Source organism: Equus asinus, chromosome 6, assembly GCF_041296235.1.
Source record: "Equus asinus isolate D_3611 breed Donkey chromosome 6, EquAss-T2T_v2, whole genome shotgun sequence".
NCBI classification, from domain to species: Eukaryota; Metazoa; Chordata; class Mammalia; order Perissodactyla; family Equidae; genus Equus; species Equus asinus.
Genome location: NC_091795.1, coordinates 28,919,178 through 29,037,658, shown reverse-complemented (window position 1 = coordinate 29,037,658; position 118,481 = coordinate 28,919,178). Strand labels below are relative to the sequence as shown.

The window sequence follows — 118,481 nt, the reverse complement described above, 5'->3', positions numbered from 1 at the left end:
TCCTGGCTTCTACGGTTAGCTGGATTTTCAGTTTGCTTTCTCTGATCGGCAGACTGGAGAGATTTTTTTTTCTCGTTATTTTAATTCAGAATTAATTAAAGCCTTTTCTTCTTCTCTCCAGGCAGAGCAGGTTCTGTGGAAGCTGCGTGAATCACTACCATAAACTCTAATTAATCCACGCAGAGTCCCGGCATTGTGAGGCGCGCCGACCAGCCGTGGCACTGGAGGGCGGTGCGGCGGGACCCTTGGTTCGGAGGAGGTGGGAAGCATTTCAACTCAGAGCCAGGGCCACAAGAAAAGGCCCAGAAAAGGCTGCTTTGTCTGTTCTTACTGTTGAGCTCATTAAAGTGGATTACCATCAGGATAACCAACCCCCAAATGACAAACCCTGTTGTGCGGCTCTTTAGAAGTCTGTTGGGGAAGGGAGCCCGCATTCCCTGTGGAAAGTGTGCCGCCCGGCAGCCGTTGGGTCCCCAACAGCACCGCCTGCTGATTAACCCACAAAGATGCCCCGTGTTCCAGTCTGAATTCCGGAACCCAGGAGCAGAGAGCCTGCGGGTGGGAGGGAGACCGTCCTGGCACATTGCTCCTCTTTTCTAGGGTACAGGTTGCTGTCCTGGACCTGAGGTGTTAACCTGGGACCCACAGACTCCTTGTTGACCCCAGCAAGTTTGTGTAAACGTTGGTCTATGTATGTATACGTGCATTGATCCAGGGAGTGGATCCAAAGCTTTCACGTGACTCTCAGAGGTGTCGCTGACAACTCCGCCTGCCTCCCCACCCTCAACAGGCTAGAAACCCTTGTCTGAGTCCATGTTCTGAAACAAGCAGGTGTCTGTCTGGCTCCCTCTCACCTTCTCTTCTGCTTCTACCTCTCTGCCTGACGACTCTCCTCATGGCAGCACACCCCACCACACACAGACCCCTCTTACCCCCCGTCAGGAGGTGGGGTCCTGAGGTCAAAGACTCCTTCAGCCACCTCGGGGTCTCCCCTAGGGCCATTTCCTGGACCTGCTCTTGCTTCTTTATATTTAGGACCATTTTGAAAAACGCAGCTCTCTTTCTTCCTCCACCTGTGGTCAGCATCATAATGTTAAAATGCAAGTTCCCCAGCTCCTCCCAGTCAAAACGTTCAGGGGTGGCAGAGCTGACATATCCCTCATGCACAGGAGGCACAGTGCCTAGGGTCCCTGATATCTTAGAGACCCATGAAAAGGTCTGAATTTCCTTTAAAATGAGAAGAAATAAATGAACATAATCTAGTCTGGATTGTGTTCTCTGTACCAACATAGCAGTAAAATATATTTTTTAATATTTTTTATGATGGAAGGTACACCTACCCAGGACCCACGAAAGTCAAAAGATAGTCTTAAAGAGTAGTGTCTGAAATCTGCATTCTAACCAGCCCTGCCAAGTGACTCTGATGCACCACCAATGCACCGTGGTTTTGCCATCCTAGTTCAGGTGGCAGTGGTTCTGGGGAGCAGAATGGGGTTGAGGGGGGTGAAGTGTTAGAGGAGCATTTGGGCAGAGAGATTTGACCACACTGAGGATCATTTTAGGGAGTGGAACAATTATTCTACAACATTCCAGGCTGGGTCGGGGTGGGGGAGGCGGGGGGTGGAGAGGGTGTATGGCAAAGCCCGGCCTGCTGGGCCTGGATGCTGGCCACCTCCTCCTCTCCGGCCCAAACCCTCCCCCATGGCCCAGCCTCAAAGCTTAGTTCTTGGTTTCCCTACCCCTGGAAGGGGTGGGTGGGGGTGGCAGGGGAAGCTGGCAACTTGGCTGCAGTTCATCTTCCTCTTCGTTAACCAGGAGTCAGCTCTGCTCCACCCCCGCCAGCGCCTGGTTAGTGGAGAATTGCGTTAGTTTGAAGAACCTCCCATAGACCATGTCCACTCATGTTGTTTCTTCTTCCTGCACTGGCCATTCTCTCCTCAGGAGAGCCTCTCCCGACCTTCGACCTTCGGATGGAGCAGTGTTCCTGTTGCTCACACACTCTTTGAGCTCCGGAAGCCTCCTGCATTGCCCAGTCCTCACTGATAGTTGTGTATCTGTGATCTTGATGAGCTCCCTGGGGTGGGGACAATCTGCATTCCAAAGAACCCCAGTGGCTTCCCAGTGCCTGCACATAGTAGGTGCCCAGTGTGTTGAATGAAGGACTGACTACGTGCTGAAGGCAGGATAACATTTTTTTTGTGCCCCTAAATTGGGACAGCAATCTGACAAATATATGTTTGTTGCTTGGATAATGGGTGGAATATTTGAAATGAGGATTATCTCAGAAAATGCAGGAGGCAGAGAGGCCCTAGTTATAAACCTCAAACATTCGGGCAGCATCTCAAAACCTCAGTATTTTAACATCTTTCAAGCCAAGACAGCCTCTTTACATTCTATCTAAATCCTGCCCCTTAATGAATTTAAACAGCTTCCCTCTAGATCTGGCTATGGTGAACTTGATCCTTACTCACGACCCAGCATTTCCCCAAAGATCACCGGGAGGCCCTCCTGTCAGCACTGCGAGATCTGTGCAGAAATATATGAAGCGAAGGCCAAATATGTCACATTATACTGGTTTTTTTCCATCTCATCTCTAATACCACTCTCCCCTCACTCAGTGAATGATAGAATTAGATCAATTCAAACAGGATGTTCTAGCCCAGCAAAGATGCCCCAGTTAAAAGAGAGTCTGTCTGTGTTTCTTTGAGTCTAAGTGCAGTCTCAGCTTGCAGAGCACGTGTCTCTCTCTGTGAGGGACCAGGACCACACCCCAGGAACAGCAGCAAGCCCAGTGGTGGGATAGGGAGGGGAGGGAGTGTAGTGGGATGAATAATGTCCTCAGAATTCACACCTACCCGGGACCACTGAAAGTGACCATATTTGGAAATAGGGTCTTGTCGCTATAAGCAGTTAAGACGAGGTCATAGTGGACTAGGCTGGGCCCTAAATCCAATGACTGCTGTCCTTGGAAGAGGAGGAGAAGATACCAGGGAAGAAGGCCGCAATGATGGAGATGGGTGGGACTGGAGTGATGCATCTACAAGCCAAGGACCTCTGGCCACCATCAGAAGCTGGGGAGGAGGCACAGGACAGGTTCTCCCTCAGAGTCTCCAGAAGGAACCAACCTGCTCATGCCTTGATTTCAGACTCTGGCCTCCAGAATGGTGAGAGAATGAATTTATGTCGTTTCAAGCCTCCCAGTTTGTGGTAATTTGTCACGGCAGCTCTAGGAAACTAATACGGGTGGCTGCCTTCAGAATCCCCGGAGAGCTGCCTTTGTTTCCCCACGTTCTCTGTGGGCTGGGCTCTTCCTGCATCACCTGCAGGACCCAGGGTGGGAATCATAGCCTTAAGAGTAAAGCCTCCAGGGCTGTGGGTTTGTGACAGCCAGTCACAGGGCGGCCCTCTGAAAATAACCCTGTGAAAAGCCCAGGCTTGGGCCGGGGCCAGGATGCACTCCACATCTCAGTTGCCCCTCTCTACAGTACGGCCCCGGGAACATTAGTGAATGAGCAGAATTTTGCTAAAAATAGGCCAGGCTGGGTGCTGGGGAGACAACAAGGAGGCCAAACCATTTGGAAGTTATGATCCAGTTCTTATTAATAATGCAATGATAAAAACTACCATTTAGTGAGCACTTAGCATGCCAGGCACCATGCTAAGCACCTATGAGCATTGTCTCATTTTAGCCTCACATCAGGCCTTTTGACATAAATAACATGCCCAAGGTCAGAAAGCTAATAAGAAACAGAGAAGGGCAGATAAGACACGCACCCATAAAAGGAAAGAAAGGAGGAAACAGCAGAGCTGAAGATAGCATGTGCTTAGGACACGATTTAGCAGGAGAAGCAACACACAGTGTAGAGGAATCTGTAAAATAGAGACAAAAATAGTTCCAACCTCACAAGGTTGTTCTGAAACCTAAATGAGCTCATGTTTCAAAGGATTTTTCCTGAAGTGTCTAGCACAGAGTAAGCTCTCGGTAAATATTAGGTATTTTAATTATTATTATTAAAATGGGGTGGGGCAGAGAGCCAGAGCCTTCGGGATGGAAAGATAGTCTAGAGAAAAATGGAAACTCAGAAGTGGGTGTGTGGGGCTGGCCTTGTGGCTGAGTTCACGCACTCCGCTTCGGCAGCCCAGGGTTTCACTGGTTTGGATCCTGGGTGCGGACGTGGCACCACTTGTTGGGCCATGCTGGGGTGGCATCCCATGTGGCACAGCCAGAGGCACTCGAAACTGAAATATACAACTATGTACTGGGGGCCTTTGGGGAGAAAAAGAAGAAGAAGAAGAAAAAAGAAAGATTGGCAACAGATGTTGGCTCAGGTGCCAATGTTGAAAAAAGAAGTAGGTATGTTTCATTCTGGAGCCAGGTGTCTATGCTGAGCATGGAGAAGAAAACATATACGCGTGGCTAAATAGACTAAAAGTCATGGGGAAAGTTTCACAGTCTCCTGAGCTACAGAGACCTTGGTGTTGCTGGGAGAGGGGTGGGTAGAAGGCAGATGCCACAGATTCCAGGCCCTTCCCTACCTCCCCCACCCTGAGCCAAACTCTGTTGAGCTATTTGACCCACAGGACTTCATCATGGGGTTATGTCTGAAAAAAGGACTCTGATTCCAGCTTTGCCCCTCCCAGCCCTGCGATGCTGGGCACATCGATTCACCTCTCTGAGCCTCAGCGCCCCCATTGTGAAATGATGATATTAGCCCCTATCTTGCAGGGTGGTCTGGAGCAGAGAACAGTGCTGACACCGAGCACTAGCAAAAGGATTCTGCTGCTGCCTTGTAGAGGGGAAACTCTGTATGGACTACAGACAGGAAATGACTCCTCCAGGTTGCCAGGCTGGCTGGTAGAAAAGTCAAGACAAACCAACCTTTGACATGTCAGATGCACTCCCATAACGCTGACCAATGCTTCCTCTATGCCAGACACTGTGCTAAGGCCTCACAGATATAACACACTGAAGTTCATGACCATCCTAGGAGGTGAGCATTATTATTCTCCCATTTTACAGATAAGGAAACTGAGGCCCGGAACAGTTAAGCAACTTGCCGGAGGGCTCAGAGCTGGTTGGTGGCAGAGCTGGGGTACAAACTCAGGGAGTTTGGCACCGGCTGCTAGACTTTGCTTCAATCAGGTGACAGATTCGTTTGTAATCAGGAGGGCTGGGGCATAATTTCAGGGGCGGAGGGAGGCGGCTTGCTGGGCTGTGTGTGGGACGGGCAGACTAGGGGCTGCCCTTGTCAGTGAAACAGCCCACTGGGGACAGTGTCCTCCATGCCCCAAGCCTGAGTCCCCTTTGCCCCTCCCCAGATGCCCCTTACCCTGAGTTTCCTCGGTGTCCACTGGATGCCAGTATGAAGAGCAGCACAGCTTTTCAACTCCTGGGTTCAGACCCCAGCTCTGCCAAGTGCTGACCAAGTCATTTAACCTCCCGACACCTATTCACCATCTGTAAAACAAGCACGGTTTCCTCCTATTTCTTTTGCTTTACTCTGAGGATTATATTAGTGTCTATAAAGCAAGTGGCAAACAGTATTCACTAAACTCTTGTTGCTTCCTTCCCCACCCCCAGTCTGCAAAGCCCGTTCCTCCTCTATCCCACCTTCCCTCTAATTGCAGAATCCTGAGCCCTGGCTCTTTCCTGCAAACACCAAAGACTTGCACTGCAAAGACTCAGATGGAAGCCAGCAGCTCCAAACTTAATAATAGCAGCTAACATTTAGAACACTGCTTTGTACCAGGCTGGTGGAAAGTGCTTGAAATGCTTTTTCTTGTTAAATTGTCTCACTAATCCTGCAGTTTCCCGAGGTTTCAGAGACGGTGAGCAACTTGCCCGAGGTCACGCAGGAGTATAGGGTCAGAGCAGGACCCAGCAATCTGGCTCTCAAGCCCAAGCAGAGGGTCCCTCTCCAGGGCCTGCACCCACCGTCGGTCCCACCGAGAAACAAGCCCGAGCGACGCCCAGCAAGCAGCATCTTGCCGAGGGCAGGCCGGCCCAGGGAAGGGGACTCCCGCGGGCCTGGCCTGGGGCGGGTGCGCCCCCTGGGGGAGCCAGCGGGGAGGGTCCGAACCCTGCCACCTGGGTGGGCCGGGAGGAGGGGGTGCTTGGAAGACCCTGATGCCTCCTGCAGGTGCTTGGCTCTTCTTGAGGGACGGCAGTTCAGTGAAGTCCCCAAGTTAAACCCACGTTCAAACCCAGACTGTTTGAACATGTGTGCCCTGTGAGGACCTAGAAGGAATGGGGAACAGGTGGGTGAGAATTTCCAAACAAGGGCTCCCAGAGGAGCGTGCTTCACAGGCGACAGTCCCTGGTGCCGGTCAGTGGACATCCTCTTCAGTCCTGGGCTGGTCAGAGGCAGGCAGGTGAGGTGAAAGCTGTTCGTGTCCAACTCAGAGAGTGTCAGAACGTGAGGGGAGTAGGACAATCGCCTGTCACAGAGGAGGAAATTTCCAGTCGAGAGGACCACTCAGTGGTCAAAAGGATTCTGCTCTGGATACAAAACTGGAATTAAAAGAAAACTCTGAGGTTTCTCTGATTGAAGTTTCTGTGTCGAGAAACTATGATTCTATGATGGGTGCTGGAAAAGCGCACCTTGGGAGTCCTCTCACACCTGGGGTTAATCTGAGGATTACCGAAGCACATTTGGAGGGAATATTGAGAAAGACTGGTGGTGGTGGCTGGGGAGAAGGGATGGATGTGGTAGGGGAAGACATGATGGGGACTCGAGACTAGCCTAGTGGATCTTGAAATGTGGCCCCCAACCAGCAGCTTCAGCATCACCTGGGAGCTTGTTAAAAATGCAGATTTAAGGGCTGGCCCAGTGGTGTAGTGGTTAGGTTTGCGTGCCCACTTTGGTGGCCTGGAGTTTGTGGTTCGGGTCTCTGGTGTGGACCTAGCACAGCTCATCAAGCCACCCTGTGGTGGTGTCCCACATACAAAATAGAGGAAGATTGGCACAGATATTAGCTCAGGGCCAATCTTCCTCACCGAAAAAGAAAAAGTGCACAAGCAGATTAGGGGACCCCCATCCCAGACCTAGAGAATTAGAAACTCTATGGGAGGGGCCCAGGAATCTCTCTTTTAACAAGCCTCCCTCCCCTGGCACCCCTACCCCACCCCTCCAACCCCCACATCCCCCCTACCCCCAGGGATTCTGATGGAAGCTAAAGTTTGAGAATCACTTGTCTAGAGTTCACCTTATTCTGGTTGTTCTTGTCCTCTGTATGCTTACCACATAGTATCAATTTTATTACTGTTAATATAACAATATAGCATTCATTAATCAGGCACTTATGAGTCAACACGAAAATGAACAAGACATGGTACCTTCTCAGCAGGAATTCGCAATCCAATGGGAAACTTGGCTCTAACCCAGGCAAACTGTGATCTGCTCTACAGCCGAGGGATAAACACAAGAAGGGTACGGAGGAAAGAAGGGATTCATTCCCACCGATAAGCTGAGGGACAGCATTACCGAAACAGTGACACGTGACTTGGATCTTGAAGCATGTGTGCGATTTCCAGCAAGCAGAGAAGGAGGAATTTATTATTACTTAATAGCAGTTCAAATATTCTTAAACTGACGGTTTTCTTTTGTGCTCAGTAGAGCAGAATAGCTGTTATCCTTGGTATCTATTATTTACCCAGCAAATCAGACAGCCTCATTTGCTGGTGGCTCTGGACGCTAACAGGAAAGAGAAAATAAATGATCTTCATTAGTTCTCGAGGTCACTAATCACCCGAGGTCATGGCTGGGGGCTGTTAACTCAGATGCCACTGGTTTGGAGTAGGGGAGCAATATGCAGAAAGGAGGAGTACCTGGTGATGGCAAGAACACATTGCTGTGTGTAGAGGGTTAGATGCCTGAATGGGGAGAGGGGAATGGAGAGACGTCAACAGAGAGAAGCAATGCAGGAGGAATTGCCTGAACTTGGTGGCTGCTGAGCAGAGGCCATCGGAAACGAGGAAGCAGCAGTAGTTCAGGAGTGTCTACACTCCGCCCTCTAAATTAAATGTCAGTAAGTCTTTCAACCTGAAAGCGTAAAAGGAAATTTAAGTCAGAGTTTCCGTTATTTAATACTGCAACTTAGAATATTCAGAGCTGGGTCAGAGCTGAGACCCAGGCAGGCTTGAGGAGTCAGGCTGCATCACCCAGCAGAGAGATCAGGGCAGTCCAGCTCCTGGATCAGTCAGGGTCTGATCAGAAAAGAGAAAGCACCCAGCCATCTGAACAGGGAAAGTTTAAGATGCAGAACTATTAACTATAATAGTGCACTGGAGTAACAAGGGAGTGGCTAGCAAGAAGCAGAGAGAACTCTAGAGAATATAGGCATAGCAGATATGAGGAGCAGCTGCTGCCCCCAGTGCTGCCATGGTGCACAGGACGGCAGGGTTGCTGAGATGCTGCAGCAGCAGAACTTGCCGGGAATCGGCCTCCAGAGAGCTGGGGGAAGCGGCTCATGGGGAGGTGTCCCTGGAGGCACTCTGCTACAAAGCTGCCAGAGGTGGGGTGCCAGAGGTAGCTGCTGGCCTCTGGGCGCTGCAGGAGCCTGGGACTGGAGAAGCTGCGCCTGCTGCAGGAACCTGCCAAACAAACACACTGGAACCGCGAGGCAGACCTCTTTCCTTCTGCAGTGTCTCTCCAGCGCCCTCTACTGACAAAGTTTTAATGCCAGTTGGGAAAGGAAAAATGTTTCAAGGTCCCAGCCCTATTTTCACAGAGCAGTCAAAAAGGGCAAATCTGGAGCAGAAAAGCAATAGATTGATAACCAGGACATGCTATAACTATCTTAGAATATTCAGGACATTGGAAAACAGTATCCTTTGATTTGCATAGGGCTCACGTCACCTGTAGAAAACAGCTTAATCTTGTCTACTATCGGAGTTTTGGCAGGTAGAGGCATGCCAGATGGGCACCTGGCCACGTGTGCAGCAAAAACTGTATGAAAATTCATGCTCTTTGATCATGATTTCCACTCCTAACGACGCAAGATAAGCAGATGCAAACAAATGTTCATTGCCATGCTATTTATAAGAGAAAAAAAGTGCTTAAAATTTGACAACAGGAGACTAGTTAAATAAATTATGGTGCGTTTACAAGATGGCATATGATGTAGTCTTTAAAAATGATATTTTAAAGCAATTTTTAATGACGTGGGAAAATACTCATGATATAACATATAAAGGGGAAAAGGATGAAAAGGTATCTATAGTATATTCCCAATTATGTTAAAATAGAAAGGGTGTGTGTGTGTGTGTGTGTATGATGAAACAGAAGGAAATTATAATAGTGTCTCTCTCTGGGTAGTGATTAATTTTTGTTTTCTTCTTCATATTTATGTATATTTGCAATGTGTCCTAGACTGAGTGTGTGTTACTTTTATAATTAAAAGAAAATGTGTGATACGTTTTAAGGAAGATGCACATCTCCAGCATTCAGCAGCAGGAGAGAAGCTTGACTTCACAATTCCTTCTGAGCGCTGACATCCAAGATCTGATTTCTCTCCAGGAGCGCAGACATTTCACTGCCTATTTACAGCTCCACTGGGGTGGGGGCGGGGGTCTATTTCTGCCCTTCTCATTTCCTCTTCATATCTCTCTTGAATCTTTCCTCTCTTTGTGCAAGAGGAGAGAATACAAACATGCAGCAGTGTGATAACACTATCTTCGTAAAGCTCTGCTCCTGACAGCAGAGCACTCCCCGGTTTATTTACTGACTGCGGAACCTCCCTCCCTCCCTCCTCCTCAAAACCTCCCTCCCGCTCTGCTAGATATTTGCCAATTCATTTGTGTGCAATGTTCCCTCTGAAACAATCACTGGGACAAGACGAGACTCCTTTTTCTCTGTTTTTCCCTTGCCAGATCAGCATTACAGAATCCTATTTTTCAATAGAACTCAGTTATAGTAAAGAAATGCATGCAACATAACAAGAAAATCTGATGTTCACATCAAATAATAAAGAATATTAATCAATATCCATTTTAATAGCTTCCTATATAATAAAAGGAATTGCATTTTCATAGGACACTTTTAATAAATCACTGCGTGACCAAACCCTTCCTCTTCTTAGGAATCTGAGGAAAGGTCAGCCATGTAATGACAGGTATCACCGAGGGATAATGGGAGAGGAAGAATAATGGGAAAGCTGAGGGGAGGGGCGTTGAAACCATTAACCATTGTGCCCCCCCCCCCCCCCCCACACACACACACACACTCAAGAGGAGATGAAAATGGAACAGAAGACAGCCTGGAGAAAAAGCAAGAGAACTGGAGACTGGTGGGGATCTCAGAGAAAAGGGTGTCATTTCCCACCCAGCTTAGATCCAAATGCGATGGAAGACAATAGTCTAGCACCGTCCAGCAGAACTTTCTGCAACGATGGAAACATTCTATATCTGCACCGTCCAATGCAGTAGCCACTAGACACATGTGGCCGTTGAGCCCCTGAAATGTGGCTAGTGTGACTGAGGAGCTGAGTTTTAAATTTAATTTAATTTAAATTTAAATACCTATATGTGGCTCGTGGGTCCCCTTTGGGCAGCTCGGAGAGAGACGTAGTAAGTTTGGTGATCTGGGAGCAGAGGAGCTCTGTTCTCTCTTTCTCTCCAGAACTCTGGTACCTCGCTGGAGTTTCTCATGTCCTCATGCAGTGGGAGCCATGGAATAAAAATTGGTGAATGGGATATCAGGGACACAGAGGTCCTGGGACAGCCTCACCTAACTGACCGTGGTTCTGAAGTGGTGTGGGGGACCAACCACATTTTCCTGAGCTCCCCTCCCTCACAATGTACAGAAGTTAAATAACAAGAGAGAAACGCTAACCTCCAGGGTCTTTAGGTCATAAGGAGGGGCGGCTGCCATAGAAAGTGGTGTGAGCTCTAGGATTGTGGCCATGTGAGAACACAGACCAAGAGCTGAAGCCTTGCTATAGTGGATACTGTGGTGCTCGCCCCATATTCCCTTTCCAGGAGACACACGCATCCCCCAGCTGCTGGGAATGTTGCTGGTGGCCAGTATTCAGGGGGAATTGCCCTGGCTGTGGGAAAGTGCCCCGTTGGTGGGAGCAGTCCACAGCTAGTGTCCGGCTGATGTAGGGATCCAAAGCCCAGCCTCCCTTGCTTCAATTTGGGACAATTTTAAAGGGTCATTTCAACTCCAGAGCTCCTCCTAGGATGTGCTGAGGCCTCAGTTGCAACTGGGTTACAGGCCAGCTTCTGTCCCTGCCCAGCCCTGCCTTCCTCATTCCCTTACAAGTGCATCTGCCGCAAACACTTTCCAATAAACACTCTGTATGGTTGGATAGTGTGCAATTTTCCATCTCACAATGGGAACCCATGCTAGGATAGGCAGTGTTGGGAGTGGTTATGGGAAGCCAATTCTAAAAAGGGATTTGGGAAGTGGATCATTTGCTCGCTAGCTGGCAATGAGGACTTCACAACTAGTGGCTGGTGGAATACAGACAGCCCCTGGCATGCTGCAGCAATTGTTAAAACTTTCACTGGTGGTGAGCTGGGATGGGATACCAGTAGACGGGGACACACTGGCAGGTACAACATCCCAGCACTGGAGAGGTATGAGGGAGACGGTGACCGGAAGGACAATGGAATTGGGTGTGGCTGAGAGCCGCTGAATCATTGAAGAGAGATAAAGGCCAGCACAGGGGGTCACTCACCAACTCAAGGCAAAACGTGAAAGCAAGAAGGCCTCCTTGGCAGTATTTAAGGAGACCCTAATCCTGCAACCAGAGGGCAGCCAGAGCAGAGGACCAGACTCAAGCTCAGGTCTTAATCATAATCATGGAGCATCAGAGAATCCTGAATTCTCAGCCTGATGGCTTTCTTTACGGCCTTCCATAGTCAAAGGCCTAAAAGGAAAGAAGGGGATTCTGAGACTTAAGATGTGGATATTTGCGTAGACACAGTCAGGAACTTTGAATGCTCAGATTCCCCTGAATACTTTCTAGATGTAGCAGTACCCCTGGCCTAGCCCTTTAGAGTTCAATTTAACAACAATTTTTATAGACTACATGCTGATGCTACCTGTCCGTGAAAACACCCAGGGAGATGGGCAAGGCTGGTATAATTTATCCCATCCTTCAAATGAGGGAATCAAGGCCTGGAGAACTGGGAACACTAAAAGAATGACTCTAACCCAGGACTTCTGACACCGATCCTAATGCTTTTCTCATTAGGGAGGCAGAGTCTGGCTACGTGGCCACCAATGCAGTTGCCTTCTGCTCCAGGGCACACACTAAACTACATTTCCCAGGCCGCTTGCCCTTGGTTTGGAGCCTAGTGACTGAGTTCCGGACAATGGACTGAAGACAGAAGTGGTGTCGCCACTTCCAGACCTGCCTGCCTGGCCTAAAACACCACATATGTGCCATCTCAGTTCTCTCTTCTCCACCCTCAGTGGCTTTGGCAGGTCTGTTGAAGATGGTGGCACTGCCAGATATGTATTTACTTTTATAGTTCTGTTTATAATAGGTAAAAAGAAATAAAAGTAAGGCCTGGTAAAGAAAAATTAGCAAATCATAGGAAAGCATGTATGGGAAAAATCATAGAGGTGTTGCATGCACAAGAAACACTGCATTACAACCTACCACATTCCTATTTCAAATGCAGCATAGTCATTGGGAGTGAGTATAAGAGTGAAGAGACGAAGCAGCAGGTGAATCTGGGGAGACATCATGGGAGAGAGGCCCTGGAGCATCCTGTGGAGGCTGTAAAGGTGTGTCAGAGGGGATGGGATGAGCAGTTCAGGCTGGTCCCATTGACCCAGGAATTAATAACCAAGCAGTTAATGTGTACATAACTCTTTCATTCCAGGTCTGGTCCCCAAAATCTGAATAAACTCATTGTGGGCAGAATGCATACCTCTCCACGTCTGTGTCCCCATGGCTTCAGGCCTGGGGCCACACACTCAAGAGGGCTTCAGGAATGCCAGGCACAGGAACTCTGCGAAGGAGCAGGTAAGGTCTGGGGTTTCAGTGCACCCTGAGCGCTGATGGGGACACTCTCCTGGCGGCCCCAATGGAGCCAACTGCTGGAGTGCTTCTTCAGGTAGGTCTGGCTACCTGACCTGGGAGGTAGAGTTTTAGTAGCCTGGAGACACCCCTTTCTCTGTAGCCCATGACTCCTGCTTCTCTGGGTGTGTGTGGGAGGGATGGGAATATGGAGTTCACAGAGCGGGTCAAAACAAAAGAAGCTGGCAGGGCAGCAGTGCCAGGGGAACCACCCATCTCTGCCTTCTGTGCCTGAGGCCTCCTGGGCAGCTGCAAGGTGAGGAAATTTGAGAAGAGGCAGATTGGGTTTGCTCCCCTGGTTCTCACGGCAGCGCTGGATAAAAAGAGGCAGGACGGCTTTCCCACACAGCTGTTTCGTCATTCTCTAGGTACCAGACTTGGCTCCCTGGATCCCTGAGATGCCCAGAGGAGTGCACAGTCTAGTGCTGGAAGCAGCAGGTAAGTGACAATTATATCTTAAGGCAAAGGAAGAAGAGCAGGGGTCCCCGCCAGGACTGAGGGGCACAGACACAGAGGATGTTGTTGAGCAGCCCTGTGAGGTGAGGGCCCTCCCGGAAGTGACACAAGGGCAGATCTAGAGGGGGAGGAGGAGGAGGAACAGAAGGAATCGGCAGCAGCCCTGGGGCTCATCCTGGTTCTCACCTGGCACTAACATCTACTGAAAAAGCAGGAGTGATTCTTTCTTCCCTCCTCCCCCACGCCCTTTTCCCTCTTGTTTGTTCCTAGTTTTCCCAGGTGGCCAAGATGAGGGGTCTCTCCCTTCTGGACTTTTCCTGAAGCAGAGCACCAAGCAGTCTTGAGAGGCCTGTCTGCTGTCACAGCATAGGTCACCATCGAGGGATTCTGATGAGTGTGCACGAGGGGCAGGGCCTTTGAGAATCAGGCAGGGGACACTGTCCCCACTCTACTCAAACTGAATGGGGAAGGAAGGAGGCCTGGGAGCCGCTGTCACTCTCACTCTGCTCCAGCTTCCCTGAGATGGAAGCCAGGCCTCAGGAGGATGACTGAGTGTGGAAAAGAGGGAGGCTGAGAGCCCAGGAGGGCATTCCCAACCTCAGAAAAGATCCCTGGGTCCCACAGGGACCTCAAAACTGAAAGATACTGTACCTGGAAACACCACAGACCTGAACAATGAGGAGAACAGTGGCGAGTCTGATAAACTGGAGAGGAGAGACCCTTCGCTGAACCTCAGGGCTCCGTATCAGCATTCCGGGGTGCCAGGACACCCCGGCAGGGGAGGGGCCCGACTGTGCCCGTGAAGGATCCTGTAGGAAGGAGTAGGTCTTGGACTCAGAATTAAGTTGATTTAAAGAAAATCAATTTAGCAGACTGAGATTCACACACATTATATAATTGTATAATCATTATATAATTGATTGTGTAACTTCCTCTTTCCTACCTCAGCAGTTTTAAAGGTGGATTATCATTTGTATAAGCTAGTATTTCCTAATTAATAAACTTCACTTTTTAGAGCAGTTTTAGATTCATAGCAAAATTGAGCAGAAAGTACAGAGAGTCCCCATATACCGCCCGTCCCCAAGCATGTACAGCCTTCCCTACTCTCCGCATCTCGCAGCAGAGTGGTACGTGGGTTACAATCCATAAACCTAGACTGACTCATCATTATCACCCATAGTCCATGGTTTACATTAGGGCTCACTCTTGATGTTGTACATTCTATGGGTTTTGACAAATGTGTAAGGACATGTATCCACCATTGTAGAATCATACAGAATAGTTTCAATGTCCTAGGCATCCTACGTGCTCTGCCTGTTCGTCCCTCCCCACACTGTCTCCCATCCCTGCAACCTCTCATCTTTTTATTGTCTCCATAGTTTTACTTTTTCCAGAATGTTATATAGTTGGAATCATACAGTATGTAGCCTTTTCAGACTGGCTTCTTTCACTTAATAATATGCATTTAAGGTTCTTCCATGTCTTTTTAAGGTTAACTCATTTCTTTTTAGTGTTAAATAATGTTCCATTGTCTGAATGTACCATACTTTATTTATTCATTCACCTACTGAAGGACATCTTGGTTGCTTCCATAATTTTGGCAATTATGAATAAAGCTGTTATAAACATCTGTGTGTATATTTTTGTGTGACCAGAAGTTTTCAACTCCTTTGGTTACATACCAAGGAGCCTGACTGCTAGATTATAAGGCAAGAATATGTCAGTGTTTTGGATTTTGGCCACTCTAACAAGTGTGGAGTGGTATCTCATTGTTGTTTTAGTTTGCAATTCCCTAATGATGCGATGTTGAACATTCTTTCATATGCTTACTTGTCATCTGTATATCTCCTTTGGTGATGTGTCTGTTCAGGTCTTGGCCCCCCCCCCCCCCAACTTTTTTTTTCAGTGAGGAAGGTTGGCCCTCAGCTAACATCCATTGCCAATCTTCCTCTTTTTCTTGAGGAAGATTGTCCCTGAGCTAAGAACTGTGCAAATTTTCTAAAATTTGCTTTAAAATGGTCAGGAGAAATCATTGATGAAATAAGATTGGCCATATGTTGATAATTGTTGAAGATGAGTGATCAAAATATAGCTCATTATACTATTTTCTCCATATAACAAAAAGTAAAAAAATGTATTATAGTCACCAAGATAGACCATAGCACGGCTTGATGAGCAGTGTATAGGTCCATACCCAGGACCCAAAACTGTGAACCTGGGCCACTGAAGCGGAGTGTGTGAACTTAACCACTAAGCCACTGGGCCAGCACCTAGCTCATTTTTTAATTAGATTCATGTTCTTATTGTTGGGTTTTAAGAGTTTTTTGTATATTTTAGACAATACTCGTTTATTTGATGTGTCTTTTGCAAATATTTTTTCCCAATCTGTGGCTTGTCTTATCATTCTCCTGACATTGTCTTTCACAGAGAAGTTTTTAAATTTTAAGGAAGTCTAGCTTATCATTTCATTTAGTTCAAAATATTTTTAATGCATCTTGAGATTCCTTTTTTGACCCATGTGTTATTTAGAAGTGTGTTGTTTAATCTCCAAGTATTTTGGAATTTTCCAGCTATCTTTGTCTGATTGATTTCTAGTCTAATTCCATTACAGTCTGAAAGCAGACATTGTATGGTTTCTATTCTTTTAAACCTGTTAAGGTGTGTTTTATGGCCAAGAATGTGGTCTATCTTGGTGACTGTAGCACATTTTTCACTTTTTATTATATGGATAAAATAGTATAATGAATTATACTTTCGTCACTCAGCTTCAACAATTATCAACATATGACCAATCTTATTCCATCGATGATTTCTCCTGGCCACTTTAAAGCAAATTTTAGACACTATATCATTTTATCCATAAATACTTCAATATATATTACAATGCAATCATCACCTTTGAGAATGTGATCCTTTGGAGTTCAGCTAAAACATCCTCTACCAAGAGTCACCAATATCCTGCCTTTAACCACCCCACCCGCTGCCCCTCCCCTGGGCCAAAGCTAAGTAAATCTAATTCAGCTCTGTGTGTTGAGAAGATTCTCAAGGCTGATGATGTAAACATGCCTTTAGGCAGCTACCTTAGCTGGGTAAAGGGATGGTATGGCAGTTGGCAGTCTGAATCCAGCTGTCACCACTTTTGAGTCATGTAAACTTGAGCAAAGCATGTCACTTTTCCTCTCTGATTAAATGGAGATCATAAAACCTCACCAAATTGTTACGAAGCTTAACTAAGACAGTAGAGGTGAAAACCATGTTAGTTATTATTACCCTGGTTTATGCAGCAACAAAACCACGTTAGGGAAGGAGATTTTCAATTAGCCTTTGCTACAGGGGCCTCTTGCAAACAGGAAGCCCTATGCCCTCTTTAGAGATGAGTCCAGAAACCCCCATGAAACCACAAGTCCCTGGGCACCAATTCTCAGGACAAGGCTGAGTTTGGGCCCTGATAGAGACTGAATCTTGAACATGGGATACTAGGCCACCCAAACTGTCCATCATGAAGTCGGTATTATTTGATGCACTGAGTCCTAAGTTGAAGCAGCACTCAGTGTACAACGGAATGGCATATACATGACAAGGCTCAAGCAGGTCTAAAAGCTCAAGAAATTTGCATGAGCAGGTGACTCACACGCCCACAGTTCTTGCTCCTACTGTTTTACCATTTCTCTCTCAACCCAAATCTATGGGCTCATGGGAAATTATGAGTAGTTGACAGAGGAAGAAAAAGTGCAGGCTTAGTTTGCAGCTGGGTGTGTATAACGCGGCCGCAAGTGAACAGCCGCTGTTTTACATCTTTCCCTCAGGTGCAAGTCTGAAAGACAAGCGTGAAGGCAAATCCTGCCGAAAGGCAGAGCTTTAAGCAGTACATTTGTTGTTCACTTCGTGCAGAAGGAGAGATGGCCGAGGGTAAGAAACTATACCGATATATAGTCAATGGTTAATGGATTGGGAGATGGTCATCAACTTGGAGAGAAGAGGTTTAGAAGACTGGTGACAAGGAGGTCTGGTTCTCTGCCCCTCCGTCTTTGCCTTCACCTGCTTCCCCTTTATATCTCTGGTCTTCCTGCTGTCCCCTACACTATCTTCTTTTTCGGGCTCCTCATCATTGCAGCTTCTAGTCTTCACAAAACAAATCAACCACAATGCCACCAACACCACCCTACACCCATAAACAGGGTGATCACCTCCCTCCACGCAAACGGACCCCCAGAATTTGGATTTGCCTGATACCTTAGCTGTGTACCTCTCTTGATTCTGGAAAACATTAGGTGTGTTCTCAGAAATGGACTGTTGTGTTCTGTCCTGCCTTAGGAGCAGTCCATAGTCCACAAGGTGTGGCGTAAAGAGCCTGGAGCCAGCCTTGGTTCTGAATTCCAGATCTAGATATTAGCAGTGTGGCCTTGAGCTTCACTTCACTAAGCCTCCAGCTTACTCATCTGTGAAACCGGGATAATAATATCTACCTGATAGGATTCTGTGGGACGTGAATGAGAAGGAATATAAAACAACACAAAGCACAGTCCCTGGAAAATAAGAACTCAAAAATACCAATTTTTCTTCCCCATTTTGTACACAATACTAGATATATTCCCTAAAGAACTTGGTTTTGCACAATTTGACTTTTGAATATTTCTGTGTTCCCAGAAAACAGTATTTGTATGTGAGTTGTATGTGTGCGTGTGTGCGTGTGTACATGCACATGGATACACACACGCACACTGTCCAGGTCTGATAGGTGAGAGTGCCAAAATAAACCTGTTTGTGCATGTGAGTATGTTTATGTGCATTTGCATGCCTATCTTGGAGATTCCAAGGAAATGAATCAGTTAAATTTGATTCAGATAATTGTCTGTTAGTTTTAAAGCAGGTCTTCATTAAGTTCTCACTCTCTGCTTGCTCTAGATGCCATGAGGCACAAATCAATACAAGATATGGCTCCTGCCTACAAGGATTTACTAATCAAGACTCGACAGAGTAGCTTCGGCACTTAGGGAAATGTATTAACTAAGTAGAAAGACTGCAGAAAGCGTAGGAGCAGATCTAGCCTCAGCTTCAGCTGTATCCGGGGCTTAAACTCTGCCAGGACTCTCTTCCTACGCTTGAGTCTCTTTTCCTCTCTTCATGCTAGCTTTGTTCTCTTAGACTGGTTCCTTCATGGGGTAGGGGATGTGGCCATGGGTAGTCTCAACCTTACACCTCAGAACATAAACAAGAGAGGAAGCAGGCCTCTTTTTTCCAAATTCCAGCAAGAAAAGTCCCACAGAAAAACTGATCATCCAGGCTTAGGTCACGTGTCCGTTGCTGGCCTAATCACCATGCCTTGGGAATTAATGTCTGGCTTGCGCTACCTACCCTCACTGGTAGCCAGAAGTGTAGGGTATCAAGAATGGCAGACTGAGGTGGCTGGGGGGCAGGGGCAGTTTCCCAGGAGGAGGAGGTTGCTGCTATAGGCAGATATAAATAATTATGGTCCACACAGATGCAAAATAAATTTTGCTATGGAGGAAATACACATCAGTGAAACAATCAGTGAGCAGGTAGGTATTTTCTAAATTCTATTTTGGTGGTGTCAGTAATATATTGTCTTTTACTCAGTTAGAACAAGTGCGTTTGTCTTTTGATAATATAAACAAATAAATTACTTAATTCCGAGTTCCAGAAAAGAAATATTTTCATCCAGTTATTTTCAGAAAATTATCTTGGTTTTACAACTTAATGCATGTCCATGAGATGAACACTTTTTTCAATTGCTTTACACTAACTTTTATAAAGAGCCTTATTAAGCCATGCTTTCGGGTAAACAGAATTTAAGTCACGTCTCCTGTCTACTCCATAGTACATAGGGCTTCTTTCTTTCTGTGACTGCAAATGCCTATAATTCCTGGTATTAATATTCTCTGACATCAATACCATCATGTGGATATACTAGCTATAAACTGATATAACAGCCTTTAATTCATTAGTGATGTTTTCAGAGAGAGAAATTTTGGGTCCCAGGATGTATTCCAACTTTTGTGATGTCTTGGGATAGAACCAGAAATGACCCAAGACCAAGCAGGAGGGGCTTGGCCTTGGACACAGACTCCATTCATCGAGGGCAGTGGGCGCTCTGGGGTGTATGTGACACTCAGGTCAGGGATGGGCTAAGGACTGTAGGAGCGGGAGACATGCCCAGGCACACCCCCCCACCCCCACCCCAAGGAGGGTTGACATTGCCATTAGTGAAGATTCCAGGTTAGCTGTTTTACAGAATGTCTCTCAATGTATTTGTCTGACTGTTTCCTCATGATCACATTCAGGTTGAATATTTTGGGGAGGAATGGTTCACAGGTGACGTTATGTCACTCTGAGTGCAGCACATGAGCCAGCCTGGGCTGCCATAACAAAATACCACAGTCTGTCTGGCTTCTAACAACAGAAATTTATTTCTCACAGTTCTGGAGGCTGGGAAGGCCGAGAGATCAAGGTGCCTGCAGATTTGGTGTCTGGTGAGGACCTTTTCTTGGCTTATGGATGGCCGTCTTCTTCATATAACCTCACATGGCAGTAAAGGGGGAAGGAGCTCTCTGGGGCCTCTTCTTATAAGGCATTAAACCCATTCATGAGGGTTCCACCCTCACGACCTAATCACCTCACAAAGGCCCCACCTCTAAATACCATCACATTGGGGATTAGGCTTCAACAAATGAATTTTGGGGAAACAAACATGCAGTCTATAGCACACATCATGGCATTATTAGCGATGTTGAGTCATTTGGGTGTGTTGGGATCTGTCTGAAAAACACACTGTGCAACTCTCCTTGAGACCAGACACGAGGTCCCCTGGGCTCTAGGCCCTGGAGAGACTGCTAACAACTAGGTGGCCGACAGGCCTTTTTTGAGATCCCCTAACTGAGCATTTCTCTTCTGTGGGTTTAAAGGCTGGGTTGGTTTGAGGCTCCTTCTTTTTCAGAGTCCTGCAGCAGCTGTCAACGGAACCCAGAGCCTGGGGAGGTGGGAGTAGGAGGCAACAACAGTTAGCTATAGTTTGCCATTAAAAAGGATGTTAGAGCTGGACAAGGGCAGCCAACATGGGCAGGAGGGACTGGGATTAGCCTGGCTCTCCTTTCCTCACTCCTAAAGGTCCAATTCTCCTGGAGCACAGTTTTTTGGTCTACGGGATAAGTGAGGTTTGGAATCACTGTCCAAGAAAACTATGCTGCAAACTGGGGCCAGGCTCACAATGGAGTCTGGAGATAAAGGCTGTGCTGTAAGTGCCAAAGTCAGCATCCCCGGCCCTCTGGCCACATGGGAACATGCTGCCCCACTGGAGTCAGTATGTGTTCAGAAGGCAGTGAACGAAGCAGAGGAAGAGATCACCATGGGAAAGCCTCTATCCTCCCCAACTGAGGAAGCAGTACCACCTTGACTTCCAGCAACATGAGACAGGGGCAGCAGACCCTCTGTCCTCTTCATTTTGCGTGTCAGGGCTCCCCCCGTCCCTCCCAGCTCCCTCCAGAATGCCTGGCAATGTGCTAATGGAAAAGTCTAAAGCTTTCTGTGCCATGCTTCACCCACGAGCAATAATTAACATGAGATAATAGAAAACATATATATTGATCTCTGCCTCTAGTTCCTGGCACCACGGGGCTCCTAAAACCCTTGTAATTTCCTAAGTGATAAGAGCACTAGGAGTATCTTTTGCTCTAGTATTTGGTCTTTGGCCTCAGGTCCTGACAGAGTTCCTAAATCCCCTGGAGTTTCCTGGGTGATAGCAGTGTCTTTTGTTCTAAGGAGGTGACTCTTGCTGGGCTTCTGGATAGAGGCTAGTCACCAGAAGAACCAAGCCACGATTAGAAACTTGAAATTTTCAGCCCACTTCCCATTCTTCAGAGAGGGCAGAAGGGCTGCAAATGGAGTTAACGATCTGTCACGGCTACACGATGAAGCCTCCATAAGAAATCCCAAAAGTACAGGGTGTGGCGATCTTCCAGGTTGGTGAACACGTGGAGGTACTGGGAGAGTGGTGCACCTGGAGAGGGCGTGGAAGCTCCACACCCCTTCCCACATGCCTTGCTTTATGCATCACCTTCATCTGGATGTCCCTCTGTGTCCTTTATCATATCCTTTTATAATACACCAGTAAAGAGTAAGTAAACTTTTTTCCTCAGTTCTGTGAGCTGCTCTAGCAAATTAATCTGACCTGAGGTGGGGGTGGTAGGAACCTCCGACATATAACCAATTGATCGGAAGGACCACTGACAACCTGGACTTGTGACTGGCGCCTGAAGTCGGGAGGAGGGCAGTCTTGTAGGACTGAGCCTTTAACCTGTGGATCTGATGCTTCCTCCAGGTAGATAGCGTCAGAACTGAGTTGAATTGTAGGACACCCAGCTGGCGTCGCGGAGAATTGCTTGTTGTGGGGAAAACCCCACACACATCTGGTGTCAGAAGTGTTGTGGGGCCCGCCCCGTGGCCGAGTGGTTAAGTTTGCACGCTCCACTTCAGCGGCCCAGGGTTTTGCTGGTTCGGATCCCGGGCGCGGCTTGTCAGGCCACATTGAGGTGGCGTCCCACATGCCATAACTAGAAGGACCCACAACCAAAATATACAACTATATACTGGGGGGATTCTGGGAGAAAAAAGCAGAAAAAAAAAAAAAAGATTGGCAATGGTTGTTAGCTCAGGTGCCAATCTTTAAAAAAAAAAAAAGAAGTGTTGTGAGTGTGGTAGCAGTGTCAGAGTGAAGGAGACACAGGAGGAAGACTGAGTTTTCCCCAAACAATAACAAACTACAGTGTGTATGGCCCCGTGTAGTGTCCAGACACTTTCCCAGATTTTCTAACTTAATGCCCATGACATCAATATTATTATTACTACTTTACAGAGGGAGAAACTGAGGCTCTGACAGGTCAAGTGAATTGCCCATCTCCAAAAAGGTGAAAATCAGCAGAGCTAAAATGCAGACTCCAACTCCCGTGCTCTATGCAGTTCAGTTAAAACGAGGGGCTTGGTGAGATCTGCGGGTATGTGTAGGAGGCCGAGTTTCAAGGACAATTTTTAACTTTCTGCTTTATTTTTGATAATAATCTCAAAAAAATCCTTTAACTATTTCTAAATACATATCTTCCTATCTGCAGTGAAAAATCACTGAAGCGTTCTTAAAAAAAGACTTCCTATGTGATTTTTTGTCAAACTGGGGAACAAGGAACCTGTGGGTCCACCAAAATAGGCTCGGGAATTTTGTGAGGTTTTTTCTTTTAAAACAGTTGTAAACATTATTCAACTTTGAGGAACAATGGATTCGATGCTTTTAAAGGGAGCCTCCAGCTCTCACATCTGTTTTATAGATTTACTGTGAAGTGAGAGCTGAGTGACTGACTAGATTCACGCAACATCCATTAATTTGTTTAATTACCCAACATTTATTGAATGCCTACTATTCCTCATGGCTAAAGATGCTATGGAAAATCAGATCCTTTTCTTGACTTTGTGGAGTGATGGTCCAGTGAATGAGCAAGATATGAAGAAAAAATTGTAATACAAAAATAAAATGGTACAGTGCCATATGTATTGCCAGGGAAGTGTTTACTGGGTGTTACTGATACACAGCAGGATGAAGAATTGGTTATTCCTCTAGGAGGAGTCATTGGGGCACGAAAGGCACAGGTAGGTCTAACAGGGAGAGCAAAGGATGGGTAGTTTCAGGGCCAAGATAGGGTGAGGCACATAGGGGATAAAATTTAAAGAGGCTCTCATGCTCAACTGTTGGGCCTGCAATTGCATGACCCTGAGAGTGAGTGTCTCTTTAAATTTTGCATCCTACTTGCCTCCGTTGCCTCACCCTAGGCCTGATCCTGAGTAATGCAGTGGAATTCTGTTGTTGCCTCCTCAGATTCCCTTTACGTGGGTAGGACATTCACGCCCTAGCTGCTGTGGAGTTAGCTGCTAACAGCTCACAGCAGATTCTTTCTCCCGAGAATTGCCCTTAGCCAAATGGGAGCTATCTCACTTGGGATATTACGCCCCCTCCCAACTCCTCATCCAAAGGCAGCCCACAACCAAAGATTTACTGACTTGGGGATACAAAAAAGAGAAATCCTGAAAGACGAACTTCTAGAGCTCTGTAGACCCACTCCTCAGGGAACTGGTGAAAATTGTTATTATTAAAAAAACAATTAAAGTCTCTGGAAATGGTCCCAAAGACAAACAGCAAATGAAAAAATATTTATTCAAGAAAACCTACTAAGGGACCAGCCCCCTAGCCAAGTGGTTAGGTTCATGCACTCTGCTTCGGTGGCCCAGAGTTTGCCTGGTTTGGATCCTGGGTGTGGACACAGCACCACTCATCAAGCCATGCTGAGGCAGCATCCCACACAGTAGGACTAGAAGGACCTGCAACTAGAATATACAATTATGTACTGAGGGGCTATGGGGAGAAGAAGAAATAAAAAAAGAAGACTGGCAACAGATGTTAGCTCAGGTGCCAATCTTAAAAAAAAAAAAAGAAAGAAAGAAAAAGAAAACCTACTAAAATTCAGTATAAATAGCAAGAGTCTCTGGTATTTGAACCCAAATGTGCTCCCTGCCTCCAGCTTCCCAACTCAGCAAGATGGAAACTCCACTCCAAACTGGTTCAGCCAGGAACATAGGGCTCCTTCCCCTCCTCCCCACCTCCCAGCTGGAGAGCTATCTTCCTGAGAGGGGCAGGACATCAGCATTCCTCATCTGGCCCTGAGCTACTTGTCCTAGGTAAGTGTGGCTGACTGGTGGGGGCTACTACCTTCCACCTAGCCCTGAGTCATGGGGAGGAAGCTCTACTTTGGGTGTGGTCCCACTGAGAATATTGGGACCCCAGCTGCCCTTGTCCCAACTCATAAGGCCGTGATTTCATGCCAAAAGAGATAAGCCAAGGAGATCTGAGGCTTCTGCCCCACTCCCCAAAATGCTGAACTCCTAGTGTCACTCAGAAGAAGGACATTGTTTTTAACGCCAGATCCAGAGCTTTGGCTCAGAGATTTTTGCCTGGGAGGAAAAGCAGGCCATAAACCAGATAGCTCTTCATCTCTTCTCAAGGAACTAACTTTATTTGTGACTGACTGTAAAGAATTTTGAGCATAAGGGCACTCTTGAAAACAGTGGAGGTTGTAGCAAAAGGCAGTTAGGAGGAGACTGGTGGACTCATTGGACATAGAGACTAAATTAGAAGCCAGCTGGTTTTCCCAAAAGAACCAGAGAGAAAGACAACTGGGAGGAGCTTGCCTGGCATCAGAACAAATTTCACAAACTGACCTTAGGAACTATCCCTTCAAAGGAGCGGAATTTTATTGGTTTGCTCTGTGAAGCAATTTACACCCCAGGACATTGTTGCAAACAATAGAGAAATCAGCTGACAGTTAGTGGAGCTTAACAGCAGGGTGCAGTCAGGAAAGAGACAGCCAAAGAGAGCCAAAATTACTGTCATCCAGGTTGACTATGGGCAGACCCGAACCTGCATCCCCTAAGAAGCAACATCAGAGGTTAAACGTTGTGAGGGGAGGGGGAATAGACTCCACTAAAATAATCCAGCCAGTCACTAAATAAATAAGCAAATAACAAGCCCCAAAGGGTGGGGCCAGTACCCAGAGTTGCTACAATATATTATCTAAAATGTCCAGTTTCCAACAAAATTTATGAGACATTTGAAACCAAAAAAAACCCCCCAGGAAAGTATGACCCATACACTGAGAAAAAAGCAGGCAACAGAAACTACCTGTGAGAGTGACCAAATGTTGCATTTCACAGACAAAGCTTTCAAAGTACATTATAAACATGTTCAATGAACTAAAGGAAAGCATTTTTAAAAAAACAAAGTATGACTACAGTGTTGCATCAAACCAACAGTATCAATAAAGAGATATAAATTATGACAAAGAAGAAAATGGGAATTCTTGAGTTTAAAAGTATAATAACAAATGAAAAATTTGCTAGAGGGATTCAATAGTAGAATTGAGCTAGCAGAAGAATTTAAAAACTTGAAGCTATACCAATAGAGATTATGCAATCAGAAGAACAGAGAGAAAAAAAGAATGAAGAAAATGAGCAGAGCCTCAGAGAAACATGGCACATTATCAAGCACCCATATATATGCAACGGGAGTATCAGAAGGACAAGAGAGAGAAAGCAGTAAAAAAATAATAATACTTGCTGAAAATCTCTCATATGTATTAACAAACAATAATCTCTACATCCAGGAAGCTAAGTGAACCCAAGTAGGATAAACACAAAAAGTTCTACAAACAGACACATCACAATAAAAATGCTGAAAGTCAAAGAAATGAAAATTTTGAAAGCAGCAAGAGAAAAATGATGTGTCACTTAAAAGGGAACCCAATAAAATTAACAGCTGACTTCAATAGAAACAATAGAGGCTAGAAGGCAGAGGAATAACATATTCAAAGTTCTCAGAGAAATAAGCTGTCAACCAAGAATCCTATATCCAGCAAAGCTATCTTTCAAACATGAAGGCAAAACACAGACATTCCCAGATAAGTGAAAACTGAGAGAACTGTTGCTGTCAGACCTGCCTTACAAGCCATACTAAAGGAGGTTCTTCAGGCTGAAAGCAAGTGGCCCCAGACAGTAATTTGAATCCACAAGGTGGACGTGATGCGGGCAGGGGAAGAGTGCCAGTAAAGGTTAGTAATTTAAAAAGACAATATAAATGCATGTTCTTTCTTCTTTATCCTCAACTGATTTAAAAAGCAATAAAATAAAATAATATGTATATAATGTATTATTTGGTCTATAACATATAGAAATATAATATATTTGCCAGTAACAGCACAAAGGAGGTGGGTGGGAGCAAAGCTGTATCCGGCTAAGGAAATGACTCTAGATGGTAACTGAAATCCACAAGAAAAAAATGAAAAAAAGCAGAAATGATAACTAAGAAGGTTAATATTACAAAATATATTAATATACACTTACTCTCTTCTCTCAGTTTCTATAAAACACATAAAATTATATACAGTAACCATTATAACCATGTATTGTTGGTGGGGTGTTGTTTTGTTTTGTTTTTTTGCTGAGGAAGATTCACCCTGAGCTAACATCTATTGACAATCTTCCTCTCTTTGCTTGAGGAAGATTCGCTCTGAGGCAACATCTGTGCCAATCCTCCTCTATTTTATACGTGGGTTACCCCACAGCATGGCCACCAATGAGTGGTATAGGTCCATGCCTGGGGACCAAACCGGGGCTGCCAAAGTGGAGCATGCCAAACTTAACCACTAGGTCACAGGGCTGGACCCCAAGGTTTTTAACATTTACAGATGTAATATGTATAACAATAATACCAGAAAAAGGGATACAAGAGAATAGAGCTATATAGGTGGAATGTTTCTATAGCTCATTGGAATAAAATTAGTATAAATCTGAAGCTGTTTCTGATAAGATGTATATAGTAAGCCCAGAACAACCAATATGGAAGTATCTCAAAAAAAATAGCAAAAAATCATTACAGTAATTAAAATATTACACTAGAAAATATTTACTTAATGCAAAAGAAAGCAGTAAAGGAGGAATAGAGAAACAAGAGAGACATGAGAAATATAGAAAACAAAAAAGTAAAATGGTAGATGTAAATCCAACTATACCAATAAAAACATTGAATGTAAATGAATGAAACAATCCAATCAAAAGGCAGAGATTGTCAGACTGGATAAAAAATAATGATGTAAACTATATGCTATCTAGAGGAGAAACATTTTAGATTCAAAGATACAAATAGATTGAAAGTAGAAGGATGGAAAAATAGCACGCCAGGAGCAACCACAAGAAAGCTGGAGTAGCTATACTACTATCAGATAAAATAGACTTTAAAACAAAAAAATGTTACTAGAGATAAAAAGAGGGCATTTAATACTGATAAAAGGGTCAGTCCATCAGGAAGATAAAACAACTATAAACATATACACACATAAAAACAGAGACCCAAAATACACTAAGCAAAAACCGACAGAAATAAAGAAATGGGAAATTGAACAATAATAGTTGGAGACTTCAATACTACCTACAATCATGGAAAGAACAACTAGACAGGAGATCAAGAAGGAAACAGAAGACATGAACAACACTAGAAATCTAAGAGGCAATTATATAACACTCCACCCAACAACACCATAATATACATCCTTCTCAAGAGCACATGGAACATTCTCCAGGAGAGACCTTATGCTACGCCAGCAAACAAACCCCAATACATTCAAAAGAAGAAACAGGGCCAGCCCCGGTGGCCTAGTGGTTAAGTTCCGCGAGTTCCACTTTGGTAGCCCAGGTTTGGTTCCCAGGCATGAAGGTACACCTCTTGTCTGTCAGTGGCCATGCTGTGGCAGTGGCTCACAGACAAAAAGAGGAAGATCAGCAGTGGATGTTAGCTCAGGGTGAATCTTCCTCAGCAAAAAAGAAAGAAAGAAAGAAAAGTAAAAAAGAATAGAAATAATACAAAGTATATGTTCTCCTACTACAATGGAATAACATTAGAAATCAAAAACAGAAAGAAATTTGGGAAACTCATATGTGAAAATTAGAGAACTCATTCCTAAATAACTAATGGATCAAAGAAGAAATCAAAAGGGAAATCAGATGATACTTTGAGACAAATGAAAATGAAGACATGATATACCAAAACTTATGGGATGCAGCTAAAGTAGTGCTTAGAAGGAAATTTATAGCTGTAAACACCAATATTAAGAAAGAAAAAAGATCTCAAATCATAACCTCACTTTCCATCTTAAGACACTGAAAAAGGAAGAGCAGACTAAACCCAAAGCAAGCAGGAGGAAGGAAATATTGAAGATTAGAGCAGAAATTAATAAAGTAAAGGACAGAAAAACAATATAGAAAATTAATTAAGCCAAAAGTTTGTTCTATAAAAGCTCAACAAATTGGCAAATCTTTAGTTATATTTATAAAAAAAAAGGAGAGAGAGAGAAAAAAAGATTCATATTACTAGATTCCAAAATTAAAGAGGGGATGTTATTACTCACCATAGAGAAATAAAAAGGATTATAAAGAAATATTATGAACAACTGTATGCCAATAAATTAAATGACTCAGATGAGATGGATAAATTTCTAGAAAGATACAAACTACCAAAACTGATTCAAGAATAAATAGTCTGAATAGGCCTATAACAAGTAAAGAGATTGAATTCATAATTTAAAAAACTACACACAAAGAAAAGCCCTGGCCCAGACAGCTTTTCTGCTAAATTCTACCAAACATTTAAAATAGAATTAATACCAACTCTTCACAAATTCTTCCAAAAAATATAAGAGGAGGGAACACTTCCCAACTCATTCTATGAGGCCAGTATTAATCTGATACCAAAACCAGACAAAGATATCACAAGAAAAGAAAACTACACATCAATATCTCTTATGAACATGGACACAAAATTTCTCAACAAAATATTACTGGACAGAGTTCATCAACATATAAAAGGAACTATACATCATAAGCAAGTAGGACTTATTCCAGGAATGAAAAATTGGTTTAACATCCAAAAACCCAATAATGTAATATATCATATTAACAAAACAAAACCCACATGATTGTCCCAATAGACACTGAAGTATTTGAGAAATTCCAACTCTTTCATGGTAAAAACACTAAATAAACTAGAAATAGAAGGAAACTTCCTCAATTTGATAAAATATCTACCAAAAAAACCTATTGGTAACATCGTACTTAATGATGAAAGATGAGAGGCTTTCCTTCTAAGAAGCAAGATAAGGAAGTCCACTTTCACCACTTTTAGTCAGCATTGTTACTGGAGATTCTAATCAGGGCAATTAGGCAAGAAAAAGAAAGAAAATGCATCCAGATTGGAAAGAAAGTAAAATTGTTTCTATTTACAGATGACGTGATCTTGTATATAGAAAATCCTAAAGAATCCACTAAAAAAACTTTTAGAACTAATAGGCAAATTCAGCATGGATACAATATGTAAGAGTAGTATAAAAACTCAATTATATTTTTATATACTTGCAATGAACAATCCAAAAATGAAATTAAGAAAACAATTCCACTTACAATAGCATCAAAAAGAATAAAACAGATAGGGATACAGTTAACAAAAGAAGTGCGAAACTTGTACCCTAAAAACTACAAATACATTGTTGAAGGAAATCAAAGAAGATCTAAATAAGTGGAAAAACATCCCATGTTCATGGATTGGAAGACTTAATATTGCTAAGATGGCAATACTCCCTGAATGTATCTATAGATTCAACACAATCTCTATCAGAATCCTAGTGGACTTCTTTGTAGAAACTGACAAGCTGATTCTAAAACTCATATGAAATTGCAAGCGACTCAGAAGAGCCAAAACAATATTGAAAAAGAAGAACCATGTAGGAAGACTCAAACTTCCCAATCTCAAAACTTACTACAGAACAACAGCAATAAAAACAGTGTGGTATTGGCATATGGATAGACTCAGAGATTAATGAAATAGAATTGAGAGTCCAGAAATAAAATTATGTGTTTATTGTCCACTGATTTTTAACAAGAATGCCAAGATCATTCAACGAGAAAAGAATAGTCTTTTCAACAAATGGTGCCAGAACAACGATACAGCCACAAGCAAAAGAATGAAGTTGTACCCTAACCTCACACACATACCAAAATTAACTCAAAATGGATCAAAAACCTAAATATAAGACCTAAAACTATAAAAATTTTAGAAAAGAAAGTAAGAGTAAATCTTCATGATCTTGGATTTGGCAGCAAATTCTTAATTATGACACCCAAAGTGTGAGCAATAAAAGAAAAAATAGATAAATTGGACTTCACCAAGATTTAAAACTTTTGTGCTTCAAAGGACACCATCAAGAAAGTGAAAAGAAAACCCATAGAATGGGGGAAAATATTTGCAAGTCATATAGCTCATAAGGGACTTGTACTAGAAGGTACAAAGAATTTATACAACTCAATAAGAAAAAAGATGAATAATCCAATTATAAAATGGACAATACACATTTCTCCAAAGTGGATATACAAATGGCTAATGAGCACTTGGAAAGATGCCCAATATCATCAGTTATCAGGAAAACACAAATCAAAATCACAGTAAGATACCACTTCACATCCAGTAGGATGGCTACAATCAAAAAGTCAGAGAATAACAAGTGTTGTCAAGGATTCTGAGAAATCAGAACCCTCACACACTACTCGTGGGAATGTAAAATGGTACAGCTATTTTGAGACAAAGCCTGGCAGTTCCTCAAACAGTTATACATAGAGTTACCATAGGACCCAGCAATTCTACGACTAGGTAGATATCCAACAGAAATAAAAACATATGTCTAGACAAAAACTTATATACAAATGTCACAGCAACACTATTTATAAAAGCCAGAAGGTGTAAACTAGCCAAATTTCTATTAATTGGTGAATGAATAAACAAAATGTGGTATATCCATACAATGGAGTATTATTCATCTACATAAAGGAATGAAGTACTAACACACGTTACTACATGGATGAATCTTGAAAACATTACGCTAAGTGAAAGAAGTCAGTCCAAAAGACCACACATTGTATGATTTCACTTATATGAAATATTCACAATAAGGAAATGTACAGAGACAGAAAGTAGATTAGTGATTAATTAAGGGGGGGGCAAGGATGGAGCATAGGGAGGTGACAGCTAAAGGGCAGGTTTCTTTTTGATGTGACTATTCTAAAATTGTGGTGATGGTCGCATATGTCTATGGACATACTAAAAACCGCTGAATTGTACGCTTTACATGGGTGAATTGTATGGTATGTGAATTATATCTCAATAAAGCTGTTTTTTTTTTTTTTTTAAGTCAGCTCCCTGCCTCAAGGTGGTACAATTTATGCTGTAGAGCTGCCTGTATGATCAGGCTGCTCAGTGCACAGTGGACTCAAGGCAGCATTCCATTGAAAATAAAAGTGACAATGCCCTTAAAAACTGACCTTGGAAGTCACACTGTGTCACTTCTACAGCATTCAAAGTCAAAACAAGTCACAGGCCAGAAAAGTGTTTTTCCTTCTGGGTACATATTCCAGCACTCAAGCTCTTCCTGGGCTCTGAAAGTGTCCAGTCGTCCTGATACCAGTATAATCTGCAGGTCAAGACACTGAGACCCAATCCTTCTCCCATTCTTGGTTCTTAGGAGTCTGAGAAATATGGGGGAGCCACTTTTCTTGTTTTTGTTTTCGTTTTTGTTTTGCTTGTCAGTATGACTGGGAAGGCCACTGGCATTTAGTGGGCAGGAACAATCTATGCATCTAAGAACTACCCCACTCAAATGGTCAGTTGTACCCCTTTGAGAAAAAAAAATCCTCCAGATTGTACCAAAAAAAAGTATACTAAGAAACTGAGAACACAATATTAAAATTCCAGAACACAGATTTCTGATCTTGCTTTAATATGTGGCTAAAGATGGACTTGGCTGGCACAGCAGATAGGCCACCTCACCCCAAACCTGTGTTGTTTTTTTTTTGGCTGAGGAATATTAGCCCTGAGCTAACATCTGTGCCAATCTTCCTTTACTTTATATGTAGGTTGCCACCACAGCAGGGCTGACAAGTGGTGTAGGTCTGCACCCAGGATCCAAACCTGCAAACCCAGGTTGCCAAAGTGGAGGACACCAAACTCAACCACTAAGCCACAGGGCCAGCCCCTCTAAACCTCCTTCTGGTGCCTCAAACCAGGTACCAGATAGCATGCTAAGGCAATATTCCCAGACTCCCAGCGCGAGGTGGATATGGGCGGGCATGATGATTCTGTCTCTGGGGGGTCCTCCATTCTTCTCAGAACCCGCTTCATGGGCTAATCTCTGAATGGAACGTGGACTCCCAATCACCCTCCCTGGCCCAGGCCCCACAGAAGGGAGGCCCCTACATGAGGCAAGCTTTGCTCTACCTGCCCTCAGGCAGTCCTTCTCCGGCTTCAGTCTACATAGAGGTCAGCAAGTTATTTCTATAAAAGGCCAGATAGTAAATATTTCAGGCTTTGTGGGCCATACCACCCCTGTCACAACCACTCAACTCTGCCGTTGTGGGGTGCAGGAGCAGCAACAGATAGTATGTAAACGAATGAGCATGGCCATGTTCCAATAAAACTCTCCTTATGGGAGCTGAAATTTGAATTGCATGTAATTTTCAAGTGTCATAAAAGGTTATTCTTCCTTTGATTTTTTTCAACCATTTAAAAATGGACAAGCCTCTTTTAGCTCATGGTTCTTGCATTTACTATGTATGTACCAGGCACTGTCTTAACAGTTTGTATTTTGTTCTTACAACTTTGCTTTTAGATAAATACTATTATCATGCCCAATTTACAAACGAGAACACTTAGGCATAGAGATATTAAGTAACTCACTTCCTTGTCTTGTTCTGGAGTAGAACCAGAAGTCTGCCATGAATTCCAACAGGAAGAGAAATTCATGGGCATAAACACAGGGCCTTGAAGAAATCTCAAATGAGAGACGGGTCATCCCAAAACCCAAAAAGACTGTGGAGAAGGAGGGTGAGGAGAAGAATTGAGGGCTGGGGAGAGAGTGGATCTGTAGGTTTTGAAGGAATGGGTATCCTGTCTTTTTGTCAGATCCCAAAAGATGCCTGTGTCTTTAACAGGCACGGAGGAGAGCAGCAGAGCCCCACTCAGATGACAGATGACCAGACAGGCTCCCTGCACACCCATTTCTTGGACCAGTGGAAGGTCCCCAAACCATGACACAACCTTACAGATGGGGAGCCCAGCCAGGACCCAAGTTAGCTTCTTCTGTGAGACCAGACACGAAACTGAAGGTGAGTTATACGAAGTGGAGAAGCTTAGATTTCTTACATACCTGTATTTATGGACTAAGAGTCACACCTGCTTGCATGCTGAAGGCATTGTTTTCAGGAGCATAAGAACCAAGAACGTGAACATCAGCACAAAATAATCCCTCGTGCGCTCGCACCACTCGCCTCCATATGTAGTTCCGGTACTGCCTCTTTCCGGGCTTCCTCCCGACACGCCGCGTCCCAAGCTCGGAGTCTGTTAAATCCACGGGCCTCAGCTGATGCACAGCGAGCTCTCTACGGCCAGAGAGGCATTCATTTCGGGAGGGTCATTGGTTTCTCTTATTGTTATTTTTTCAATCTGTTGAGTAGTGCCCAGGAGCATGTGAAATCTATTAGGAGAAACCAGAGGGACAGCTGGAGCCAGAGCTGAAAAGAAATCTCCCCAGTTTATGGTGAGAGTTTTTGCTGAAGCTTTCAATCTCCCACCAACTTCCTGATAACCATTCTGAAAACAAACAGGAGAAAGTAGGAGTTAAGAATAGGAAGAAATAGATAAAACTATTAAGATGAAGTTATCTTTTTAAGGAGATAAAGGAATAAAATGAAAAGGAGAGGGAAAGAATTATGGTTCAAATGCATGAAATAAATTCAAAACAGACAAAGACAAGCTTAAGAATTCATGTGGTGAAATTAATGGCACAGCTTAAACAAAGTTTTTTAAAGGAATTTAAAATAATATAAAATACGAAAATGAATACTAACAAAAAGTACCAAATGACATTTAAGAATGGTCATAGAAAAACAAAATATTTTTTAAATTGCATAGAAAATAAAAGTTTAAAAAGGAAACACTTAAAACAAATATGAAAAGATTAAAAAGATAAAATTAGAAAACTGATAAAGACTTGAAAGGTGGAAAAGTAAGATAATACCATTTAAAATAATTCAAAGCAACATAAATCAGAATAAAAAAACCTACGAAGACAATACAAAAGTACAAAGGTAAAAATATTTCAGGCTAAATTCTTAATAGGGAAAAAGATATTCATGAAAAATGTCAAGGGTGAGTGTTTAAGAAGGAATTTGGGGCTGAAGCAGCCCCACAAGGAGGTGAAAGGGAGTCCAGGGCGGGGTCAGAGAATGGGCGCAGGACGTCTGTCCTCTGCTGGGCAGCCCCCTGTGGGAGCCCCTGGAAGGCTGCTCCAGGGGAGGAACCACACTGCAATAATAAGCAGCTGGCAGCCAAATCTGTCCAACCAACTGGGCTGCCAGGAGGCCACCCCCACCCCCTTGCATGTGTCCAGTCGCAGCTGCAGTAGTCAATGACGGGCCATGGCAGAGTCGGGCAGCTTTTTATACTGAGGGCCACAAACTGTATAGGACAGGGATAAATGGACACCCCAGCTTTGAAGACAGACCAACTCACCCTTCTTAGCTGTATGCTCTTAGGCAAGCTTCCTAACCTTTCCAAGCCTCAAGTTTCTCACGAGAAAAGTAGGAATAATATACCTAACTTATAAGGCTATTTGGAAGATTCCACAAGGTAAAGCTTACGAATTATGTTACAAGCAATCAGTAAAGGATAGCCTTTATTATTAACTCACTGGGGGAAACAAGTCCATTTCCATTACAGCTATACAGGAAAAAGAAAAACAATTTTAAGGTGTTAGGATTTTCTTGAGGGAGAACGAGAAAAGGTTAAAAAATGCCATCTTTTTTTTGGGCTTAAAATAACACATTTATTATCTTACAGTTCTGGATCTCAGAAGTCCTCAAATCAATGTGTCAGCAGAGCCAAATTCTTTCTGGAGGCTGTAGGAGAGAATCTGTTCACTCATCTTTTCCAGCTTCTAGAGGCTACCTGCATTCCTTGGCTTGTGGCCCCTTCCTCCTCCATCTTCAAAATGAGCAGGATAGCGTCTTCAAACCTCTCTCTCTCTGGCCCTCTCATTTCTGTCACTGTATCTTCTCTGACTCTCCTGCCCCTCTCTTATGTAAGGACTCTTGTGATTACATCAGGCCCACTTGGATAATCCAGGATAATCTCATCTTAAAATCCTTAATTTAATCATATCTTCAAAGTCTCTTTGCCATGTGAGGTAATATATTTGCAGGTCCTGGGGATTAGGACAGGGACATCTTTAGGAGGTCATTATTCCATTTACCATATCCCCTATAAGGATTAGCCTAGTATCCATGCTAAGGTGCCCTAACTCTTTAAGACTTAACTCTTACTATGGGCAAATTATTTGGATCTGCCTCAGGACCACCGCACACGTCAGACCTCTGCAACTGAGAATGCTGCCCCTGACTTTCGACCTAACCAAGTGGCACCCAGCACTCAGTCCAGTGGCAAACAGAGAACCTTCCCCAAAAATGAGATGGAGGAGTGATGCCCAGTGGTTTGTGGCAAAAGCCAAGAGAACATTGTGCCCTGGGCATGTTATTGCCCCAGCTCTCCAGGAAGTCACAAGAAAGGCAAAACTGAGAGAAGAATCCATTGGAAAGAGGAAGAAAACTCAACTAGCTTCCTATACTTTCTCACCTCCATTTACATAGACTCTTGTGAGTGTGTGTGTGTGGTAAAATTCACATAGCAAACAATTCACCATCTTATCCATCTTAAAGTGTACAGTTCAGTGGCATTAGTCCATTTACAATGCTGTTCAACATCACCACCATGTAGTTCCTGAACATTTTCATCACCACAAAAGAAAACCCATACCCATTCAGTAGTGACTCCCCAGTTCCTCCTCCTCTAACCCCTGGCAACCACTAATCTACTTTCTGTCTCTATCGAATATTATATTCTAGATATTTCACATAAATGGAATACAACATATGGCCTTTTGTGTCTGGCTTCTTTCACTTAGCATGTTTTCAAGGTCCATCCGACAATTATCCCCTTGACATAGCTTATTAACCAGGAATGCACTCTCCCCTCCAATAAAGACAACCAAATAAACAGCAAGAAAATAAATCATCTTTATGAGCATGTGTTTATCCTGGGCTTCCAGTGAGATGTTTTAAAATAGATTTCAAACTCCCAGAAGGTTACTGATCTTTAAAATTCTACCTTTCATTATCAAGAAGGCATATACATCAGTAAGACAAGCACCAACTCGCTAACTGATCAGTGGACAAGGGATACGAATAAATAATTTTTAGAAAAAGGGTAAGAAATATTTAGCTTTACTAGTTAAAAAAAAAAAAGCAGATTTTAAACAACCAGAGTCAAATCTGGTTACTAGCAAATTAGCAAAATCAGAATTTGTAAATCTTATCCAATACTATCAAGGATGCATGGAAGGAATGCAAGTTGTCCCATTTTTTGGAAAGCATTTTGACAATATGTATCAAGAGTCTTTGAAATGATAATAATATTTCCACAATTGAGCATTTACCATGTGACAGGCCTCTTTTTTCAGGGTTTTTGGCCAGGTTTTCTGCAGTTAACAAGACACACATTTCTTCTCTCTCTGGTGTGTGAAATGGGGTGGAGATGGATAATAAACAGGTAAATAAATCAACAGGATAATTTCATGTATGATAAGTTCCAGAAATAAAGGTGTTTGTGGGGGCAAAGGGGAAAGGAGAGGTAGTGCAGAGAGAGGCTTGTCAGGGAAGGCCCCTTTAAAGAAATAAATGCTGACTTGAGACCTACATGAGTAGGGGAAGCCAGTCTTGGGAAGATCTGGGAGAAGAAAGTTCCAGACTGGACTGCAAGTGGCATGGTCCTAGGTGGGAACCAGCCTAGTGAGTCTAGGAAGTGGCTGAAGACCTGTGTGGATGGTGCCAGGAGGTGGGAGAAGAGACCAGAGGGGTGGCAGGGCCAGTGGGAGATGATGTGCATGCCACGCTGAGAGTTTGGGTTTTGTTCTGAATACAATGGAAGTCACTGGAGAAGTCTAAACGGAGTAGTGCAAATTAGGAAGATCACTCTGTAACTCTGTATCTACTAACTTATAAGTACGTCCATGATATGGTGTTAGATGCAATCCTGTACTGAATTTTTTAGCATCCTGATGGAGTAGAGGCTTCAAACAGGAATAAGGTTGAATTATCGAAAAAGTTAATACCTGTTGCTCACCTGAGTTGCTGGATGCTGCAACTCCTGTGTTTGTATAAAGAGGCAATGTTACATATTCCCACAGGTGTAGTAACTGCAGCCAGACTGCCTAGGTTTGAGCCCCCAGAATCCCAGCAACCGTGCTTATTAGTGTTATGTCCTTAGGTGTGTGTATCAGTCAGGATAGGCTAGGTTACACTGTGGTAACAAAAGACCCCCAAGTCTCAATAGTTTACAGAAGCAAAGAGGTTTTTTTCTCCTTAATGCTACGCATTCATTGAGGAGTAAGCTGTGTCTCTATTCCATGTTGTTTTCATTTCAGGACCCATGCTGATGGAGCAGCCTCCATATGGAATATTGTTAGTCATTGTGGCAGAGGGAAAGGAAATGTGGAGAATCATGTGCTAATTCTTAAAGCTTCTACTTCAAAATGGTCCACTTCACTTCAGCCAACATATGTTCCTCCTGAGTTCAACAGTGTGAGAGTGTGGGCTTTCATAGAGGAAAGGGAAAGGGGAAAATTCAAGGAGAATGAAAGGGTTAAGTATTTCAAAATACTATGCTGTAAGTAAGAACAGAAAGCACATGCTTCTAAGGGTCATGCTAAGAGGATACAGAACGTGAATCAATTATTTTGTGGTGATGTTAAAGATACCACAATTGGTACCGTCAAGCTCAAATTCTCATAGAAGTAGACGTTGTGGTGAACCACAGAAGTAAATACAGTCACTTAGGGAATGCCACTCACAAAGAACATCTGTGAATAAGGCCGCTGTGTGAAAATGGGGCGGTATGTCAGCATGGGTTGCATCCCTGACTCTTCCCTTTCTCTCACACCTCACATCCAATCTGTCAGCAAAGCCTTCAAAATACTATACTCTGCCTCTCACCACTGTTACCCCCATCTAGCCACCTAACTGGACCCCCAACTGCTGCTTTGGCCCCAAGGAGGATCCTGGACAAACATATGACAGGTCATCTCTCTCTTAGTCTGAAAACCTTTTCACACAGATTAAAATTCAAAGTGCTTACAGTGCCTGCAAGGACTGATGCTGACCTTCTGTTACCTGATGGCCTCATTCCTCTTCACTCCCTCTTCTGCAGCTGCTCTGGCCTCTGTGGGAAACGCCGGGTACTCTCCCCACTTAGGGCACCGGTTGGTCCCTCTGCCAGGAACACACTTTCCCCAGTTACCTGCATGGCTTTTTTCCTCACATCCTTAGGGGTTTGCCCAGATGTCACCTTCTCTTTTAGGACCCTATTCTAGCTTTCTTTTCCTCCTCATCTCGTCACTATTGTGTAAGCTCCAGAGAGGCAAGATTTTTTTTTATTTTATTTATTACTACATCCCCAGTGCCTAGGAGAGAGCCTGGCACAGAATAGACGCTTGGAAAATCTTTGTTAAATGTTGAATGACTTAACTGTAGCTGGGATATACAAAATTAAGCTGTACGTGTCCTTAGACCAACTCACAACTGCACTAAACCAGCTTTCTTACCTGTCTCCTGCGTCATGGACAGTGTCACCATCCACCCCAGAAAACTGGGAGTCATCCTGGATTCCTCCTGTACTTTTAGCCCCTCTGTAAGTATCCCCAAGTCTTATTGATTATTCCTTATTGTTTACCAAACTCTTGCATTTCCCTCCACTTCCTTTCTCAATAACTTAGATCAAGCCATCATCATCTCCCATCTCACTTAAGAAAGCAGTCTCCCGACTCATCTCCTTGCTGCTGCTCTCACCTCCTCCCATATGATTTTGTAAATCATGACATAATTGGTCAAAGTGATCCTTTGAAACGCACATTTGCTTAAACTCGTTTAAATCCTTCAGTGGCTGCCCTTTATTCTCAGCATAAAGTCAAAACTCTTTGACTGACTTAAAAACTCCTTTCCATCTGGGCCTGGTATAACTCTTTAGGGTCCTTTCTCTGGGCCTTTGCACATGCTCTTTTCTTGGCATAAAACTCTCTCTCCATCCCTTCTCTGCCTGGCTAACAGCTGCAGTGTCACTTCTTCCTCAAGACTGGGGCTCCAACAGAACCCTGACTTCCCCATCATAGCATTCACCAGCTTCTCCGTTGACTATCCCCCTACCTCACACACCCACCCTAATCTGTGAGCCCTGAGAGCACGAGAATGAAGGCTTGGGGCTCAGCCCAGCCTGGGAGGGTCAGAGAGGTGGCACTAGATCTGTGTCTCAAAGGTGAGCAGCAATTAGCCAGGCTTCAGGGAAGGAACGGGTATTCTGGGTTCTTGAATAGCATGAGCAAACTGATGAAATCAAGAAACACCAGAGTGAGGGTGAGGAACCACGTTATGTTTCCGTTAATCAAGATTAATATGTGCAGGGCAGCAGCAAGTTGAGGGGAGCACAGAGGACCTCAAAAGCCATGGTAAGGGTCTTTGGTTTGTTTTTTCCAGCCACTGAAAGATTTTTGCTACAGCCACTTCAGGAGGACCACTCTGGTGGGGTTGTATGGAAAGAAATTTTTTTTCAAAGACTTAATTTTTTTAGATCAGGTTTTTTTTAGGTTCACGGCAAAACTGAAAGGAAGGTATAGAGATATCCCAAATACCCCCTGCCCCCAAACATGCATGGCCTTCCCCCTTATCAATATCCCCCACCAGAGTTGTACGTTTGTTACAACTGACAAACCTACATTGGCACATCATAATCACCCACAGTCCATAGTTCACATTAAGATTCACTCTCGGAGTTCACATTTTATGTGTAATGTATACGACATTGTATAATGACATGTATCCATCACTACAGTATTGTACAGAGCATTTTCACTGCCCTAAAAATCCTCTATACTCTGCCTATTCATCCCTCTCCCTGCCTCCCTAAACCTCTGGCAACCACTAATCTTTCTACTGTCTCATGGTTTTGCCTTTTCCAGAATGACCTACAGATGGAATCATATAGTATGTAGGCTTTTTGGATTGGCTTCTTTCATTTAGTAATATGCAGTTAAGGTTCCTTAATGTCTTTCCATGGCTTGATAGCTCATTCCTTTTTAAGCACTGAATATTAGTCCATTGTTTGGACATACACAGTTTATTTATCCACTCAAGTAGTGAAGGACATCTTGGTTGCTTTCAAGTTTTGGCACTTATGAGTGAAACTGCTATAAACCTCTGTGTACAGGTTTTCATGTGGACCTAAGTTTTCAACCCCTTTGGGAAGTACCAAGGAAGGTGATCGCTGGATTGTATGGTAAGAGTATATTTAGTTTTGTAAGAAACTGCCAAACTGTCTTCAAAAGTGGCGGTACCATTTTGTATTCCCACCAGCAATGAATAAGAGTTCCTGTTGTTCCACATCTTTGCCAGCCACATTTGACATTTTGGTGTTGTCAGTGGTTTGGATTTTGGCCATTCTAATAGTTGTATAACAGTATGAAAGTTGGTGTTGAGGATGCCACATGGTAGGTAAGTGGACCAGTGAGGGGATTTCACTTTTCTAGAGCCACATCTTGGCAGCTATGTCCTCAAATCTGCCTCATTATTGGTACTAGAAGCCAAGATAGCTGTTAAGTCAAACAATGAAGCCAATAATATGCTTGAGTTTTTTTGGAGGTGAGAAAATGTTCATAATAATTTTTCTGTCAGAAAAAATATTTAAGGTAGTCTACTAAATAGTTCACCTTTCATGACACTTCCTCAACTTTCCAAGGTTAGGTATTACTTCTCCACAGCTCTTGTTAAACCAGGAACTCCAAGGATGAAGCTCATGTTTCCCCAAATATGGAATGGATAAAAACAGTCAACTTAGCAGAACTTTGTGATGAGAAATAAGGGGGGTACCTCTCTCACTTTAGGCAAATGAGATGGAATTCTGAAAGACTATCAGGCTCTAAAAAACATCACTGAAGGTGAAGACTTTTCATTCAATCTCAATTTTCTTAACCCCTTGATCTCACCAATTCAAGTGTGAGCCCCTGGACAGTTATAAAGGTACGACTTATATACGCTGTTACTTACATACAATGTTTCATATTCCACAATGCAAACCATGTCTTCCTTGATATATTAGAAGGATAATTTTCCTCCACATTCTTCAAAAGAAAGTGCTATGATACTATGCTATTTTAAAATTAATTTTATAAATACTGTGGTGGAATATGTATGCATAAAAATATTCATAACTAAACATCTCTTCTTTCATAAAAATAACATTATATATATAATGTTATTTTCATGAAATTTGAATATTTATATTTCATGAATATATATATTATGTATATAATATATATCACTTTATCTTGCCCTCATAAACAACCCTGTGTGGTAGGCAGTACTGGAGCAATTTTATCTGTGAGGAAATTGAGCCCCATAGAGATTAAACAATGTATCCAGTCATCCAGTAAGTGATGGGACCAGAGCACAAACCAGGGCTCGTAAGTCAAAGCCCTGTTCTTTCCGCTGTACAACTACCTCTCCTTGTGTCTGTTGTTCTACCAGAGCAATTGAAAACCTCCAGCAACACTGTTAATAACACAAGAAACAACCCCTCACCCCCAGGAAAGCTCTTAGAGGCTAAAGGGGCTCTGTGGGAGAGGTACCTGAAGACAAAAGTAGAGATGCCAGGTGGGTAGAACCCAGAAGCACAGCTGATTAGTTGTGGATATTTTGTCATACAGATGGAAAATCTTTGTAGACTCTTTGAAACAACTCCCACATTCTATTGGTACAGCCTACATCTAAGCAGAGCCATTGAGTTGGATTTATGTTTATTTCACAGGGCATCAGCATTTCATTGGTCTGTTTTAATGTTTATTTTAGTTCTGGAAGCTCTTAGATACTTGATTAGAAGACAGAGATGCAAAAATATAAAATAAGTTACTTGAAAATCATTCTAAGTTTTCTTTTAGTACTTTTACAGTTTTATTTTTTCCTGCTTAGATCTTTGACTTTCTGGGGTAATGTGCAAGGAAGGGATTCAACTTTATCTTTTTTCAGATGACTATCCCGTTTTTGATGTGGGATCATTTTTCCTAGTTGTGGCCACTCAGTGTCATTTGAACCTCATTTCTATGCTCGGGGATATTATGTGTCCTGCCTCCTCAAGGTATGAGCCAAAACTCAATTCCCTAGCTTATCTGGTGGCTAGAAGTGAGGCACATGACCTAGACTTCATCAGCCAGGCATGCACAAGTGAGGTCTTGATTTGGAAGAAATCATCATGAGGAGACAGCTACTACCCGAATGTAGTATGTGAAGAGAGTGATGAAACACATCACAGAGACATGGAGAAGTCAATAGCAGCAGAGCACATTTATAGTATAAAGTGTGGTGCCAGTATCAGAAATGGTGCAGTCACTCCTTTGAGCAGTTGGACAGGCTAATTTAATTTCCAAATGCTTCACCTCAAAGCCTAACCCTCTGACCCTTCTGGAAAAATTTTAATCTACTTAATGTTGCTTAATACATTTCTTTTCTGTTAAAACTGTCTCAATTGGATTCTATAATTGCAAATTGGAAGCCTGATTACTACATGTGCTGACACCATTTATTGAATAATTCATCTTTTCCTCTACTGATCTGAACTGTACCTTTGGTAAAATTATGTTTCTGGAAAGATGGAACATCAGGGACCAGATTTACCCCTCTGCGTGAAACGAATTTAAAAAAAGAAAAGATATTTGAAACAACTGGTCACAGACATAGCATTAGGTGGTACAAGACTGTGACCCCTGAGAGAGGAAAAACATGAGTCCCACCATTGCCCCAGCTTACTTTCTTGAGAGGGTTTTCAGGCCACTGTGCAGGGAGTGGGGACCCAGGCAGAGTCTGGAGGTCCCCTTGAGTTGAACATATAGAGTTGAGACAGACAGAGTTGAGGCCAAGGCAGCTAGAATTCACAAGGCAGAGTACCAGGGGGAAAAAGCTGCAGGAAAAGTTCTGGATAACTGTAAAAGGTCCACCTTGAGTGGTTAGCTGAATGCTAATCAGAGCATATTAGTAAGTAAACTACCCAAAGCTAGGGAAATAACTGTGTTACAGGAACACAATCACCAGCACTCACAGAGAGCCAGGAATAGTTGTGGTTGTACGAGGCAGAGTAGAAGGCACCATAGTTCATGAGGCTTTGGGTAGAACAAGCCTTAGATTAATGGCCTCAATAGTGTGGTAAAATTATCCCTAGTGTAAGGGCTGCTTGTTCCACTTAACAAAGTTCAAAAGCAAGCCTCAAAAGGATTGAACTGTTTTTAAGTAACTGTATTCCATAACAAAGCTCAGTAATAGTTATAGGAATACAAAAACATCCAGCACCCAGCAGAGCAAAATTCACAATGTCTGGCATCTGATTGAAAGCTACCAGACATACTACCCATAATGAGAAGAAAAACCAGTCAACTGAAATATACTCAGGTATGTCAGAGTGACATTAAATTAGTTACAGAATTAGTAACATTAAATAACATTAAAACAATTATTATTAATATATCCCATCTGATCAGGAAGGTAGAAGAAAGCAGGAACATGAGAAGGAGAGACATGGAAAATATACAAAAGACCCAAACTAAACTTCTAGAGATAATAAAAGCCAATGTCTAAAATGAAAATACCATGGAAGAGATTAACATCAGATTAGACACAGCAGAAGAAAAAATTAGTAACCTTGTAGACATAGCAACAAAAACTATCCAAAATAAAACACACAGAGTAAGAAGACTGAAAAACAATTTAACAGAGCTTCACAGGGCTGTGGGACAACTTCAGGTGTCTAATATAAGTGTAATTAGAGCATCAGAAGGAGAGAAGATAGAGAGGAAAACAAAAAATATTTGAAAGAATGACAAAATAATTTTTTCAAGTAATTTTAAAATTATAAACCTACAGACCCAAGAAGCTCAACAATTTCAAGCATAAGAACATGAAGAAAACGACCTCAAGGCACATCATAATCAAACTACTTAAGCTTACCAGCACGCCACACTACAAGAAATGTTGAAGGAAGACCTATAGGCAGAAGGAAAATGATACCAGATGGAAGTCTGGATCAATATAAAGGAATGAAAAACCCTAGAAATAGTAATTACATGGGTAAAAATACAAGACTTTTTTCTTATCATCTTAATCTCTTTAATAGATAATTGACTTTAAACAAAAAGAAAAATGTATTTTGGGGTTTATGATATATGTAAAGGTAAAATGCCTGAAAATCAAAATATCATAAAGAACTAAAAATGGGAGATTAGGGAAGTTTAAACCTCTGTTCCTCTTTTAAAGTAATGATTAAGTTGGAAAAAACTGTCTGAATCAATTTTTACAGAATATAAAACATAATAAAACTGGAACATAAGAAAAACTTATAACAACCAGGGGAATGCTAAGTGAATAAAAAAGCTGCTAAATTTTTGTAATAGAGAAAAATTGTTGTAATAGAGAATTGTGGCATTTTAACTTACCTGTCTACCATCCTCCATCCCCTAGATAAGCAGCAGCCACAAAATAAGTCTCAATAAACTTCAAAGTTTGAAACCATACAAAGTATCTACTTTGACTGCAACAGAATAAAACTATAAATCATTACCAGAAGGAAAACAGGAAAATTCACAGAGCAGAAATTAAACAACACTCTTAAACAATTAATGAGTCAAAGAAGAAATCACAAGAGAAATTAGAAAATATCTTGAGACAAATGAAAACAAAAATGCAACATAACAAAACTTATGGGATGCAGCAAAAACAGTGCTCAGAGGGAAATAAAAGATCTCAAATCAATAACTTAACTATATACCTTAAGAAACTAGGAAAAGGAGCATAAGGTAAATCGGAAGTTAGGAGAAGGAAGGAAATAATAAAGATTGGAGATAAATGAAATAGATATTAGAAAAACAATTGAGAGAATTAATGACCCCAAAAGTTGGTTCTTTGAAAAATATCATCAAAACTGACAAACTTTTAACTAGATTGACCATGAAAAAAAAAGACTCAGTTAATAAAATTAGAAATAAAAGTGGGGCTATTTCTACCAATCTTGTAGAAATAAAAAGTACTATAAGAGAATACTATGAACAATTGTACACCAACAAATTTGATAACCTACATGAAATGGACAAATTCCCAGAAACACACAAACCACTAAAACTGACTGAAGAAAAAATAGAAAATCTGAACAGACCTATAAAGAGTAAAGAGATTCAATTAGTAATCAAAAACCTCCCAGTGAAGAAAACCCCAGGACCAAATGGCTTCACTGGTGAATTATACCTGTTCCCTTAGGCATATTGTCCTGTCTTGTCCCTTTTTTCTTTCTGTGTATTTGTGCCCTGTCTCTGAATGCCAAGCTTCTCTGATTTTTCCTATTGTGTGTATGTGCCCAGAATTTTCTGTGGTTATGCTCTGCTCACCTACTAAGTTGGCCTGGCACATTTGCTGATCTCACAGGTCTGCCTGGTATCTCTGGTTCCTCTCAGCCACGCCTGGTCATATCCATTATGCTGAAAATGGACCCTAGACATAACAGAGAAAAAGGCAAGGATCAGGTAATCTGGGGAAGACTATGTAAAGAAGGAAGTTGCTTCAGAATATACAGGTCAGGGGAATCAGAAAGAAACAGGCAAGCAATAGATTAAAACTGTTCAGGGTCAGCTCAATACTTATTGAGCAACTGCTATGTGCTAGTAACTTAGATTCAAAGAAAAATAAGATAGGATTGAAAAAACCCAGGCATAATCTTAGAATGAGAAGGTAGGCAAGCCTAGTTCAGCTACAGGGAACACATAAAGGTTGAGGTCAAGGCTGAGTCAAAGGCAAGTTCATCAGGGATCATGGTCATCCAAGGGCCAAAAGTTTCAAACCGTGGATCAGAGTCAGCCCAGCTGCTATCAAAAGAGTAATCAAAGCAGGGGCTGGCCCCGTGGCCGAGTGATTAAGTTTGCGTGCTCCGCTGCAGGCGGCCCAGTGTTTCATTGATTCAAATCCTGGGCACGGACATGGCACTGCTCATCAAACCATGCTGAGGCAGCGTCCCACATGCCACAACTAGAAGGACCTACAATGAAGAATATACAACTATGTACCAGGGGGCTTTGGGGAGAAAAAGGAAAAAATAAAATCTTTAAAAAAAAAAAAAAAGAGTAATCAAAGCAAACCAGATTAACTCCTGCTTCTGCTTCAGATGCAGAAAGCTTCAAGAGACTGTTGCTCTCCCTGTAATGATAAGAATGAACTGGGTAATCTACATAATCATAGTTATTTAAGTCTATTAGAAGCTCTTATGGAAATCTAATGAACGAAAATCCAAGAAATGATAAGCGCTCTTAGGAGAGAAGGCACCCCTGGCTGATTTCATTCTTGGCAGAGCAGCAGGAGGAAGTATCCATAGATTTAGGCAAGAAGAAAACAGCCGATGTTTTAATGCAACTTCAAAGGCAGGATGTGGTCTAGAATGACAGTTTAGAGTTCCTGCATGGTGAAAACACAGGGGAGTCTGAATTAAACTGCCAACTCTTTTCCATAGAGCTTTCACTGAGCGCTCACAAGAAAATTTAGGGCAGGAAATCTGAGAGAGACACCTTCTCAGGCACAGAGGTGCCAGGCCTCTTGAAGTGTGAGGGTGAAGCGAGAGAATGGAGAAGGACTCTGGGCCTTACACTGAGTATAAGGGAGTGGTTACCTACCACTGGAGGAGAGACAGGTAAGCTGAGAGAGAATCCCCATGAAGAAATCCCACAAGCACTCCAGGCCTTACACAGAGTATCAGGCAGCAACCATCTCCTGCTTGGTGGAGGGGCAGGAGAGTTCTGAGAGATCTCTGAGGTGCAGTCACATAGGACCTGCTGACATCTATGGATAGGTTGAGAGAAGGAAGACAAATCTTCCAGGCACTCAGAGCCCAAGTCCTGTTAAAAGAAAGGCTCTGATACCACAAGGCTAGGACTAGCGTGAGACAAATGAAACAAATAGGAAACTTGCCTTTGGTACAAAAAAGGAGTGCTAAAGAACTCAATAACTATGATAAATAATATTTTAATGCAACATTTAAAAAATCAAAGTTTATGCAAAAAAATCCATGATGAGCAAAATCTCAAAATTTTAGATAAAGACAGAAATAGTACTACTGATTTTCCTTCTACCTCCGGCTCCAGTATGGCTCAGCATAGCACTTACTGATCCTATCTCTTTTTGTACCTCAACAAATGCTTCAGTTGCCTCACCTTAGTCCTGGCTTTGACCTGCTCTCAAATATTTCAAAGTGTGTAATAAGCTGAATCTAACTAAGAAACACAAAGCCAGATCAATTGGGATAGACTATATTATCCCAATCCCCCATGCTACAGCTTGACAGAAGAAGAGCTATGCCCTTTTCTGAGCATGAATACTATTTACCCCAGGTTCTTCTGTTATTTGACACATTATATCTGTCATTTAATAAAAAAAAAAATCAAGACTTTTTTTAAAAAGCAAGAAAACTAAATCCATTGTCAAGAGAGAAAACAACCAGTAGAACCAGACACAGAGCTGTCCCATATGTTAGCATAATCACACTCTATATTTTACAATAACTATGATAAATATATAAAAGATTTAGTGGACAAAGTGGACAATAGATGGGAAATTTTCCTGGAGAGAGGAAAACTATTAAAAAGGGCCAATGCTAGAAATAAAAAAAACCCCACATGATATAAGAGATAAAGAATTCTTTTAAAGAGCAGGTTAGGCACAGGCATCAACCAACGTGAAGACAAGTCACTAGAAATTACCCAAACCAAGATATAAAAAGGAAAAAGAGCTAAAAAAAAAAAAAGACTAAAGTATCTGAGTTGTGTGGAACAATATTAAACAGTTTAATATATGTGTGAATGAATAAGGAGAAGAAAGACAGGATGGAACAGAAAACATTTGAAGTGATAATGGCTGAGAATTTTTCTAAAATTAATTAATTACACTAGCCCATAGATCTAAGTTTAGTAAACCTACAGTAGGTTAAATCCAAAGAAAACCACATCTAGGCACATCAGAGTCAAATGGCTGAAAACCAAAGGTAAAGACAATATTTTGAAAGCAGAGACTAAAGGATACATTACCTACAGGGGAACAATGATAAGAATAATGTCTGCCTTCTCATCAGGAATAACAGAGACCAAAAGATAATGTATCGGTAACTTTAAAGGTAAAAGGAAAAAAATCCCCATCAATCTAGAATTCTATATCTAGCAAAAATATCCTTCAAAAAATGAAGGTGAAATTAAGACTTTTTCAACAGACAAAAGCCAAAAGATTTATCGCCAGCAGATCCATGCTGCAAGATCCACTAAAAGAAGTTCATCAGTATAAAAGAAGGGCTGACTTCTACCTGAAAGCTGCAACAATGAATGGTTTAGATATATTTATAATAAATTGAACTAAACTTTTTCTATAAAAAGAAAACTTAAGATCACTTATTTGAAAACAAATATGAAGTCTCACCTTCCAATTTGCTTTCTCATTAGTTTCTCCCAAAATAAGGTCTTAAAGCTATCATTGACATTTTTCTCATAATAAACCCTCTCAGGACACTATGTGGCCAGTGTAAGTACAAAGGGAGAGGAAGACATATTTAAGAGCTTTACTATCACTATAACCATTCCTAGTTGAATGTTGTTCTCTTCTTGTTCCATTGTCAAAACACAAATCAGCACTGATATTCAGTTTTGAATATTTTAAAATGTAGTATTACTTGGGAAAAGTATTTTTCACACATTTGTGTATGTATTGTGTATATGCCTCAAGTTAAATTGATGGCTTTGATGTATGCTCAAAAGCAGGGTGAATAACACAAAAATTAATAATATCCTTAGTTATAACCCTAATGGGATAAGTCCTGAGATTCGTGCTAAGTGCCATTTTGTATTTTTCCCCTTACGTGCTCTGTACTGTATAACTAGCTCCTCAAATCATACAGCTGCTCTTAAAAATGAAAAAGAGAAACAGCTTGACATTTTGTACATATTTTCTTTTTCTTGATCAAATCACACACATAGAAACATGTAATGCAACTGAGTGGAATATATATCCAAGTCTTGGCTTACTGTTATCAATGGGCAGAATTGCACCATAAGCATTATCAGATTACTCCTTTTATTGATCCTTATGCCATCTAAATTACTGAATAAACTGTTAATCCATTTTAAAAAGTTCATTAGGCTGAAGGGAAATTATATTGGATGGAAATACGGCTTTGTAGGAAGGAAGGAAGAATAGCAGAAAGCGTTAAAATGTTGAAACATATAAATGCAGAGCAGATAAACAGAAATCAAACACTAAGAGAGTAGACTTAAACTCAAATATATTTCTAATAGCCAAGAACTGAAAACAGTTCAGGTCTCCATCAACAGAGCAGGGATATACAAACTATGGCATATTCAGACAATGAAATACTACCTAGCAATGAAAGGGAATACACACCTTGCAGAAGTAATCACATGAATAAATCTCAGAAACGTGCTGAGTAAAGGAAGCTAGATACCAGAGATGTGGCATACTGTATTATGTCATTTAAATAAAATCCAAGAACAGGCAAAGCCAAGTTATGGTGATAAAAATCACTATAGGTGATGGAAATCACCACAGAAAGGTTACTCTGGGCAGGGGTACTGACTAGGAAAAAACACTTAGAAACGTACAGTGGTGATGGAATGTTCTCTATCAGGGTTTGGCAAAACTTTTCTGTAAGGGAATGGAGAGTAATTATTTTCAGCTTCAAGGGTCACACAGTCTCTGCAAGTACTCAATTTTACCAATATGGCATGAAATTAGACACAGATAAAACACAAACAAATGGGTGTGGCTGTTTTAATTTTATTTATAGACAATGAAATTTGAATTTTGTATAATTTTTATGGTCACAAAAGTATTATTACTATTCTAGGTGGTTGTTTTTTTTAAACCTTTAGTGTGTGGTTGTGTCCTAGCTGTTAGTTTAATTCTCTATGTGAGCTGCCACCACAGTATGACAACTGAAAGACAGGTGGTGTGGTTCCATGACCAGGAAACGAACCTGGCTGTGGTGGTGAGAGTGCCAAATCTTAACCATTAGACTGCCAGGGTTGGCTTAATCTAGGGTTTTTTTAAACATTAAAAAATGTAAAAACCATTCTTCACAGGCTGTAGGAAATTAGGCAGTGGGTCAGATTTGGCCTGTGGGCTGTAGTTGGTTGACTCCTGTTCTTTCTATATCTTGATAGGGGTGTGGGTTATATGGATGTATGAATTTGTAAAACTGATGAAATTGTTCTTCTCATAAGATCTGCACATTTCTCTGGATGTAAATTATTCCTCAACAGAAAAAGTCTTTAAAAAAAAAAAGGCAAGAAGCTTAGCACTGATGCTTTGCTTGCCTCATTAACTGTCACAGGTGCACTGCACTAACAGAAATAGCATAAGACATTTAAATTTTCACACAAAACACCATTGCTATGCTGTTTAACAGAAGCAGTTTTAGACAGAAAATATTGTATTCTAATTACTTTGCAGTTGAGGAATAAAGGTCCAAACAGATTTCCAAATTTCTAGTTGCTAACTTTCTTAAAGGCTTTTGGAAACTTCTCATGTCCCTTGGGGTAAAAGTCAACTCTGCTAGTTAGTGGCAGGATTTTGACTGGAATGTGTATGCTGGCACTTGGATAATAGTTTTTTGGGTTTTTTTTTCCTTTTTCTCCCCAAAGCCCCCCAGTACATAGTTGTATATTCTTCATTGTGGGTCCTTCTAGTTGTGGCATGTGGGACGCTGCCTCAGCGAGGTTTGATGAGCGGTGCCATATCCGCGCCCAGGATTCGAACCAACGAAACACTGGGCCGCCTGCAGCGGAGCGCGCGAACTTAACCACTTGGCCACGGGGCCAGCCCTGGATAATAGTTTTTACTAACCAGAAGTGATTTCTGGCAAAACCTCCAAGCTAAAACATACTGGGTGGAATTGCTGATATATTGCTGTTCACTCCTTCAACTGCCTTGACCTCAGTGTATCCTTTGATCTCTCTGAATAGTCCTCCAAGTTGAAATTCTCTCTTGCCTTGTTTCCAGGATGCATCTCTGCTAGTTCTCCTCCTGCTTCTAAGATCTTTCTTGGTCTTTTCAGTGTCCTTTGATGGTTCCTGCACGAACAGTCTCCTCACCCTCCTCAGGCTCAGATACCCCGTTCCAGGCTTTTCCCACACGTGAGTATCTCTTCATCCTGATTGGACCCTAACGTACCACACTAGGCTGCCTCCATTCACAGATGCCATCCTCATCTCACTTGGGATCTAGATATCCCATGCTGGGTTGACCTTCTGTGTATCTACTCTTCTCACCCGACTTGGGCTCTGACTCCCCATGCCAGGCTACTACTACTTACTTTTTTGAGCTCAAACATTCTGTGCCAGGCAGCCTCTCCTTATGAAAACCCACCTTTCTCTGCACTCCTAATGGCTTTAGGACTAAAATGTTTGGAAAGAGGACGGGGAAGAGGAGGAGGAAGGAAAGGGGAAGGAATCTTAAAATATTTTACTAGATTTTTTATAGTTAGCTCTTTGATCCATCTGGAACTTACTTTTGTGAATGTTGATGTAGGGATCTGACTTCGTTATTTTTTCCTAATGAATAACCAATAGACCCCAAAGCATATATTGAATAGTTTATTATTAGTACTCATTTGTAATGGTGTGTTAATCATAAACTAATTTTTCATATATACATGGGTCTGTTTCTGTGTTCTCTTAACTTTTTATATATTTCTATTTTGATTCTTTCATTCATTGAAATTGTAGTTTAATTAGAGGAGAAATGATATCTTTACTTTATCAAGTCATATAAGGAGATGGAATTTTCCAAATCTTTTATGCATGTCAGTAAAGCCTTATAGTTTTCTTCATATAGGTTTTGTTTATTTCATGTTATGTTTTTTCTTAGATATTCCATAGTTTCATGATCATAATGGTTTCTTTTTTCTATTATATGTTCTAATTGATGCTTGTTAAGGAATAGGAATTATTTTGATTTTTGTTCACGGATCTTCTATTGCACCAACTTCTTGCCTCTTGTATTAGTTCTAATAAGTTGTCATTAGTGCTCTTGAGTGTTAATGTAGTAGACTCCATCTATAGGATTTTAAAATTAACTTCAAATTTCAAGTTACACATGAATACATTTGACTTATAAAAATGAGAGAATTACAAATACTAAATTGCCTTTAACAAATTCTCCCAATTCTAGTGTGCACCCCCAATACTAGCAACTATCATTATGAGTTTTAATACATATATTTCATAGAACACATACAGTGTTACTTTTGTGTGCATATTTTTAAATAGTACCAAATGCAACTTTCTTTTTTCATTGAAAATGTTTTGCTCAACACACACGGTGACTATTTTAAAACTATACTGCTGCATTTAACTTGTTGATATTTTACATAAGAATTTTCCATCTATATTTATAAGCATGATTGAACTACAGCCATCCTTTCTAGCAGTCTCCTCATTCATATTTGGGAGAACTTGTCCCTAGTGATTGCCTTTCAAATTAGTAGATAATTATGTAATCTAAGTCCTTCATACCCTCACTTGTTTTAAAAATCTGAGGTGCCTATTTCTGAGATAGATGTATTTATATCTTCTACTCTGACTACAAACTGCCAAATTTTTTTGTAGTTCTTACAGTTTAGTCTTAACTTAGGCTAGGGTACCTTTCCAGAGTCACAATAGTTCAAGAATATATATTATCTCTATGGACTTTATCCTTCATTAATATAAAATCCTTTTCTCTTTTGATGTTTTTGCTTTTAATTATGTTGATATTGCTATACTGCATTCCTTCAATTACCATTTGATTAGTAAATCTTTTAACTCAATATTTAAAAGCTTCCTCTGCTGTTGTTGGAGTTTGCTTGTGGTCAATTTATAGCTGGATTTTGTTTTTAATTTGTCTTTTTAACTTATGAGTAAAATTAACCCATTTATATTTATTGTAAATATTCATATTTGGACTTACTTTTCTCATTTTATTTTTTCTATTTACCATACCTTCATCTAGTTTTTCTCTTCTTGTTTCCATTTCTGACTTTTGTTGGACTGTATATGTTTTCTTTGTTTCATTTCCCCCCTTTTAATGGTCTGCAAATTATAAATCCAATTTAATTCTTCAGTGTTTATCCTTAATTTTAAAATTTATTTAATGTCACATATTCAAAATATATATTTTTAAAATCAACACCTGGAGATATCTTGCATCTATAATCCCTTGAATAGTTTCTAAACTTTTTCTGACGCTGTTTTCACACTTGTAAAATTGGGAGCTTAAGTTCTTCACTCATTATCTTAATGATTAAATGTGATGCCATGTCAAGCACCAGCCTTTATGAAATAAGAAGTCTTGAAGTCCTTCATTCCATTTCTTCTTCACTCAACCAAAAAACTTCAGGTCTCAAGCACACAATCACCTCTTATCTCCTTTGTCCTTCAAAGTCACCTCCTCTTTAATATTTCTTGCATCATTATGGCCTTCCTCTAGTCTTTCAATTTCTTTGTAAGTCTCAAAGTATCTTCTCATCCACCCTTTACAAAGCAAAATCACATTCTGTATTGTACTGAATGGCCTCTTTTGCTCCAGATTTAATAAACGTCATTTCCCAATGACCCCATGCCTTTCTTCATTTTTCCTTCAAAATGGCGGAGTTTAGACGTTCCATGATCAGCACCACGTGCGCCTGCGCCTCCCGCGGCCATTTCGCCCAGCAGCCCAAGCTCCAGCCCCTTGCTCCGCGAGGCGCCTGCGCACGAGCCTCTAGAGCACTGTCGCTCCTCCCTCTAGCTGAGTACGCTTGAAACCGCACGTTCCCGTCCCTTCCCTCCCCCACCGACTCTGCGCCGCTCTCACCCCTTTCCTGTGAGATTCTTCCGCCAAGTGGAAGGCTCATCTTCGGTCGACAGCCTACGCACTTGAAGAGCAATCCAATAGGCACTTCCAGCCCTGGCGTTCGCCATTCAGTCTTATCTGTGCACCACTGCAGTTTTCCTCTGGGCCCTAAAGTTGATAACCGATTTCGCGGGACTTTTTTGCATACCGTGAGGCAACAAATGGAAAGAATGGCTGTGGCGGAGGGATCTCTCGCTTACGCTCTGTGTACTTTAACCTAATGGGGGTCGTCCGGGAGTCGGAAGGGGGAGGGGAAAGGGAGGAGGCAGCCAAGGAATTGTTTTTTTCTCTCGCCCCGCCCTCGCCAGCCTGGCCAATGGCGACAGGCTATTTCCCCACGAGCCTCGCCCCCCTCCTTGGACTCAGCCAATGAGCGGCGGAAGCGGCTCCGAGGGGGCGGGCCCGGGAGGCTGTGCGTGTCTTGTGAGAGCTCTTGAACCAAGTCAGAGCTAGAGTCGGCTGGGCGGCTGAAAACGGCGGCCGCCGCCGGTGACTCAGGGAGGCGGGAGGCGGGGTAAGAGCGCCGAGGCCTCGGCTGAGGGGAGAGGAGGAAGAAAGGTGAAGGCGCCGAGTCCGCGGCCCCGCCGCCCCCGTGTCGCGGCGCAGGCCAGGGCGAGGGGCGCCCGGGGGTCGGCGGCCGGGAGGCGGGGTGTTGGGGCGGGGCGGCGGGGCAAGTGCGGAACCGCGGGCTCGCCCCTCCCGCGGGGCCGCCCGGGGCGGGGAACCGGCCGCCTGGGACGGGCCCTCTGCATCGGGCCTTTTCTTTTCCGGGGTGAGGGCGAACACTTTCAAATCCACTTAAGCCACAAATAATTCTCCCCTCACTCCCGCTGCGATTCGGTTTCAGGTTTTGGAAAAGCGAAACTTGGGAGGGCGAGGGTCACGCGGCGCCGGGGCCCGTGTTTGCGGTGGGGGAGGGCTCGGGGGCGGGGAGGGCGCGGGGGTAGAGCTCGGGTGCAGGGTCCTCCCTCGCTCCGGCCGCCGCTTGGGGTCCGGTGCCCGGCGCGGGGTTAGGACCGCTCGCTCCGCCGCCGCCTCGCTGGCCGGCCCCCTCCCGCCGGCCGCCCCCGTTGCATTTTGTTTTTGTGTTTTTGCAGGGAGGAGCCCTTCCTGCAGGCGTGGAAACCATGGTGCTCACGCTCGGAGAAAGTTGGCCAGTATTGGTGGGGAAGCGATTCCTCAGCGTGTCCGCAGCCGACGGCAGCGACGGCGGCCACGACAGCTGGGACGTGGAGCGCGTCGCCGAGTGGCCCTGGCTCTCCGGGACCATCCGAGCCGTCTCCCACCCCGACGTTACCAAGAAGGATCTGAAGGTAAACCTGGCTCCCGGGCCTCGGCGGTCGCACGTTTCGTAGTTACCTTGGTAACGAGACAGCCTGCGCCCACCGCCCCTTTTCTGCAAAGGGCGACCAGAAAGTTGGCATCTGATCTGAAGGCGCGGAGAGCTAGACCTTGAAAGTCTTTGAAATGGTCGTGTGGAACCGAGGTGTGCTTGGCCTAGAGTTGCCTGTGTGTAATAATGGGCTTTGGGTTGGTTGTTCAGACACGCTTCGTTATTGCCCGCGATGTGCCCCTTTAGGGCTGTATGATTATTTCTCCGAGGGCGAAGTGTTGTTGTTCACATTAAGTTGGACAAGTGGGTGACGTTTGGAATCCGTGAGAATCGAGGGCTGGTGCTGGGAAGTGCTTTCAGTTGGTTTTTTGGTGTGCTCCTTTTAATTTCTTCACCCAACTCAAACTTTCAGGCTTGTTAGAAATGAAGTGGGAGTGTAGAGGGAGGAGCTTAGCTCTGTTCCGCATATTAGGGTGGGTATTTGTCCGTATATGGTAGGTCAGGGCAGGAGTGGGTTCCTGGTTGTCTATGATGGCTCTATGGGCGGGTGTGGGATCTGACCATATTTGGAGGGATGGGGTGGAGCTGCCCCTTATATGGTGTGTTGGAGGAATGGCTTCGAAATATTCCACCTGGGTGTTTGGGCGGAGGGAGAGAAATGGGAACAAGTGCGGCCAGTGATTTTTAATCAGAATGACACTCAGAACCTTTTTTTAGTTAGATCTTTTCAAATAGAGATGAATTCTGATTGTTCTCCCTAATGGAAGTATTGGTGTGAAGGGATTGTCTGAGAACAACCAGTGAGGAAGCCATTGTACCAACAAAGACTCCTTTGTGCAAAAATAACTGAAAAGAGGTCCCTAACAAAGACTCCCGAAGTGATGATAACTTGAAGGACGCTTGTCAAAACAGAAGAGATTTCCACCCTGGCTAGTGGATGGGTTTCAGTATCTTCACTTGGTCATCATCGTCTTTGCTTTTTCTTGAAAACTGTGCTCAAATAAGGGAAGCAAGTTTTAGCATTGGCAGTTGAATATGTGGTGATTTCTGAAACGCTGTTCATTTGAATACTTTCAAGGTGACGATGCTTGCCCAAACCAGTATTAGTCTTCAAAGCGTTGTGGGAAAAGGATGTATGGTTATTTTTTAAAAAGCTTCCACAGTGTGCCTGGTCTTCATGTTGAATAGGAGGAGTGACCATTGAGCACTTAACCACATGTCAGGCATGCTGAGCGCTTCACAGCCATGATCTTATTTAATCCTGACAGCAGTTCTTTGGGAATAGGTACTAATGTTGCCCCATTTTATAGTAAAAAATACTGGGGCTGGGGGAGATTAAGTATGTTGCCTAAGGTCACACATCTGGGAATTGGCATAGCCTGTGTTCTGACCCAGAAAATTTTGATTCCTGAGCCCACCCTCTTAACCATCATGCTCCCTGATCAAGGGCTGTGCTACAAAAGGACTTCTGTCATACACGGTGAGGTTTGGTTTTTCTCCTCTCCTTGGTTTTTCACTGCTCCTAGCAAACTAGGTCTTGATGTTTATAGAAAGAAGTGTGGCGCAGAGATGGCCAACCTATTTCTTTTAGGTTTATAACCTTTCTCCATAAAATTGGCTTTGTGTAGTAGTTCTCAATCATAGTTGTTGTGGTTTATTTCACCTGCCAAGTAAAATTTTCTCTAGTGCATTTGTTTTTATCTGATTTGAATGGAAACAAGATTTGATTTAAGCTTTACAGTCTTTGGCTCTTTGGCAGATGATGAGAGACTAGCTGTTCCCTTCCTGAACAGTAATTGAGGACCTATTGAGTTGGGAAGGCAATCTAGGAGGTCATTTATGTGTATTCTTTTTAATCTCCACATCTTCTCCATCTCCACCCTTTGAGGTGGTAGTATCTTTCTTTTCTGAATGAGAAAATACATTTAGGAAAAGAAGTCTTGTCCAGACTTGCATAATTACTTACTAAGTGATGGAAGGAGGATTTGAATCTAGGTTTGGCTGTGTGTCTTTTCCACTGCACTAAAGTACCTCAGCTGGAGACAACAGGGAATTTTAATTCAAGAGCGATTTTGACTATATTGGATTTTTGCTTTACCTGCAGACTTCACAATTCTGCCCTCATGTCAGGTGTAAATCTACTCAATTTCTTTGTTCTACTCATGATTTATGACTACATTCCTTAGTGGAGTAGCAGATGAAGTAATTGGCTTAAGTTTAGGGGTATGTTGTATTAGCAAAAACATAGAACTTTAAAACACCAGAAAAGAATTATGCTTGGTGAGATGCAGACAGGAACTAAGAAACTGAGACCATACTGACACCTGGGCTTAGGGGTATTGAGTTTTTGGGGTGAGGTGGGACTGATGGCTGAGATGAATATGAGTGAATAAAATTCAGATAGTGTGCAGCCTTTTTAGTATTAGTAGAAGTACAAGTCTGTCTAGACTGATTTGCTTAGTTCAGGATGATTTACTGAGGCCAAGGCTTAACTTTGTTTCACCTAGAGAAAGACTTTGTAACAAAGTCAATTACTGGGATACAATATGTCGAGTAGCAGATTACAAAGAAGTTAGGGTGAAGATGTTACAATGATTAAATGCTTATTATGTGGCAAATTTTTATTTAATCCTCACAAATACCCTAGATGGTAAACCACATTTTTTAATGTTAGAAATTGAGGCTTAAAGAAATTAAATAGCTTGCCCAAGTTTGTCTCCAGATCTTAAACACTCAGCTTTAATTTTATGTAGAGTGATGTTAGAAGACTTTATTTGGCTGGACTCTGTATCCTCAGCACCCAGAACACTGCTTGGCATGTAGCGCTTGCTAAAATATTTGAATGAATAGATGAAGGAATCATAAAATTATTACGTCTGCACTGAAAAGTAGTTTAGAAATAATCTACCAATGGAGCAGTGGCCTTCTCTTTATCTGGAACAACAACAGATCTTAATTAGGTGTGGTTATAACGACCTCTTTAACCTCATTTTTATCCTACTCTTTGAATTTGAGTGTGAGGAAAGTTGCTTCCTAACTAGCTTTGTTTATTATGCCTGCTGGGAATGCCTTCCTTCTGCAATTTGGCTGTCTAGGTTTTTCCCTACTTTTGAACCTACCTTTTGCTTGAGTCTTCTGCCTCTTTTTAGTCCTTAGAGATGTCCTTAGCAGAAGTGTAGTACTTGCCATCTATGTGTACCATTTCCTGCTATTAAAGCCATTTATGGCAATTCGGTTCCTTTACCAATGTCTAGTTTTTCATCCTTGCATACAGTTGGAATGTTGGTGAATTCTGCTGCCAGTCAAACCATGTAAAATGAGAAACTCCTAGCACAATGTTATAAAAACTATTTATGCCCTATAATTGAATGGTAGACTCTGGGATTTTAGACAACATTTTATTTAGGTGTAAGAAGATATAAGTAGAAGCATAATGAATTAATTTTCTAATTTGTGGAGTGGTGAAATAAGTAGTATTCTTTGTTGTCGTGCTGGGTGTAGAATAGATATGTTGTTAAAAAGTTCATAGCTAAAAACCATGCTATCTGGTAAGTGCTTACTTTTAAACTTAGAAACATTTTACTTAGCCTTTCTGCTGGCTTTCATAATCATTTACTCAGGTGAGATTAGTGTATGCTAAGAGGGGGTGGTTTTGAGATTAGCTTGATATAATACTAATTCATACGTCATAAAGAGGTTTTCTGTTGGGAAGAAATTAGCTTGAAATAATTAATTTGAAATATCCAATATCTGGTCAAGATATTTGATAGGCTAATAACATATGCATTTACAAAATGCCCTGTTAAAAGAATAGCAAATTTGGAAATTATAGGTAGTGAATCATAATTAATAGGCCTCTTTTTGGTCTTTGGAGTCAGACAGCATGAATAGCATTTCCTTTGTGGGCCATGGAGGGAAGAATAGAATTTGGAATGAGAACTACAGTTATGGGTCACTTAATGACAGGGATGCATACGCTCTGAGAAATGCATTATTAGGCAATTTTATCCTTGTGCGAACATCATAGAGTGTGCTTACACAAATCTAGATGGTATAGCCTACTACACATCTAGGCTGTGTGGTACTAATCTTATGGGACCACCATTGTATATACAGTGTGTCGTTGACTGAAACGTCTTTATGCGGCGCATGACTAGTTATATCTGTTAGCTTCCAGGAGCTTCGTCAAGTCACTTTAGTTCCTCCTGAATTTGAATTCTTATTGGCATGTCTTTTTATAGAAATTTCTGCAGAAGGCGCTTTTTTGAGGAGAGGGATGCCCTTGTATATAGAACCTCAGGTGTCAAGGTACAAATGAAAGACATACATGATTTTGATAGGAAATTTTTGAGAGAATTTTGAAGAAAGCTCACAAGTTGTTGGTGTCATTATATTTTTTAAAAAGTCATCTTTTTTCAAACCAAAGTTAATGTGAATTTTTGACTAACACGACCTAGTACTCCAAAGTTATAAACTGAATTGTTATTATCATTATTTTTTGGTGAGGAAGATTATCCTTGAGCTAACATCCGTTACCAATCTTCGTCTTTTTTTGTTTGAGAAAGATTAGCCCTGAGCTAATATCTGTGCCAGTCATCTTCTGTTTTGTATGTGGGATGCCTCCACAGCATGGCTGATGAATAGGTCCGCACCAGGGATCTGAACCTGTGGACCCAGGCCACTGAAGCAGAATGCGTGGAACTTTAACCTCTTGGCAGTGGGTCTGCCCCCAGACTAAATTATTTTTAAGGAGCTAAACTTAATTTTCACATCACTCAAAAATTGGAATATAAAGAGGGAGGCTGTCTAAATTTTGTTTTATGGTTGATCATAAGCTTTATAGATAGTGATCTGATAAGAATTGTGATGTTGCTTAAATTTTGTAAAGCCACTTAAGATCTTAATCCTTTACCTTTTTTTGCTGAATAGATGTTAGATAATCATGTTGAAGACCCTCTCTCCCCGACTCCTAACTAAAGAAGTTTGATATCCTGAGGAAGTAAGATTTGAATTACCATGGGGGTCTTAAAACTACCTAGTCTCCTTGCCAGATACTTTACATACATTGTCTTTAAAATCTACTTTATAATTCAGTGAGTGGTAGGTGTTAAGTACTTTCCTTTTGAAGCTAGCAAAGCAAGATTCAGAGAGCTTAGATTTAAACAGGGGTTTTTAACCTGGGGTGTGGGTTAATTGGTTTCTATTGTAATCCTATGTATTTTATTTTATGTGTCAGAAGTTGTTCTAAGAAAACTTCAACATAGCTGGGATTCAAACCCAGGTTTCTTTGATTCTGAAGTTCGTATATGCTCGTTCCTCTTATACAACATTGATGGGAAAACTCTGTGATCTAAAGCCAGCTTGGGTTTGAGGTTGATGTGATGTGGGGCAGAAAGATTAGCCAGTTTAGGGGAGAGAGAAAACAGAGGACCTGGATTCTCTGGCTAGGGAAACAGAAAGGAAGATGGGCAGTCTCTGAACACCCCTGTGAGGGACCATTTGGTTGGTTGTAGTGATGGATATCGAACATGGAGAGAGTTCACGGGGTCTTCTCATATAGTAAGTGTTCACATATTTATACAGAAGATATGCGGGTTCTCTGGGGAAATTGCCTGGGAAGTTAGGGAGGCACATTTTGTTTTTAGGAGAGAAGGGTAGAGTAGGTCTTAAATTTCATTGATAATCGTAAAACTGGAGAGGTTTGGGGTTGGGGCTAGTGGTGTATCAGTTCCTCCCTTCTAGATGGATGAGAGAAACAGAAGGTAAGAATCCAATTCAGAAAGAAATTTATTCACTCAACAAGTATTTGAGTACTGACTGGGGACTGGCTACCAGTGAAATACAATGGTAAGTAAAAGCAGACACAGACTTTGACCTATTAGAATTTATAATATGTCAATCAGTTAACTGCAAATAAATAATTCAAAATGTGGATAAGTGCTAGGAAGGAAAAGTACAGGGCTTTGAGTGCAGTTAGCGAGGGGACCTCTCTTGGAAGAGACTGAGTCTCTTTGGTAAGGGAAATCTTTGAAGCAAGTCTTTTTGAATTGGGTTCTGATGGATGAATGGGAGTTAACTAAACTTTTTTTTTTAGTTAACAGTTGAAAAGGGAGATATGATTGTCTATGAAACTATGAACAATGTTGATAGATTTGTTAACTAATTCTTTGAAACCAAAAATGAGAGGCCTCTTTAGTAAGAGTTTTATTTATTTTTCTGAAGTATAGTTGACATACGATATATTAATTTCAAGTATACAACATAGTGATTCAACATATACATAAGAGGAGGAATTTTAAATTAAATAAAAATAGTGATTTTTACATCACATATTGTATGTAGGCAGTTTATTGTATATCAGTTAAAATACAAAAAAATTTAAAAATATTTAGAATAAAATAAGAGGTAGCATGTTCATAAAGGTTTAAAGAAGCTGGGGTGTTTTGGTGCATTTATCTGACTTTTAAGGTTTTATGAACAATTCTTCTGGGTCACTGTCAGAGACCCACTTTTGGACTGAATTCTTTTTTTGTGTCTTAAAATATTTATACAAATTGTAAAGTTTTAACTTTAAGGTGAAAAGATATTTTGCAGGTCAGAAGCAGAAAACTTCACAATTACTTGGAAAATGATATTTCAAAGGTAGCTTAACTTTTATATAAGAGGCTAGAGGTAGTTTTGGAAAACTCTAGGGTCATTTATCAGTAGCTTGTTTCTGTATTTACCAAAGTAGTCTCCAGACTCTCTCCCAGTTTATTCAATTCAAAGGGTTGTGAGGCTGTGCTATTAGGCTTTGTGCTAAGTCCTACCGATACCAGAGGAGTTCAAAAGCAAGTGGTGGATTGTATTGATGGGGAGTCATCTTAAGCCCACAGACCATGTCAACATAGAATTACAATACCTGCAATAAGTACTTCTTCTGGGTTTCAGATTTCTGTCTCAGTTCTCAAAGCTCTGATATCTAATTAACGTATGTAAAAACCTTCTACATGGGGGTTCTTTGATTTATGGGCTTCCCAGAAGTTACTTTGGGAGCAGACACTGGCCCTCAATGCTCTTGATGTCTGCTTCCCAAGGTGGTTTGGGATCTAAAGCTTGATCCACATCTGGTTAGTTTATTGTGGGCTGTGAAGGGAAATAAGAGAGCAGGAAAGGGGGACAGTACATCCAGATAACAAGATTTGAATAGAATAATAAAGATGTAATTCAACTTGGGCATTTTTCATTTTTACTTTTGTTAATCTAATGTTTCTTCCCCCATTCTGTTTGTCTAGGTGTGTGTGGAGTTTGATGGGGAATCTTGGAGGAAGAGAAGATGGATAGAAGTCTACAGCCTTCTAAGGAGAGCATTTTTAGTAGAGCATAACTTGGTTTTAGCTGAACGAAAATCTCCTGAAATTTCTGAACGAATTGTTCAGTTGCCTGCCATAGTGAGTAAAACTCGGGATTATTGAACTCATGAGAAAAGGGTATTTCATCCACTATGAGTGAAACCAGGGAAATATATGTGTATGTAATGCCTATATTTGGTCCTCTAGAAAATAATGGTAAGATAAATGACAATGTGGAAGAATCAGAAGAGCACCCAGCATATTCTGTCAGCCCTGCCAGGAGCTCACTGACTCTGGGCCCTAGACTTTCTTGGGCCTCAGTTTCTTCACTTGAAAAATAGGGATGGAGATAATGTGGGGAATGTGTAGGTCAGAGGTCTGAACCCAGCAGACATATACAGATATACAGATCTGTTTGGTTTGATCCTTAGAGTGTTTTAAGAAAATCTGAATTAGTTGTCTACTTTAACAAATGTAGAGAGTATACCTCAAAATCTAAATTTCCAGTTTCTCCTAAACAGAACTGCAAGTTATGGCAACACTGGAGTCTCGTAGCAGTTCTCTATTGCAACAATAGGCTGCAGCTGAATGGTAGCTGTTGCCTGGCCCTGTAAGGGTTTCCTGTCTTAGTCTCATGATCTCTGAGCTTTCCTCTGGTTCATAATATTCTTTGGCTCTAAAGATACTGGCAGTTGATACATGATTGTGTCATTTCCACATGGTAAGTCTGGTGCAGTTAGAGAAAAGTCATCACCATGCCTGGAGAGGACAGTTCAGGCTTTATGAGACATGAGCTGGGCTTGAAGGAGGGTGGGCTAGATTTGGATAGTTGGAAAGGCTGGGAGGATGATTGAAAGGCTGATGAGATTATGAAGGGTCTTGCATGCTGTGTTAACAAAGTGAAGATTTTTCCTGTGGGTGAGAAGAGCTGCTGGAGGGTTTTGAGTGATGTAGAATTTTGGTTAGAGTTGTATTTTGCTTTTGTATTTCTTTCCCTGAACTATTAAGAATTTGCTAAAAAACATGGCCCTCCCTACCTAGAAAAATGTACAAACACAATTCTTTGCATAAATTTTAGGGAAGCCATGCATCTGTAGACTTGACTCCCAAATGTGTATCTGGTTTAAATTATTCATTTTAAATAAACATTGTGTGATCTTGTTGTGGTTGCATAAAGAGTTGTTATTGAGATACTTGGGAGTAAATAAAAAACTAATGACTTTATCTCTTTGTGTGTGTGTGGAAAATTGCTAGGCCCCTTTTTCAGAATTATGCTGACAGCAGTTGTGATGCTAAAACATTTTCTTTTCTTTTGTTTTAGATGTACAAATCTCTGTTGGACAAAGCTGGTTTGGGATCCATAACTTCTATTCGCTTTCTAGGAGATCAACAAAGAGTATTTCTCTCTAAAGACCTTTTGAAGCCTATACAGGTAAAACATAGAAACAAACCCTAAAAATAGAAATATAAACTCTTTTAACATAAGAACTAAAATATTGATGTTGATTGCTCTATTTCAGATATCTAAGAGAGAAAAGAACCCATCCTACGAGCATTTAGTTGTTAGACATCATCCTTCAGTGTTAGCCATTGGGTTGGTTCTGTCCATTTGGGCTTGGAAGGACGAAGTTGATGGGGTGTGTGTATGGAAATACCTAGGTGATGATAAAATAATTTTTAAAAGATTGACTGTCATTCATATATATATATACACACACACAAATATGTCTGTATACATTACTCATGGATTCTATATTTGTGAGTTTGCCTACTTACCAAAATATTTAACACCCACATCAAAACTTTAGTGCTTTTACAGTCATTTGCAGACATGTGCAGAGTGGTGAGAAATTTGAGTTGCCTGACACATGTTCCCAGCGGAGGTCAAGGGAACATTCTGCCTTCTTATTTCATCTCTCATACTGTAAACAAGTATCCTTTTTGAGGCCTCTTTAGTGCCGAATTTTTCTACTTTTCATTGGTGATTTCACTGTTTAAAATGGCCCCCAAGGGTAGTCCTGAAGTGCTGTCTAGTGTTCCCAAGTGCACGAAGGCTGTGATGTGTCTTAGAAGGAAAATATATGTGTTAGATGAGCTTCATTCAGCTAGGAGTTATAGTGCGGTTGGCTAGAGTTCCGAGTTAATGCAACAATGTATACTAAGTGTGTCTTTTGACAGAACCAGACATAAGAGATTATGTTGATGAAAATGTTGTGACCAGAAGCTAAAGGGACCTAACCCTATCTTTCCCCTAGGGGCAGTGGCTCAATATTCACTAATAGTGTTTGTGGCGACTTAACAGAGCATAACTACCATGAATAATGAGAATCGTGTGTGTGTGTGTGTGTGTGTGTGTGTGTGTATGTATGTATCTATCTGTGTGTTCTTTCCAATTAGCTTGCAAAACTCCTGCTTTTTTCTTCACAACATTTATTAGACTCCTGGGTCTTACTCATATGTGATTTTTTTTTTATTATTATGAAAATATTGGGAGGGAGGGGAAGAACACACAGATTTATTTCCACACATCACTACCTTGGGAATAATGTTGGTCTTATAATAACATTCATCTTTTAGATGTCATTTATGAAGCTTAATAATCCCCTTTACCTATTTCTGTTTTGTGACCTGACTTGTTTCTGTGGCCTTTAAAAGAATTAAACCAGTTTATTTTCAAAAGGCAGTTTAGGGCTAATAATCATACCTGTTGCTGGGCCTGTATTGCAAAACCCAAAGTAGTGGCTTTTTCTCTACTCAAGTTTCACTTTTACTTCCATATTCTGAAAGTGAGTGTAAAAATGGTTCACTCTGAACCTTATTTTGTAATGTTTAAGTAAATAGAACAGAGGAGGATGCTTTTACTTAAGTTAATTTTAGATACAAGTTACTGTCATGTCAGATAAGGCATCTTGGTATTTTTCCTGCCTTAAAAGGAATAATGACCTGCTCTTAAGGACCTAGGGACATACTGGAGCGTCTCTGGATATCTTGCTTTACTGAGTGATAGAGTAGTTTTTACTTAGCATTGTTTTCTGGACAATTCTCTTTTACATCTTTCATGCATCCAACCTTTTGAGTTAAAGTAGAACTCATAATTTTGTTTTTTGAGATTGAAAAAGAAAAATCCAGATGAGTAGGTTTTTATTTGTTCTCAGGGAGATCCACTGTGAGCTATCAGTGTGAATGTTATTAATATACTATTGAGGGAGACTGATGTGTGCTCTTGACTTTGGCTAGTGATATTAGTGGTCAAAGTTTAGTGCTTCAGGTCATTCTCTTTAGGTATGGATGATCACATTAGGCTTCTACTGTATGAAACTCTGTTTTAGGGGTTGTGATTATTGCAGTAGGATGCCTTCCCTAAATAATGCACAGAGCACCTTAAGATCATTTGGCATGTGCAAAAGTTAGAACTGAAACTTAAAGTCTGCCTCTTGGATTGAATTTGGCTCAGTTATCTGTGGGTCGGAAAAAAGACAAAGTATCCAGGTCAACTGTCTGGCACTTTTGTTGAGCCCTAACAGTCTCCTAGGCAGAGTAGAATTATTTAAGAGCCCTTTGTGGCTCTCCACTTTAAGTTTTATCTTATAGTAGGAATTGGAGAATACATTTCAATTTTTTGGAATTGTGGTAGCCTGAGGAAAAAAACCCAACAAACCCACGCATGGCTCATCCTGGTAATTAATGTTGAGCCCTTATGAAAACCCCAGGTTAAGTCTAATGTTACCTGGCTTAAGAAATTCACTTTCTCATCGCGGCCTCTAAAAGACTAGTTATCCTTCCCAATGGGAGAAATGGATGAGTTATTTTTGGCTAGTATGCATCCATTTCACAGTGGCAGGAAAGCATGAAGGCCTGACATTGGAAGGGCTTCCGTGCTGTATAGTTTGGGTTTGGCAGGTTGTTCGTATTGATAGTTTCTGTATATATTTATCATAACTGAGTGTACGCACAAAGCCAGAAGACTATGAAATAGTGCCAAAAATGGAGCTGCTGCCAAGAATTGAGTGTTTTAAAAGTGGCTTGCTGAAGACTTAGGCTATTCATTCAGATTTTGTTATTATTCCCCCATCCCCCTTTACCATTTGTAAAGAAGAGTGCATTTGGAATTCTAGCTAGGTTAAATGAATCTGTATGAAGCAACAATTTCAGTGAATTGACGCTATGGATCTGTGTGTCTTTTGCCCCTTGGATTTGGATCTGTGATTTCCCTAATCCCTAGTGTTTGGCATGCATTGACCAGCTAGTTTGTGTGCTTATTTATGTTTCCCATAGCCAAATTTATATCATATTTAAAATTATGCTTTGAGCCACTCTTAGTATTTGTTATACTGTTGGCTTGGGGTGACTTCGCTTCAGTCTGCCTTATATCTGTAATCGTTTGGTTTCTTATTATTTGGCCTCTTCAGTTCATTGGAGTTGTAGTGGTCTCGTGCCATCAAATGGCTAATTGACACTCTTTTACCCACTCTGATTAAACTGATTGAAATATCCACTGGAATTTAAACAACTCTTGTTACCTTAAAATGTCATGATTTTCCATTTTTCAGGACGTAAACAGTCTTCGACTTTCCCTTATGGATAATCAAAATGTCAGTAAAGAATTTCAAGCTTTGATTGTGAAACATTTGGATGAAAGCCATCTTTTACAAGGTATGTGATTATGTTAGTGATAGTTCATGAGTTGACCAGTGATTAGCTTTTAAGAACCTACATTTTAGCCTTTCTTACTGGTTCTCTCATTAAAATGTCTAAGTTTTTAGAAATTTCTCTGCTGCTTTCCCCATGCAACTAGATGACTGAAGGACTTTATATATTCTATAATGTATTTTAAGACCTCTGAAATTTGGAAAGTTCAGGGATTATGTGAAAACTATGAAAGTAAAGTAGATATTTAAAAAGCTCTTTTGACATGGAATTTGATGTTTGGAATTTCAGTGTTATAAAATTGATAAGAGATTAATTTGGTAATCCTGATCTTCCCATTTACTGAGTTTCTTGGTCAATTGCACAGTCATAAGTGTTTTATCAGACTTAGCAGTTCTTTTGGGGTTCCTGAATTTGGATTCTCTAAACTCTGCACAGGATAGTGGATTAGGTCTCAATGCGTTATCTGACACTACTTGGCCTGATGCAGATGCTAGAATATATTGTCACTGTAAGATAAATCAATAGGAAAATGGAGCTTTGAAATGAAAAGTTTAAATTTTCTCCTACCTTTGTTGAAATATCTGTCTTCTCTTGTTTATAGCAATATTATTTAATGTTTACTTTTGTCTACTACATTTTTTAAAGAGTTAGGAAAAAATTATCTGGGATGATGGTGCTGTTGGGAGATAATGCAAATTTCTCTAAGGATTTTTTTTTTTCTTTAAGGTGACAAAAACTTAGTTGGTTCAGAAGTGAAAATTTATAGCTTGGACCCATCTACTCAGTGGTTTTCTGCAACTGTTGTAAATGGAAACCCAGCATCAAAAACTCTTCAAGTCAACTGTGAGGAGGTAAAGATGATAATTGCATGTAAGATAAGGTGACTGGGAAAGATAATTGCAAAGAAGGATTAGGATATCTTATGGGGGCTAAAGACCTTTATTATATTACAATATTAGAATAGAAAGAGAAATATCACAATTGTTTTAAAAAAGAAATTGTTTGTAAGAATCTCCTGTTGTTATGTTTATAGAGCTAATTTCTGGTATGTTCCTGAGCATTTTTTAATTTTCCAGTATCTTTGTTGTATTTATTTTTAAGATTCCAGCACTGAAAATTGTCGATCCATCATTGATTCATGTTGAAGTTATACATGATAACTTTGTGACATGTGGTAAGATATATTGTTTGATTAAAACCTTTCTTCTCCTTTGTGTGTTTCTCCTTTCTCATCTCATGTTAAGAGAAACAGAGAAGCCAACTTACCAATTTTTAAATATTTTAGGTAACTCTACAAGAATTGGAGCTGTAAAACGCAAGTCTTCTGAGAATAATGGAAGCCTGGTTTCCAAACAAGCAAAATCTTGCTCTGAGGTAACTGTGATTTATTTTTGTCACTTTGTGTAAAGCCTTCCTTAACTCTGACAGTGCATGGCCAGTTTGTTAGTGGTTACAAAGCTGTCTTCTCTGCTCTTCTGTGCTCTCTTGTCTGCTCGTCTTTGCTAGTTCCAGATCTTGGCCATAATTTCTACACTCAAGCAGATGGAGATAATATAAGTTTCTGGTTTGCTATTTTTATGTAAAAAATGTTTTATTTTTTGATGTTTGCTGAAAATTCTCAATGGATTTGACAGTTTCACCACATGGAGCTGTTTTGAAGGTAAATTTAGTTGTGTGTATCAAATTGGAAGAAGGCCTGGCATGAGAAGAGGGCAGGAACCTTAAAATTCTGTGTGAATTTGGTGTTGAAATCGGATTCCCACCTCCTCAATAGTAGAGAGTTTGATTGGTTATCTATGATTGGGTAAACAGACATGCTAGTTTTTTGAAGGAAGTGATTGGTCTGCTATTACTAATTTCTGCCCAGGAAAGTAGAGGCTTCTATGAATGCCACTGTGAGTTCAAGTATTGGATTTAATTCTATTCTGAAGTAGTTAGGACTTGGATCAAGAAATTTAAAACTTTCACTTTTAGGTGAATTGAATCCTTAGGACCTATTACGGTACAAATAACTTTTTCACAACTTAAGTATCCAGATGCACTAGTATTACATGGATAATTTCCTGTGTTGTAATTATCAAAAACACCCTTATGATGCTCTGCTCCAGGCTGGAGTTTAGAATTTCAAAATTGACCAAGTTGATATTCTTAAGATTATTGGCAACATTTTAGAGGGTACCTTTAGTAGGTCTAGGGGAGCAAGGCAAGGAGAAATGGCATGTGAGCGAGCCAGTGTCAGTGAATGAGTCTAGGGTTCTAGATCAGGGCAGACTGGACTGTGACATCAACTGGAACCAAAGCAAGCTCTGTGCTACACAAATGCTTAAAAATCTGGGCACCTAGAAATGATTGGCTTTCCTGAACCTTCAGTAACAAGTTTGATACGTAACCAAAAACTTTGTAAACTAAGGTGTCTCATACCTCTGTCTTCTAAGTATGTAGGCCTGACTTCAGGTTGTTCAGGAAAGAATGAAGAGGTAATTATGGAAATTAGTATTACCACCTTTCATTTTTGTCTTACAGTTTACAAAGGTAAAATGTAGTAAAGACTGTAAAGTGAGGATATCGAGCAAGTGATTATTGCATCTTAGAGTTGAGCTCACAGAAGATATTGTCAAGTAATCCACAGTATTAGAAGCTGAGAGAGAAACAGAGTAGAGTGAAAACCTGTTAGGTTTTGACATTGGATAAATTGTCAGCAATCTTGACTAGAGGTAATAAAACCCAGTTTGGAGAAGTTGGTTAGGTGTTTCCTTCATTGGTGGCATTCGTGGAGAATGCATCAGTGTTATGATAAGGAGAGCTACACATGTTGTGGTGGGGAGAGGGCGAGGGAATAGGAAATGGCATCCTGCTGGATCTTAGAGGAGGAATCAATCTGGAGTACAGGCAAGACAGGGGTCACTGGGGACCTCCTGTGGGGGAAGGTGCCAGTTCTTTAAAGTGTCAGGTTTATCAGCTATGGGACAGGTGATTGAGCCAAGTAAGTTTATAACCTTCAAAGAGATACTTGTGAAATGTGGTACTATGTACATACATAAGCGATCTTCTCTGCCTGACCCACACTCTCGAAGGCAGGGAGCATGTCTTTTTGATCTCTTTCAGCATATCATCCAGCTCAGGTTTTTGGGCTACTAAACTGATTGTGGGCACAATAGAAGCTATGTTTTTTTAAGGCCTGAACTTTGGCTGGGAGATAAGTCCCTTAACCTATTTCAGCCTTAACTTCTGCATCTAAAATGAGAAGCTATATTTGATGTTTTAAAAATGTGTTTCAGCTCTTATGCCCTCTGCTAGTCATCTTCTCATTTTATTTAAAGGAAGTTGGAGATGGTAGGTTTTTGCCTGGATATTGACATTTTTGGAAAGTTTTTTTTTTTAATTATGAAAGTTATTCTCTTTACACTGCACTTGTCAAAATAAAGATTCTCACATTTTAAAAAGTTATTCTCATTTTAAAATGTTTAGTTAACTCAGAAAAGCATAGTAAAGAAAAGAAACATCACTTGTAATCACACTTCTCAGAGACACTCACTATTCACTTTTTGGAATACCTGTTGTCCCCCTGTTTTTGGTCCTTGTATATTCATGGACGCCCTTTGTTTTTCTTTTCTTTTTTTTTTTTTAACTAAAAATGATGCTCTTCCATAGCTGCCTTTGTGTATATTGTATACGCAATATATTGTGAGTTGTATACACAGTACATTGTCAGTATTTTTCCATATCAATAAATACTCTCTTTTATCCTGAGTGATTCTTAGAATCAGTCAAGTTTTGGAAACACTGGCCTGGCCTAGATTTCGAGAGAGCTGGAGAGGTAAAGGAAGAAGTAGGGAGAGAGAGTTCATTTAAATGTGTGAGTGAAAGGTGAGTACAGTAACACACTTGGCACACGTCTCTCTCTGTTTGCACTTCCTGGGTGTGTTGACTGACACAGAGTTTACTTTTAGAGTAGCCTTTGGATGACAGGAGTTTGGGATTAGGTAGATGAGACTCTTGATTTCCTTGATGACTACTTTTGGATAAGGTAACCTGTTTGCCAGTAACTCTGGCTCCTTGAAGGTCTTCTCTGCCTAGCAGACTATTCCCCAGAGTTAGGACATTGCTTGGTTAATTGGGAGAGTCTGCTAAGGAGTGTGAGCCAGCAGTGTCCTTTTTAGAATACCATCATACACTCAATTATATTATCTCCGTCTGCTGGCAGGGAGGAACTATTGCCATGACTGGTATAGAAGACCTTCAGGGAAAACTCTTCAGGTAAGAAGATACTTTGACCCTTGTCGAGTCAGAGGCTACTGCAGTGGTGTGCACGTGAAGATGGGGTTTGGAATCTGAGCCCTATCCATGTTGAGCTAACCCTTAGGAAAGTTGTAGAGTGATATACTTCGGTTTCTTAAAGGAAAAGCCATCCTAAGTTATGCTAATTCTAACACATGATGACTAAACTGAGAAAATTTTCATGATATTTTTCTGCTTTGAGGCCTCTAAGGTATGTGCCAGGCACTGTGGTAAAGCACAGCCTTAAGCTTCATTACTCTCATTTTACAATGGAGGAAACTGAAGCTTCAAGAGGTTAAATAATGTGCTAGAAAGTGTCAGAGACTGGATTCAAATCAAGGTCTAACACCAGACCCCCGTACTCTTAACCACTGTGCCGTGGCTGCCACTCCTTTCCAAGTCTTTTCCTTGGTATGGTGAGTCACCATTGTAAAAACAGTAGATACCTCCTTCCTTCCCTCTATTGCTCCATGCCTCTTTCCAACAAATATTTATTGAGTATTTAATATGTTTTAGACATTGGTGAGCATTACTGCCTGGCTCTTGAGTTAACTCATAAGACTTAGTTATAGCTGTTTTGAAATATTAAGTGCTAACAGCATTCACTCATTCCTGCATTCTACCAGTCTTATTTATTGAGTGTCTGCCATGTGCCTGGCTTTATAAGGTATAACAGTGGACGCAAGAGCAGAGTCCCTGCCCATAAGAGTGTATGTTTCATTGTGAGGAGACTGACAATGAAAAAGTAATGTAAATAGAGGTACTTTCACAGTGTGATAGTGCAATGAAAGATATAAACATGATAAGATGATGAAGAATAAGGAGGTGACTTGTGGGGCACTGCTTTGAAAGAGTGATCAGAGATTCTAAGGAGGTGACAGTTGAGCAGTTTTGAAGGTGAAGCGCTGGAACTAACCAGCCACCTGAAAACTGACCAGACAGAGAGAATAGCAAGTACAAAGGTGCAAACAAGAAAGAGCTTAGAACCTTTGAAGACCAGAAAGGAAGCCTATGTAGTTGGAGTGTTGTGGACAAGTGGAATGCAATGAGTGGAAGTGGTTGGTGGGGAACAGACCACATAGAATTCTTGTAGGCAGTGGAGTGCCATGATCTGAATGAATTATATTTTATACAGATTGATCTGTGGTAGAGTAAATTTCAGGTAGGAGGCATAAGATTCAGGTAAAAACGGAAGAAATTGGGCCAGTTAGGAGACACATAGTGGTCTGGGGAAAAGATGGTGGCATGGAAAGAAATGGATAGATTCCAAAAATATTTTGGAAATTGAGGCAGGACTTACTGGCTCATTGATTGGATGTGGGAAATGAGATGGAGGGTTTTTTGACTCAAGCAGCTCAATGGATATTGTACAGAATAAAAATATATGCTTAGGTTTGCAATCTGAATTTAAGTACATTACTCCCAGCAGAGTAATTTAACAAAAGGTATTAGTACATCAACTCAAAACATAAGTCAGAATAAAAAGGTGATATGAGGGAAGATGCTTGCTAAAAGTGAGCCTTGGTAAGCATTTTGAAGTGACTTGGCAATTTAACTTTGGGAGGCTAATCTTTTAATAGATGGTTACAAGAGAATTGTAAAATAGAGTCAAAAAGGACTTTAGGGATAAATTTATCTAATTTCCTCATTTTAAGGATTAGATAACTGAGGCCAAAAGAGGTAAAGTTGACTATCCCAAGGATATTCTTAGAATAGCCAAAGCCTCCCTCAAAAAGTCCCTTCTGGGGAAGACTCAGCTAATATTTAGCTAAAATTGAGTTGACTAAAATAGTATAATATATGATCACATAATTTAGTACTTTAAAGTAGTTTGAGGCTATGTCAAAACTTTGATAGTAATTAAGGAAACTCTTCTTATTTTTCAGTTATTCTGTTCAGCATATACTAGACAGTGTTTTCAGGGATGCCAGAGTAAATGTCTGAGAAAAAGATTCGTGAGTGGACTACATATAAATATATTCAGAGTTGTGAGGTTTTAAAAACTCACTAAGGGAAGTACTACATCAAATTTTAGAAATTAATAACTAGAAGAAGAAACTTTGAAGATTCTTCAAGTTTAGATTTGGTTGTAGAATAAATGTAAAGGTGATTGTGGTGTGAAAGAGATATGGTTGAGAAAGGCGTATGGCTTCAAGTTTGAGCACATATGAAGATAGGCTGGTGAAGATGTATGGATTTCATCTGGGTTAGCCCTAGACTATTGAGCTATCTGGAGTTGAGTTAATCTCTTCCTTCTCTTTCCATGGTGGGAAGTTTATTTTTGTGGGTGGTATCAACTGGGAAGAAGTGGGTTCATTATTTATATTTTCCCAAAGATGGAACTACATATAAAGGGAAGGGGATGGGTGTCCCAACTTTGTCCCACAGCCCTGACTTGAGATTTTTTGCAGCTTGGGATGACCTTTGTGACTTGATGAGCCACATAAGAGCAAGAACCATGTCCTCAACCTTTATTGCATTGTAAAGGCTTATTTTGGTACCCAGTAGGCACCACTGCCTACAAGAGTCCTATGTGGTCTAGTCTCCTGCCAGTCTATGCAGTAAGTGCGTGGTGGGCACTAAAGTAGTGTTAAACTGAATGCATGTGAAACTGCCACCATTTGAAGATTGTCAGTTAAAAGCTCACTTCTGTGCATTGCCTTATTAAAGTAATTGCCAAATGGCTGTATTTTCCTTACATAATGATTCAGAGGTCTGTAAAAGATCAGCTTGTGATCTTTTGTAGGAAGACTCAAGTTTTGTGAAAAGCTGGAGTGATTTCCTTAACAGCCTTCAGATATAAGTCCTTAATTTTGTGATTTCTCACTTGTTCTACTGTCCTATTCTTTTTATTTGGTGATGGTATTATGCTTGTTTAGTACTAAACCAAGCAAATAAACTTGAATCTTGCTAGCACTTTGTAATTCCCCAACTAGGGATTTTCTTTTTAATATCTGTTGGTTTGGTATCTTTTAGGCCTCTCCCAGTATGTGTCCTGTACAGTCTGTTCCCACACCTGTTTTTAAGGAGATACTGCTTGGCTGTACTGCAGCAACTCCACCTAGTAAGGACCCAAGACAGCAGAGTACTCCCCAAGCTGCCAACTCTCCACCTAACCTTGGAGCAAAAATTCCTCAAGGGTGAGTAGTTATTTGTTACAGATATTTAATCATAAGAAGGAGGAAAATTATTTTAGCTCGGGTTTTTCCTGTCTGAGCTTACATTGCTCAGGTGGCAAGATTTACCTACATTTAGTGTTTCATAGAGGAAGTATTTGTATAGCTGAAATTTGGCATAATGACCTACCGTTCATTGTAGCTCATGTTGTCCAGGGAGGTTTTTCATTAGAGTTTCCAAATTGGTCAGGTGCCTTCAGAGGTGAAAAGTGTAGCAGGCATGCAGAACAACATAGAAAATGTTACAGAAATGAAGGGGATGTGAGCAAAGAGCAGCTTCCTTGATTTGTTATAGTGAGGATAGTTGATAGAAATTACTGCAGACAGTTGTAGAATAGATGTCTGCTTTCAAGGAAAAGGGAACAGATTGGTTGTTTGTGGAAGACTGAGGTCAATGGGAGCGTGGAGAAGAGGGAGACATGGTTACCCTGAGTGGTTCTCATCAATCCAGACCCCACGTATAGGTGAGAATGGTGGCAGCAGAGAAAATACTGTTAGAGAAATGAAGCAATAGCTGTAGGAAGTATAGTTATTAATTTATAGGTGAAGAAAGTGTATAAGAAATGTAAAGTTTAACCAGAGGTTTAAAGTAGCTACAAGATTAACAGAGAGAAAAGTTTTAAGGGAAGGCTCTATTTTAGGAGAGGTGGTGGCTTGTGCAGGCAGTTGATGAAGACTTAAGATATGACTCAGAGAGACTGGTGTAGAAAGGTAGGTTTGGGACCGCTGGAAGAAGGTGGGAGAGTAGTTAGGCATGTTGATTCCCTGGGAGTTAGAAAGTGGGCTGCCTGGGATAGAGCTCGGAGGGTGGTCACATAGCAGTCAAATGGAAGGAGGAGCAGTCTTCAGAGCAGAAAGAGGGAACAGTAAGACATTCAGTGGTACGCAAGCAAAGATGTTTAATATGAATGCTTAAATGACGTTTTTCTCAAGGATGAAATCTTTTGTTAGAGGCAGGCGAAAAAAAGGTTTAACAGGACAAAAGGACTTTGTGTTTTGCTGGGGAAAGAACTTTTAGGATGAATTTCAGAGAAACAAAAGTTCTTTATGGATACTCCTATTAAGGTAGGAGATGGGGGGAATACCAGATCATTCTGTGAACAAGCAAGTAACCAATTGGCTCTTCCGTTTGCTTTGGATCCTGATCGTTGATCAGACAAGAATGAAAATCCAGTGTTAGGGCTGGTTACACGTTCATAGCAGCAAGACAGGGTTTTGTGCTGCTGGTGGTTTTGGTTCCACATGATACTCAGTTTGAGGGAAAGCTGAGGCTCTGTGTGCTGTAAGTAGAACTAACTTGAAGTGGTTAAGGATTTATGAGAACATGCAGATAGGATTAGGGCTGTATTTTTCTGAGTGTTTAAAATATTTTTGCAGAGCCATTGACTGATTACTTTTAACTTGGCTCACAGAAAACTATCCTAAATTCTCTAGTATAAGCGGTTTTCTTTTCTCTTTCATACTGGTTGCCTTAGGGAACCAAACAATTGGCTTTTGGAAGGTAAGGGAGAGAGAAAAGAGGCCTAAGTGCTAGTTTTCCGTATTATCTTTTCAGATGTCATAAACAGAGTTTACCAGAAGAGCTTTCTTCCTGTCTAAATACAAAGCCTGAAATACTGAGAACAAAACCAGATGTCTGCAAAGTAGGGTTGCTCTCTTCAAAGTCCTCTCAGATTGGAACTGGAGACTTGAAAACTCTGAGTGAACCAAAAGGTAGCTATACTCAGCTGAAGACCACCACTGATGAGGAAAACAGATTGGAATCTGTTCCTCAACCATCAACTGGCCTTCCTAAGGAGTGCTTACCTACAAAGGCTTCTTCTACGGCAGAACTGGAAATTGCCAATACTCCAGAACTGCAGAAGCACCTAGAACATGCACCTTCCACCTCTGATGTCCTTTCAAATAAGCCGGAAGAGAAAGCAGATGTCAACAGTGATAATCCTAATAGTTGTGTGGGAAAAAAGGGAGAACCTTCAACTTTAGGTTGCCGGTCACAGAATGTAAAGGAATCTTCAGTAAAAGTAGAAAATGAAAGTTGTTGTACACGAAGCAACAATAAAATCCAGAATGGTGAGTGTTTCTACATATCTTTGTTGTAGAAGGTAAGAGATGGTAGTGAGTTCACATATATCTCCTTCTTACCTTATGAGAAAATAATATGAAAATGACTGTAGAAAAAGTTCATACAAGCAGAAAATTTCAAAGAAGGAAGTAAAATCCTGAAATCTTCTCAGAAATGATCACTGTTAATATTTTGGTGGACCTGGTTCCATGTATGCAGACATACAGATAAACTGGAGTACACAAATGGATTCATACCAACAACTTTACCCTGTGAGTTAGTGTAGGTTTCTATCAGCATTTTAAAGGCTGTAAGGATTGCATCATGTGCATTTACCATTTGACTTAATTGGTTCCTATTAGATGGGTAATTAGATGGTTCCCAATTTTTGGTTGTAAGAAAATAATTTTGAAACAAAATCTTAAAGTAATGAGATGATTACTTTATCTTTCGCCTGTCACTGATCTTTCTGTAACATCCAGGTAGGAGTGGAAGAGGTGATTCATAGTTTATGCTCATGCAGGTGGTTTAGATCTGAAATTTTTTTAAAAGATAGAGAATTACATCACTACCTCTAGAAAAGGGACTTTTGGTTAAAGATTTTATTTTATTTATTTATTTTTTAAAGATTTTATTTTTTCCTTTTTCTCCCCAAAGCCCCCCAGTACATAGTTGTGTATTCTTCGTTGTGGGTCCTTCTAGTTGTGGTATGTGGGACGCTGCCTCAGCGTGGTTTGATGAGCAGTGCCATGTCCGTGCCCAGGATTCGAACCAACGAAACACTGGGCCGCCTTCAGTGGAGCACGCGAACTTAACCACTCGGCCACGGGGCCAGCCCTGGTTAAAGATTTTAAAGACAAGGCTGAAACACCAGGCAGGATCTCTTCGCTTAAGGGGAGGTCCTTCTAAACCCACAATTTAAAACTAAATACTCTTCTTATGGAGAAAATTGTACACTGTATTTCATACTCCTCATATTAAGTTAGAGGATGCACTCCAATGATGGTAGTTATCAGAAGCTCTCTTATTAGAATTAGTAGAACTAAATGGCTTCAATATGTCAGAAGGTGCAGAGCTATTACAATTTAAAAATACCTTTGATAGGGGCTGGCCCGGTGGCGCAGTGGTTAAGTGCGCATGTTGCGCTTCTCGGCAGCCTGGGGTTTGCCAGTTTGGATCCCGGGTGCGGACATGGCACCACTTGGCACGCCATGCTGTGGTCGGCGTACCACATATAAAGTAGAGGAAGATGGGCATGGATGTTAGCTCAGGGCCAGTCTTCCTCAGCAAAAAGAGGAAGACTGGCAGTAGTCAGCTCAGGGCTAATCTTCCTCAAGAAAAAAAAAAAAACCCTTGATAATTGTCACCTGTGTGGGAAAATTAGTGTGGTTTTTGTTAACTTTAAAAAATCTTAATAAAAACACTATTCATTTGGATATGTAAGAAAGAAATATGTCTATACTCTAGCTTTTGCTTCAGACCTCTGAAAGTAGAGGGCCAGATGAGTGGATTTGACTGTGGGTCTTTTTCATACAGAGTTGGAGGAATACAAAAAGAACTTTCTTTGCCTAGTGATACCTCTACCCCAGCTTCTTCGTTCTTGAGGCTTAGGTTGATACAGCTATTACTTTGCACAAAATGAATGGCATGAGATTATACTGTTTCTTGGGAGTTATGTAACTCCCAAAAGAAAGTGAATACTCATAACCGTATCCCTGTTCTATTTCTTTAACCTTTTGAGTCATCAGCCCTCACATTCGGCTAGTTTTGAGGCAAATTATTTTCATATTCTATGAAGAAACAGCAAAAATTCTGCATTGGTAAGCACATTATACATACATAAGTGAGTTAGGAGTCCAGCTTTGTCTCTTTTTAATATAGTGTGCAAGTATGCCCCATCTAAAGTGATTTTAAGAGAAATGGAAAACCTAGTCACATCCTGGTGCATGCTGTCTGCTGGGACTTTGGGCTGAGAAGTGAGAGTGATAGACGCCTACCAGGATCTCTGCTGCCTCCCTTACTGTTGCTTGTGGGTATGGAGAGACTCACTGGAGACTGTCCCTCTCCATCGCGCCCTTGCTCTGCTTAGGGGCTAGGAAACAAGCAAGCCGGAGTTGAACGGCCTTTTTCTGTTAGATGGATGTGTGGCTCCTCGGAAGCTGGCATTGCTCTTTTCCTTTGGCTCTGCTCTGAAGTGAGAGAATCATTGAGGGGATCAACTATTGCTCTCCTTACTAAAGAGCTGGGTTTAGATAACTGAACTTGCTTATTTCTAGATATTCTGTCTTTTAAGCCAGGACAGAGCAGATGAGATAATCTTTGGGCTCTTTGCCAAGGGTCTGTGAAAACCTGGTCCAACTCTAAGGGTGACATCTCTTCAGTATCTGAGTAGTTAAAATTCCATCCTCAAACTACTAATCTCTTTATTTTCTCTCCTGTCTTACTTTACTTTCTCTTTTCACTACAACTGAGTAAGAATGTTTAAGGGATCTAGACCTGACAGCATCCAGTTAGCATTTTACAGTGTGTGCTAGTCCTGCTTTAGAAGAGAGGTAAGATTAGATCACCTCTAAGGTAATTATTAAAGATGCTTCTGTTATTTAAAGCCTTCTTTGGTTTGGGATCTTTGTTCCAGTTTCCTCCAAGACTACTAGTCTCTCCCACCCATCTCTCAACTGGTTCCCCAGAAGCTGCTTTTGGGGTTGGTTGGTTTGTGTAAGAATCTACTTCCCTCCTCTCAGCTGCCCTGGATCCTGAGAAAAGGTCTTTTCTGTTGGTTTTATATGAAATGTTCCTTAAGGCTCTTGACTTAGAGGTGGATTGCTTTCTGTGTTATTTGGGCTGACACAGTGATTGTTTTTTCCTGTTATATTTCTACTTTTCTCTTTTTCTTTAGAAACTGTATTAACATTTCCTCTCCAGTTCTCCTGCCCATTACAAGTTAAAACTTAAAATATACATTTACCTAGAATTATAATCCTGTCTTTAGCCAGTGCTCTTAATCCTGAATGGAACATAGGTGTGAAGGAGATTGAAGACATGTCAAGGGTCGAGTGACATCTCTTGGAAGCTTTTAGAAGATAGCTCTTATTTTATAGACCCAGGGGCCTGTGCAGGAAAGCTGTTTAGTTTTTATTATATTTAGAATGGTTAGCTTTTGCAGAGAACACACCTTAAACCAGTCTTTTTTGAGTGTGAAAACTGACAGAATTGACTTCCACGCAGTCTTCGTTTGTTGAGGTGAGCCTGTCTCTGCATTGCTCATGTTGCAGTGAGTTTGAGATAAGTTATCTGGTTGGGAAAAGTCTTCCTAAAATAGTTGTCTCATCTGAATACAAGTATATACTAACTTGGATTATGAGTCTGGTTGTTGAATTTGGGGTTTTAAGGTGCCACATGGATTCACCAAATAGGAATTATTTTATAAAGAGAGTAAAACTTTTCTAATTGTTCTGATAGTTGTCTTCTGGTAAGCCATTTTAGAAATTACAGTTGAAACAGTAATTGAGAAGAGGAGTTCTCCCTTTGGGAAAACTGGCCGTTTGAGTAGAATTCAGGAACATATTGACGTGATTTTTAAAAATTTAAGGTTCCATTTCTTTAATCTTTTGTCTTCCTAGCCCCATCCCGGAAGTCGGTTTTGACAGACCCAGCCAAACTCAAGAAGCTGCAGCAGAGTGGCGAGGCCTTTGTGCAGGACGACTCCTGCGTGAACATTATTGCACAGCTGCCCAAGTGCCGGGAGTGTCGCTTGGACAGCCTCCGCAAGGATAAGGAGCAACAGAAAGACTCGCCTGTGTTTTGTCGCTTCTTTCACTTTAGGAGGTGAGGCATTTTGGGAAAAGCCCACATAATCTGGGCCCTATAGCATACTTTTTTCCCCCTCCTCTTCTATCAATAGTAAATCTAGAACTGAGAAAAGTAGAGATTGTATTTTTAATCTGTGGGTTTGGGAATCTAGATCTTACTGCATATTATTTTCTTCTTGTTCTCCCTTTCAATTTTGTGTTGAAGCAAAGAAGCTTAAAAATAGAAACTTCTATTTCTAACATTATAGAAAAGTGTTGAAGGTTCTGAAAAACCACTACAGATAGCTACTGTTAACTTTTCAGTGCATTTTAGTGTTTATATGGTCATAAAATATATTCAAGCTTACCTACTTGGTGTATTGTAGATAGTGTTTTGAATCTTATTTTCCCAGTACATAGTAGGAACCACTTGATCATGTTAACTTTTTTCTGCAAATACTTTTGAGTAACTGTAAGAACCCATAGTAACATTGTTTGATAATAACACTGTTTGATAATTCACTTAACCAATTCCCTTGTTGGTGTTAAGATTATTTTGTATTTTTTGCCACTGAAAAGGTAGAGATGATCATCTCCGTGTCCATATCTCTGATTATTTACTTTGGAAGGATTACTGAAAGTGGCATTGCTGGGTCAGAAGGTGTGTGTATTTTAAAGCTTTGATACATGTGTTTTGCCAAATTCTTTGCAAGGAGGTCATACTGCGTCCATGCGCGCTGTCAAGGTTTGAGCAGTCCTCTCTGTGTACTTTTGCCAGCAAGAAGAGGCGTATCTTTTAAACAAATCTTCTCCAATCTTATAGGCATAGACTTTTATTTTTATATCATATTTTTTTAGAGACAAATTAATTTTCTTTAAATTCTTCTATCCTGAGCGAAGAAAGGCAGCCTTATCTTGTTTTTTTGATGTATAAATGAGCAGTGTTATTTTGGGTATAGATGAACTTTAGTTATGATTTGCTTTCTCAGAAATCTAGATCCTTTCAGGTTCACCTAGTTCTAATCATAAACAGAACTGATGACTTTAATTTTTTCCTATTTTCCTCCTCCCCTTTAGTTTTATCAAGATTAAATAATGCTGATAAACTGAATTAAATGCACAGGTATTTTAGATAATTAATTATATCTGTGCTGGTAACTTTCAGATTTAGGCTTATTTAATAAATTAGAGTTTTTTAGAGAGTAGTTTGACTCATTCATCCTGAGTAAATTGCAAAAGCATCATGCTAAAGTGTGTGTAGCATTTAGAGCTGTGATAACTGCCAACGTGTTAATCTACACATATATTCATAATACTTTCTGAATAATGCCTGGCCCGGAGTAAGTTCTCAGTAAGTGTTAGCTCTATTCTACTTCCTCTCTGGAGAATTTTTTTTACACAAATAAGTGTGTAGGATGCATATGCATTTGTGGGTACTTAACATATATTTTGAAGAAAGCGCAATATGGCTATGCTTTGTATAGATTTATGTATTTCTGTTATAGACTTGATTTCATGTTATACGGCTCTTCTTGTTAAAGGTGTAACTGGATTGGATAAGAGATTGTCTGGTTTTTGTTTAAGTTGCAGAGGCATTTTAGGGAGGGGCTAATTCATTTTTTCTTTCTTTTGAATATTATTAGATTTTTTTTTAAACCACTATTTTGTAACCATCTAGACGTCATTGGTTTTATGACTCTGTTTTCTTATTTTTGACCTCTTTGAAGGGGAAAGTGATGTCGCTTAATGTTGCATAGTAGAAGGTAGTATAGTAGAAACTAGAATAAGCTCACTTCTTTGGTAAAAAAGAATATCATAATTTAAAAAACAAAGCCTTTTTTTCCCTAATGTTTAGAGTGAAGATCGAGGCTGTCCTTAGCTTCCTCATCAAGTTTGTTTCTCATTAAAATCTCCTGCAGGTAAAATAGGAGTTGGGGGCGTGGAGTCCCAGTGGTAAAGTTCAGTTGCCAGGTCCTGTTTACCATCTTCTCTCCCTTTGAATGGCATTCAAGTTCATTTTTTAGTATTTTATGACTCTCTCTAATTTGAGCTATCAATTAAAAACTTACATCTCTCCTTTGGACTGCTTGAAGTAAAGCTGCATTTGTTATGCAGCTCTCAGTATCTTTCCAGTTCATTCTCCACTCTTCTGGACTAATGCTTTTTCTAAAATACAACTTTGCTTGTGGCTCATGGACTCAAAGAGTTTCGGTAGCTGCCCAGCGACTAGCAAAGAAATCAAGGTCCCTGCATTTTTCTTGGCTTTTGTATGAAATATTGTTTCCTTGACGTGCCTTCTCTTACTTAATGGCTGCCTTTTCATTCAAGGCCAAGCTTAATTGCTATCTCTACCGTGAAATCTTCCTATTAGTCCTGCAAACTTCATAGCCACCACTTCCTCCTCTGCCTCCTGTGAGATTTAGTCATTGTTCCGATACCTGCTATGTTCTACTCCACTGTGTGTTTTACTCCATCTTCTTAGGTACTGAGGCCCATCTTAACACTACCTTTCATTCCAGAAGCTTGCACAGTAATTTGCAATTAGGATTCATCTAGATGAGTGCTGAATACCTCATAGATTTATGTGGTCATAGCTTCAGTGACTGTCCAGGGTTAGCCTTCCCTTGCTGAGCATTATAGTTGAAGCAGTAGTTGTATTCATATCTGATCAGATTATTTATGACCTTCTGTTTGTTATCATTGTGCTTCTGTGGTGACTTGTGATTGTCGTTAAGTCCCAAGTCCCAGCAGTTTCAACAGCTGTCCCCGGAGGCAGAATGATTAGATCTTGGTTCGGATGCAAAGCACACATCTTCCCCCTCCACCCCTGACCTGGGCTTGTCTTTCGGGGGAAAACTTGGAAGTTTTTTTTTTTATCTTTCTACTGACATTGCCACATAACAATTTGCTCTAATTAATCATGGAGATTATAGAAAACTGGGAAGGAATTTGTTGATTTAAATAGTAACTGCAAGACGTAAGTTAATTTTTTTGGTGTGCGTAACACAATTTTTTTTCTCCACTTCCTTTAGGTTACAGTTCAACAAACATGGTGTGTTGAGGGTAGAAGGCTTCTTAACACCAAACAAGTATGACAGTGAAGCAATTGGCTTATGGTTGCCTTTAACCAAAAATGTTGTGGGGACTGACTTGGACACAGCAAAATATATCCTGGCCAACATCGGAGACCACTTCTGTCAAATGGTGATTTCTGAAAAGGAAGCTATGTCAACTATTGAGCCACACAGTAAGAGCATCTCTTAGGGGGTAGGATTTTTGAGTCCAACTTGATTTTTGTTCCTAAATGACACCTAAGTCCTAATTGTATGGGTTTCATTTTCACCTAGAAGTTTAGATGACTTTGGTATAGTGAGGTTGCATTTTTCCTTTTGTAACAGATTCTGCCTGTTTCATCAGAGTCAGTCACCTATCTATGGGCTTTATTTTGGGACAGTTACCAAGGGAGTGAAATTCCTTTTTTGTTAAGAAAGGTAAAGATGAGATGGTGCTGGAATTTGCACAGCCTTACCAGCAGTATGGGCTCAACAAAGGGGGATGAAGCCTCAGCTTGGTTTATGTTAAGACAAAGATTCTTAATCAGGAATACATTTCAAACAAAATAGGAATGTACAGGCTCTGCTCTAGACCTAGTGAATCAGAATCTGGGGGGCTGAGTCTCAGGCATGAGAATGGGAACAAGCTCAGATGAAAATGATTCTGATAGAGTCAAGGCTTTAAGGGACTACTTGGAGGTTCTACCTGGGTATATGCCAGTGTCCTCCACTCTCACACTGATCTGGCAACCTGGTAAACCACAAGGATCACTGTGGGTGATATAGTAGAGCCAGACCTCCTTCATGACATCTCAAGGTCTGATGTCTGGGAGGGCACTGCACACCTCTTTTGGTCCACAGGCCTCTGTAGAAGTGAGATATCCAGCTGGAAGCACCAAGGGGCATCTGTCTTTTAAATCTCACATTTTCTTCCATTATTTTATCTTTCCCAAATGGTTGCAAGTTAAAAATGAAGGCTTTCCATTTCTCTGGTGGGTATCTTTTCAGACTTTGCATACCCAAATAACGTTTCAATACAAGTATCTGTACGTACCAGTCTTAAGAATTTTGGTTGTAGGTGCCAGAAACTAACTGAAACTAACTTAAGCACAAAAATACTGTTTTGGGTAGGTATAGATACTATTACATCTGAGTCCAAGGATTGGGAACTGGGGCATTCCTACTAGCAGGAATTCGGAGCTAGGTAGGGATTGGGGTTATGAGCTCCATGGGCAGCCAAAGTCATACTGAAGAGAAGAGCAGCTTTAGAATTTTAGAATCACTCTGTTCTGTTGGGGTAGTAGAGACTCTGAGAAGTCGAGAATCTTATGGAAGTTGTTTTTCCTGTAATCTTCTATTTAGGACAAAGGATACTGGTTTTCCATTTTCAGAAGAGCTACAAAGTCTCTTTATTATACACATTTAAGTAAAAGTAGTAGATTTAAAGAAAAATTTTAAGTAATGGGTCTAGAGGTGGTATATAAATGATTGGCATATAGAAACACTTCTTTGGAGTATATTGGCGGCTTCACTCCTGAATCAGCAGGGCTATTTTAAGCATCTGATGTTTTTTCTTTGCTCAAGGTGTCAGCTGAAAAGTGTATTTTTTTTAATATGGAAAAAGGCACAGGTAGTTGTCTTTTAAGAGCGTAATTAAGAAACTCTGAAGATTTGAATGTGATTAACCTTTCCTCCTTGCCTTTTTGATTATCCTGTTCCTCTTTATTTCCTCTGTGACAAGCTGGTCAGTTGGAGAGAGGAACTCACTGTGAGTGATATTGAAAGATGCCACCACAAGGTGTTCCCAGAAGGGTTACCCTCTGATCCAGAGATTAGGAAGCAGGTCTCAACCTTTATACGTTTATTCTCTCTCGTCAATGATAAATAGTCATAAATGGGTGGCTAAGAGATCTAAGAATACTCTCCAATAAAGGAGTCTAATCCAAGTGACTGAGGTAAAGCTCACAAAATCTCATCTGTAAAATGCCTAAAGCCCTGTGTGTTGTGCACTGAGCTGTTACATTATAATGAAATGGCAGAAGTTCACTCTGCAAATGGATTAATTTGGTGCAGACTGAAGTTGGTCATTTGTGTTGTGGTTAGTCTCAAGAAAGAATGAATTAACCACAGACGGGATTAGGAAAAAGATGTTCTCCGTAGAGCAAGAATGTGGCAGTATTACCCAGTCTTGTTCAGGAGAGAGAGAGAGAGACAGACAGAAAACAGTTGTCTGATCGGCAGACACTTGGCTTTTCTGTGACCCAGCAAACTGTCCTTCCTTGGCTCATACTCCTTGAGGCTTTCTGATGCCTGATTTGGCACTCTACACCATGGGGGGCAGGTGCCATATCCCGCCCAGTCCTGGAGACCCTTCCCTCCAGTTATCAGGGCTTGGCCACTGTAACAGAAAATGCTGCTTTGTAGAATCCTGGATTGTGCCTAAATCTGCTGGATATTTGGTTAGTGTGAGTCAGTCCTGGGTGCCTACATCACTCTTGGCACTAACAAAATCAAGTTTCTGACTCTGGGCCATGAAGGAACCCACTTTGAACTATTTGCCCCCACTAAGTTAATGTGCTACTCCCTCCAGGTTCCCTCAGTGCTCTGGAGTTTTTAGTGGGTAGTCAGTGGATTCAGGACACATGTGAATAACCTGACGCTCTACACTGAATGTTGGGTTTATGTAGCTGAGTCAATTTTCTTTTCTTTTGGAGAAAGCATGGTCCTGGCTGCCTTCAGATTCTCAAAAAGGGCTTTCCAAAAGGTAAAGAACCACTGCTGTGTGATACCTGTCTCTGAACTCCAGCTCATGTAACCACTGCTGCTTTTTTCATTGATTGATTCAGCAGTGCTTACTGTGCACCAGCAGTATGCAGAGGTCCTTGGGGGACGTGGCATAGCCAAGCAGGGGTTCTGCTTGTATAGTGTTTAGTCTCCTAGAAGGAGGCAGAACTGCACCTGGCTGTATCATACTATACTGCACTATAGTGTGAAGAGACTTAAGTGAGTGTTAAGTACAAGCACAAGTTGATGGGAGTGCTGAGGGAATCCAGGAGAGCTTCATGGGGTGTTGGGGGGATTTTCTGAAATGGGCTCTGAAGACCGAACAGAGTTAATGGGAACTCCAGTCAGAGGGAGAAATGACATCGACTCCACTCCCCCTTCATGTTTTATTTCAGAAGCCCTCTCCTCCCCAAGACTAAGTGACTTATTCATTTTTGTAGGACAGGTTGCTTGGAAGCGAGCTGTCAAAGGTGTTCGAGAAATGTGTGATGTGTGTGACACCACCATTTTCAACCTGCACTGGGTGTGTCCTCGGTGTGGGTTTGGAGTGTGTGTGGATTGCTACCGGATGAAGAGGAAAAACTGCCAACAGGGTGAGAACTGACTTGATTCCTCCAGCCCCCTTACACACTTAAATTCAGCCTTTCGTTGATTTGTGGTTGATGGATTTCTGAAGCATTTGGGGCCTGAGAACATAAAGAACAGTTAGTACAAATCCATTGTTGCAGGTGCTGCCTACAAGACTTTCTCCTGGATAAGATGTGTGAAGAGTCAGATACATGAACCAGAGAACCTAATGCCTACACAGATCATTCCTGGAAAAGGTATTTCACCTGGTGTCATGATTTCTTTTCTCCTTGTTTTGGTTAGCTCATAGGGGCTGGTAGTTTGATTTTACTTTGTATAATATAATTACTTGCTAACTTTATTTTAGTATGTACCATAAATTGTCCAGAAATGTATTAAATAATTCCCTCTAAACTTTTTGATTATGGTCTTATAAATATTTTTGTAGAAGGAAAGAAAATGGTGCATTAGGAGGAAGGCATACTTAGGATGAGAAGGAGGGAGTGTAAGCACCATGCTGCTAAAACAAGTGGTCCTGTTGGAAATACCAGCTTCTGCTTTGTAATGTTGAGACTGAAAGTACCTAATGTCCTTGTTCAGATGTTTGCCTCTGCCCTCTTTTTAGCCCTCTATGATGTTGGCGACATTGTTCATTCTGTAAGAGCAAAATGGGGAATAAAGGCAAATTGTCCCTGTTCAAACAAGCAGTTCAAACTCTTTTCAAAGCCAGCCTCAAAGGAAGACATAAAACAGGTATTACTGTTTATGCTACATTCGCTGTCCTTATGACTCTTGTCTATCTGTTTTCAAATAACCCAAGGATTTCTGTAGTATATTTGAAAAGAACGTGGGGATAACTGTCCGTGGAAAGAGAGGATTCATACATTTCATGTGACACTTCATAGACCCATTCTCACTTTTCACATCACTTATATGGACTTCATCTGTAGCCTTTTTTAGTTGGTCTTTAATTTTGGTTCTTGAAAAAGCAAAAACCTCTTTTGTTCTAGTTTTTACCAGATAAGTTGCTATCAAATTTGTATGTGTTTTTAGAGACTCCTCATGTTTTGCAGAATTAAAATTATTCAGATAAGCTTTAAAGTTTTTAAAGTTACTAAATATATTTTACCCATAGTTATATGAAGAGTTAAGGAAATAACATTGAAATGAGCCTTCATGTACCCATCACTCAACATAAAAAATGTACATTTCCTTAGTGCTCATGTGCCTCTTCCTGATGGCATCCCCTTCATCTTCACTATCACATCTACTGCCACTGCCCCCACCCCCACTCCCGGTCTCCCTTCCTCTCCTTCCCCCCAGTAATCACTATCCCACATTGTGTTTGATAGTCAGAAATTCTTTTATGTCTTCATAAAGCTATGGTGGCAAAGGCAGCATGGGTAGAGGAGTAGTGATCTTGGGAGTCAGAACTGAATTTGAATTCATTCTCTGCCATTTTTTAGTTGCATAACTTTGGCTTAAATCAACTGATTTCTGTGTACTCCAGCTTCCTCATCAGTAATAGAGGATGTAATAAATAATACTCATAATTGGGAATCACAGAATTACGTCCCATGTAAAGGGAGGGCTGAGACCACAACAGGAATGTGACTATTCTTTTTCCTTCTTATATATGTATGAACTCACCAGCTGAGTCATCAAGGCAGTTTTTTAAATAACAGAAAAATAAGTGGTGTGCTCTCTATATTTTTTTCCTTGAGGAAGATTGGCTCTGAGCTAACATCTGAGCCAGTTTTCCTTTATTTTGTATGTGGGTCATCATGACAACATGGCTGCTGATGAGTGGTATAGGTCCACACCTGGGAGTTGAACCTGGGCTGCCGAATTGGAGTGTCTTGAACTTAACTGCTAGGTCACTGGGCCAGCCCCAGTTTTTTTTTTTTTCAGTTTATGTTTGAGTCCTTTTAAGAGCTGGTCATCACCTTTTAAAGCCCACTATGCTGTATTAAATCAAAAGAGCATTTTCTTTTCTCTGCATTGCCTTTCCTTCTGAAATCACAGCTGTACCTTTCCTACCCTGCCTTGTTTATTTATTCATTCAGTAACCATGTGGTGAGTGCCTGTTCGCAATACAGGGGAGATAGACACAGACTGGTCATTTTAAAGCAACCTGGTAGGTGGAGTGATAGGGATCTATGTGAGCATGAGATAGGTGAGAAAGTGTAGAGGAGGGAGTATCTTGCTGTATTTAAATTCTTAACACGGCTTATGTCTTTGCTAGTAATACTGAGAAGCTAAAAAATTAAAATCTCTCCTACCTTCTAGTTCTGCTCTTAGTGCAAGATTACTGTAGCTGTGGCGATGTCCAGGGCTATTAGGTGGTTTGGTTTTGGGTATTTCTTTCTTATTGGGGAGCTCTTAGGAGAGAAGGTAAGAAAAGGAAAATGTAATCTTTCAGGTTGTGTAAAATTCTCCTTTTATACTCAACACAGACTTCCTTAGCTGGAGAAAAACCGACTCTTGGTGCTGTGCTCCAGCAGGCTCCCTTGGTGTTGGAACCAGTGGCTGTGGCTGGGGAAGCTGCCTCCAAGCCGGCCGGCAGCATGAAGCCCACCTGCCCAGCCAGCACGTCTCCTTTAAACTGGCTGGCAGACCTGACCAGCGGGAATGTCAACAAGGAAAACAAGGGTGAGTGTTTCCTGCTCTCCTATGGCTCCCTGAGGACTTTAGTCCATTCCCAGAGGGACCTGGCAACTTCAGTGCTGTGAGAACAGAGTGGTTAGAAGTCGGGTGAAATGGAAAGTCGTTCCTTGTAGTCACCTGAGACCTGACACGTGCAGTGTTTTCAAAATGCGGCACCGGCAAGGAGAGCTTTTGCTGATGATCGAGCACCAGGAAGGGTTGAGATTGTGTCTGGCAAGTATGGAGTGGGCTGAGACTTGTTTGTTTTAATAAGCAGTTTTTTGCCTTGCTATCCTTACCCTGTATATAGTTCCTATTTTGTCTAAATTGTAATGTTCTGGTTTTGGTTGTATTTTTCTCATCTGTGCTGTTATCTCAGGATGCTTGATGATAGTATAAAGAACATGGGCTTTGGAATCAGGTGATTCTGCTTTCTATGTTATAAGAAAGAACACTTGCAGGTCAGTTTCTTACATGCAAAGATCTGAAACAAAATTTCAGTTAATAGAATTCAACAGTATAAGTAAAGGAATTATACAGCATGACCAAGCAGGGCTTCAGAAATGCAGGTGTAGTTTAGCATTTAAAAAATAGTAGAAAAATCATGTGCTGGGACACAGAAAAGTAGTAAAATTCAATACCTATTCATGATTAAAGAAGAAAACTTCTTAGATTAGTAACAGAAGGGAAACCTAATGTGTTTCTACAATAAAACTGACAGCAAACATCATAAGTAAGGATTGAATTTTTGTAACTCTCTGGATATTTTTTAGCAGTTTCCCTTTGTGTTCAGGAATGAGATTAAGGATACTTATTATCACTGTTTTATTAAACATTGTACCTCAAGTCCTGTTTTTTGCAGTAAGGCAAACAAACAAAAGATGTTAGGATTGGAAAGAGAGAGAAAGCTGTTGATATTTGTAGACAATCTAATTATTCATATAGAAAATCTAAAAGAATCTGTGTTAGGGGCCGGCCCGGTGGCACAGCGGTTAAGTTCGCACGTTCCGATTCTTGGCGGCCTGGGGTTTGCCGGTTCAGATCCTGGGTGCGGACATGGCACCACTTGGCACGCCATGCTATGGTAGGCGTCCCACATATAAAGTAGAGGAAGATGGGCACGGATGTTAGCTCAGGGCCAGTCTTCCTCAGCAAAAAGAGGAGGATTGGCAGCAGTTAGCTCAGGGCTAATCTTCCTCAAAAAAATAAATAAATAAAAATACGAGAATCTATATTGAATGAACATCTGTCAAGGTTGCTAGTTACAATGTTAATTTACAAAACTCAATTGTATTTTGTGTGCCAGGAAGAAACAAATAGAACTGGAAGTTTAAAAAAATAACCATTTACCATAGTATTGCCTTGGATATTGGATATTTATTGTTTTAATACCAGTTGGAAATCCTTGTCTAAGTCAGTGTTTATCCTCTCAAGTTTTTTGGTTCCAGTAAGTGAAAACCAAGTTCCAAAGTATTTCTGTTAATAGAAGACCAGTAAGGGATTTGCCTTTCAGTATGCTTTTCCATCTGGATGTTTTTGTTTCTGATTTTTTTTTTTTAGAAAAACAACCAACGATGCCAATTTTAAAGAATGAAATTAAATGTCTTCCACCCCTCCCCCCTTTGAGCAAATCTAGCACAGTCCTCCACACCTTTAACAGCACAATTTTGACACCTGTAAGCAACAACAATTCTGGTTTTCTCCGAAATCTCTTGAATTCCTCTACAGGAAAGGTATGCCTTTTGTTGTCTGTACTCTGCCTTGTAGATGAATAGTCAGAACAAGAAGAGACTAGAGAAATTGAAACAGAAAGTAGAAAGAAGGCTATGAATCCCGTCCTTTCCTTCATGGGTACAGAAGGCCGTGTCGTTGGCAGGTGGGCTTCTCAGGGTTACTGGGCTGGGCCATTTCCTCCTGTTACACTTCGTCCTGTACCCATTTCCTATGAGTTGTGATGTCAAGTGGAGGAAGAGGACTTACCTCTTTGTCTGAGGGTCCTGGCTTGGAGTCTTCTCTGGATATGTAGTGTGTACTCATCCTCCCATTTAGGAGTGGGTTTTTTGATGTTAGGGAATGACATATTTAAGACTTCTGTTCTTTCTCAAATTCAGACAGAAAATGGACTCAAGAATACACCAAAAATCCTTGATGACATCTTTGCCTCCTTGGTGCAAAATAAGACCTCCTCTGATTTATCTAAGAGGCCTCAAGGACTGACGATCAAGCCCAGCATTCTGGGCTTTGACACTCCTCACTATTGGCTGTGTGATAATCGCTTGCTGTGCCTGCAAGATCCCAACAATAAGAGCAACTGGAATGTGTTTAGGGAGTGCTGGAAACAAGGACAAGTAAGAGAGGCCTCTGCTCCCCAACCCAGCTTACATCCCCCTTCTCAGTCCCTTTGGCAGACTTCTGACGACCCGCTTCACCTTTCTTCCTTCCTCAGTTATGAGTGGTGTATACTTCATCTCCTGTGTTTGCACTTTATTGTGGATATTAGGGCAGAGTGTGGCTGTGAGTCTTATTTTTTACAGCAGACATTCCTGAGCTGTCTTTCCCATTGAGATTTTGATTGCTTCCAACCACTCATTGGATTTTTGATGAGAGCATTCTGGGCTCAGTGATTCTTGCATGATAAACCTCAACAGGAGAAGTGGAAGTATGACTAATGTGGTATGGCTGATGTGGTTTGAGGAATTAGAAAAAATATGATAAAAATCATGTGTCCTTCTTCCATGGGTTAAAAGACCTTGTGCTGAAGGCAGCTTTAGGTGAGCCAGAGCCATGTGGTGTCCTCCTAGAATCGGTGTGTGGTTTCCTTGGGGGCCTGCTTTAAAGGGCAGTGTTGATTGATCTTAAGTTCTGGTTGATAGTTTAGGAGATGCATGACTTTTTAGACCTGCTCCTCTGCCTTCTTGTTTTGGTTGTTTTGTTTTCTGGATCTTTGGCTTCTCTTCTGAGCCAGGTGGAGTTCTCACTAAAGGAACACTTTGCTTTTGGACAAGGCCAGGACTGGGGAATTGCCCAATAGAAAAATGTGTATATTTAACAACAAAAAAAGAAAATTCTGAAAAAAATGTTTTTCAGCCCTGCGTATGAACTAATAGGGTTTGCTTGTGATGACAATGACAGACTGAATGCAGTCCACCAGCAGGTTTTGTTTGGATTACATAATGTTTTTAGAAAAACTCGTTGCCAATATTTTAGTCAGGCTGTTTCACATAAAGATAAGGGTTGTCTTGGATAACCAAAGACTTGGCACCTCAGGTTCATATTCCTGCATGGCAACCACAGGCTGGAGGCCAGTGTCACTGCCTTCTTTGGACAGGACACTTGCACCACCTCTGTCTCTCCTGCACGTTCAGGGCCTGGCCCTGAGCCTTGGTGTTGGGGTTCTGTGAATAATGGGATCTGAGTCAGGAGGTGTGAACCTTGCTCCTGGAAGCTTACTAATGTAGTTTGAGAGGTACGGGGCGTGTGTAGCAGATGAGTAGTAAAGACAAGAAATGCTGTGGGAGCTCAGAGGACTAAGCTGTCACTTTGGCATCTGAGACCAAGGCCAGCCACAGAGACACAAACCAGCAGCTGTTTGAAGAGGGGCTGCCATGGTATGGGGACAGAGCTGGGGGAGTTCAAACTAAAGCCTTCGTTCTCTTCTTCTAGCCAGTGATGGTGTCGGGAGTGCATCATAAATTGAACACTGAACTTTGGAAACCCGAATCCTTCAGGAAAGAGTTTGGAAATCAGGAAGTTGACTTAGTTAATTGTAGAACCAATGAAATCATCACAGGAGCCACAGTAGGAGACTTCTGGGATGGATTTGAAGATGTTCCGAGTATGTATTAAAGACTTGCCAAGGGGTTGAGGATGTGGAAGGAGGGGACACGGGAATGGCAGGAGCTTGAGGCCCCTTCAGTGGCAACAACAGCATTTTCCATGATCTTAGAGTTTAAAATTAGTGTCTTATCTCCTCCTCCCCTTTCTTTTTACAAAGTTTATGCTTTTGAACGGAGGCAGATTCACTCTGTAGTTCCTTAGAGAGGTGAGGTTTTGGTCATCTGTTTTTCAGGTGGTGCCACGTCCGTCCTGTGACAGAAGTGCTGTGCTTCCACTTGTGCACAGGGGGACGGGGGCAGAAAGCCAGGGTTTGTGACTCAAGGCTAGTGGTTTTATGTATGTGTCACCTTCATATATCCTTTTTATTATTTTTTTAAATTTTAATTATTGTTTAACAAGGTAAGTAGACTGGAAGTTGCCAGGGAATCTGAATTCATTTAACACAAGGTGTCCTAGTCACTGCCTACTTCCTCTGGGCGAGGGGGGATTGTGGCAATAGAAGGCATGTGTGTCTGGTGCTGGGGTGGTTTGACCCTTTCTGTGGATAAACTGTTTCCAAGAATAGCAAGTCCTTGCTGGGCCCTGGGAACTCAAATCCACACAGACACCTGTCATCATGCTCCCATCCCCACTGGAGGGTTTGGCCAGTTCATTCTTTAGACTCTCAGTAGTTCAAGTTTGCTCATTCATCGCTCTCATTCTTCTTAGACATACTTTCAGCTTTTATCTCCTGCTTGCTTGTTCCCTGTTACCCACATTTACAGGTTATGGTCCATAATTTCAACAAACTTTACGACAAAGTTATAACTAACTCTTATATAATGCCTAATGGAGTTTTTGACATAAGATGTTTTCCTAGGGATCAACATCTGTCAAATGAAGAAGGAGGAATCAGGACTGGGCGGGAAAAGAGTCAGCTGCAGTGCAGACTCAGCAAAGCCTCAGCCAGTGTGGCAGGGAGTTCTGGAGCAAGTATTGCCCCTCATTGTCTCAGATTGGGCTGAAGTGGGACATGTCAGGGCCTTTATCCCCTACCTCCCTCAGTCTCTAGATACTGGTGCCCCGGGCAGGGCATCACCTGGCAGGGCAGCTCTCTGCACTGTGTCTTAGCAGCAAGCCCTTTGAAGGGCATCTGGCGGCACAGCTACCACAGTATGCTTTCCAGTTAGGCCTGGGTTCATATCCTGACTCTTGGTGTGTACTTGCTATGTACATGAGCTTGGTGGTTTAAGCTACCAACCGTCTGTATGGTTTAAGGCAGCCCAGAGTCAACTGCAGCTTGCCTTTTCCATACTGACGATTCTGCTGCACACCCGCCCCGCAGCACACCACCCCCAGTGCAGTGCTGCTGCTCCTCTGGACATACACTGTATCCTGTATTCTCCTGTCTTTGGTGCCTCCTGGAGTGTGCACCTATTTCACCTAGGTCATGGGACAGTAGTTGGTTGGTTATGAAACATACAAATCTTCCTCAAAAGTGTGAGGTCTGAAGTCAAACCTGGGTTCCAGTTCCATTTCTATCACTTAATAGCTGGATGACCTTGGGCATCTGTCAGTTTCCTCATTCAAAAATGGGAATATTAAATAGTGCCTAATTTCATTGGTACATTGGGTTTAGTTGTAAGGATTAAATGGTTAAAACACTTAGCAGAGAGTGGAACACAGCAAGAAATGAAATAATAGTTATTGCTGTTGATAATAATTATCAACATATCTTTTTCAATTAGAGCTCCTTCGTTTTTGGTTCATTGGCATTACCTGCAACGGGGTAATAGTTCTATTACAAGAAAACAGTTTTGATTAAACCCTATATATATCTTCCAGAAGGTGGAGGTGGGGGAGAGTGTCCTATTAGAGCTGGCTGTCCCTGAAGAGAACATCAGGTAGTTGGTCTCTCTGAGCAAAACAGTCATTTCTATTTCATGGTGGCCTCAGAAAGCTGGGTTTCCTAAACATCTGTGGCCTTTGATTGTTAAAGTGTGTTGCTGTTTGTTAGTTGGGAGCTGCTCACTTCTTCCAGAACGCTGTGTAGGAGGAGGAGGCTGGATCTGAGAGGACAGTTGTCAAAACACCACCTATGTGTAATGGGGGAAAGGGAGTGGCTGAAATCTCAAAAAACAAGCACCAGTTTAATAAGCATCTAGAAAAGACAGGGCCCTAATATAAATTAGTTGGTGATGTTTATTTTGCTACCACTTGCTGACTCCTTGGTGTGAATGGGTTTGTTGGCACTGTGGAAATAAAATGGTGGGCAGTTAGCAGGAGGGGAATATTAAAAATAGTGTTTGTTTACTAAACATATCAGGTTATGAAGATTTTGCAGAGATAAATATATTTGCGTTGTTAAGGCATAAAGTGTTAATTTTCCATTTACTTTGGTCTGTTTCTGAGTTATAAATAGTAACATTTCAGTAATTCTCGTTACCTTTCAGACCGCTTGAAAAATGAAAAAGAAGCAATGGTGTTGAAACTTAAGGACTGGCCACCAGGGGAAGATTTTAGAGACATGATGCCTTCCAGGTATGGGGAGGGGAGAAATGATTCTGTCCTTGACTTGGTAGGATAAATTCTTTCTGAGGTGGCAAGAAAATAGTTTTCAGGGAAATATGAAAGTTCCCATAGTTTTACTGGTGCTGATTTTTCATTTCTAGTCTAGAGGTTTTTGCAATGTCTATTTTTAAATGAGATGAAGAAGTTACTGACTTTTAGAGCTGGCTGACTGATGAAAGCTCCACACGTTTCCACTGTAGTCTTCTGCCGGAGAAGAGGCCTGCTCAGACATACACAGACCTACTGGCAGTAGTGGGATCAGACATGTCAGGGTTCCGTGTGACATAGTAATGTCATTGCGTTGGACAATAAGACAGCTGAATTGGTAGATTCATTTTCCTAATTTGAGCTTGAACCTTAAAAGGGATCCTTAGAACTAATGAATAATGTATCCCTGAGTGTCACTTCTTATCAGGAATTTATTGCTCAAATTTTTTGTCTGAAATATTCCAGATCATTTGACACATATGTGTGCTGTAGGAGAGAAAGATGTCCTTGTTCATAACTCCTATAATTCTAATCTTAAACATTGCTAATGATAGTTATCTCCATCTTCACAAGCACAGATATTTTTGTTTGTTCCTTTCGGTGTAGAAGAAACAAAACAAATCACACGATGGATAGAAAGGCAAGCTTACTTTGCAAATTTTCGGTTCTCTTGTCCTAGGTTTGATGATCTGATGGCCAACATTCCACTGCCCGAGTACACAAGGAGAGATGGCAAACTGAACTTGGCCTCTAGGCTGCCAAACTACTTTGTTAGGCCAGATCTGGGTCCCAAGATGTATAACGCTTATGGTAAGGAAGAAATGGCTAACTTGAAAAGATTATAATGGAAATCAAGTCAAAATGTTTGGAACGTTTATTTTTGGGGAGGGAGAAATGGAAAATATCCATAATCCTAATAGTTAACACAGCAATAGGCTTTGTTTTCTGCACGTTTCCTTTCATTCCTTGGCCACGTGTGTGTGTGTTTCCTTTTCATAGTTGCAGTTGTAGGACATATGCAATTTTTAATTTCTTCTGTGCTTAATATTATATTGTAAAATCTTCACGTGTTGCTTAATTTTTAGCATGACAATTTTTAATGGTTGCATGGTACATCATTGAATGAATGTAATTTTATTAATGATTGTAATGTTGCTGAACATTTAGATCAATCTGCTACATTCCAGCTGTTTTAACATCTGCCACACGTAAATTCAATGTTCTATGTTGGTGGGTAGTAGTTAGTTACTTAAGTTAGTCTTGAAAGCAGCCTTTGAACTGGATTTTTATTGTTTGAACATGACTCGGTAAACTGTGCAATAAGGAGGATTGCTCGGGATAGAGATTGTTTTCTACAGTTACCAGAGTCATCTTTCATCATCATCGCTGTGACATTGACCACTTTTATGCGGGATCTTGATTAAGTCTCAATTACAGTTTGCCATGTTGAAGGAATTGTTCATCAATTGATTGTTGAGTGAAGTTTCAGTTGTTCGGATCATTCAGTGAATTCGATGTAGTCTTTTGTACTGTATTTGGCCCCCATTTTTCCAGTCCTTTTAGAAATTACTTCTTTGGTTTTATTTCTTCCTCCCATAGTTACTCCCAACTCCAATATCTCAGACCTGAGGGTGGCAACCCTCCTGAAGAAAGGACAGAGTCTTTTGGTGTCTTTGCTGTGTTCTCCAGAGATGGTTAGGGGAGGGAAGGAGCAACAGCATGGACCTCACCCCACAGTTGTTCTGTTATGGTGGAGTGAGCCCAGGGAACCACCTGGAGGGGAGTGGGGTCAGGCAGCATTCTGAGAGTGGGGTTCATGTTGGGAAGCTCCCACAGTCTAGATGCCCAAAATAGTTCCACCAGCATGGGATGAGAAATGGTCTGTGGGAGAGAGGACATGGCAGGCAGAAGTCCCCTTGCCTGTTCCCTTTGCTTTTCAGGTCTCAGTTTAGAGCCCTGCATATGCTGTGGGTCTGTAGCATGTTCTCTAGCTGAGTTCTTCCTTCCCAGCAGCTGGATGGTCAAGATCTCAGGGCATACTCTGTTCACAGTGGCAATTTACAATGAACTTATATAAATGAAAGCATTTTTCCACTAAAGTAAATGGTGTAATGTTGCATAGTGATTATCCGTGCTTTATAGAAATCAGGAAGCTTTATAGAGTAGAAGTGGTTATCTGAGAAGTTTTCCACAATAAATTGTCTGCTTGCTTTAAATAGCTTGGCAGCAGACCTTTTCCCCTTAGACTCCAGTAGATAGATGGCAGTGTTACTCTATAAAAGCTTTTCTTATGACACAATTTTTCCTATCCAGCCTAAGCATTTGGGCTGAAAATAATGAAAATGAGTTCATTTTCAAACAACTTATACCTTAACATAAACATCATTGAAGAGCAGTCATCTTTGAACGGTTGGATGATCACGCTGTGACTCCTCAGTCAGACAAGTAGAGTGAAAGGCTCTTTGGAGTGCTCGTGTAGTCAACCCTTCTCCAGCTCCAGCACCATTACTAGTTTTACAAGTGGGGACCGGGACTTCAGAACAATACAAGAGACATTGACCTGCTCAGGCTCCCAAGGGGCAGCTAGTGGCAGATCCAGGACTAGGCCTTGGGTCTCCTGATTTCTAGGTTAGAGCCAATCTCCTTTACTCTTCCCCCAACCCCAGTGCTCTGTCACCCAGCAGCCCCTACTGAGTCAGTTCTTTTCATGAAAGTCCATGGTGATCTGTTTCAGGATTTTCTGTTTTCTGGGAATCCTTTCCCTGGGACCATTATGTTTTTACAATGTTGGTTTCATGTGAAGTCAGGCTCCCTCAGTTTAGAGGTTGGTTTTATCAGTGTGCAGTCACTTGTAGCTGGGATTGGATGGACTTTGGGCTGATGGCTGGGTAGGTGTCATTTCCTTTTTCATTTTGCATAATTCTTTTTTTAACTCAGTTGGCTCTGGCCAGACCAGCAGGGAGCCTCTGATGAGGCTGAGACCCTGTTCACCTTCCCTCATTCTTCTCCCACCTCCAGCCCCTTCCTTCTGCTCTCACTGTTAACATCATCCTAAAGGTTGTGTTTACCATTCCCTTACATTTATAATTTCACCATATATTCTTGTATTCCTGCTGAATATTCTTTCAGTTTTTAATCTGTTTTTGAGTATTATATAAATAAAGTCAGACTTTTGGATATTCATCCATATTGTCATATATTACTTCATTCGTTTTCCTTCTATCATATTAATTGCTTTTTTCCTTCTTGAATTTTACTTTTTTTGTCATAGAAATATTTTCCAAATGCACTCACAACTTGAGAATCTAGTACAGTGCCTCCCCACATACTCATCACCTAGTTATAACAGCTATCAGTGTTTTGCCATAATTGTTTCGTTATCCCTTCCATTTATGTGTTTTGTTTTGTTTTGTTTTTTACCATTTTAAAGCAAATCCCATATATCCTGTGGTTTCCTGCCCTAATACTTAATGCTTCACCTACTCCTCGAGCTGATATTTCAGCAAACTGGTAAGAAAGGAAACTACAACAGGGCTCTAGGGCCACGGTCCCTGGTTGAAATTATGGGGCGCCCTCTGCTGTGTATAGCTGCTCCTAAAACCGCAGGCCCTGGCAAGAGAGAAGGAAGTTCCTTCGCCTCCTCCAAACAAGAGTGGCTCTTTCAGGGCCTGGTGGGTTAGAGAATGGCCTCTGCTTTCCCACCACAAGCCATGCTTCCATCTGCTGCCCATTCAAGAAGCAAAGTCCTTGTGTTGGGATGGGCCATCCAAGGTGACCATAGGGCTCAGCGAGCCTTAGGGCTACTGCTGAGTAGGGTGGGCCTTCTAGGAGTCAGAGATTAGAGTCTCAGACTATGAGCAGACCTCGTGCTCTGGCTCACTCCTTTTTTTTCACAGTTGAGGGAACCAAGGAATGTGTTGGGCAGTCTTCCCTCTTATACTGAGTATATAGCCATCTGAGGTCCGAGCCTTATGTGTATGTGAGGGGAATTTCTATTAGACTCCATGTCGTGATTGGACCCTGGGCTTTGTGTCTTGCCCCAGAGTCCTCCTAGGCTGTGACAACAAAAGCTTGAGCTCATCTAGTTGAGCATATGTCCTTTTGGCAAATCCCAGCTTCAGGAGTCTGCTTTACCATTCTTGAGTCCTGCTTTCGAGTTTTTGGCTTTTGAGTATTTCTTTTTTTTCTTGCAAGCTCATTGACTCATTAAAGAAGTTTTTTTTCAATAATTTCATCCAGGATTTTTAGTTGTTTCTTAGTAGGAAGGGTCTGTCAGGGACCTACTTTGCCTAAACAGAAGTCCTAGTATTAGGAGTTGGTTTTTTATTTTTATAATTATTTAATAAGAGAGTATTTTCTTTCAAAGTTGGAAGAATAAAATAAATTTAATATTAAATATTATCCTCGTACTTGTACATCATTAGAGAGGCAGCTTTTAAAATTCTGTGACTAAGCATTTCCCAGGGAGTAGAAAAGACACTAGTAGCCTTTGTTGTCTTAGTAAATTTAGGATGTATTCCATTTGCAGGATTAATTACTCCAGAAGATCGGAAATATGGAACAACAAATCTTCACTTAGATGTATCTGATGCAGCTAACGTCATGGTCTATGTGGGAATTCCGAAAGGACAGAGTGACCAAGAAGAAGGTAAGGTGCTGAGCATGAAAGGGGGGCTACCTCTCTGAGCTGGAGACTATGGTCTGACATTTGCTATCTCTCACTGTAGAAGTCCTTAAGACCATCCAAGACGGAGATTCTGATGAACTCACAATAAAACGATTTATTGAAGGAAGGGAGAAGCCAGGAGCCCTCTGGCACATATACGCTGCTAAGGACACGGAGAAGATACGAGAATTCCTTAAAAAGGTGTGCTTCTTACCCTATGGAATGTAAAGAGAGGCATGAAGAATAGCAATATTATAAATTACTACATGTCAAGAACTGACTTGGTTACTGGCAAGTAATGACAACCTCAAAAGTTAAATCTGTGCATGTCAGATTGCATAGGCTGAAGCTGGTTGCTAAGGAACAAAGCTTTCTAAAATGATTAGGCTCACGCCTCTGAAAAGAGGAGGCCTTGTCATTTTTCTTATGTCTGTGTTTTATATTTTAGTACATTTGGAGATTTTTGAGCTCTGCCTTCAAGTGATTTCCTCTGATCATCTCTTATCATCTGTTTTTTATTGCCTTGAAAATCTAAGCACTTCAGAAGTTCATGTATCATTCCTTGGTCTTTGATGGCTGTGTTCTGAGTGAGTTTCTAAGGTCCCTCTTGGTTATGTCCACCCTTACTTAGTGGTAGGTCCGGAAGGCCCTACTTGTGGCCATTAGCTGGTGAAGGTTCATTGGCAAGGGATGCAGCAGTTTTGGAGATTCCATTTCCAGTAATTGGCGGGTTGTTCAGCAAGGGGTCTGTGTAGAAGATCTAGGTAACTGGAAAGATGGGCATATTCAGTTTTTAACCTGTTCACCACTGAGGCCGCTGGCTGCAGTCCAGGTGTCTGTGGCTGATACTCTTCAGTTGTTCACGAGGAATGGATATGAACACTCCTAGCCTGTTGCCTGGTACCACTTAGGTCCTTAACCAGCATTTGTTTGATCAAGATGTTTCTGGCTAAGGAGCATTTGCCTCTTCCAGAAAACCTGCTAGTCACATATTATTTTTTTGATAGTGTCACCCTGAGTCTGTGCTGCCAGATGCATGGTCTAGAACAAATAAGTTTAATCTACAGCTATCTTTGGGACTATTTTGTAATTCAGATTTTTAAGTGAATACAGGTTTTTTAATAACTACAGTACAGCAAATCTATTTCTAAGGAGCTTGAGCCTATCTGCATTTAAAAATCTAGATCAAAATATTGACCAAAATACAGTATTTACAAAAATATGCAGATTGCTAGTTATGGTTTATAGGAAATGGCAGAAGGGAAGCCACATTTTCTTTTAGTCTTCTCTTGGCTCATTCAGTGAATGTCTTTGAGTATACTTGTCACTTTCTGCCAACAGGAGCAGTCGTCGAAGAAGGTCTGACATTTTACTGACTGCCCACACTGTTGAGGGGGGAAAGTGCCCTCATTGAGCCTCAGCATGTTGCTCAGTTTCATAATATTTTTAATGTATTCTAGGTATCTGAAGAGCAAGGTCAAGAAAACCCAGCAGACCATGATCCCATTCATGATCAGAGCTGGTATTTAGACCGATCACTAAGGAAGCGTCTTCATCAAGAGTATGGAGTTCAAGGCTGGGCTGTTGTACAGTTTCTTGGGGATGTGGTGTTTATCCCAGCAGGAGCTCCACACCAGGCAAGAACCGTTACTTTATGCTTTGTTCTCTTTGCACTATGAACTTTCGTGTGTGTTACTGATGTGGCTTGGTGTTTTCCAGGTTCATAACTTATATAGCTGTATCAAAGTGGCTGAAGATTTTGTTTCTCCAGAACATGTTAAACACTGCTTCTGGCTTACTCAGGAATTCCGTTATCTGTCACAGACTCATACCAATCATGAAGATAAATTACAGGTAAAAATAGCAGTGATTCCTGGTGGACTCTGACTCTGGCTTCATGGCTCATTACTAACTTTATAAAGAGAGTCAGTGAACTTGGCCATCGCACACGTGATGTAGTGAGTTGTTCTGGCCTTATGTCTAGTTCCACTGTCTACTTAGGCAAAGGAGGAACAAACATAGAGGAAATCCCATCTTGGTTTGGTATTGTTTAGACTTTGTAAGGGACTGTGCCCAAAGAGAAAGGCTTTACTGTTGAAAATGAATAGATGTGACTTCTGATCTTGGCTCAGCTGCCAGGCAGGGGTCTTGAACCAAGACCTTTAGTGCTGTAGTGTTCTCAGCCTTGGGAAGAGCAGAACAGAATCTCTGGCATCCAAAGAGGATCTGAGATAGTGGGGTTTTTAAAGGTTTTTAGTAGTGAATTATGTAACATACAATTTCATGTTTGGAAAACTAAGGGACTATATAAACTCTGCAAAATGAAACTGTACCCCAGGACTTGCCTCTTCCTGCACTCACCAGGAGCAGGGCCAAAGGCATCACAGCCTGTGGAAGGGGTAAAATGAGCTTTTAAGTTCTTCAAAGGAGGCATGGGTTTAAAATGTGTATGAAATACTGGCCTAAAGGAGCCCAGGGGCCTTTCAAATATTGACATTTCATGTTGAATACTGAGTTTTAAATCCTGAGAGAATGGTAATAAAATTGGTGGGGGAAACTTTATTCTTAGTGACAGATTTTAGATTTAATGGTAACCTGACTGTATTTTCCCCCATCTTTTAGGTGAAGAATGTTATCTACCATGCAGTGAAAGATGCGGTTGCTGTGCTGAAAGCCAGTGAGTCCAGTTTTGGCAAACCCTAAGGGTCCCAGGGACGCCTTAACCCTGCACATTGGAAGTGAATTACTGGCAGCTGTTCAAACTCTTCAGGCAGGATTCCTGTGGACTTTGAGATTCATGTTACCTCATCTTCTTTTTTAAACTGTACCCGACTGGTAAGGGTACTCTGTCTAATGTATATTTCTAGTGTTTACAGACACTAAATGTGTATATGTAGTAACTATTTACAGAACCTGCATCCTTAAACTGTGACTTCTCACCTAGTGCAGAACTTCTCCCAAGCTGTAAAAACAAAACCTCTTATCAGCTCTGGAACAATACCTGCAGTTATTCCCCAGCGGTTTGGTTGGACAGCTTAGTCAAAATGGGGTTATAACTTTTAGGAATCACTGCGCAGTTTATTTGAGTTGTATTTTGTTTTGTGTCTGAGTACCCTCTCCCCTACCCCTTAGGGTTCAGAAGAGCAATGGAGGAAGTGACAGCTAACGATGCAGTTCTTACTGTGTTGCATTAGGACTGGCATTCCATAGCAGAAATCAACTACTGTACAATTCTTGGGATTAACCATCTTTAGTTAAATGGAGTTTTAATTTAAATGAAGCTTTGCTAATTTTAAGTGTTAAGCATTTTGCATTAAAGTATTCATATAATATTTTGACTCAGTTTATTGGCATTATCCTCTGGTTGTGGATTCAATACACCATTCATCAAATGTTACAGGTGTAAGAAATTACTCTGGAACTCATTGTAAAAGCAGAGAAATTAGATGCTATAGTGATTTCTGAGTGATTATTACAATGCTAACATGGAAATAAGTTTCTCTCCAGCCAAGTGGAAACTTTTACACTGTTGCAAAGAAACACCACCAATTAACTAAATTTAGAAGTGGGAATTAACCAACAAACCAAATAGTGACTGGTTAAATCACTAAAAAGGTAGGAGATCGAAATACTTTCTCTCTCTTCTGGCCCTTCATAATGTAAGCATTTACAAAGGAAAATGAAATTATTAGAAGTTTTAGAACAGTAATATCTAAAATAGTCATCTCTATGAAGGAAGAAAATTTATGAAGAAGCCATTTTTCTATGGCTCACCGATTCTCCTAGACAGCTATATTTCTACTAAAAGGAATTAAATTGAAGTCAGGTGGTATAGACAAGCCCTAGAGCCTGGCTTTTTACCCATGGGCTCAGAGTAGGAGGTCAAAGATCCCGGCTTAATGCCAGCCCCCTTCAAGCCAAAACCTTTAATGGATGAACTTCATGAACACAGAATTTCCTAAAAAGAATAAGTAGGAATGTCTGCCTATCTCAGTGGAAATGTCTTCCCTGGGAATTTTGTATCAGAAGCTCCTTTATGCAGGTTTGGATCTAGAATTGGCACTGTTGCTTAGAAATCTCCCTAAGCCAAAAGAGTAGGAAAACTTGGATACTCCTCAGAGGAGACCACCTTCAAGCCAGGCCTCAAAGGAGTCCCATAGATAGTTCCAAGGACTATTATTCATAATCAAACACATTGTAACAACAAATAGAAACAGAATCAAGAGTCTTGAGAGTTAAGAGTCAACAAGAACCTTCATATTGCCACATTAAACCTGCAAAGTTTGAAGATTTTGGAATCATCCAATATTTTATATTCTGAATTGTTTAATATGTTTAAAGAAATGAGAGTATAGGAATATGATGGAAGAATGAGATTGCCAGAAATGACATTTGGAAAGAAGCTAAATAGAACTTACAGAAATGAGACATGGTGGTTAAAATTAGAAATACCACAGATGAGTTAAACAGCAGAAAAAAGTTATTTTATGAACTGAAAGATTGGTAAAAATATACAATACAGCATTGAATAAAAGGAACTATAAAGAATGTTAATTTATAAGCATGACACAGAAAAATATAGGTTTGACAGTCAGTGACAGAATGAAGAGAATGGTGGGGAGGGTGACGTTCAGAGACTGAAAATTTTCCAGGATTGATGACATGTCATCAGATTGAAGAATCCCAACTAAATCAATCAAGATAAACGAAAAATACACACCTCTGTGTGGTATATAGTAGTAAATTAAAAGAGTGCCTAAAACGAATAGGTTCTTAAAAGCAGCCAGAGTGGGGAAAACATGATCTTAAAAGAAGTGACAGACTAGCAGTTGACTTCTTAACTACAGTAGCGTAAGTCAGAAGAAAGTAGGTGTCGTCTTACTGTGCTGGAGCACACATCTGAAAACAAAAGTGTAGACACAGCAGAATTCTTTTCCCTGTTCTTTATGGACTTGAGTCAAAAACCAGAGTTTATTTTCAGGCCCTTGTTGAAGGAACTTTCAAAGATATCCTTAGTAAGGAAAATTAGCCCACATCATCATGCAAGAAAAAACGGTGTACAAGAGAAATTGTAAACTCCTGAATAAATGTAAAGAACAGTGGTATGAAACAATATTTTTAGAAGTCTGAGTAAAGTTCCTCAGAAAGTTAAGCATAAAACTAACATCCATCACTTCCGCTCCTAGGTTTATACTAGAAAAATTGAAAGCAAGAATTCAAACAGGTACTTGTTCACTCATATTCACAGCAGCATTATTCACAGTAGCCAAAAGGTGGAAAGAATTCAGATGTCCATCAACAGAGGAATGGATAAACAAGATGTGGCATATACATACAATGGAATATTTTTCGGTCTTAAAAGGAAGGAAATTTGACATGCTACAACATGGATGAATCTTGAAAACATGCTAAGTGAAAGAAACCAGAAACAAAAGGACAAATGTTGTATGATTCCACTTATATGAGGAAAAAATCATATTTCGAGAATAGTCACATTTCATAGGGACTGAAAGTAGAAAGATGGTCACTGAGGCTGGAAGGAAGGGGGAATGGGAGTTAGTGTTTAATGGGTGCAGAGTTTCTCTTTGGGGTGATGAAAAAGTTCTGGAGATGGATGGTGGTGATGGTTGCACAGTATTGTAAATGTACTTACTGCCACTGAATTGTACACTTAAAAAAGGTTAAAATAGTCAATTTTATGTTATGTATATTTTACCAAAATAAAAATTAACTCCAACTAGGAAAAGCTTTTGGAGTTCAATGGGAAAATGACATTCTTATTTTTAAAAAATTGATTAAACAGGTAGGAAAGAAGGAACAAATGGAACCTTTCTAAGTACTCCAATTGCAAGATGATGGTCTGATTGGATTGAATAAAAGACTCAACTATATGCTGTTTATAAAAGATATAACTTAACTCTAGGTTAAAAGTATAGACACAGTTCTACCATGCAAACACTAATCATGAAAGCAAATGTGGCTGTCTTAGTACCAAGGTGATTTTAAGATAGAGTATTTTCACAATTCTATAAAAGGATCAGCTTGGCAGAACGATATGATAATCCTAAGTAGGTATGCACCTACTAGCAGAACTTCAAAATAATATGAAGCAAAACTTGACAGAATTAAAGGGGAAAACAAATTTACAATCATAGTTGGAGATTCTAACCCACCTCTTTCTGTAACTGATATAATAAGCAGACATAAAACCAATACAAATATAAAATATTGGAACCAAACTAATTGGCCAAATTGACATTTATTAGAACATTAAATCCAATGATTGTAAAATACACATTCCTTTCAAGTGCATATTTATTGTTCATCCAGAAACCATCACTGCACCAAAAAGCAACTGTAAATATGTTTCAAAGGATTATGTAAGTTGAAATTGAAATGATATAGAGTATGGTCTGTGATAACAATGGAATTTAACTAAAAATCAGTAATGAAGATGACTACAAAAATCCCCAAATGTCGAGATATTAAGTAACATACTTCTAAGTAACTCATTGAAGAAGAAATCAGAATAGAAACTAGATATTTGGAACTGAATAATAAAATTAACAACACTTCAGAAATGGTGGGATTCAGTTACATCAGCACTTAGAGGGGCAATTTTTAGCTTTAAATGTATACATTAAAAGAAGAAGGTGTAGGGGCCAGCGTGGTGGCGTAGTGGTTAAGTTCGCACACTCTGCTTTGGCAGCCCAGGGTTCGTGGATTCGGATCCCGGGCGCAGACCTACATGCCGCTCATCAAGCCATGCTGTGGCGGTGTCTCACAAAATAGAGGAAGCCTGCCTGGCACAGATGTTAGCTCAGCGACATTCTTTGTCAAGGAAAAAGAGGAAGATTGGCAACAGATGTTAGCTCAGGGCCAATCTTCCTCAAAAAAAAAGAAGGCAGCTTAAATTTACACTTATTTATAAGTGATTAATATTAATATATTGAAGATTTTGCATCTTTGTTAATGAAGGTTATTGGTCTGTAAGCTTATTTGAAATGTCTTTGTGATGTCAGGTTATGATACAAAATTATGATAACCTCCTGAAAAACAAGTTGGGAAGTGTTCCCTCTTCATCCAATCTCTGAAAAAGTGTATATATACTAGTAATATTTCTTTCTTAAATGTTTAGTAGAAGCACTTGATCAGTGAACACATGAACTGGGAAGATATTTAACAATGGATTCAATTTCTTTAACTGATCTAGGACTATTCAGGGTTTTTTTTGTTTGTTTTTTTAGTGAGGAAGATTAACCCTGAGCCAACATCTGTTCCCAATCCTCTTTTTCCTGAGGATGATTGGCCCTGAGCTAACATCTGTGCCCATCTTCCTCTGTTTTACACGTGGGATGCCAGCCACAGCATGGCTTGATGAGCAGTGTGTAGGTCTGCTCACAGGATTCGAACCAGCAAACCCAAGACCACTGAAGTGGAGTGCACAAGCTTAACCACTATGCCACTGGGCCACCCCCAGATTTTGTAATTTTTATTGTATGTTTTATGTTAGCTGTGGGCTTGTCATATATGGCCTTTATTATGTTGAGGTATGTTCCCTCTGTACACATTTTATGAGTTTTTATGATTAATGGATGTTGAATTTTGTCAAATGCTTTTTCTGTGTCTGTTGAGATGATCATGTGATTTTTATCCTTTATTGTGTTAATGGTGGTGTATCACATTGATTTGTGGGGTTGAACCATCCTCAGATCCCAGGAATAACCCCCACTATATCATGGTGTATGATCCTTTTAACTTATTGTTGAATTTGGTTTGCTGATATTTTGTTGAGGATTTTTGCATCTGTGTTCAACAGGCATATTGGCCTGTAATTTTCTTTTCTTGTGGTGTCCTTGCCTGGTTTTGGTATCAGAGTAATGTCCCTTCCTCTTCTGTGTTTTAGGAGAGTTTGAGAAGGGTTGGTATTAGTTCTTTGGATGTTTGATAGAATTCACCAGTGAAACCATCTGGTCCTGGACTGTTTTTTGTGGGGAGGTTTTTGGTTATGGATTCAATTGCTTTAGTAGTAATTGATCTGTTCAGATTTTCTATTTCTTCATGATTCAGTCTTGGTAGGTTGTATTTTTCTAGGAATTTATCTGTTCTAAGTTGTCGGATTTGTTGGCATATAATTAATCGTTCATAGTAGTCTCTTATGATCCTTGTGTTTCTGTGGTGTCACTTGTACTGTCTCCTCTTTCATTTCTGATTTATTTGAGTCCTCTCTTTTGGTGAGTCTAGCTAAATGTTGGTCAACTTTATCTTTTCAAAGAACCAACTCTTAGTTTCATTGATCATTTCTATTGTCTTTTTAGTCTCTTTTTCATTTATTTCTGCTCTGATCTTTGTTATTTTCTTCTTTCTACTACCTTTGGGTTTCATCTGTTCTTTTTCTAGTTCCTTGAGGTGTAATGTTAGTTTATTTGAGATTTTAATTTCTTGATGTAGGGATTTATCATTCTGAACTTCCCTCTTAGAACTGCCTTTGCTGAATCCCATAGTTTTGGTTTGTTGTATTTCCATTTTCAGTTGTCTCAAGGTATTTTTAGATAATCTCTTTTAATTTCTTCTTTGATGCGCTGGTGGTTCAGTAGCATGTTGTTTAATCTCCACGTATTTGTGAATTTTCTAGTTATCTTCTTGTAATTGATTTCTAGTTTTATTAAAATTCCCTATTATTGTATTGCTGTCAATTTCTCCCTTTAGGTCTATTAATATTTGTTTTATATACTTAGTTGCTCCTCTGTTGGGTATATAAATATTTATCAATGTATATCCTCTTGTTGGGTTGACTGCTTTATTGTTATGTAATGCCCTTCTTTGTCTGGGATTACAGTATTTTTGTGGTGTATTTTAATGTTAATTATATAATTATATTAATATATATGTGGATAATATGACCATGTGGGGTTTATCCCAGGAATACAAGACTGGCTTAATGTTTGAAAATTAATCCAAGTATTTCACTGCATTAACAGAACCAAGGGAAAAAAACCATATTATCATTTCAGTAGGTCAGAAAGAGCTTTTGATAAAATTCAACAGCCTTTTTTGATAAAAATTCTCAGTAAAGTAAATAAGATAAAGGGTATTTATGGAACACTACAGCTAAAATGATACATAATGGTGAAATATTTAGTACCTTCTCCCTAAGGGCAAGAATAAATCAATCATGTTCACATTCTAACCATATCTACTCAACATTATACCGGAGGTTCTAATCAGTTCAATGAAGGAAGAAAAGGAATGAAAAAGATTTGAAAGTAAGAAGTAAACTTGTCTTTATTCACAGATGGCATGATTGTGTACATGTAAATCCAAAAGAATCTACAAACTATTAGAATAAATTAATTTAGCCAAGGTCACAATAACAATGTACCAAAATCCATTGTATTTCTAAATATTAGCAATAAATTTAAAAGTGAAATTTAAAAATATGGTTTACAGGGGCTGGCCCCGTGGCCGAGTGGTTAAGTTCGCGTGCTCCGCTGCAGGCGGCCCAGTGTTTTGTTGGTTCGAATCCTGGGCGCGGACATGGCACTGCTCATCAGACCACGCTGAGGCAGCGTCCCACATGCCACAACTAGAAGGACCCACAACGAAGAAGATACAACTATGTACTGGGGGGCTTTGGGGAGAAAAAGGAAAAAATAAAATCTTAAAAAAAAAAAAATCATGGAAAAAAAATATAGTTTACAATAGCAGGACAAAGAAAATTCTTAGGAAGAAATTTAATGAAAGATATGCAAGACTTTTACATTGGAAACGACAAGATGTGACTGCAAAATTAAAGACGACTTACATAGAAGGAGAAGTCTACCATGTTCCTAAGTTAGAAGACTCAGTATTGTTTAGATGTCAGTTCTCCCCAGCTTGGATCTATACATTGTTAGAAGACCTTTCTCCCTGAGTCTCTCATGTTTCTGCATGTATTGTGGCAGGCACTGGCTACCCTTTGTTTTCAGCTGTGTTCTCAAAGACGTTTGACAGTGAACAGCCTCGGAGGAGATACTGCCTCCCTCTGCAGCAAAACTGCCCGTTATAAAAGATTTGGATTCCCTAAGCTCAGGATCCCTCTCCTGTAATATAAGCTCTGTGTGTGGAGGCATCATCTGGCCCTCTTCACATCACTCTGGAAACTGGGGCTTTGGGAATTAGCAGAAAAATGTGGATACTGAATCTCAAATCCTTTACCAGCAGCTGTGAAAATGTGGCATGCTAAATTGTATATAGGGTAAGATGTTTGTATAACGTGGCTGAAGAATTACTTAGAAGAAAATGTGGACTTTAAAAGCATTTATTAAAAAGCAAAAAGGACTGAGGAAAAAAAGAACTAAACATTTAACTCAATAAGCTAGAAAAACTAATCTGACCAAAAGAAGATAAACTAAGGAATACAAGACTAGTTTAATATAGAATATTTACAAATTAACTCACTACATTAACACAAGGCAAAAAATCCATGTGCTCATCTCAGATATGCAAAAAAAAATCATTAAGTAAAATTCAACATAGATTTATAAATATATTTTACTATTTATTGTGGTAAAAAACATATGCCAGCTCTGGTGGTTTAGTGGTTGAGATTCGGCCCTCTCACCGCCTTGGCCCAGGTTCGTTTCCCATCAGGGAACAACACTGCTCATCTGTTGGTTGTCATACTGTGGCAACTGTGTGTTGCTGTGATGCTGGAAGCTATTCCATCGGTATTTCAAATACCAGCAGGGTCAGCCATGGTGGACAGGTTTCAGCGGAGCTTCCAGATTAAGACAGACGAGGAAGCAGGACCTGGCTCCCCACTTCTGAAAAAACTGGCCATGAAAACGCTGTGAACAGCAGCGGAGCCTTGTCTGATACAGTGCCGGGAGGTGAGAGGGTGGCGCACAAAAAAAGACTGGGTATAGGGTGCTAGGAGTCAGAATTGACTTGATGGCACTAACAACAAGATATATAGAATATAAAATGTGCTATTTTAACCATTTTTAAGTGTACAATTAAATGGCATTCGGAAGTCTTTGTGACCATCACCATTATGTATTTCCAAAAATTTTCATCATCCCAAGCAGAAACTCTGTACCCATTAAGCAATAATTCCTTTTCCTCCTCTACCTCCAGCCCCTAGTAGCCTCTTAATCTATTTGTTTATGAATTTGTATATTCTAAATATTTCATATAAATTGAATCATACAATATTTATCCTTTTGTGTCTGTCTTATTTCACTTCACGTAATGCTTTCAAGGTTCATCCATATTGTAACATATCAGAACTTCATTATTTTTTATGGCTGAATAATACTTCATTGTATATATATACACCACATTTTGTTAGTTTATCTGCTGATGGACATTTGAATTGTTTCCACTTTTTGGCTATTGTGAATAATGTTGCTATATGAACACTGATGTATGATCTATTTGAGTCCCTGTTCTCAGTCCCTTTGGGGATAAACCTGGAAATGGAATTTCTGGATCACATGGTAATTGTATATTTAACTTTTTGATGTACCACTAAAGTGTTTTCCACAGTGGCAGTATCACTTTACATTCCCACCAGCAATGCATGACAGTTCCAGGTTCTCCACATCATCGCATTGCCAACATGTGTTACTTTCCTGTTCCTTTCTTTTTTTTTAAGTGTAGCCATCCTAGTAGCTGTGAAGTGTTAACTTGTTGTGGTTTGATTTGCATTTCCCTAATGATGTTGGGCATCTTTTCATGTGTGTATTGGGTGTTTGAATATCTTCTTTGGAGGAATGTCTATTCAAGTCTTTTGGCCCATTTTATAACTGGGTTGCTTGTCTTTTTGTTATTGAGTTAAGAGTTCTTTATATATTAGGAATTTTAAACCATTATCAGATATATCATTTGCAAATATTTTCACCCATTCTGGGGCTTGTCTTTTCACTCTCTTATAGTGTCTTTTGATGCAAAAAAAATCTTAAATTCTTAATTTCGATGGTTTAATTTATCTTCTTGGGAGGAGGGCTGTGCTTTTGGTGTATATTTAAGAAACCATTACCAAATCCAAGGTCATGAGATTTGCTGTTATGTATTCTTCTAGAAGTTTGATACTTTAACTCTTAGATTAGTTTTGATCCATTTTGAGTTAATTTTTGTATGTGGAGTAAAGTAAAGGTGAAACTTCATTCTTTTGAATATGGATATCCGGCTTTCCAGCACCATTTGTTTGAGATTGTTCTTTCTCCATTGAATGGTCTTGGCACCTAGTTGGAGAACAATTGACCACAGATGTGAGGGTTTGCTTCTAGGCTCTCAATCTGTTCCATTAATCTATATATCTATCTTTATACCAGTACTACACTGGTTTGATTCCTGTAGCTTTGTAGTAAGTTTTGAAATTAAGAACCATAAGTCCTCTAACTTTGTTCATTTTTCCAGGTTGTTTTGAATAGTCAGGGTCCCCTTAAATTCCGTATAAATTTTGGGATGGGTTTTTCTCTTTATGAAAAAAAAAGCCATCTGGGTTGTGATAGAGATTACATTGAAACTTACATATATTGCTTTGAGTGGTATTGTCATCTTAACAGTATTCAGTCTGGTTATCCATGGACATGAGATGTCTCTCCATTTATTGGTGTCCTTTTTCCCCCCAGCTTTATTGCGATATAATTGACATATAACATTCTATAAGTTTAAGATGTACAATGTATTGATTTGATACATTTACATGTTGCAAAATGACTACCTACTGGTGTCGTCTTTAATATCTTTCAGCAATATTTTCTAGTTTTCAGTGTATGAGTCTTATTCCTCCTTGATAAAATTTATTCTTAAGTATTTCATTCTGTTAGATGCCATTGAAAGTGGAATTGTTTTCTTAATTTTCTTTTTGGATTATTCATTGCTAGTGTACAGAAATGCAACTGATTTTTTTCCCAACTGATTTTTGCATGATTTTGTATCCTGCAACTTTGTTGAATTTATCAGTTCTAACAGTTTTTGTGTTCTTTTGTTTGTGGAACTTTAGAGCTCTCTACATATAAGATCATAATCATCTGTGAGCAGGGATAATTCTACGTCTTCCTCTTCAATCTGGGTACTGCTGATTTCTTTTTCTTGCCTAATTGCTCTGGCTAGAACTTTCAGTTTCATGTTGAATAAAAGTAGTGAAAGCAGGCATCCTTGTCTTGTTCCTGATCATTTTTTTTCTCCCCTGCCTATGCTCTTTAATTAAAATAAATCAAAACACCTCTCTCCTTACCCCATTCCCTGCATTTTCCTGACACACTTTGTTACCCATTCTAGACAATTAGGAAGGCACTTTCCCAGGAGGATTAAATCTGTGCCTTATCTTCAGCTTTATTTTGTAATCCCTCAGCATTTTTCCCCCAGATGGCCCATTTCCCACCTTAGCATCTCTCTTGATTTTTAGTGTCTTGTTAAACAACTTCTTTTCCTTTAGTGCCGGAGATGGAGAAATTCTTTATTTTGTTTTTCCTAAGTTTGATCACTTAATGAGTGTGCTATGTATGGAAGATGCAAGAGGTGTAATCTAGTTCAGATACTAACAGTAACTGGGGAGCCAGCCCTGATGGCCTAGTGGTTAAAATTTGGTGCTCTCACCACTTCAGTGGCCTGGGTTCATTTCCCAGTCACAGAACCACACCACCCGTCTGTCAGTTGCCATGCTGTGGTGGTGGCCCACATAGAAGAACCAGAAGGACTTACAACTAGGATATACAACCATGCACTGGGGCTTTGGGGAGAAAAAAGACAAAGAAGATTGGCAACAAATGTTAGATCAGAGTGACTCTTTCCCTTCCAAAAAAATCAAGGATAATTTCAAACCTGACCCTGCCATTAAAAAAAAAAACAAAAAAAAAACTGGGCTGAGTGAAATCAATAGCAAGGTTTTTAAAAAGTCCCTCATCACCTCAATAGTAGTAAACATGGAATCGATGTTTACTGTGAACCAGGCACTGCACTGAGCACTTTTTCATGTAGCATCTCATAGTCCTCCAACAACTTAATGGATCAGCTGCCATTATTTCCTGTTTTAGAGATGAGGACATGCAGCCATTCGATCTTACTCAGTTTTGTTGCCCGATCTTGGAAGAGATAGATATTTTTAAGTTTATTAAAATTTTTTTTTTTACCTTTTGATCCCATTCACCCATTTCTCCCCCTACCTCTGGCAACCACCAACCTGTTCTCTGTATCTATAAGCTTGGTGGTTTTCTTTTTTAGATTCCACATATAAGAGAGATCATAGAGTATTTGTTTTTCTCTGATTTATTTCACATAGCATAGTGCCCTCCATGTCCATCTATGTCACAAATGGCTAGATTTCATCTTTTTGTGGCTGAACAATATTCCACCATATATATATATATACCACAATGTCTCTACCCATTCATCCATCAATGGATATTAAGTTTGTTTTCATATCTTGGCTACTATAAATAGTGCTGCAGTGAACATAGGAGTGCATGTGTCTTTTTGAATTAGTGTTAGCATTTTTGTTGGATAAATACCTAGAAGTGGAATTGCTGGATCATATGGTGGTTCATTTTTAATTTTTGAGGAACTTGCATACTGTTTTTCACAGAGGCCGCACCAATTTACATTCTCACCAACAGTGCGCAGGGTTTCCTTTCCTCCACATCCTTGCTAACACTTGTTATTTCTTGTCTTTTTTGCTAATAGCTAATAGTAACAGGTGTGGGGTGATATCTCATCATGGTTTTTATTTGCATTTCCCTGATTGATGATTAATAATGCTGAGCATCTTTTCATGTACCTTTTGGCTATTTGCTTTGAAAAAATGTCTATTCAGACCTTCTGCCCCTTTTTTGGGTGTTTTTTTTTTTTTGGCTGAGGAAGCTTCACCTTGAGCTAACATCTGTTGCCAATTTTCCTCTTTTTTTGCTTGAGGAAGATTAACTCTGAGCTAACATAAGTGCCAATCTTCCTCTATTTTGTATGTGGATCACTACCACAGCATGGCTGATGGGTGGTGTAGGTACACACCCAGGATCCAAACCCCTGAACCCAGGCTGCTGAAGTGGAGTGCACAGAACTTAACCACCATGCCATGGGGCTAACCCCCTTTTGCCCATTTTGAAGTCAGATTTTTGTTTTGTTTTTTGCTATTGAGTTGTATGAGTTCATATATTTTGGATACTAACCTCTAATCAGATATATGTTTTGCAAATATAGTAGGTTGCCTTTTTATTTTGTTAATGGTTTCCTTTGCTGTGCAGAAAGTTTCTGTTTGATGTGGTCCCACTTGTTTATTTTTGCTTTTGTTGCTTTTACTTTAGAAGTCAGATTCTAAAAATCATTGCTAAGGTCTTTGTCAGAAAGCTTACTGCTCATGTTTTCTTCTAGGAGTTTTATGGTTTAAGCTTTTATGTTCAAGTCTTGAATCCACTTTAATTTTTGTATATGGCATAAGATAGTGGTCCAGTTTCAGTTTTTTGCATATGACTGTCCAGTTTTTGAACACCATTTATTGAAGGGACTGTCCTTTCCCAATTGTATATTCTTGGCTTCTTCATGATCTTAAGGGGGAAGCTTTCAGTTTTTCACTTTTGAGTATGATGTTAGCTGTGTGTTTTTTATATATGTTCTGTATCATGTTGAGGAAGTTCCCTTCTATTCTTAGTTTATTGAGTGTTTTCTATCCTGAAAAGGTAGTGGATTTTGTCAGATGCCTTTTCTGCAGTGAGATGACCATGTGCTCCTTTGTTCTGTTAGTATGGTGTAGGACTTTGATTGATTTTCATATGTCGAACCATCCTAGCATTCCTGGGATAAATCTCATTTGGTCATGGTATATGATCCTTTTAATATGCCTCTGGATTTAGTTTTCCAGTATTTCACTGAGGGTTTTTGCAGCTATATCCGTAAGAGATATTTGTAGTCTTTTTTTTAGTATTTATGTCTGACTTTGGTATCAGGGTATTGCTGTCCTTATAGAATGAATTAGGTAGTGTTCCCTCCTATTCAACTTTTTGGAGAGCTTGAGGATTGATGCTAATTCTCCTTTAAATACTTGGTAGAATTCACCGGTGAAGCCATCTGGTCCTGGAGTTTTCTTTGTTGAGAATTTTTTAGATTCCTGATTGTCTCCTTACTTGTTACAGTTCTATTCAGATTTTCAGTTCTTCAGTTTTCATTGTTTGTTTCTAGAGATTTGCCTATTTCATCTATGTTATACAATTTGTTGGCATATAGTTCTTCATATTTCTCTTTTATAATCCTTTTAATTTGTGTAAAGTTAGTAGTAATGTCCCCTCTGATTTTAGTAATTTGAGTCATCTCATTCTCTCCTCTCTCTCTTTTTTGGTCAATCTAGCTAAAGATCAGTTTTGTTGATCTTTTCATAAATCATCTTTTTGTTTTGTTGATTTTTTTCTAGTGTTTTCCTGCTGGCAATCTCATTACTTCCACTCATCTTTTTATGTTCTTCCTTCTTTTAGCTTTAGCTTTAGTTGGCTCTTCTTTCTCTACTCCTTAAGGTGTACATTTAGGTTACTGATTTGAGGTATTTTTCTTTTTTAATGTAGGCATTTACAGCTGTAAAACTCTCTCAGCACTACTTTTGCTGCATCCGCTATGTTTTGTCATATTGTCTTTACATTTTCATTCAACTCAATATATTTTCTAATTTTCATTGTGATTTTTCCTTGACCTTTTGGTGTTTAGTTTCCACCTATTTGTGAGTTGTTTCCTGTGCTATTGATTTCTAATTTTCTTTCTTTGTGGTCAGAAGAGATATTTATTATGATTTTAATCCTTTTAAATTTCTTGAGACTTGTTTTGTGGCCTTATATATGGTTTATCCTGGAGAATATTCCATTTGAGAACACTGTGTATTCTGCTGTTGTTGGGTGTGGTATTCTGTATATGTCTATTAGGTCTAATTGGTGTATTTAGTATTGTTCAAGTCCTATATTTCCTTATTGATTGTATGCTTGACTGTTCTGTTCATGTTTGAAAGTTCTGTTGTAGAATTGTCTCTTTCTCTCCTTAATTCTGGCTATCTTTTATATCTTAGGGCTCTGTTGTTAGATGCACATATAATTGTTATGTCCTCTTGATGGATTGACCCTTTTATCAATATTTTGTCTTTCTTTGTCTCTTGTAATCTTTTTTGACTTAAAATCTATTTTGTTTGATAATAATATAGACACTCAGCTCTCTTTTGATTACTGTTCCTATGGAATAACTTTTTTCATCTTTTTGCTTTCAACCTTTTGTGTCTTTGTACCTAAACTGAGTCAGCATATACCTGGATTATATTTTTTATCTGCCTTTTAACTGGAGTGCTTAATCAATTTGTATTTATAAATATTACTCATAAGGAAGAACTGACTTCTCCGTTTAGCTGTTTTCTGTATATTTTCTTTTGTTCAATTCCTGCATTACTGCCTTTTCATAACATTTAGTTGAAATTTTTACTATACCATTTTGATTCCCTTTTTGTTTCCTTTTCTATATATCGTTTCATTCTATTCTTAGTAGTTAGCTTAGTGATTACAGTTAACATCTTAAACTTAT

At 40.6% G+C, this 118,481-nt stretch overlaps 1 protein-coding gene and 1 long non-coding RNA gene across 5 annotated transcripts; one reads left to right on the top strand and one right to left on the bottom strand.

Annotated features, from left to right (window-relative positions):
• Nucleotides 1-33,341: 33,341 nt before the first annotated feature.
• Nucleotides 33,342-54,486, bottom strand: LOC106838585 (uncharacterized). Its single transcript, XR_001399897.3, has 3 exons — nt 54,202-54,486; nt 45,714-45,816; nt 33,342-33,668 (listed from the first exon to the last, which is right to left on the bottom strand). It is a non-coding gene; the product is annotated as an uncharacterized lncRNA (long non-coding RNA).
• A 144-nt stretch (nt 54,487-54,630) lies between these two features.
• Nucleotides 54,631-104,284, top strand: KDM3A (lysine demethylase 3A). 4 transcript variants are annotated; one of them, XM_014852797.3, is made up of 26 exons: nt 54,631-54,754; nt 55,338-55,553; nt 62,848-63,003; nt 64,226-64,336; nt 67,455-67,557; nt 68,281-68,405; nt 68,656-68,728; nt 68,840-68,928; nt 74,809-74,972; nt 76,564-77,081; nt 80,694-80,898; nt 83,894-84,108; nt 87,139-87,291; nt 87,427-87,522; nt 87,891-88,018; nt 89,722-89,917; nt 91,472-91,644; nt 92,023-92,259; nt 93,575-93,746; nt 96,181-96,268; nt 96,966-97,096; nt 100,815-100,934; nt 101,014-101,153; nt 102,413-102,589; nt 102,672-102,806; nt 103,575-104,284. In XM_014852797.3, exons 2-26 carry the CDS (start codon nt 55,368-55,370, stop codon nt 103,653-103,655), a joined length of 3,972 nt encoding a protein of 1,323 aa, XP_014708283.3. In that variant the 5' UTR covers nt 54,631-54,754; nt 55,338-55,367; the 3' UTR covers nt 103,656-104,284. The 4 variants fall into 4 exon arrangements, with proteins under 4 accessions (XP_014708283.3, XP_070367895.1, XP_070367897.1 ...); XM_070511794.1 differs by having other exon boundaries at nt 54,668-54,798; XM_070511796.1 differs by lacking the exon at nt 54,631-54,754 and adding an exon at nt 54,885-54,889.
• The last annotated feature ends 14,197 nt before the right edge of the window (nt 104,285-118,481 follow it).

Bases quoted from the DNA above. Each gene is read 5' to 3' on its own strand.
- KDM3A (XM_014852797.3), top strand. From the start codon at position 55,368: ATGGTGCTCACGCTCGGAGAAAGTTGGCCAGTATTGGTGGGGAAGCGA. The intron at 74,973-76,563 runs GTGAGTAGTTAT...TTATCTTTTCAG, and splicing joins GGAGCAAAAATTCCTCAAGG to ATGTCATAAACAGAGTTTAC. The intron at 102,807-103,574 runs GTAAAAATAGCA...CCCATCTTTTAG, and splicing joins ATCATGAAGATAAATTACAG to GTGAAGAATGTTATCTACCA.